The following is a 102,877-nucleotide window of genomic DNA, read 5'->3' as shown; positions in this document are numbered from 1 at the left end:
CTATTTTGTCTGGTATAAGTATTGCTATCCCAGCTTTTTAAATTTCCATTTTCATAAAATATCTTTTTCCATCTCTTTACTTTCAAAATATATTTTATTGATTTTTTACAGAGAGGAAGGGAGAGGGATAGAGAGCTAGAAACATCGATGAGAGAGAAGCATTGATCAGCTGCCTCCTGCACACCTCCTACTGGGGATGTGCCCGCAACCAAGGTACGTGCCCTTGACCGGAATCGAACCTGGGACCCCTCAGTCCGCAGGCCGATGCTCTATCCACTGAGCCAAACCGGTTTCGGCATCCATCTCTTTACTTTCAGTCTGTGTCTTTTGATCTGAAGTGGGTCTCCTGTACATAGCATATGTAATGGTCTTGCTTTGTTATCTCTTCAGACATTGTCTTTTCATTGGAAAATTTAACCATTTGCATTTAAAGTACTTGTTGATAAATATGTATAGCCATTTTTATTCATGTTTTTAAAAAATCCTCACTGAAGGATATGCTTATTGATTTTAGAGAGGGGGGGGAGAGAGAGGCATCCATGTGAGAGAATATTGGTTGCCTTCCATATGTGCCCCGACCCTTAACCTTTCTGTATATGGGACAACGCTCCAACCAACTGAGCCACACCAGCCAGGCTATTCATGTTTTTTATCTTTTTCTCCTTAAAAAAGACCCTTTAATGTTTGTTTTAATTTTTTTTTTTAAATAATGGTTTGGTGGTGGTGAGCTTCTTTAGCCCCTTCTTGTCTGGGAAGCTCTTATCTGTCCTTCGATTCTGAATGTTAGACTTGCTGGATAGAGTTATCTGGGTTGTAGCTCCTTGGCTTTTCATCACTTTCAATAATTCGTGCCAATCCTTTCTGACCGAATGTAACCCAGGACTCTTCGCTCCGCAGGCCGATGCTCTAGCCACTGAGCACACCGGCTGGGCCTAGGGCATAAATCCCTTTCTGAACTGAACCGCAAACCTCTAGGAAACTTGGAAGCCCTTACAGAGAAACGCGAAGGGACACGTGCGGGAAGGTCGGCCAATCCGAGCCGGGCTGGACCAGGCGCCGCCAAGCAGGTAGTGCGCACGCGCGGCGGGCTCTTCCGCCATTGGCTGCGCGGAAGCGGGATCTTTGAGCTCTCGGCGGTGAGCGGAGAGCGGTCTACCCCGGCTCCTCCCGCGGAGGACCCCGCTTCTTTCGGGTCCTAGCCTGTGGCTTCCCAAGGGAACCGCCAGGCGACAGCCGGCAGGCTCGTGTGGAACTCAGCGAGGAGAGGCGCCAGAGCAGGCCCCCGAGGGAGAAGGGAAGGTCGGCGGCGAAGCTGGCGGGGCCGCCTCCTGCGGGTCCCGGGGGCGATCTGAGGTGTGGGGGGCCCCTGGCCGCGGGTCCTGGGGGGCGAGGGGCAGGGGGCGGCGGTGGGGGTGCGTTTTTGGCGGAGCCCCCGGGAGAGGGAACTCTGGGCTGTGACGCCTCCGCGCCCGCTCTGCGGTGCGCTGGCTCTGCCCGTGGCCTGCCTTTCCCCCAGGGCTGGCCTACGTCTCCTCACGGTGCCGATGAATTAGCGGAGGGTTTTGTCGGCCGGTGTAGTGGGGCCTTGAAGTCAAAAGAGCATGTGAAGCCGCGCAGCGCAGCAGCAGCAGCAGAGGCGGTCCGCGGCTGGTTCTTGGTGGTTCCTTTACCTCCTTGCTCCCGGAGGTCGGATGATGGCACCCCTCCCACCTTCAAAGCCCACACAAATCCACAGATTTCGGTCATGATCCCCTGGGTCGAGCTACATCCTTCACTGTCCCACCTCATGGGACCGTCATCATAGGACCTTGTGTATTAAACATCCAGTAATAATTAGACATGGTAGTATTACAGATAACCTTGGGTGCTTACTATGTGTAAGCTTTGTTCTAAGTGCTTGAAGTCTTTCATTTAATCCACAGCACTGTCATCATGATTATTGTACCCCCCTTTTTTAAAAAAAAAAAATTTATTGATTTTTTACAGAGAGGAAAGGAGAGGGATAGAGAGTTAGAAACATCGATGAGAGAGAAACATCGATCAGCTGCCTCCTGCACACCTCCTACTGGGGATGTGCCCGCAACCAAGTTACGTGCCCTTGACCGGAATCGAACCCGGGACCTTTCAGTCCGCAGGCCAACGCTCTATCCACTGAGCCAAACCGGTTCCGGCTATTGTACCCCCTTTTATAGTTGAAGAAATGGAGACACAGAGGTTAAGCACACTGTACAAGATCACACACTAGGAAGAGTCAGTCCAGGTATTTACCTTTAAAGCTGTGTTGTTAGTGATGACATTACACGGTTCCCTTCAAAGCTGTGTTCTTCATTATCTCTACATTGCCCCAAAGTGCGGGCTTTCTGATGTGTTGCAGCTGTCAGCCAGGACTTGCCATTGACCTGGGAGGATAGAAGCAGGTGCAGGGATCCTCAAACTTTTTAAACGGGGCCAGTTCACTGTCCCTCAGACCGTTGGAGGGCCGGACTATAGTTTAAAAAAAAACAACTATGAACAAATTCCTATGCGCACTGTGGGCCGGGGACCAGTCGGCTGCTAAGCAGGACAGGCAGTGGCACCCGGCGGGCCGGATAAATGTCCTCGGCAGGCCACATGTGGCCCGCGGGCCGTAGTTGGAGGACCCCTGATAGGGTGTTTGCATCATCTCAGAACTTGGAGCATCCCAGTAGGGCTGCCAAGTGGGCATTATTTATTTTATTTTTTAATATATTTTTATTGATTTCAAAGAGGAAGGGAGAGGGAGAGAGAGAGAGAGAAACATCAATGATGAGAATCATTGATCGGCTGCCTCCTGCATGCCCCCCCCTACTGGGGATGGAGCCCAGCAACCCAGGCATGTGCCCTTGACTGGAATGGAACCTGGGACCTTTCAGTCCTCAGGCCCACGCTCTACCCACTGAGCCAAACCAGCTACGGCCAAGTGGGCATTATTTCTAGGGCCTGGGCAAAGGGCTCAGATAGTTCTAATTTAAGAGGTACAAGGAAGCTGCAATATTTAGGGGGAAATATACTGTTGCCTGCAGTTTACTTTTAAATGCATTAATAAGTTAGATGACTGATGGATGTAAATGGCAGAGCTAGAATTCAAGCCAATTTAGAGCCCGTTTTCTGAACCACCACCACTCTGTGCTGCTTCTCACTTGTGCGCTGGCCAGATTAGAAATCACGTATTAGGTCTGGAAGGGTTTTAGGGTTTAAGGTGGTGGTGAAAAAAATTTTACCATCTAGTCCAGTGGTCTGCAAACTGCGGCTCGCGAGCCACATGCGGCTCTTTGGCCCCTTGAGTGTGGCTCTTGCACAAAATACCACGTGTGGGCGCGCACGTACAGTGTGATTGAAACTTCGTGGCCCATGCGCAGAAGTCGGTTTTCGGCTCTCAAAAGAAATTTCAATCGTACTGTTGATATTTGGCTCTGTTGACTAATGAGTTTGCCGACCACTGATCTAGTCCCTTCTCTTTATTTTACAAATGAGGGAATTGATATCCAGAGAGTTTAAGTAGTTTGCCCAAAGTTTCTAGCTACTGTATTTTTTTAGTGTTCTTTTTAAAACGGTTTGGTCAGAATTTTCAGAGTCTTACAGGGGGGTCTGACTAAAGGCAGAAAATAAAACCTAATTTCATGATGTGGACATCATTTTTATTAATGACATCGATAATTTATTACTTTAAGTAGGCTCATCATTATCTTGTTATTTCAGTTGAGCTATTGTCATCTAACAGCCTTGAGTTTTTCACGTAAACTTTCTATTCTATTTCATTTGACCATTAAGGGCCTAACATTTGTGTGTTTTAATTCATCATGTTGCAGTTGTCAATTATGTATCCAAGGACATGTAATATTCTGTTGGCCCATTGTAGAAGGGGATGAGGCTAGTGAGGTTATTTTGGCATGACTTATTTAGACAGAAGCTGTATTGACCACTGGTATTGGTAAATACTGCTTCTCAAGTAAACATAGTTACAAACCAATTTTAAATTTAATTAAACCATTAACTTGCTCTCAGATTGTGTTACTAGAGATCTGTTTTGCCCTTGAATAAGAAACGGTAGAGAAGGCTCTCCACTGCTGACCCCTCAAACTGTGTAAAGGCTATCCAGCACCATGGGAATGTCCCCACTCACCACAGAAACCGAAGCAGAAAGACTGAATCTCATCAGATTTATGGAAGATTGTTGTCTTTGGTATTTTTCAGGTTAGTACTGCTGAATATGAGACGATCTGCAGCACCAAGTCAGTTGCAGGGAAAACCCTTAAAAAAACCAAAATTTATACCGCCAGCAAGAAGTAATCCAAGTCTGAATGAAGAGAATACAAAGCTGGATCCAGATATACAATTGTCTGAGGTAAAAAAAAAAAAAAAAAATTAAAGGAAGCATAAATTGATTTCAGAGAGAGGAAGGGAGAAGGGAGAGAGAGATATAAACATCAAAGATGAGAGAGAATCATCCATGGGCTGCTTCCTGCATGCCCCCTACTGGGTATCGAGCCCATAACCTGGGCATGTGCCCTGACTGGGAATTGAGCCGAGACCTCCTGGTTCATATGTTGATGCTCAACCACTGAGCCGCACTGGTCAGGCTCTTTTTTTTTCTTTTATTTAATCTTCACACGATATTTTTTCCATTGATTTTTAGAGAGAGTGGAAGGGAAGGGGCAAGGGATTGGGGGGAGAGAGAGAGAAAGAGAAACATTGATGAGAGAGACACATTGATTGGTTGGCTCCCGCACCCATTTTGACTAGGGTTGGGGCTTGAAACCTTAACCTAGGTATTTGCCCTTGACTGGGAATCAAACCTGTGACCCTTCAGTGCGTGGCTGACACTCTAATCAGGGAGCCACACTGGCCAGGGTGATTTTTATTCTTTTTAAAGATACCATATATTGGATGTGGAGAGAGCAGAGCGCCTGAAGAATGGCTCCTTTGTGATGAACACATCCAACAGCAACTTGGGATTACTCCTCACGGGTGGCAGGATACCATGACCTTCCTGTGATATTACGCCCTATATACATATATATATAAAAGATACCATATAAATAAATGAAAACTTCAGATAAGGCAGTTTAAAGACAAACATGTAAATAATGATTTATGTCATTATTCTGGACATTGCATTTTACTTATAAAAAGTACATGTGCCCTGGCCAGATTGGCTCAGTGGATAGAGCATTGGCCCTTGGACTGAAGGAATGTGGGTTTGATTCCGGTTAAGGGCAAGTACCTCGGTTGCAGGCTTGATCCCCGGGCCCAACTGGGGCATGTACCAATCGATATTTCTCTGTTTTTCCCTTTCCTTCTCCCTTCCACTCTTTATAAAAATCAATAGAAAACATCCTTGGGTGACGATTAACCCCCCCCCCCCCAAAAAAAAGTAAATGCTTGAAGCAGTCTTAATATACGCTCTTTACTACTAAGAGAAGGGATTGTTTTGATCTTAGATATATAGAAGTTATATAGAAAATATATAAAATGGGCAATCCACACTTCTGCTACTCTACAATTCTCCGATCTATTTATGCTATGGAGGTTAAAGTCCAATAAATTTTTTTCTTTTTTATTGTGAGTTGTTATTTTTTAAAAAATTCAAACATACTGTGGTAGACAGAAAAAATGGCTCTCTAAAAATGTCCATGTCTTGCCCAGCTGGTGTGGCTCAGTGGTTGAGCATTGACCCATGACCCAGGAGGTCGTGGTTTGATTCCCAACATGACACATGCCCGGGTTTCGGACTCAATGTACTTTAGTGGACATGCAGGATTCGATGATTCTCTCTCATCATTGATATTTCTATCTCTTCCTTCCTTTTTCTGAAATCAGTAAAAACATATTAAAAACGTCCATGTCCTAATCCTTGGAACTTGTGAATATGTTACCTCACATGGTAGATGGAACTTTTTGACTAAGGGGTAATGCTAAGGACCTTGAGATGGGGTAGTTATCCTGGATTGTCTTGGTTGCCCCATATAAGTGTCCTTAAAAGTAGAAGAGGGAGCCCTGGCCAGTGTGGCTTTGTTGGTTGGGCATTGTCTCATGCACTGAAAGGTTGCTCATTTGATTCCCAGTTAGGGCACATGCCCGGGTTGCAGGCTCAGTCCCTAGTGGGGGGCGTGCAGGGGATAGCTAATCGATGTTTCACTCTCACATTCATGTTTCTCTCTCCCTTTCCCTTCCTCTTTCTCTAAAAAAATAAATAAAAATATTTAAAAAAACACACTATAATTGTAGGGAGCGGTTATAGGGTTAAGCCTCGGACTAACCTGCTGGCAAAGTCGCAAACAAGTCCCAGCTTAGAGGGCACAGCCCTCTTAGCATAATTAAGCTTGATCTTGTGACTGCTCCCTAGATCCTTCCTGGGTAGCTAATGGGCTGTGGGAGGTGCAGCAAGTGCTGCCAAAACAAGTGAAGCTTACAAGAACATTGTAAATTACCTTGTTTACCTCTGACTATAAAGTGAAGCATCAGCTTGCAGTCTGGATCTGTTCTGTGGTCTCAATCACCCACAGAAGATCCACCTATATTCTCTTTGTCTGTCTTTTCTTCATCCTTTGCCAGCCCTCCCTCAGGCTCGCCGAACCCTTGGCTGTGCTGGCGCGGCACATATAATTATAAGCACAATTTTCATTCTCTGTGTCTTTCACTTATTTAAAAAAATATTTTTATTAATTTCAGAGAGGAAGGGAGAGAGAGAGAGAAACATCAATGATGAGAGAATCACCCTACACTAGGGATCGAGCCCGAAACGTAGGCATGTGCCCCAACCAGGAATCGAACTGTGACCTCCTGATTCATGGTCAACACTCAACTACTGAGACATACTGGCTGGCCTCAGCTTTTAAAACTAACTTAAAAAACAATAAAAATGGGATTTTAAATTATTTTAAAGTACCTATTCCCTATGTATATGTAGAGAAACTAAACTTGTAGCTCTTTTTTTTTTTAACTTGTCACTCTTTAAATTAGGTATCTGTTATGTAAAAATATGGAAAATTAGATTGAATTTCTGCATAAAATACATATTTCGTTCTTTTAGGTTGCTGAAAATAATACTTTTCTCCAATCACAAGCTGATCCTGAAATACACAGTTTAAATCTTCTGCCTGCTGAAGACAGTGGTAGAGAAATGAATCACAGGGAGACATCTGCAATGCCAGCATTTAACCTACATCAGACAGGTAAGACTGTACTTTTTAGTAATCAGGTTTACACTTGACCAGTTTTATTACAGTACTAGAGGCCCAGTGCATGAAATTCGTGCAAGGGGCTCAGCCCTTGCAGCCCCAGCTGCCTCACGGGCCCGCCCCCCGCCCACTGGTTGTTCCGGAAGGTTGTTCTGGAAGGTTGTACCGGAAGGTCGTTCTGCCGTCTGGTCTAATTAGCATATCAGCTCTTTATTATATAGGATTATTTAAATTGATTACTTAGAATGAATATGTACATTTGAAAGTTATTGATACAATACTACTAGATTGTTGGCAATTCAGATTTTTGTTGTCATAATTTATCTTTAATGATTGCATTAATAACCATGTCATTCAAATCTTGTACTTTATAATAGGTGTATGTCTAATACTGTTCATTGTAAACATATTGGTCAAATATGGTCTTTGCTTCAAGTACTAAAAAGTGTTTAAAGATTAAAAAAACAAATTTTCTAGAAAAACATGTTGCCCTGGCCAGTTTGGCTCAGCGGATAGAGCGTCGGCCTGTGGACTGGAGGGTCCTGGGTTTGATTCTGGTCGGGGGCGTGTGCCTTGGCTGTGGGCACATCCCCAGTGGGGGTGTGCAAGAGGCAGCTGATCGATGTTTCTCTCTCGTCGCTGTTTCTGGCCCTCTGGCCCTCTCCCTTCCTCTCTGTGGAAAATTAATAAATATATATTTAAAAAAACAAACAAAAACAAACAGACATGTTAACAATACTAAAATTGGAGAGGTGAACTTGAAATAAATGAAATTGTTAAATCATTATAGTTTATGGAGTAACTTCAGATCAGTTAGATGGGAATTATGAAGTAAAAGCAGTAAAAGCAAGCATTTAACAAATGTTCCCTCTCCCCATTGTTGAACTGAGTTAAAATAATGGCTGTGGTTCTTTTTGTATCTGTAATAGATCAGTATTTTTCAGGTAATTAAAAAAATAATGAAGACTGTTCACAGATGTTTATTTTGCCTTGTGAAAGCCAACATCAAAACTGTAGTGTTCCAAATTGTATTTTACTTATTTTTGGTTGAATAAGCATATTCAGGGAGAGAACCCCATCTGCTGGTTTGTAGTATTGTAACTGCCATCCTTAAGATACCGGTGTAAATCAACAAAAAGTGCCTTCATCGCTTAACCCTTTTCAAGGAAGTTCTTGAGCTTGGTGATGATTAATTTTACCTATAAATGGTTCATTTCTTGGTGGGGCAGAAAGGAATTTTGCATTTCCCCTATTGGTCAGGATCATTGGTACTATTTGCGCTCCTCAGAACTTAAAAGTGCGGAAGGACTTTTGGAGCTGGTACCAATTCAGGGAGATTTGTAGAAACCGTTCTGGGCATGGCAGTTTAGCTGCTGCCATGTCTCACTGCTTTGCTCTCATTTCTTCCTACCTTACTTCCTCCCTCTTTTCTTCTATCCTTTGTTAGATGAATGTCCTATTTTCCCAGTCTTTCATCTCTACTGTCAGGCCTGTGGCAGATAATGATCCATGCATGCCTGTTTTTTGTTTTTGTTTTTTCTATCATGGTAACTAATATCTTCCCCAGAGAATGATATTTAGACTCTACAGTATGTTACATTCCTTGTAACTGGTTTGGGGTTTCATTTGTGTTCTATGGTTTCTTGTTCTCTTCCCTGCTAAATATGAGAAGAGAGTTAAGAGTTAAGATAAACTAAAGAGGGAGTTAATTTACTCAACCTTTAATCCCTTAATCCTTCTCCGATTTAATGCATTCACTGGACTGGGGAACCTGTGCCAAACTGCTGACACCCCCTGCCTGTCATTCAGAGAGAGGTTAACTGGGGAAAAGAGCATTGTAAGAAGTATCTTGCTTTTCTGTAGTGATTGTTGAAGAGAGATATTGCATATAGAAAAGCATGGAGCCCTAGCTGGCTTGTCTCAGTGTGTGGAGTGTCCGGAAGGACATCCAGAAGGACGTCTGGAAGGACGTCCAGTCTAATTAGCATGTTATGCTTTTATTATTATAGATAGAAGGTGGTGTGTGTGTGTGTGTGTGTGTGTGTGTACATACATATATAGATATATGTTTTTATTGAGTTCAGAGAGAGGGAGAGGGAGAGAGAGATAGAAACATCAACAATGAGAATCATCAATGGGCTGCCTCCTGCATGTCCCCAACGGGGGTTTAGCCTGTAATCCAGGCAAGTGCCCAGACCGGGAATCGAACCGTGACTTCCTGGTTCATGGGTTAACACTCAACCACTGAGCCACAATGGGCCGGGCAAAAATTCACCATTTTAACCATTTTAAAGTGTGCATTTCAGTGGCATTTAGCACATTTACAGTGTTTTGCAACCATTACCACTATCTAGTTTCAGAACATTGTCATCACTAAAAGGAATCTCAGGGCCAATTAAGCAGTCAACTCCCCATTCCCCACTTTCTTCCCAGCCCTGGTAACCACTAATCTGCTTTCAGTCTCTCTGGTTTTGCCTGTTTTGGACATTTCATGTGAATAGAATCCTACAATACATATAGTTCCTTGTGACCTTTTTTTTTAAGAAAAGGATAGGTAATGAATGCACATGGTAAAAAATTAGAAGTTGTGAAGAATATAGTAAGAAGTCCCCTTTCCCTGATCCCTTGCCATCTAGTTTCTTTTTCCAGATGCAACCAGTTACCAGTATTTGGGTATGTATGAGATATTTTGTACATTTGGAAACATTTGTATGTAATATATTTTCCCCATACAAGTTATTGTTCACTACCTGCGCTGTTCTATACTTTGCATTTTTACTATAACAGTCTATCTTTGAAATCTTTTTGTCAGTACATTTAGAACTACCTCTTTCTATTTAAAAACTACATAATATTCTATTGTATGGATTTGCCAAGTATATTTATTTTTTTATTTTTATTTTTTTTTGATATTTTACAGAGAGGAAGGGAGAGGGATAGAGAGCTAGAAACATCGATGAGAGAGAAACATCGATCAGCTGCCTCCTGCACACCTCCCACTGGGGATGTGCCCGCAACCAAGGTACATGCCCTTGACCGGAATCGAACCCGGGACCCTTCAGTCCGCAGGCCGACGCTCTATCCACTGAGCCAAACTGGTTTTGGCTTGCCAAGTATATTTAACCAGAGCCTTATTAGGTTGCTTAGCTTTTTTGTTACTACAAACAAAGCTATAGTGAATATCTATGTTTTTTTAAATTATTATTGCATTTATTGATTAAGGTATTATATGTGTCCTTATCCCACCATTGCTTCCCCCCCGCAAATGCCCTCACCCCTCTGATGTCTGTGTCCATTGGGTAGGCTTATATGCATGCATACAAGTCCTTTGGTTGATCTCTTCCCCTTACCCCCATCCTCCCCTACCTTCCCTCTGAGGTTTGACGGTCTGATCGAATATCTATGTGTTATAAACATAGGTGAGACTATATCCATAGGGTAAATACATTGGAGTAGGGTGCTGGTCTCAAAGTGTGTGCAGTGTGCATTTGTCATTTTGATTGATAATGATGAATTGCCTTCTGCAGATACTACAATTTTATACTCCCACCAGCAATGTATGAACAATGCATATATCATTTATTATGATGCTCAAGCTATATGAAAGTACATATAGGCATACCTCGTTTTGTTGCACTTTGTTTTATTGGACTTTGCAAATAATGTGTTTTACAAATTGAAGGTTTGTGGCAACCCTGTATTGAGCAAGTATGTTGATTTCATTTTTCAATTGTATTTGTTCACTTTGTGTCTCTGTGTCACATTTTGGTAATTCTCACAATATTTCAGAATTTTTCATTACTTTTATACTTGTTGTGATTTGTGATCAGTACAAATTGTCAGTTACAGCCCTAGCTGGTTTGGCTTAGTGGATAGAGTGTCAGCCTGTGGACTGAAGGGTTCCAGGTTAGATTCTGGTCAAGGGCACATGCCCGGTTGAGGGCTCAATCCCCAGTAGGGAGCATGCAGGAGGTAGCCGATCAATGATTCTCTTTCATTATTGATGTTCCTATCTCTCTCTCCCTCTCCCTTCCTTTTGGAAATCAATAAAAATATATTTTAAAAAATTGTCAGTTACAAAATAATAACTGGTATAGTCAATATTGTAATAACTATGTATGGTGCCAGGTGGGTACTAGACTTACCAGGGAAATCACGTTGTAAATTGTAAGTTTAAGTACTATGCTGTACACCTGAAACTAATATAATATTGAATGTCAACTGTAATTAAAAAACAAAACTTGATGTGATAGTGTTCTATTTCTGCCCCTAACAAAAGAAATTGGTTTATCTGAACTGGCCAGTCTGGAGGCCTCCAGGCTCCTACTCTGAAAGACCCAACTCCTGGAGGACACAGGTTACAGATTATATAAGTATAGAGCAAAATCACAAGGCACCATGGGCTAGGGGTTCAGGGAGCTGATTGGTCAGATGTGAGATAAGGGTAATAAATCATTCCTTCAGGTCTTGAGGACAACTCCCCGGTCAGCTGGGTGTCCAGAACCACTTTCAAGAACAAGTAACCAAGAGGGTTTTCCTGCCTTAGGGCTCAGGAGCTGTTATCTTTAGCCTGCCAGTGGATTAAACCTTGGGGTGACCATTACTCAGAACTGGGCTGTTGTCTTCTGCTGTCTCAGGAGTCGAGGATCATCAGGGCAGTGAAGTTAGCTGAGAGGGAGAAGAAAAATATGATTGTTTTAAAACTACAGTTTAAATCAAATCAGAATTATACAGATCCTCAGTGAAGTGGCCTTAGCCTAATTTGAATTAAGTATGGTAAACAGAGGGCTTCAGGCAGATACCCCATGTCCCACTGTTTCTGATTTGCCTAGTGAGAATTTGCCTGCCAGGTATGTTCCCCTCCTCCCCAACTACCTGTAAATCCTCCATTCTTACGAAATCTAATATTCCCTTCCATCCCCTTTCTCCTTTGTCCAAAATGTCTTATATACCCAGTGTTGGCCTCACTGTCTTTGGAATTTTCATATCTCTGAAATTATCCATGCACATGTATTAAAACTTTGTTTTCTTCTGTAAAAAAAAAAAAAAAGTATTGAAGCCTGGCTGGTATGGCTCAGTGGTTGAGCATCACCATCAACCAAAAGGTCATGGTTCGATTCCTAGTCAAGGCACCTGCCTTGGGTTTCGGTCTCTATCCCCAGTGTGGGGCATGCAAGAGGCAGCTGATTAATGATTCTCATTATTGATGTTTCTATCTCTCCTTTCCTCTCTGAAATCAATTAAAAAAATAATATATATAAAAGAAATCTGCCTCTTTCATTTTAATGCTGCCTAATGTAGACCATAGTATTGTAAAAAATAATATAAACGGAGCCATTTCAAAATGGAGTTGGAGCTGTCATCCCAGAGGAACTGCCTTGCCTGTATGTCTTGGTCCTCAAATCTTTGGAATGTTAAAACTGGGCAAAACAATATTTGATCTGAGCCTAAAGCAACATTGTGTTCCAAAGAACTATTTGCAAAGATAACAAGAAAGCAGTTATTATGACTACTGTACTGAAAATTAAAGACATTTTTAAGAATCAGCATCACTGTATTAACTTATCTGCCTCTACAGAAATTCCTTCGTTAGCTTATTAACACCCTTGATTCTATTCATATAATTATTCCCCTTTTCTGTCTCATAAATACCCGTTGCCTTCACCTCCTAATTAGAAGACTTTGGGTTTCTGTCTGAATCACTGCTTCCTAAATAGCTATTGTGTTGGTCCTCAAGTAAATGTGTGCCGAGCCAGCACAGCCAAGGGTTCAGCGAGCCTGAGGGGGGCCGGTGAAGGATGAAGAAAAGACAGACAAAGAGAATAAGCTGGGTCTAGGTGCATCTTCTGTGCCTGGCTGAGGCCACAGAACAGATCCAGACTGCAAGCTGATGCTTTATTTTATAGTCAGAGGTAAACAAGGTAGTGGTCACCATAGTTACAATGTTCCTGTGAGTTTCACTTGTTTTGCCAGCACTTGCTGCACCTCCCACAGCCCATTAGCTACCCAGGAAGGATCTAGGGAGCAGTCACAAGATCAAGCTTAATTATGCTAAGAGGGCTGTGCCCTCTAAGCTGGGACTTGTTTGCAGCTTTGCCAGCAGGTCAGTCCGAGGCTTAACCCTATAACCGCTCCCTACATAAATGCTTGTTGTCTCTCACTTGGCTAATTTATTTTTAGGTTAACAGTTTTGGAAGGTTTTACAAATGTAAAATATTAATGGATATTCTCAGATTGATGTCCAGAATGCTATTTTACACATCCATCAACAGTACTGAAGAGTACTCTTTGCCCTGCCCCCTTATCTGCTCTTGACATTTTCAGTCTTTAAAAATTTTGCCAATCTTACGGATGAAAGTCATTTTTACTATACATTTCCTTGATAATTTAGAGATTGAATAGTTTTTCATATTTTTATTAGTATTTTGTTTCTGAATATAATATCTGCATTTTCCCCCAAAATAACAATATTATTTAAGGATAGTATATATCTTGTGTTCTTGTTTTTCTTTGCATATCTGTGGTCAGGTTGCTGGGACGGGTCAATTTTCAATTCCCATCTCTATGGACAATAATCATTACTATTTACAACAATTTATTGAGCAATAAAACTGACCAAAGGCAGTGAAAAGCTAGAACTACTAACAAATCAGACTACTCAGTAAGGTATGCCACACAACACTTAGCATTCCATATTGAAACCCAAAATATACCCAAAATGTGGTTGGGTCTGAGTTCTTTGTCTTGTAAAACTGGAGAATGGATTCAGGGACAAAAATGGTGGGAATAAAACAGAATTTATTGGGGGAAGAGGGGGTGCAAAGCTTGCGGGAGGAGATATATGGACGGTCCCCACTTGGGTTACCCATTTAAGCTCTTTGCTTAGGGGATATTGATATACTCTGCTAGCTTCTGATTGGTCCCTTTAAGGAATTCTGGCAATATCCAATTATATCAAAGTTCAAGTTTCCACCTGTGGGAGGACCTGATTAAGGACTGCCACTTCAGTTCCCAGGTGACATCACTGTCCCCACCTAGTCAGGTCAAGGGTCAGGTTTTCCCAGCCCAGCCAGGTTCACCTCCATGTCTGACTTCCTTTCCTCCTATCCCTGCATGGTCCTTGTCTGTGTACCTAGTCCTCTTTTTTTTTAAATCTCATTAGAACACCCAGCAGTCTGTCCCTTTTTTCCTGATGGATACACATTTAAAACTTCTTGCACATCGTGTGGCTCCTATGAGAACTCAATACATTTAATTTGCTTCTCTCTATTGAAAGAATGAAAAACAAGGAATTGAAATTTTATGGTGTTTCTGCAGAACTGCAGCTTCCTTAATAGGGGCTCTATCAGGTAGAATTCACCTTTGTTTTCCTTGGGCCTGGCACAGTGCTTGGGAGGATTTTTAATGGCTGTTCAGTAATTGGTTGAATGGAACTGTGTTCAAATATGATCTAATTCATTATTTTATCTGGATAAACATGTATGTCAGGAGAAAATAAGCTTATTTTGCTTACATTGTTACTTACCATATTTTCAGACAGGGATTAGAAAATACATTCTAAGCATGTATACTGGTAGCCTTGCAAATGGCTAGACTGTTTTCTTTCGCAGTTGAGGTTGTGTGAGTATAGCTAGATGAAAATCTCACCCCTTAATAATAGTAAAATAGTGATTTTGTTGTGTGAGGTCTTAAGGCGAGATTATGCTGTTTTCACTGTGGTGATTTTTACACATGATAGAGCAGGCTAGCATATTCACATACATTACAGCGAGAATAATACATTGCTTTAAAAACCTTTTTTTTTTAATCTGCTTTTTAGATTCATTGTTTGACAAATATTTCTTTTTAACTGAAAAAGCACACACCCCAGTGGATACTGTAGATTGTAAATTGAAGGAGAAGCTTAGCTTTACTGTGGAGTCTGAGTCTGGGTGTAACCTAACTAGCTAGAGGATATGCAATTCCTGATTGACAGCAGGACCAGCATTATGCAGATTTTGTAAGAGAGAATAGCAGCTCAGAAACCGTGGGCCTTGCTCAGTTAGGAATCACTACCTTCATGTCGTTAGTTTTTATTTTTCTGTCTACTGGATTTGTAAACAGGACAAACAGTTCCTCTTTTGTTTTTATTAAAGTGATACTGCAGTGCAGTTTCAATATCAGCTAAGCATACATATGTGGAAATCTGATATTCTCACCAAATTAGCTAATTTTTAGCTGTGTTCCATGCTTATCTCTAGACCTTTGTGTATTAAATCCTATCTTGAGCTGTTCTCTTTATACACAAGTGTGTTTTGCCTGTGCCTTCCTGTCTGTTTCAGTGAGAAGCTTTATGTAGGTCAGGCTTGGCTTAAGCAGATTTCCTGAACCTGCGTCAGCTTAAGCTGGAGGAATTTTAATAAACCCTCCCCTGTAGGCGTGGGCCTAAATGAGGCTAGCCTAGTTAAGCCTGATCTTTCTCCGTTTGTGAAAAGAGCTGAGCAGAGCTGAAGGCTGCATGGTGGTTTCAGAAACTGCCTACTTAATTTGAGAAAAGAACAATGGTAGGAAAGGCTAGATCTTCCAATTTTACCTTATCTGAAAAGCTTGATTTGCTAAAACTTGTGAAGCCATATGTGAAAATTCTCGAAGAACACACTAATAAGCATTCAGTGATAGTGGAAAAGAATAGATGTTGGGATATCATAGCGGTTAACTATAATGCAATTGGAGTAGACCGCCCTCCTCGAACAGCGCAGGGCCTACGCACCCTTTACAAAAGGCTCAAAGAATATGCCAAACAGGAGCTTTTGCAGCAAAAAGATACCCAATCAGATTTAAAAAGCAGTATTTCTGAGCCAACCAAGAAAGTTATGGAGATGATTCCCCAGATTTCCAGTTTTTGCCTGGTAAGAGACAGGAACCACATACAAAGGTAAGCTTTATTTTATTTTGTTGTGGAAAATTATGGCGCCTCCTACCTATTGGGCTCTGGCTTAGCTGTGACAGAGATATGCATAGTAAGCATCCCCTCTCGGGAGCAATGAATAGTGTCTTTGTTTTGCGTTCTAAAAAAAGAAAAGTGAGGCTATAAGGAATTTTCCTGCTGCATTTCATTTAAGTCACTTTTATTGTCTTCCCTTCCCCCTTCCCTCCTTCTGTAGTTTCTAAAAAGTAAAGGTTAGGGAGGAATAATTGGGTTGAAATTTGTGACATCTGTTCTTAAACTTTTTAAGCTTTAAAATTAAATTATTTAATTAGCTGAGAGAGAGACCTTTTAAGATTTCATTTAAGATTACATTTCATTGGAATTTTTAGTTTCATAGAAAGTTAGTTGTAGGAGAAATGGAACCCTTGCTTGTATGTGAAATTGTCACTGTCTCCACTTATTGAATATTCTTTGAGCTAAAAAACTAAAATCGATAATTAAGTCAACTTATTAATAGTATTATTGCATATGGTAAGACAGTTTAAGTTATTTTTCTAACATATTTAAAATAAAAAAAAGGAAAGGAGTTAATGCCTAATTAGGGATTCAGGTTACTTAATAAAATTTAAAGTTTTTGTGTAATTAACGTTATTGATCGTGGGTCACATAGGAAAGGGCAGGTTTTCACAAATTGCTTTGCAAGGATATCAAACTATGAATTTTAATAGACCAACAAGAGCAACTGGTTTCATAAAGTGTTAGATTAGAAACATTTTATTGTTGTTAAATTTATGCGCTACATAACTACTTGCCTTAGAATCTTAAAAACTTATCTTACTACTGATTCAAATTTCAACCCCTGGCAAAAGATAAAAATGGCAGCTACATTCTTCTGAACCATTTAGGGTAATTTAAACAAGTTGTAAATTTCTTGTTAGTTGAGAGACCTTTCAAATAAAGCTTTACAATGTGCTTTTCTATTAGTGGAAGAGTCATTATATAAGCAAATTTATTGATTACCTGTGAAAACTTTTTGAAGTTAGGAGAGAAATAGGAAAAAGAACTTTTTAACCAAACATATTTGTTATTTTGATAATTTACTGGGATCATTTTTTGAGCTCAGTTTCTTACCATATACTGCTTATTTCTAGTTGATAGCATAGTAAAAAAATATCACTAGTGGGAATCCAGGACATGGGTACACAATGTATTAAATTATGGGGCCACTACTTAAAATGTTCACTGAGATGACTAATGATTAAATCCTAACATGCTGGATGTCCAGAAACCTCCACAGTAAGACTGTTTTATACTGTGTTACTTATTACATTTTTTTTCTCCTCAAACCATAAGAAAAGTTGCTTTTGCATTACAGGTATAAAACCATCTTTTGGGTATTAAGTATAGACTTTGTAATTTGAAAACTACACATAGAAACTGTAGTTTTAGTTAGTTGCATATTTTAAAAACACAATGAGTATAGAAGAGAAATAAGATACAAGTATCTGCTTATATTTTGACCATTTGTATGTGTATGTATGTTACATATACAATCTTTTGGGACAACATTTCTCTGATAAAAGGAATTGATTCACATATTTTTATACTTTTTAAACAATAACATTTTTTTCATATTTTAAAGTGAAGAATATCAGAAATAAGCCATTTAAATGCTTGCTTATGTTAGTGTCTCCACTGCCATTTTTCATATTAGCGTTTTCATATTATATATTGATATATTTAATGTGCTTATATTTATTTGACATCATCTTGAATCTTGATAATTATCTCACAAGTTTATAATTATTTTATTTTAATTATGCTTCTGTATAAACATGTCTGCTAATCTCATCAGTCTCTCCATTCTTAGTAAGGAAAATCTTACTGTTCATATTATTTAATGTATTTAAAAATATACACATTTGTTTAGGCTATCTATAACACATTGATTTATGTGTCTTTATTTTTACTTCTTTCTAACATCAAATTATATTTTGTATTTTTGTAACCCATTTGATCCTTACAATCCATATTTCTAAATTTTAGAAACGCTTCTGTTTATCACTTTTGTGACTTTCTCTAAAGCATTTTTTATATGATGACCTTACTTACAATGTTTCCACTAAAATGGAATAGAATATTCCAGATATAAGACATTTTTAATTTACATGAGAGTATAATGTATATGTCTAATTGTATTGTACTCTACTATTGTAAATATTAATTTGGAATAGAGTGTAATTTTTTAAAATTTAATCTGCAGTTGTAATATTTTTCCATTATAGGTTTTAGAGATGTTAATAAAAGTAAATCTCACTAATTTGAATTACATTTATATTCTGTCGTTTTGCTTTTGAAAATCATAAGATGATAGCCAATCACAGTTTGGCTCAGTGGTTGAGCATTAATCTACAAACCAGGAGGTATCAATTCCTGGTCAGGGCACATGCTGGGGTTGCAGGCTTGGTCCCCTGTGAGGGGCAAGCAGAAGGCAGCCAATCGATGATCTCTCTCATTGATGTTTCTCTCTCTCTCCCCCTCTCTTCTTCTCTGAAATCAATAAAAAAAATTTTTAAGAGAAAATTATAAGATGACAAAAAAGTTACGAAAATGGATGAATTTATATAATCTACAAATAGGTTTTTTTTAATAACATACTATATATTTCATTTGTATCCCTTAAACAAACATCTGATGTTATTGACAATTTAATGCCATTAGTAAGTGACATATGGGGATTTAAAATTTTTTCCTAAGTTCTACTTAAACTATGTTACTTATCATTTGTGAAATGTTCTGTAAATAATGTTAATATAGCACTTTCCCAGTAATATTCTAATAATCTCTTTCCCTTTCTAATTTTTATTTTTAAGTAAGGCAGAAGCAAAAATTTAAAAATAACCCTCAAGAAACAAGATTATATAGTCTTAATAGCTTCCTGGTATAACTGAAATTATTTTTTAAAAAACAGAACTTTACATTATATTTACATAATAACGTATTAATAAATTCTGCTAAAACTGTAGATGCCTGTACAGTTTTATGGAAATAACATGTAAATTTAATAAACTTTCAATGTATTGTATATAGCCTATTTAACACCATTGCACTAACATAAGCTTTTCATCTATATTTAATCATTCCACATATGATGAAGCACCTACCATATTTCAAGTATAGTTTTATGCAAGGTGCTGGGGATATAGTGGTCAATATAAAACCTTGGCCGGTTAACTTTACCTAACCAATGGTTGACAGACTGAGAGAACAACTGAGTCATGTGGTTTAGGATAGGTAAGATTAAACATTGCGCCTGAAATTGGACAGTTAGGATAATCCTGATGGCATCTGAAGCCATACACAATCTTTGATTTTTTTTTTTGACAAATGCAGAAAACATTGCTTCTCATAGATGCCCTTCCATTATCCTCCTAGGAGTCTTGGAACCTGGTAAATTTTAGATCAATCCAGGAGAGCAGAAGCAGATCAAGGGCAAAGAAGGTATAGGGAGAGCAAGACCCAGAATACCATTAAAGAACATCAGAGAGCAAGACCCAGAATACCATTAAAGAACACCAGGCTTGTAGGAGCAGTTGGTGTCTCTTTGAAACCATTAAAAATGGCTTTTCTTTTTTATTTACCTCATTGTCTTTGCGTAGTATTTGTAATTTCCTGTTCCTTTAAGAGCCAGATTTTAAAGTTAAGGGTGGGAAATAACAAATATGTATGGTATTAAAATCCTAAATTTAGTTACTTTCAATTTGTTATTCTAAGGGTTAAATATTTTGTTTCATAATTTTCTTTATAGCTTTTAAAGCTTAATAATTTAATGTACATTAAACATGAAATTATGGTGTAAATATACTCTTCTCTTCATTTGATTTACATTTTATGATGCTTTTTTGTGTGCTGTAGTGCAAACTTGGCTGAGGAGGCACAGGCTGGTACCAGTTCACTACAGGTAATGTTGGATCAGCATCCAGTTGCTATTACAGTGGAGGTGAAGCAAGAAGAAGACATTAAGCCCTCTCCTCCACTGGTTTTAAATTCGGAACAGAGTTATACTTTAGAGCAAAGAGAAGAACATGAATTAGTACATGTTATGGAAAGATCTGTGTCGCCGTCACTTTCCTCTGTTGATATGAGAATGACATCGTCTCCATCTTCCATCCCAAGGAGAGATGATTTTTTTCATCATGAGTGTGGAGGACACTTTAGGTCACAATTAGGGTATGATCCTCAGATTCTGCAAATGCTGAAAGAGGAGCATCAGATAATTTTAGAAAATCAAAAAAATTTTGGATTATATGTTCAGGAGAAGAGGGATGGATTGAAAAGAAGGCAGCAGCTAGAAGAAGAGCTGCTACAAGCAAAAATTGAAGTGGAGAAGCTGAAAGCAATTCGCTTACGGCATGATCTGCCTGAATATAATAGTTTCTAAATTTTTTCAGTCTCACAATATGATAATTTTAATTTTGGCCAAATTACTTTCTCTTGAGAATGTCTTAAAGCAGAATATGTATTCTTATAATGTATCGTTAATCTCTATTATGAAAAAAACTTTTTTGACATTTTAAAAATTATTTAATTTTTTTTTGAGGTATATTATATATTTTTTGTCTCTCCTCAGTTTTTTTCTAAGAAGTTTAATTGTTGGCCTTACAAAAGATGTTATATTTTGATCATTAAAATATACATAAATATATACACAAACACATACATACTCTTTCAAAGCTGTCCTCAACATTTTAAATTAGAGCTTTGAAAAGCTGTAGTTCAAGGTTTTTAATTCACTCTAATTTAGAAGCAATACTAGCCTAAATACAGGAAGCTTGTCTTTATGACATTGATTTTTATGTTTTCATTTTTTGAAGGAGTAAGTCCTATGATTTTAGTGATGGGAGGTATTTGGAGATCACTTTTTACCCCCTCTTCAATTTAGAAGCTAAAACTGAGGTCCAGAAAGAACTCAATGGCTTACTTGATATAATAAAGCTATTTATGGCAGAGCAAGGACCAGCACTGAGTTTTTGTTTGTAATTTCCCTCTCTGCTATTCCATAGAAATAAAGATCCATTAAAATTAACCTCCATATTAAAAAATTAGAGGTGCTTATTTTATTAAAATAGTTTTAAAGGTTGGGAGGTTATGAAATCAGAATTGTATTGATTATCTCCCATCCCCCACCCACCCTGTTTTTTGTTTGTTTGTTTGTTTTTGGCCAGCAAAATAAGATAATCTCTTGGCGCTATTATATATCTTGGCTGTAAGATTTAATGTTTTAATTCACTTTTAATGTCTTATTCTGAAAAAGATTTCACAGTAAAAATTTTAATGAACAAAATTAAAATTTTACATAGATTAAAAGTAGCAAAAGGTATGTTTATAGTTTATGATATAATCTGTAGTTTTTTTTAATATTGCTATTTTAGTATTTGTGGAAATAAAACTTTCATTCTTAAAGCACACATATTAAATTTAAGTTAAATCTTTAGTATGTATATTATCGATTTCTATTTTTGCTAGAGCTTTGTTGAGGAAGCGTTTTTCAGCCAAGCTTTAGAATGGGGTAGACAGAATTTTAGCAGTGTGGTGGAGAAACGACGTTTAAGTCAAAGTGAGCAGCACGAAGACGTGGGTCATCATTTATAAGCATAAATGCAGTGCTAAACCAGATGATTGTACGTGAGTGTAGAGGGCCCATTAGGATGGTGGTGATCTGAAGACATCTTCCTTGACTGTAGCTACTGTTTAGTTCCAGGAGACTTTTTACATGCACAATAAGCCAGAGATCTGCATTTTATGTAAAAATTTCCAATTTTAAAATGTTTGCAAACAATGCAAAATGTTTAAAACACTACACAGACAAAACATGTGACATCGTTCAGTCTGTGGGCTTCCGTTGTGGCCTTAAGGAGTGGAGCGGTGGTTCACCAAGAGTAGATCTTGACCAGTAAGTAGTATGAGCATCACTTGAGAACTTGTGAGAAATGTAAATTCATGCCTTTTGAATTAGAAACTTTGGAGGTGGAGTCCAGCAATATTTTAACAAATTCTCAGTTTGAAAACCACTAGAACAGAATATTTTGGAATCTAGCTTGGTGCTAACTCATATTAGATTCTCAAAAAATTTTGTTGAAAGAGTAAAAGTGAGTTAAGGGATATTAATTTGGAAGTTGGTTGGTGCCAGATTATAGATTACATTAAAAACTAGTTTTAGCCCTGGCCTGGTAGCTCAGTTGGTTTAAGTGTCCTCCTAATAAGCCTAGGTTGCGGGTTCGATCCCCGGTCAGGGTACATACAAGAATCAACCAATGAATGCATAAATAAGTTAATAACAAATCGATGTTTTTTTCTCTCTTTCCCCCTTCCCCTCTCTCTCTCTAAAATTAATAAATAAAAAATAAACTGTTTTAGGAATCACACTTGAATGTAAAATGGGAAGCCATTGAAGGCTTTTGATTAGGGGGATATAAATTAGAGTTCTAAGTTAGTGTTATAATAGCATCTTGTAGTGAGAGTAAAGGAAGTCTGAAATTTAGGTTATGGCTATACAAATGATAATAAAATGGACTGTTAGGATATTATTTTAGCTTGTTGATTGCTTAATTTCATTGACATTTTATATCTGCTATTAGATTTAAATATTTTATAAAAATGCCTTGAATATAATGATATATCATTTTGACAATTTCATCATCTTTAATCTGTACTATGACTTCTTTGAGTCTAATGAATTTTATAATTGTAATTTGAGGTAATGTTTTTACAATATAATTCTAGTAAATGCATTCTTATAATAGTTTTAACTTTTTGAGATTATTGAAAGCAAATTACTGTATATAAAGTAATTCATATTACAATCTCAGCATGTACTACTCATAATTGATGATGGAAGTTTAATTTGAATATTTACTCTGTGCAGCTAAATCAGAGTTTTCCAAAATGTGTCCTGTGAGAATAATTCTGTGAGTTGTTTCTAGGAAAGAGTTTTGTGTTAAAAAAAAGTACAACATGCATCTTTTTTGTGTAATTAGGTTCTAAAATTAGTGTTGAAGGTAAACATGTGCATACAAAATTGCCCTTAAATTCTTTTGCTTCCCGTAAGTTATAAACATAGTCTGCTTCTGTCAGATTTTTCTCCAGTATTGGTCAAGATTGTTGTTGTCATCCTATATCTTTTCTTACCCATATGAACTTAAATGGTACATTGTAGGTTTTTTTAGTTTTTTTATTTTATTTATTTTTTTATAATTCTTTTTTTCTCCTTTATTTTCCAATGGGGGTACATTGTTATTTTTACAACTTATGATTTTCTAAACGAGGTATAATTTATAATGACATCCTGAAAAAAAATAATGAAGCTCTTTCATTTCTAAAGATATTGGCAGATTTCTTAAAATATTTAAATCAAGTATTTTTATGTATAATAATGAGACATCAGCTTGGAGTTATTTCATTTTTGAAAGATTCACTCTATCCTTTGCATTTTTAGTTATATAAAAATGTTTAAAATGTTTCCATGTGCCTTCTTTTAGAGTAATGTCAAATTTTAAATAGACATGTTTAAATCATTTAGAGTGTGATGAAATGTATTTAATATATATTGTCGATGATCATGGTTAAATGTTTTAATACATGTTCTTTTAAATACAAGGTAATAATACATTTTATTGATTTGTGTGCTCGTTTTGTGTGTCATAAGACAAAGAATTCAATATTGTTGAGGTAAAGTTTTATGATAAGGCAAATTGAAATAAATTTATTTACAGGATTGTGGTGTAGTAGATATCAAATGTACCATGTCTAAATATCATAACATTTATTTTTCAAATATTAAGATCCACAAATTCTCAAAATTTATTAAATATTTGATAGTAAATTTGATTACAAGTGCTTAAAATAATTAGATAAAAATGGTTGCAATACTTAATACAAAAGATTAAAATCTTAAAATATGCAACCTAGTTAATCATTAACAGTTATGCTACGTCTTTGCATATAATTTTGATTTGTTTGATTAAAACTAGTAGCTATAATTTGAATTTGTTATTTTTAATTGCTTTGTAAATAATAAAAAGCAAAATAAATAAGATAAAAATACCACCCAAGTCAGCCCAAACAGTTTAAACTAAAGAGTATATATCATTAGACTTGCACGTTTGTTAGATCTTTCATATTTTTAAATTATGTGTGAATTCAATTCTGTTACAAAGATTAAGAAACTCTTCAAACATAGAAAATGTCAAAAGCATTTTACAGTAAACGTGTCTATCACCTAAATTCTGCAATTAATTTTTTCCTTTATCCATCTATCAGTTCATTTTTAAAAATAGGTTTTTATTGGCTTTAGAGAGAGATAGTAAGGGAGAGGGAGAGAGAGAGAGAAACATTGATGAGAGAAACATCAATCAGCTGCCTCAAGCAGGCTACCTACTGGGGATTGAGCCTGCAACCCAGGCATATACCCTGACTGGAATTGAATTGGTGACCTCTTGGTGCATGGACACCCCTCAACCAAAAGGCCACCAATTGATTTTTAAAGAAAACCCATATTATTTTTTAAAGTTGTCTTCCTTTTTTGCTCAATTCCTTCATCCCCCCCACCCACTCAGCACCTACCCCCCAATTATAGGCCAGTCTCCCTGATAAACATAGATGCTTAAATCCTCAAAAAATATTAGCAAACTGGATCCAGCAATACATTAAAAAAGATCATACACTGTGATCAACTGGCATTTACTCCGGGATTTCAAGTTGGTACAATATCTGCAAATCAAAAAAAGTGATGCACCACATAAACAAAATGAAGGATAAAAACCACATGATGGTATCAGTAGATGCCGAAAAAGCATTTGAAAAAATCCAGCACCCATTTACAATAAAAACTCTCCGCAAAGTGGGAATAGAGGGAACGTACCTCAATATAATGAAGCCCATATATGACAAACCCACAGTCACTGTCAATGGGCAAAAACTATAAGCTTGGGAACAAGACAGGGATGTCTGCTCTCACCATTCTTATTCAACACTAGAAGCCCGTTCCATGCAATAGGCCTTCCTTCACCTGGCTGTTGGCACAGGTTTTCCTCCGACACCCGGGACCCAGGCCTTCGCTCTGGCTGCCGCCTTCTGCCTTTGCTCTGGCCGGAGTCTGCAGTCTTTGCTTTGCTCCGGCTGGAGCGCCGCTCCTGTAGCTCCCTCTGCCCCCTGCCCTCCCCCTCAAAGCAGGCATCCTGCCCTGCCCGGCTGCTCCACACCTAGAGTGGCTGGGGGGGCGGGGCTACTACCATATTTGTCCTGCTGATTTGCATATTCCCTACTGATTGGCTGATGTGCGTCATGGAGGTATGGTCAATTTACATATTCCTCTTTTATTATTGTAGATAGTACTGAAGTTCTAGCCACAGCAATCAAATAAGAAGAAATAAAAGGCATTCAGACTGGAAAGGAAGAAGTAAAACTGGCATTATTTGCAGATGATATGATACTACATATAGAAAACCCTAAAGAAAACTTATTTTAAAACAAGTTGCAGAATTAGAATACATCTGAATACTTCAGCATGAGTATTATGAACTAGAATTCAATATTTATTTGTGTATGTATAGTTGGTTCTTTTTTTTGTTTGTTTTTATTTTGGTTAATCCTCACTTGATATTTTTCCATTGATCTTTTAGAGTGGAGGAGAGAGGGAAAGACAGAGAGAAACACATCGATTGGTTGCCTCTTGCCTGTAACCAAGGTACATGCCCTTAATTGGAATCAAACCTGGACCCTTTGATCCACAGGCTGGTGCTCTATCCACTGAGCCAAACCAGCTAGGGTTATGTATGTATGTTTTTTTAAGGTAAGATTTACAAACAGTGAAATGCACAAAACTTAAGTGATGAGTGTTGATAGACGACTACACCTGTGTTGCTTAAAACCCTCTCAAATTCAGAACATTATCACCCCAGATAGTTTTCTCTTGTTCCTTTCTAATCAGTTCTCTGGCACCATAGGCAACCACTGTTCTAATTTTTAAAAAGCATAAGTTTTGCCTGTTCTAGAACTTTAGTAGTTGGAATCATATAGCATGTACCCTTTGTTTCTGTTTTCTTTCACCCATTTTAACATTTTATTTTATATATTTTATTGATTTTTCACAGAGAGGGAGAGGGATAGAGAGTTAGAAACATCGATCGGCTGCCTCCTGCACACCCCCTATTGGGGATGTGCCCGCAACCAAGGTACATGCCCTTGACTGGAATCCAACCTGGGACCCTTCAGTCTGTAGGCCGACGCTCTATCTACTGATCCAAACTATTTAGGGCATCATTGTACCATTTTTTAAAAAATATATATTTTATTGATATTTTACAGAGAGGAAGGGAGAGGGACAGAGAGCCAGAAACATCGATGAGAGAGAAACATCGATCAGCTGCCTCCTGCACACCTCCCACTGAGGATGTGCCCGCAACCAAGGTACATGCCCTTGACCAGAATTGAACCCGGGACCTTCAGTCTGCAGGCCGACGCTCTATCCACTGAGCTAAACCGGTTTCAGCTGTACCATTTTTAATAGTGTCAGTAGTTCATTGCTTTTTGTTGCTAATGGTACCCATTGTATAAAATATCATGCTTGGTTTACCCATTATCTTTTGATGGACTTCTGAGCTATTTCTAGATTTTGGCTATTGTGTATAAAGGTTCTACGAATATTCTTGTATAAATTTGTTATGGACATAATGTTGGATTAGGGAAGGTATACATTTAACTTTTAATTTATTTTTATTTTTCAAATATATTTTTATTGATTTTAGAGAGGAAAGGAGTGGGAGACAGAGGTAAAGACTTCAATAATGAGAGAATCATGCATCAGCTGCTTCCTACACTCCCCCTACTGGAGATCGAGCCTACAACCCAGGCATGTGCCCTTGACTGGGAATCGAACCTGTGACCTCCCGGGTCATAGGTCGATGCTCAACCACTGAGCCATGCCGGTCCAGCTACAGTTAACTTTTTAAAAAACAGACTTTTCCGCAAAGTGATTGTACCATTTAAATTTCCATTTATAGTGTATGTTTTTAAAAAAAATAAAGTTTTGCACGTTCTCTGATTGGAATGTCAATTGAAATTGATGAATAACTTTTCTGATATTTAAAGGAATTTGAAATGCTGTGCAGATAACTGGATATCTGGAAATATTGTAGTTTTATTAATTTTCTATTTTAGCACTTCCTGCATATACGCTTTGACAAGAGGTATTTTTTAAAAAAATATATTTTATTGATTTTTTTACAAAGAGGAAGGGAGAGGGATAGAGAGCTAGAAACATCGATGAGAGAGAAACATCGATTAGCTGCCTCCTGCACACCCCCCACTGGGGATGTGCCCACAACCAAGGTACATGCCCTTGACCGGAATCGAACCTGGGACCCCTCAGTCTGCAGGCCGACGCTCTATTCACTGAGCCAAACCGGTTAGGGCTGACAAGAGGTATGGAGAAATATGAGATGTGTAGTTTCTGTCATGCTCATAAAGTATTATTCTGAAAATGACCTTGAATGCAAAGAAATACCATCTAGGTTTATTTTATATTTAATGGTAATTATACTTAGTTGACATTTAATCTCTTATTAGATAAAGAAAACTATTAATGATTATCAGTTTAAAGGAATTTGTGTATTAATGTTTGTATATTTTTAGTGTAATAAACAGTTTCAAATTTTATTATTTTTATGTATTTTTTCTTTTTAAAAATTTATTGTTAAATTACAGTTGATATACAATATTATATTAGCTTCAGGTTACATCAGTTATTCAACATTTATCTGCCTTATGAAGGGATTGCCACAATAAATCTAAGTACCCATCTGACACCATACATTGTTATTACATATCACTGATTCTATTTCTTCTTCTTTTTAATTTAATAAATCTTTATTGTTCAGATTATTACAATTGTTCCTCTTTTTCCCCCCCAGAGCTCCCCTCCACCCGGTTCCCACCCCACCCTCTGCCCTTAACACCCCCCTCCCGTCCTCATCCATAGGTGTACAGTCTCTTCCCACACCACTACACCCCTTTTGCCCTGAGAATTGTCAGTCCACTCCCTTTCTATGCCCCTGATTCTATTATATTCACCAGTTTATTCTGTTAATCAGATTTTTTATTCATTTGATTTTTATATTCACTTGTTGATAGATATGTATTTGTTGTTCATAATTTTTATCTTTACCTTTTTCTTCTTCTTCCTCTTCTTAAAGACTACCTTTCAGCATTTCATATAATACTGGTTTGGCGGTGATGAACTCCTTTAGCTTTTTCTTATCTGTGAAGCTCTTTATCTGCCCTTCAATTCTGAATGATAGCCTTGCTGGGTAGAGTAATCTTGGTTGTAGGTTCTTGCTATTCATCACTTTGAATATTTCTTGCCACTCCCGTCTGGCCTGCATAGTTTCTGTTGAGAAATCAGCTGACAATCGTATGGGTGCTCCCTTGTAGGTAATGAACTGTTTTTCTCTTGCTGCTTTTAATATTCTCTCTTTGTCTTTTGCTCTTGGCATTTTAATTATGATGTGTCTTGGTGTGGTCCTCTTTGGATTCCTTTTGTTTGGGGTTCTGTGCGCTTCCTGGACTTGTAAGTCTATTTCTTTCACCAGGTGGAGGAAGTTTTCTGTCATTATTTCTTTAAATAGGTTTTCAGTATCTTGCTCTCTCTCTTCTTCTGGCACCCCCATAATTCTGATGTTGGTACACTTGAAGTTGTCCCAGAGGCTCCTTACACTATCTTCAAATTTTTGCATTCTTTTTTCTTTTTGCTTTTCCGGCTGAGTGTTTTTTGCTTCTTTGTATTTCAATTCTTTGACTTCATTCTTGTGTTCCTCTAGTCTGTTGTTGGGTCGCTGAATAAAATTTTTTTTTCAGTCAGTGTATGTTTAATTTCTAGTTGATCCTTTTTCATATCCTCGAGGGTCTTGCTAAATTTATCGGCCTTTTCTAGGAAATTCTTGAAAAACCTTATAACCGTGGTTTTGAATTCTATATCCAGTCGTTTGCTTTCCTCCATTTCTTTCATTTGTGATCTGTTTCTTTGTCTCCACATTTTCGTTGTTTCCCTGAGTTGGTAGAGTAGCTTTGTGTGGTAGGTGTCCTATATGGCCCAGTGCCTCAGCCTCCCCAGTTACCTGAGGAGGACACTCTTGGTGCACCCCTTTGTGGACTGTTGTAGTTAAGTCTTGATTGTTGTTGGTAGCAATGGGAGGAATTGACCTCCAGGCCAATTGGCTGTGAGGATCAGTTGTGTCTATGCTGGGAGAACTTCTGTGCTGGAGACACTCTTAAGAGACAAGACTTGCAAAATTGCAAAAGTCTCTGTGTTCAGCTTGGGTGGGGCGGAGTTTCAGGGCGGAGCAGACAGCCTTTGTTTCCCATCAGCCCTGCCCTATGAGGCCCCTGGGTTTCAGTGTCCCTCGGTAATCGCTGCAAGAACCTCTGAGAGAAAGCCGCCCTCAAGTTTCGCCCGCTGCCACACAGTCCATTTTCTCCCCAAATGAGTCAGGATTCCCAGAAACTTGCCCGGAACTGGAGTTCAGCGCAGTCGGGAGCTTCAGTCTCCCTCCTGCTTTTAGAAAGCCAGCCACGCACTCAGCTGCCTGTGCATTTAGCAGTCAGTCCTCTCTGCGCGCGCGCGCGCGCCTCTGGACCTCTGCCTTCCTCAGCTCCTGAGTCAGTGTGCTTTCTCTTTTCTTGACAGTCCAGATTTCCCCTGAATGAGTTTGGTTTCCCAGCGTCTCGCCTGGGACTGGAGTTCAGTGCAGTTGGGAGTTTCCGTCTCCCTCCCGCTTTAGAAAGCCAGCCGTGCACTCAGCCACCCGTGCACACAGCTGTCCATCCTCTCCGCGTGCGAGTCTCCGTACCTCAGCCTTTTGCAGCTCCTCTGAGTCTCAATGTGCTTTCTTCTTTTCTTCTAGTAGAATTCCACTCAGCCGGCTTTCCTGTGGTTCTGGATGGTGTCCGTTTTGTCTTTTAGTTGTAGTTTTGATATTGTTATGTGAGACAACAGTTTAGGTGTTTACCTATGCCGCCATCTTGGTTTCTCTATGTTTCAAATTTTAAACTTACATTGCAGTTATGTTAATACATATTAAAAGTTCTGGTATGTTTTGGTAGTTTTAAAACTCAAAAAATAGTTTGCACGAGTATTTATACTTACATTATTTATTGAATTTGATTATATAAAACATTTTAAATTTTGTATGCTCACTTGAAAACAATGTGTTTATTTAGAATTTTTGAAAGGAAAGAAATATTAAAGACTTGGGTTTATGCAATGCATAATTAAGCCATCCAATCCTAGAGTGACTATGCTGATGATTCATTAAGATTATAATGTCCACCAACAATATAAAAATGAAATTATCTACCTCTTTCTGTTTTTTTCAAAGCATGGTTTTATGCATCTTTACCTTGTGAATCTTGCTGAAAGGCCTTCAAGTCTCTTGTGTATATAGACCTTTTTTTTTTTTTTTGTAGACCATTTGTTACTGATTTGAGAAGTGCATTACAGGGTCAAGGGCAAAATAGACCAGAACCAAGTTTAGAAATAAAAAGTACAGTTAAGGTGGAATTTTTAGGGGTGGTTAGCCTGGGATGTTTCAAATTAGTCACTATTTTATATAATACAAGTAGGATGGATATAGGAGGTTATGTTGGAGATATGTTTAATGTCCAATTGTCTTCATTCTGCTTTTTGGGATTATACACTCTCCTTTCCTATCCTAAGTCCTGCATTTAAAATGGGACTAAATGGGAAAGGGACAAGGGCAAGATGATAATGATGATGGTAGGTAACATTTAAGGAGTACTTATTCCAGGGCACTAAGCCTTTTTCACATATTAGCTAACCTAATGCCCACAACAAGTGAGGTAGGTGTTAGTATTATATTTACTTAGAGATTCATAAACTGGCATAGAGGGGGAACTTGTCTAGGGTCACATGGCTAGTAAGTGGCAGACTCAAAATCCAAACCCAGCCAGATTAGTTCATGCTCTTAACCCTCCTGCTGTTGTACGAAAGAAAGGATCTATCTAAGTCTGAGTATCTTATGGTATTTCAAAGTTAATTGTAGGTAATTTCTGAATTCTCAGAATTTATTGTCTTTTGTTGTATTCCCCCCTTTTTTTTTTTTGGCGAGGAAGGATCTTGGACATAATAGTCACTTTTTTAGGTCCTGGGAACACAACAGGATATTTGACTCTAGGATGTTTTTCCCAGCCATTTGGTGTAGACATACTCTACCCACCTCCCAGCACGGGGCCTGGGGGCAGGACAGCAAAAGTCCTAAGACACCCCGAGATCCGCCTCCGCCTTCCTCCGCCTGGCCTTGCCCTGCCTGCCAGCTGTCTATAACCTCAGTCACAGGAAGAGCTTATGGCTGTACTCAGCACGGGTAAGCTCCACAGGGTGGGGCTAGAGGGAGTCCAGCAGGTATTGCATGTTTTAAAAATTATTGTGCCACTCTGGTTGAAAATCACTGACATACAGCATCAAGTGTACAATGTAATATTTTATATATATCGTGAAATAATCTGCACAATAAGTTTAGTTAACATTGGATATGTTTTTAGAAGGTGATTCTGAAAATGTTTTTGAGAAAAGTACAGGCTTTTGTAAGATGGAAAACCTAGAATCTTAGAATCATTGGCCCAGCGTGATTATTCTCTAACTGTATTTAATGAAAATACACAAAAGTATTTTAATGAAATTCAGTCTCATTCCTACTTTGCTGTTTTATATTTGTTCTTATTTGAAAAAACTACAGATTTTTCTTTCAGAGAAATTTGTGATCTTATTTTAGGTTTCCTTGACTTGTCGTATCACTGTTAATTAAATCAGTTGTTTGAAACATGTGATTTTAACTATTTTCCCATGGATGTTGAAATGCCATTTTTAATTCTTAGAGTTTTAAAATGTTTGCAGTGATTATTATTTTATTTTATTTTAACTGAGTTTACATGACTTTGAGATAAGAAATTTATATTCATTGCACTCATGGTAATGCTAGTACCTGACATTTGAATTTCTCAGTTGATAAAATGCTAACATGATAATTTCAAATATTCTTTCATACTTGTTAATACAGTCTGATTTTGTTGTGTGTGTTTTTGTTTGAATGGCTTTACTTTTAAACATTAAAGTGATCTTTAGTAATATGGCTTATATTTTATATTTTTATTCTAGTTTATTCACCGCCTGAAGACATAACAGTGTCTAAAGGACAAGAAGTGGAACCTGGTAGCGTGGTTAGATATTTCACTGTTGTTTGGTGTAAGGCTTCCAAGAAAAAACACAAAAAGTGGGAAGGTGATGCTGTTCTTATTGTGAACGGAAAATCACTTACATTAAAGGACCTGGAAGGCAAAGACATTGGAAGAGGTATTGTGATATTACCTAATGTTTATGATTTGGCCTAAAATTAGTATATATTTTTTGTTACATCATTGAAATCTAGTTGGGTTTTATAAAGGTGTGGTTTAAGATGTTCTTTTATATCTAAATTATCTTGTAAACATAAAATTCTCTCATAATGTTTAGTCTTATGTATACTAGCTCAGTGAGGCAGATCCCATCTCATAGTTTCATTTTCTTAAATAAGAATAGATTTTCTCAAAAAATCAAATGGTCAGCCAGGTGTATATATAGTTTGGTATTTTTCTGAGATTAAGCAGTTTGTCTTATTGCACTTCCCTCCCCCAACTCATTCTTTGTAGAATGCTAAGTGATTAAAACTTAAAAAGATGTTGATCAGGAGTGGAATGAAATCTAATTTCAATAATGTCAAATGAACCTATATTTTACATTTATTTGTTTACTTTTTATTTATATTTATTGTTGAAAGTATTACAGATGTCTCCCTTTTCCTCCCATTGACCCTCTCTAGCCCACTCCTATCCCTAGATTATACATTTAAGTTGGAGGTTGTCATTATGTCTATTACAAAATGTTGCCAGCATGACTTGTACTAATACAAATTAGCCCACAGATTCACCCAAGAACATGTTAATTGATTTCTAGAGAGAGAGGGAGGGAGAGAAGAAGAAGAAGAGAGAGAGAAACATCGATGTGAGAGAGAAACATTGATCAGTTGCTTGTATGTGCCCTGACTTGATATCAAACCTGCAACCTAGGCATATGCCCTGACTGGGAAATGAACCAGTGACCTCTTAATGCATAGGACAACTGAGTCACACTGGTCAGGGTTATTGTTCAATTTTGAGTGTGACCATAATTATAGAATCTCTTCTACGTGTTTGTTCATTCATTTAAAACTTTTATAGTTTACAGTTTTCAGTAACTGTTATGTGCCAAGCATATACTAAGAGTAAACATTCAAAGATGGATATCATTCATAGTTTAGTGGTGACAGACCAATGTAGTTGATAATTAGAGAAGCAATAAGATAATTGTTTCAATGAGAATTTTACTAAGTGTAATAGGATCATAAATGGAATGGCCATTTAAGTCTACCTAGGAGGCTAGAGGAAAACTTCATAGAAGTTGTGTAAAGTAATATTTGAAGGATGATAGATTTGTGTGGGGCATATACAAGAGGAAATAACATATGCAAAAGCACGAGAAAATTAAAAGCAGTTCCAAGTTTCAGAAATGTAGTATACAAAGGCCATTGGCACTGATAAGAGTTGAGGCTGAACTGAAATATCTGCAACAGATTTTTAAAAAATATAAACATATACGAATATTTTTATAAAATACAAAAAAATAAGTAAAAGAAGAAGGATCTTTCACTCTTTGTGACAGCATGGGGGGAACTGAAGAGTGTTATGCTAAGCGAAATAAGCCAGAGAAAGACAGGTATCACATGATCTCACTCATATGTGGAATCTAATGAACAAAGTAAACTGATGAACAAAATAGATCCATAGACATAGGAACATGGAACAGACTAATGAATCTCAGAGGGAAGGCAGGGGTGGGTGGGTGGGTGGGAAGAGATCAACCAAGGACCTTGTATGCATATATGCATAACCCATGGACACAGACAATAGGGTGGTGAAGGCCTGGGGTGTGAGGTGAGGGCGGGCTAGAAGGGGACAATGGGGAAAAAAAGGAAAATACTTTCAACAATAAAGATTAAAAAAAAAATTGAGCCCGACCAGTGTGGCTCAGCGGTTGAGTGTCAACCTGTGAACCAGGAGGTCATGGTTTGATTCTCGGTCAGGTGGGACGTGCAGGAGGCAGCTAATAAATGATTTTCTCTCATCATTGATGTTTCTATCTCTCTCTCCCTTCCTCTCTCAAATCAATGAAAACACTTAAAGAAAATATTGAACAACTACTATAAACGTATATACTGTCATACTCAGTATTTAGAGGAATTAAAATAAGTTACAGCAGATATTCATTGCATGTTATAGCTTAAGATAGATAAAGGCTAGCTTTTTGGAGAACTTATTAATGCTTATTTAATAAAATTCTAAAGCCAACTAGAGTGGTAAAAGTTATCAAAATTTCCTGGAATATCTTTTACCCCTTAGTTATAGTATACATGGTTTTGTGTATGTGTAGTTCATAATAAAATGATGTTTTAGTTGTAAGTAACAAAAAATGTAAATTAGGTTTAAAACTGGTTTTTACCCTATCTATAGAAGTAGAGTCACCTAAGGTGCTTTTTAAGAAAATACCAGTGCTTAGGCCCTGACCTCGGGGGCTGTGGGATATGTTTGGCCTGAATGGTGGAGAGAGGGCCTGGGCATAAGTCTATTTTAGATTTCCAGGGGATTAAAGGGATTTTATGGGCTTTCATAATGAAAACATTCAAACATAAGATTTGGTTGCTTAATTATAACAGTAATAAATGTATCAACCTGGAGTTAATTTTGCAAGTTTTGGCCTGTAATCCAGGCAGATTTTCTTCTAAATAAACTGAATATACAGTATTTAAATATTGTCATCATAGGGATAGAGACTAAAAAAACTGAGGGCTGGAGTGCTGGATTTGCTGATTGTTTGTGATAATGTAGTCAGGCTCAATTGGCCCTTATTACACAATACCCAGAAAAAACAAGCATGGGAAACAAAGTTCAAGAGTTTTGACTGTTTTCTAGAGATTTAGAGTTGTTTAGGAGAGTTATCACTCTAGATCAAAGTGAAATGAGAGATCAGAGTTACAGAGATTTCTAAAGATGCCTCAAAATTAACTTTATTCTTATCTCCTATTTCCATACTGAGATTAACAGTACCTCTGTATCTGTGGGTTTCATATCCCTGGATTTAACCAATCTCGGGTAGAAAATATTTGAAAAAAGAAATCCCAGAAGGTTCCAAAAGGTTCTTGAATTTGCTATGTGCTGAATCCACGTGAATGAAGTGATGTGTAGGAATCCTCGCTGTGGCCTATATGCGAACACTGCACCATCCTATCTAAGAGGAAATATGCTAATTGACCATCACACCCTCACAAAGATGGTGGTGCCCACAGCCAATAAGGAGGGAATATGCTAATTGACTACCACGCCCTCAAAAATGGCGGTGCCCACAGCCACAAGATGGAGGTGCCCAGTCCCCTCAGCCCTGCTGGGGTGGCAGGTGCGCGGCATGGCCAGGCCCGCTTCCAGGAGGGTCCAGCCGCTCCGCGTGCCTGCCTCCGGAGTTCCCCAGTCCCCTCAGCCCCCAGCCGCCCAGGGCCGGCCCGAGGCGCAGACAAGCTTCAGATGGTGGTTGCCCCGCCACCCAGGGCCGCCCAAGGCTCAGGTAACCAGGGCCCGCTGAGGTTTGTGCCGCCGGCAGTGGCAACAGCAGAGGTGTGATGGGGGCATCGCCTTCCCCTGATTGCCAGGTCGCCTCCCGCCCCTGAGGGCTGCTGGACTGTGAGAGGGGGCAGGCGGGCTGAGGACCCCCCCCCCCTCCAGTGCATGAATTTTCATACACCATGCCTCTAGTTTTATATAAGGGACTTGAGCATCTGCACATTTTAGTATCCTGGGTGGTCAGTGGGGTGGGTGAGAGAGTTCTGGAGCCAGTCCCCCAGGGATACTGAGAGATGACTATAATTGGATTTTACAGTAGTCCCCCCTTATCCTTGGTTTCACTTTCTGAGGTTTCAGTTACCCCTGATCAACCATGATTCAAAGCTATTACATGGAAAATTCTAGAAATAAACAGTTTATAAGTTTTAAATTGCACACTGTTCTGAGTAGTGTGATGAAATCTTGTGCTATCACATTTCCCCTCACCCAGGATCTGACTCATCCTTCTGTCCAATATCCAGGTTGTATATGCTACTCTCCCTTTAGTACCTTAGCAGCTCTCTAGGTTGTTTTTAAGCAGCCCTTATTTTACTTAACACTGGCCCCAAAGCACAAGAGTGTGGGTACTTCCTTTAAGTGAAAAGGTAGAAGTTCTTGACTTCATAAGGCGTTTTATCTCACATCATCACAAGAAGGGAAAGAGACCACATTCACAAAACTTTTATTACAGTATATTATAATTGTTGTTAATCTCTTACTGTGCCTAAGTTATAAATTAAATTTTACCATATGTATGTATGTATAGGAAAAAAACCAGTATATTTAGGGTTTGGAACTATACTCAGTTTTGGGAAACCAATGGGGGTCTTGGAACATAACCTCCATGGAAAAGGGGGGGCTATTATATATGAAGATAAAACTATAATCTTCATTAATATGGAGAGGTCAAGACTACTGTTGAATTCAGATAGTTTGGGGAATAGAGCAGTTGGTCTTTGGCATTTTGGAATACAAGCTAATTTCTTCCTTTATTAGAGCATTAACATTAAAAAGTGCTCCATTATAAATCATTTAAGAATATATATATATAGCCGAAACCGGTTTGGCTCAGTGGATAGAGCGTCGGCCTGCGGACTGAAAGGTCCTGGGTTCGATTCTGATCAAGGGCATGTACCTTGGTTGCGGGCACATCCTCAGTGGGAGGTGTGCAGGAGGCAGCTGATCGATGTTTCTCTCTCATCGATGTTTCTAGCTTTCTATCCCTCTCCCTTCCTTTCTGTGAAATATCAATAAAATATATTTTTTAAAAAAAAGAATATATATATATATATGTTACCAGTTGGTACAGATTGTAAATTTTAGTCCAGTTTTAATAGGGTAAATTGTAGCAATTTCCAGCAAGTTTAAACAGGTAAGATTTTCTAAAATGTGAGTGTTTCATTTTTTAGAGCCTTAAAAACATTTATGGTAGACACAGTTCTTACCCCGCTGTAATCACACAATAACTATATGCATTTAAAGTAGACAGGCATAGGAGTCTAAATTTTTTTCACTATTTATCTGGTTAATGAGCTCATTTTGACTTACTCATATTTACATTCCGTCAGCACCTTACACATGGCAACACTTAATAAATACCTGTTGAATTAATAGTTCAAACAGACTTGGTATAAAATATCCCACTTAAAATTTTTAAAAATTGATTTTAGGGAGAGGAAGGGAGATGGATAAGAGAGAGAGAGAGAGAGTGAGTGAAGCACCGACGTGAGAGAGAAAGATTGACCTGTTGCCTTCCATATACACCCTGACCGGGATGGACCTGGCAACCTGGATATGTGCCCTGACTGGCAATTGAACCTGCGGCCTTCCTGTGCACAGGATGACGCTCCAACCATGTGAGCCACACCAGCCAGGGCTAAAACTTGGCGAATTTTCTATAACTATATCATTACCTATTTTTCTGATTTCTTGGTGTTTTTTATCTTTTTTTGTTTTGTTTACCAAAATGATAAGTTATGTTTTCATTCTGGCTAATGGGTTATACGAGGCTATTTGCATTCAAAGCACAGTTTTCTTGTACAGTTATGGCAAGGTGACTGTGGTATCAGTAATTAAGTCATCTTAGAGTATCAGGAAATGAACTTTGTTTGTTCTCAATTTAAAGGCACTGGATATAAATTCAGAGAGCTTGAAAAGATCGAAGAGGGCCACACAATGATGATTGGTGGAAAAGAAATAGAAGTGCTGGGTACGATCTCCCCAGATGACTTCAGCAGTGGCAGATGTTTTCAGCCTGGAGGAGGAAGTCCTGCTATAACAAGTTCTTCTCAAGCTGCCAAGAAGTGTTTTTCTAACCCCTTAAAAAGTGTCTCTAAACCAAGTTCAAAGGAAAATAGGCAGAATAGTTTCCAAACTTGCAAACCACGCCATGATCCATGTGCACCAAGTAAGATTTAAAAATTAGTTTGAATATTCTGTTCCTCCTGTCAAAAGATTTTTGGTATGTGAATTTAAACTTTAAATTTTCTTTAAAAATTTTCAGATGAAACTATGTATTTATTATTCTTCAGATACATTAATCTGATATAAGGAATAATGTTGATGTTGAGTAACAATGTGGTTTGAGAATTATTTTATAAGAAACAGTAATAAAAATTCTGTACATGATTAGGAAAATATGCAATTTGTAGATGTATACACAGACATGTGTATGATTTTGGATAAAATATGACATTTAGTAAGGAGAAAAATTAATAAATTCATGAATGAGGATTGTTTTTTATACTTCCATTTTGAAGACTATGTATTGATTACATGCATTATCATATTAAAATATTGAATAATAAGATGTCATGTAAATAATTAAAAATTCTTTTAAAAATATATTTTATTGATTTTTTACAGAGAGGAAGAGAGAGGGATAGAGAGTTAGAAACCTCAATGAGAGAGAAACATTGATCAGCTGCTTCCTGCACGCCCCCTACTGAGGATGTGCCCGCAACCAAGGTACATGCCCTTGATCGGAATCGAACCTGGGACCCTTGAGTCTGCAGGCCAACGCTCTATCCACTGAGCCAAACCGGTCAGGGCTAAATCATTAAATTTTAGCCCATCTGGCATAGCTCAGTGGTTGAGCATTGATCTATGAACCAGGAGGTCATGGTTCGATTCCTGGTCAGGGCATGTGCCTGAGTTGTGGGCTTAATCCCCAGTGGAGGGAGGTGGGAGGCAGCCAGTCAATGATGACTTCAGATTTATCATTGGAGACCTGCTATCTAGTTATATTTGATTTTGTAATTTTTGGTGGTATTTTAATAAATCTTTTAAATTGTATTAGCATATTTCTAAAGAATTACATTATTGTTCTATTGTTACTTCATGCTGCTTTGCAAAGATTCATTCTTTTGACATTCATGAATATAGTGATTAACTTGAAGCAAATAATGGTGGTGAAGTCAATGGGAAATTCTCAGTTCTTCTGGTTGATAGGAATAGTGGTCATTGTTACTATGTACAGTACTGAAAATAAAGGGAGTCTTTATGTTAAATTTAGGGAGCTTTTTCAGAATAAGAAGCTGTGAGCTTTGCAAGCACATGTTGGCAAAATTCCAACCTATGCTTTCTGTTGGATATAATAGTTCTCTTTGCTTTGAGTACTGAACTATTAAATGTTGTGGCTTAGTGGATTTCTTATTAGAAATAGTGAATTTCAGAGCACTTTGAGTATATGAAGTTTAGAAAACTCTTTGTAATTCTTTGCATGAAATCTTACATTAATAAGGCATGAGATTTTATTTTTAAACTAGAGGTCCGATACATGAAAATTTGTGTACTCGGGGGGGGGGGGGGCGGGGGGGAGGGGGCAGGGCCCCTCAGCCCAGCTTGCGCCCTCTCGCAGTCCGGTAGCCCTCGCTCCTTACCACCGGCCTGCTCACTGCTCCTTAGCCCTGCCTTGGAGGTGCTGGCTGAGCAGTGCTCCTCCTGTGGGAGTACACTGACCACCAGGGGGCAGCTCCTGCATTGAGCATCAGCCCCTGGTAGTCAGTGCACATCATAGCGACTGGTTGTTCCACCGTTTGGTCTATTTGCACATTAGCCTTTTATTATATAGGATTTTGTACCCTAAGCATTAATGTTATTAAATTTGAAGGGTTATGGTTTTTTTGTTTGCCACAAATGATGGCAAACAATTCTATCTTATGAGTAATTAAAACAAGATAATGTAGTTGCTAACAAAGTGAAATTACAATTTATTTATAATTATTGTTTTACCTTTTTCTTAAGATTCCTTTGTTATGCCCCGACCAGACAAAAATCATCAGTGGATGTTCAATAAGAACTGTTTCCCTGTTGTGGATGTTGTGATAGATCCTCACCTTGCATATTATCTTCGACCACATCAGAAAGAAGGAATCATATTCCTTTATGAATGTGTGATGGGAATGAGGTAGGAAAAGAAATCATTTGAGTTGAGTCTAATTTGAGTTTTGATTTAGCCCATAACATAATGGTTTTCTAGGAAGAGTCTAGATACAATGCTTTGCAGAGGGTCCATCATGAATTTAGTTGTAATGAGTGGTACTTAATGTGTGCATTTATTTCAGAAGTGGTTCTTGATGGACACCATATAGTAGCTATCTTGCTAGGAGCTGGGCACACAAGACTCAGGACCATGGACCTCACTCTTTATTTGAAGAAACAAATAAATGCAGTCAACCTTAATGTGATACAATAAGAGCTCATTACTAGTATGATAAAGGGGTATGGGTGCAAAATGGGAGAAACCTTAATTCTCCGTATGAGAATTTTAGAAAAAGGTTTTTTTCTTATCTCGCCTCTACTTAAAAAAGACGACCAAGATTCCCTCTTTCCTTTTAAATCGAGTTTTCTGATTAAAGAATGGTAGTATCCTCTCTTAAAGATATGATAGAAGTCCACCTCAATCCCCCAAAAAATCCAGACAAAGGAAATAAAAAAAGTCAAATGTCCCTGCTAACATCTTGGGTGTATTTCCTTCCAGTTCTTTCTTTAATGCATAGGCCCTTGATTTTTAAATTGGTCATTTAACAGGGAGTTGGGAATGTCAATTCCTGCAAATTCTGAGAATAAGTTAAGAGAATGTTGTTTACAGGAAGTTGTCCAGACTCATGTTCTCTCTCAGATTTGCTCTTCTCTTTGGAGATCTTATCTCAGTTGGCCTGGGAATCATCCTTGATTTCTTCTATTTTATCTTCTCAGTCTAATCAAACGCTGCAGCAGCTGGGGGAACCGATCGATGTCATAAAGTTACATTTTATCTGGACTATTGCAGTGACTCCTAACTTGCGTATCTGCTTCTCATACTCCTTAAACCCACCAGTTTGGTATTTCTGTAAAACATTTCTGAGCATGCCATTCCCTTGCTTAAAATCATTCAGACTCTGAGAACTTAGAGCAGTGTTTCCTAATCTGTGATATGCACTCGACTGCTGGTGTGTTGGGTAATTTTAGGTATGCATGAGCACGCTTTGTTTTTGAATTTTAATAGTAGCATATTTTAGCCAATGAATTATTAGAAAAAAAAATAGCACATTTAACTTTTGGTTTCACAGGTAAATTATGTGTAGAAAGAGTTGTTTTTTTTTTTCAAATCTAAATATAAAGTATGCTGATTAGAAGAAAAATAATCCTATCTAATAAAAGAGTAATGTGCAAATTAACCATCACTCTGCTACACCCACAGGCCATTCCTATCAGCCAGTCAGGAGTGAGTATGCAAATTAACCCCAACCAAGATGGCTGCGGCCACGGAGAGAGCAGGAGGCTTGGGTTTCCTCAGCAATGGAGGAAGCCAAGCTTTCCACACACCTGGTGGGCCCAGGCCTCCACTCAAGTCTACAAATTTTCAATTATAGAAGATAAATAAATCCCAACAAAAATGGCAGCAGCCATGGAGCAAGCAGGAGGCTTGGCTCCGCTCAAGGCTACAAAGTTTCAATTATAGAAGATAAATAAATCCCAGATACCAGGGCCTTCACTTGTGTCGCCGGGGGGCATGGCTGGCCTGCAAACCACCACAGGCCCCTCACCCAGGCCGCCCCACGCCCCAAGGGAACCCCCACCCTGATCTGGGACACCCTTCAGGGCAAACCAGCTGGCCCCCACCTGTGCACCAGGCCTTTATCCTATCTAATAAAAGAGTAATATACAGATTGACCACCACTCCAACACACAAGATGGCTGCCCCTACGTGGTCAAAGATCCTGCCCCCATATGGACACGAGATGGCCACCACAAGATGGCCAGCAGGGGAGGGCAGTTGGGAGGGACCAGGTCTGCAAGGGAGGGCAGTTGTGGGTGATCAGGCCAGCAGGGGAGGGCAGTTGGGAGGGACCAGGCCTGCAAGGGAGGGAAGTTGGGGGTGCTCAAGCCTGCAGGGGAGGGCAGTTAGGGGTGACCAGGCTGGCAGAGGAGGGAAGTTGGGGGCAACCAGGCCTGCAGGGAAGGGCAGTTGGGGGGGACCCAGGCCTGCAGGGGAGAGCAGTTGGGGGGGACCAGGCCTGCAGGGGAGGGCAGTTAGGGGCAAACAGGTTGGCAGGGGAGCAGTTAGGCATCAATCAGGCTGGCAGGGGAGTGGTTAGGGGGTGATCAGGCAGGCAGGCAAAAGCAGTTAGGGGCAATCAGGAAGGCAGGCAGGCGAGCAGTTGGGAGCCAGCAGTCCTGGATTGTGAGAGGGATGTCCGACTGCCCGTTAAGGCCCGATCCTGGTAGGATTGGGCCTAAACAGGCAGTCGGACATCCCTTGAGGGGTCCCAGATTGGAGAGGGTGCAGGCTGGGCTGAGGGACACCCCCCCCCCCCCGTGCACAAATTTTGTGCACCGGGCCTCTAGTAAATAAATAATAACACATATGGCAACAATTGTGATGGTAGTCATGAAAGCCTGGTGCTTGGGATACACTGACCTACAAGGTACAGTCTGACCTTTCAAGGATAAGTATCCTCATTCTTCATCTTTCTGCCTGTCCTGCCAGGTTCATAGCCTTCTATTTCCCTGCTTGGAATTCAATTCAAGTGCCAAGTATACTGAACTACTCAATCTGTGTAGTGAATTCCTGTTCATCTCTTAGGCCTTTGCGCAAGGTGCATCTTCTCAGGGAAGCTCTTTACCCTGAAAGGATGCATTACTGTTTTCTCTCTGCCACTCAATATCTCTCAACTGGCATTCGGTCTTGCCTTGGCAAACTGTTGATAAAAAATAACAGTGGCTAGAATTCATATTTGCAATTTCTATACTTTGCAATGGAAAACATTTTAAAAATTGCTTTTTGGTTATTATTTCTAGCAATAAGGAATAAAATGATTAACAGACTATACTTATGTTTTTGATAATATCCTCAATTCCCTTGGACTTTGTAACTTTTAAAATATGTATCAACTATATATGTCAAAGGGTTTTAAAAGCTATAAAGTGGTATGGGATGCCACTTATAATATTTCTTGTATTATTTAATTTTAAATTGTGTTAACCTAGTAGATCTGTAGGATAATAGACTCTTAGTAAATTATGTGTATTAGATTAAATATTTAGTATTTAATGTTTCTTACAGTGCAGAGCGATATTTTGGTTGACGTTTTTATTTACTACCAGAGAATCATAAATACAGCTCGATAGCTCTTGATGGTTAAGATTACAATATGTTTTAAACTGTTTTGATACCTACTAACAAGACTGATAAAAACTGCTGAACTGTTAGTGATGAAGACAATTCAAGTATCTATATCCTATCTAATAAAGAGGGAATATGCAAATTGACTGTCACCCTATCACAAAGATGGTGGCGCCCATAGCCACAAGATGGCAGCGCCCAGTCCCCTCAGCCCTGCCAGAGTCCCTCAGTCCTTTCAGCCCCGCCGGGGGTGGAGGGTGGCAGCCGTGCAGTACAGCCAGACACGCCCTCAGCCCCCCAACCGCCCAGGGCTGGCCTGAAGCACAGGCAAGCCTCAGATGGCGGCTGCCTAGCCGACGCCCAAGGCACAGGCAAGCCTCGGATGGCAGCTGCCCAGCCGCCCAGGCTGCCCGAGGCTCAGGTAACCAGGGCCGACCAAGGCTTGCACTGCCTGCAGTGGCAGCAGCAGAGGTGTGATAGTGTTATTGCCTTCCCCTGATCGCCAGGTCGCCTCCTACCGCTGAGGGCTCCCGGACTGTGAGAGGGGGCAGGCCGGGCTGAGGGACCCCCGCTTCCAGTGCATGAATTTTCATGCAGTGGCCCTCTAGTGTAGATATAAAATTGAGATTCATTTCTAGTCTCTCTAAGTATATATATATATGTAACATGATTTAGATTCAACTCTAATTTCAGATTTGTTTTAGTAATTTCGTAGAAAATAAATATATAATGAGCACAATTATCAAAGATGCAAAAGAGATATGTAAATCAGCTGAATGAAAACTAGAAAAAGTATTTAGGGAGTAGAATTGTTTTAATTACAAAATATCAGCTTCTGGTTCTTGACTAACAAGTGAGGATTTTAGAGCCATAAAGTATTTTCCTATTGTGATTAAAGAAGTATAATTATTTCTAACAGGGTGAATGGCAGATGTGGAGCTATTCTTGCTGATGAAATGGGTTTAGGGAAAACATTGCAATGTATTTCACTCCTCTGGACTCTACAGTGTCAGGGACCCTATGGAGGCAAGCCGATAATAAAGAAGACACTTATTGTCACACCTGGAAGTTTGGTGAATAACTGGAGGAGAGAATTTCAAAAATGGTTAGGAAGTGAAAGGATCAAGATATTTACTGTTGATCAGGTAAGAGACTTAAAAGTTTAGCCTTGGTCATTGTCTAAATCTGTTAGTTTTTCAAATCATTACTGCAATTTTCACTCTGTAATGTAGCAGTTTCTCAAGTGTATGTAACTCTCCACCTCCTTTGCAGAAAAATGGAATCTTGGCATACAATTTGGTTTTGAGTTAACATATTCTAATACTTGCTTAATGGCTGTGAGAAATATGCTGCTTAAATTTTATTTCATACAGTTTCTGTACAAGATTTGTTAAATATTATGTTCTCCTTTTGTTAGGACCACAAAGTAGAAGAATTCATCAAATCTCCGTTATATTCTGTTCTGATTATCAGTTACGAAATGTTACTTCGTTCCCTGGATCAAATTAAGAATATAAAATTTGATCTCCTCATCTGTGATGAAGGGCATCGTTTGAAGAACAGTGCCATTAAGACAACTACAGCCCTCATTAGCCTCGCTTGTGAGAAAAGAATAATTCTAACTGGTCAGTACTTACTTTTGGGTGGAGGTAATGGAATTGCTGCCTATTGAACATATACGACTTGTAATATGATGCTTGGCATCCAATGAACCCATGTTATTGAATGGCGTTCATGCTAATAAACCCATACTAATAAAGCCTTGGTAGGACTGCTTTTCCAAATCCCTATGTAATATTCCCCAACTCTTCCAAAGCTCTGAATAGTTTCAGTAAACATACCAACTTGACTTAAATCATTAGCGTTTCCTTTTTTTCAGGTCACAGGACATTGCTGCTGGACTTTTATTAACATTAAGTTATTTAGCTTCTTCTACAAGTTCTACCTAGTCTAGAATGAGAGAAGAGTACTACAAGCAGCGAGTTAGGGACTGCGGAGTCTAGACAGCCTTTGTGGTTTCTTAGGGTGACACTGCTAGTATATTGCTTTCTCTTGTGGCCACATACCCTTCTCCTCTGTTTTTCCTTTTTTGCTTCTTTTTATTTATTTATTTATTTATTTATTTATTTATTTATTTAATCTTTATTCAGATTATTACAATTATTTCTCCTTTTTCCCCCCATAGCTCCCCTCCACCCATTTCCCACCCCACCTTCTGCCCTTACCTCCCCCCCACTGTCCTCATCCATAGGTGTATGATTTTTGTCCATTCTCTTCATGAACCCCCCCATACCCCTTTCCCCCTGAGAATTATCAGTCCACTCCCTTTCTATGCCCTGATTCTATTATATTCACCAGATTATTCTGTTCCTCAGGTTTTTAATTCACTTGATTTTTAGGTTCACTTGTTGATAGATATGTATTTGTTGTTCATAATTTTTATCTTTACTTTTTTCTTCTTCCTCTTCTTTAAGAATACCTTTCAGCATTTCATATAATACTGGTTTGGTGGTGATGAACTCCTTCAGCTTTTTCTTATCTGTGAAGCTCTTTATCTGCCCTTCAATTCTGAATGATAGCTTTGCTGGGTAGAGTAATCTTGGTTGTAGGTTCTTGCTATTCATCACATTGAAAATTTCTTGCCACTCCCGTCTGGCCTGCATAGTTTCTGTTGAGAAGTCAGCTGACAGTCGTATGGGTGCTCCCTTGTAGGTAATTAACTGTTTTTCTCTTGCTGCTTTTAATATTCTCTCTTTGTCTTTTGCTCTTGGCATTTTAATTATGATGTGTCTTGGTGTGGTCCTCTTTGGATTCCTTTTGTTTGGGGTTCTGTGCGCTTCCTGGACTTGTAAGTCTATTTCTTTCACCAGGTGGGGGAAGTTTTCGGTGATTATTTCTTCAAATAGGTTTTCAGTATCTTGCTCTCTCTCTTCTTCTGGCACCCCCATAATTCTGATGTTGGTACGCTTGAAGTTGTCCCAGAGTCTTCTTACATTATCTTCAACTTTTTGGATTTTTTTTTTTGCTTTTTGCTTTTTCGGTTGAGTGTTTTTTGCTTCTTTGTATTTCAATTCTTTGACTTGATTCTTGTGTTCCTCTATTCTGTCTCTGGGTCTCTGTATAATATTTTTTATTTCAGTCAGTGTATGTTTAATTTCTAGTTGGTCCTTTTTCATATCTTCGAGGGTCTCGTTATATTTATCGGCCTTTTCTAGGATATTCTTGAAAAGCCTTATAACCGTGGTTTTGAATTCTATATCCAGTCGTTTGTTTTCCTCCATTTCTTTCGTTTGTGATCTGATTCTTTGACCCCACATTTTCATTGATTCCCTGAGTTGGTAAGGTAGATATTTGTGCTAGGTTTCCAATATGGCCCAGTGGGTCTGCCTCCCCACTTAACCTGAGGTGGACACTCTTGGTGCACCCCTTTGTGGACTGTGTGTACAGCTTTGTTGTAATTAAGTCTTTATTGTTGTTGGTATCACTGGGAAGAATTGACCTCCGGGCCAGTTGGCTGTAAGGATCAGCTGTGTCTATGCTGGGAGAAGTTCGGTGCTGGAGACAGCCTTATAGGATTAGACTTGCCAAATTGCAATAGGCTCTGTGCTCAGCTTGGATGGGGTGGAGTCTCAGTCTTGGCTTCCTGTCAGCCTTGCCCTTGCGCGCATGCGCGCTTTCAGTCCTCTGCCTTCCCCAGCTCGAGTCTCCGCCTGAGAGTCCAGACTCCCCCCACAAGAGTGTGGGTCCCCAGGGGCTCGCCTGGAACTGGGGTTCACTGCTGTCAGAACTGGGGCTCAGTGCCGTCAGGAGCCTCTGACTCCCTTCCACTAGGGAAAGCCTGTGGCAACCTCCGCAGCCGTTGTGCGCACTGGCACGCACGCGCGTGCGCACTTTCAGTCCTCCGCCTTCCCCGGCTCCCGAGTCTCCGCCCAAGAGTCCAGACTCCCCCCACAAGAGCGTGGGTCCCCAGGGGCTCGCCTGGAACTGGGGTTCACTGCAGTCAGAACTGGGGCTCAGTGCAGTCAGAATCCTCTGACTCCCTTCCACTAGGGAAAGCCTGTGGCAACTTCCGCAGCCTTTGTGCACACTGGCACGCGCGCGCGTGCGCACTTTCAGTCCTCCGCCTTCCCCGGCTCCCGAGTCTCCGCCCGAGAGTCCAGACTCCCCCCACAAGAGCGTGGGTCCCCAGGGGTTCGCCCGAAACTGGGGTTCAGTGCAGTCAGAACTGGGGTTCAGTGCGGTCGGAGGCTTCCTTCCCCCTTCCGCCAGAGAAAGTCAGCCAGGCTCTCAGCCGCCCTTCCTCTCTGCGCGCACAAAGCCCCTTTGCCGTACCTCCAATACTCTGTGAGCTTTTCTTTTTCCTTCTAGTTGTAGAATTTTCACTCAGCCAGCTTTCCTGTGGTTCTGGATGGTGTCCCTTCTGTCTTTTAGTTGTAGTTTTTAAATTGTTGTGCGTGGCAGCAGTTTAGGTGTTTACCTATGCCGCCATCTTGGTTTCTTCGCCTTTTTTGCTTCTTGAAATCCTTTTGTCTTACCACCTTTTTGTATTCTGCCTTTTTTCTTTTTTTAAAAAGTTTTGCTTTGGCCTCTTTCTCTTGTGTATTACTTAGGGTGGTTTCAGGTACAAGTAACAGACATCTGAATTAAATGTGCTTATTCTCCCACGTAACTGGAAGTCTAGAGCTAGTGCAGGCTCAGGGGTGCGATACAGCAGCCAACTCACGTCCCCCGTCTCTTCTGGAGAATGATCCCTGGTTGAATAAGCGCTTACTCTGTCACCTATAGCTTGGCCAGCGATTGACTCATAAAAGGGAAAGTGAAAAATGCCAACCCGCTTGCTTCAGAGTAATTTCAGGACCAACTTTTTGGCACAATTTTGCTCTAAGCCTCCCTATAATGAAGCTTGAGGCTATCCTTGTTTATTTTCTCCCTCTGCTATTTTTGGATTCCGTTATTCTCTTTGTTCCGACAGCACTCCTTCTTTAAATCACGTGCAGCCAAATACTTATCTCAGGCTCTGCTTCTGAGGAACCCGGTATGAGACACAAACGCTTACTACATCCATCATTGGCAAAGGGTGGGACTATCGTGATTGGCTTGGGTTCATCATTTGGGGCTCGATGAATGCCTGGAAGCCAACCACAATGGTCCTTACACCTCTCTCTCCACTTTCCTTCTTGCTTTTCCCATTCTTCCTATTTTTATTAGTCATTGTCATGGATTTTCTTTTAAAAGTGTAACAAAATGCATACAACATAAATGTATTTTCTCTAGTCTTTCTATGATGTGTTTAAAAATGTAGAACTGATTAGCTGTGTTAAAAAAAAACTGGTAAGCATTGGTCCGACCTGGAATTGACCAATTTAGTTTTGAGGGAAGTGATCCTTAAACTCTCTGACATTGTAAAATTCATATTGTTTATGTTAATGAAATAAGTGCATTTTTAAAAATGAATTTTATTATTTATATCTTTGGACAATTTTTCTAGTCTGTTATACTCTTGGACTATGCTGACTTATATGTTCTTTTGATATTATAATTTTTTTAATTCTTTTTTTTGAGTTTTTGTTTTTATTTATTTTATTTTATTTTTTAATTTCTTTATTGATTAAGGTACTACATATGTGTGCTTATTCCCCCATTACCCCCCACCTCCCATTCATGCCCCCACCCCCCTGTTGTCTGTGTCCATTGATTAGGCTTATATGCATGCATATAAGTCCTTTGGTTGATCTCTCCCCAATATTATAATTACTGAAGCATACTAATGTTCTTTTGAATACTAGTTAGCCAAAGTTATTGAGTATGTAATATATGCAGGGTATATTAATTCATTCCATTCTGCCAGCCTTTCAGATTAGTGAAGATCCCACTTCGATCTGGCAACTTGGAAAGACAATAACAGTAGGTGCCATTCACTGAGTGTTTTACTAAATGTCAGGCACTGTGCTGGTCACTTCACATACATTGTCTCTATTTTTTTTCTTCTTTGTAATACCACTGGGGAAGTATTATCTTCCCACTTTTATAAGTGAAAAAAAATCCCGAGTTTAACTTGAAGAGCTAAGGCAATTTGTCTGAAGTCACACAGTTATAATAGTATTAAGAAGTACTAAGGATTATGGAACATTTATTGTGCTCTAGGCCCTATTCTAAGTAAGTATTTGGATTATCTCATTTGGTCTATACAACTCTAGGAGCTACTGTTATTATTCACATTTTACAAATAATAGAACTGGGGTAAGTAACTTGCTCAGGGTCACTCAGAGAGTAAGTGATGCAGGTAGGATTTGAACCCAAGCAGACTCCAGAACCTGCACTCAGCCACTATGCTGTTCTAAAGAAGAATTCAGTACACAGTTAAAACCAGAGTTAAAACTTTATATATAATTATTCATATATTTTTTTCAACTTGATCTGACTGCTCTTTTGTCCTCAGTTTTAGGGACTTTGCTTAAAGTTAGTCCGTTTAAGGAAGTACATACAAATTTCTATGTAGATCTGTGATTGTAAAACACAAACTTGACCTCATCACTTTTAACTCTTTAGGTACTCCAGTTCAGAATGATCTGCAAGAATTTTTTGCATTAATTGATTTTGTAAATCCAGGAATATTAGGCTCTTTGTCATCTTTTAGAAAAATATATGAAGAACCCATCATTATATCGAGACAGCCTTCTGCTTCTAAGGTATAATTTATTTTAATAAATTTAGGTTAAAAAAAGAGCAGTATGAAAAAAATAAAAAGAGCAGTATGCCTGGGGAAATTTTCTATTACTTGGGTAGTTTTAATTTAGGAGAAATTAAATTAGTATAGTTAATTTTTCCCCCTCACAATCCTTGAACTCCTATATTTCTTATTTTAGAAAATAATAGTATCACTTTTTAAAATTTCATAAATAGGTACTTCATATAGAAAGAATTATAATTGATAGTAAACATGTAAAAATGCTCATCCTTACTGGCATTGAAAAGTAAACCAAAGTGGCCCTTGCTAGTGTGGCTTAGTTGGTTGGAGCATCGTTCTATACACCAAAAGGTCAATGGTTTGAAACCTGGTCAGGACACATACCCAAGTTGTGAGTTTGATCCCCGGTCAGGGTGTATACTGAAGGGTGTATCAGGAAGCTACTGACTGATGTTTCTCTCTCACATCGATGATTCTCCCTCTCCCTTTCTCTCTCTCTAAAATCAATAAAAACATATTTTTTTCCATTGATTTTTCAGAGAGAATGGAAGGGAGGCGGGGGGGGGGGGAGAGAAGATAGAGAGAGAGAGGCAGAGAGAGAGAAACATCAATGATGAGAGAGAATCATTGATCGGCTGCCTCTTGCACACCCCCCACCAGGGATCGAGCCCACAACCTAGGCATGTGTCCTTGGCTGGAATCGAACCTGGAACTCTTCAGTGTGCAGGCCACACTCTATCTACTGAGCCAGAGCCATTTCACTCTTTTTTAATGGCTAAGCCATAGTCCATTGTATATGTGTACCACTTCTTCATTATCCATTTATCTATTGATGGACACTTAGGTTGCTTCCATTACTTGGCTATTTAAATAATGTTGTAGTGAACATAGGGATGCATATATATAAACAAATATACACACATGGGATTTATTTTAAGCTTCATTGTGAAGTTCTGTATACTCTAAAGCAGTGGTTCTCAACTTTTCTAATGCCGCCACCCTTTAACTGTAATTTTGCTACTGTTAATGAATCGTAATGTAAATATCTGTGTTTTCTGATGGTCTTAGGCTCTACAGCAGCGGTTCTCAACCTGTGGGTCACGACCCACAGGTTGAGAACCACTAGCAGGGTCGCCTGAGCCCATCGGAAAATACAGATAATTTACATTACGATTCATTAACAGTAGCAAAATTACAGTTATGAAGTAGCAATGAAAATAATTTTATGGGTGGGGGTCACCACAACATGAGGAACTGTATTAAAGGGTCGCGGCATTAGAAAGGTTGAGAACCACTGCTCTAAAGATTCTATATAGCCAGTGTTTTGAACTCTGCATCTGGTAGATTGTCCCCATTTTGTTTAGTTCTTTTTCTGGAGTTTTATTATATTCTTCCATTTGGGACATGTTTTACTCGTACTGTATTTTGATTTTAAAACTGTACTATTATTTAATGAATAATGTGTAATGATTTGGAAAGAATCAGTAGTGCTTTGTGCCAATAATTTCCTATAGGGTTAATTTTAGGATCAATAACTTGTCAAAATATTTGCTTACAAGACTTTGCTGTATCAGCTCTTTGCTTTGATTTTAAGACTATGTACCATTACAGTGTTCACATAAAAACTTCCTTTCAGAATAATTAGGTTTGTAGATTATAGATTTCTGGTTGCTCTCACCGGTGCCAAATAGCCAAACAAACAAAAATTGAGGAAACTGTGGCTTCACTTAATTAAATGATTAAGCTGAGCATTTAAAGAGATGATGGTTGGTTTTCCTTTCGCTAACTTGTATTTCATTTACTCTGATGAATCAAAAACCTGAACTGAAGTTACTAAGTTTATCATTATAAGATATTTAATGTTCATTTCATCTGCAAGTTAACTTTAAGTCTGCTATTTCTTTCACAGGAAGAAAAGGAGTTAGGAGAGAGAAGAGCAGCTGAACTTGTTTGCTTCACTGGACTCTTTTTCCTTAGAAGAACCCAAGAGGTCATAAATAAATACCTTCCACCTAAAATAGAGAATGTAGTCTTTTGCCGACCAGGGGCGCTACAGCTTGAACTTTATCAAAAGCTGTTGAATTCTCAGGCTGTGAGGTTCTGTCTTCAAGGGTCGTTGGAAAACAGTCCTCATCTGATATGCATAGGCGCTCTTAAAAAACTGTGCAATCACCCCTGCCTTTTGTTCAACTCCATAAAGGTAAGTAGCAGGTGAGACTGTGTCAGGATGTGAGCTGAGGGTTCTCTGTCATGTGAATCTAATAGGGCAGAGTGGACTAATTCCTGGGCTTGTATTTGTGGGTTTCCCCAAGGATCTGAGTCTCTTCAGGATGGTTCTGCTCTCGAGCAGGTCCGGCCCCTGTTTGTTCTTCAGAGCATGTCCACATGCGGAGAGCTGAACTAGGGATGCCTTCTAGACTGTGCCCCATGCCCTTTGGAACCTTGTCTAGTACTTTGTCATGGTTTCTCTTCCGGTCTTTTATTAAGATAGCCAGTCAGTTTTGTTTGTTGGATGCTAACAAATACAGAATTTGCCATTATAAAGTAACACATGATTTTTGTATGAAAATCACAAAAAAGACAATAAAAATGATATGCTGGTTAGAATGCAAATGGTTAAATGGAAGATAGTTTGGTAATATGTATCAAAAGCCTTATAATTCTGTATATTTTGTGACCTGGCATACCACTTTTTGAAATTTATTATAAAGAAATAAAGCTCACTAACCAGTTTGGCTCATTCGATAGAGCATTGGCCTATGGACTGAAGGGTCCCAGGTTTGATTCCGGGCAAGTGCATGTACCTTGGTTGCAGGCACATCCCCAGTGGGGGGTGTGCAGGAGGCAGCTGATTGATGTTTCTATCTCATCAATGTTTCTAACTATCCCTCTCCCTTCCTCTCTGTAAAAATCAATAAAATATATTTTAAAAAAAAGAAATAAAGCTCTCCAGTCAGAGAAAACCACATTTTGCTATTAATAATAATAATAATCTTAGCTAGCACTTAATAAGCACTTATCATGTACCAGACATGAAGTACTTTTCTAGAATGACTTATTCTTTTTTTATTTTTAAATGTTTTTATTTATTTTAGAGAGAGAGAAAGGGAGAGGGAGAGAAGGGAACATTATCGATTAGCTGCTTCCTGCCCCTTGCTGGGGATCGCGCCCGCAACCCGGGCATGTTCTGTGACCAGGAATAAACCGGTGACCTGCTGGACGATGCTCAACCACTGAACCATACCAGCCAGGCTAGAATGATTTATTTTTAATTTTTTTATTTTTATTGATTTCAGAGCGGGAGAGAGAGGAAGAGAGAAGTAGAAACATCAATGATGAGAGGGAATCATTGATTGGCTGCCTCCTGCATGCCCCCTACTGGGGATCGAGCCTGCAACCCAGGCATGTGCCCTTGGCTGTAATCGAACCTGGGACCCTTCAGTCCACAGACGGACACTCTATCCATTGAGCCAAACCAGCTAGGGCTAGAATTATTTATTCTTGATAAAATTCTATGTAATGGGAACTATTATTACTATTCCCAATTTTTTTGTTGAGGAAATAGGGACTCAGAGATATGTATATATGATCTTTTTATAGAGAATTTTGATGCTGTGCTTATTATTTAAAACCTATTTTTCCACTCAGTAAATTGTGAACATTTTCCCAAATTAGGGGCCTTCTATAGATAAGATTTTTAATGGCTACATAGTTGAGCTGGCCATCTGGATATTTAATGAACATAAGGCAGCTTGATGTATAGTGAGAGTTTTCTGTTTTGGAATTGGAACAAGGTACCAGTTCCCACTGTACTACTTACCAGTTCTTTAACCATGGCCAGGTTACATCTGCGAGCCTGGCTTTCTTAACTGGAAAGCAGAGACAATAATAACTTCCTGATAATGTTATTGGGCAGTTTGGTGAAATAGTATGGAAAGGTGCACAGTGATAGCCTGTTATCTCCAACTTGCCCTTACCAATTTTTATTCTTATATATTTTTCTTTAAATAGTAAGATAATAATTTGCAAACAAAGGAAAACCTTTGGGTGCCACACGATGCTTGAAGTCATTAATCATATACTTAGAAAATGCAGTGTTGTACTGAAATTCTTTTTTTTTTTTTAAATATATTTTATTGATTTTTTTACAGAGAGGAAGGGAGAGGGATAGAGAGCTAGAAACATCGATGAGAGAGAAACATCGATCAGCTGCCTCCTGCACACCTCCCACTGGGAATGTGCCCGCAACCAAGGTACATGCCCTTGACCGGAATCGAACCCGGGACCCTTCAGTCCGCAGGCCGACGCTCTATCCACTGAACCAAACCGGTTTCGGCTGTACTGAAATTCTTGAAGTTTATCCTGCAAAGGGTTATGTTTACATAGTTTATCATAGAAGTCAGCTTCTATAACTCTGCAGTAGACAGGATTATAACTATTTATTAAGCAACATTTTAAGAAACAGATTCTATATATTTGGGCATGATGTCTAGCAAAAATAGAAGCTAAAATTCTTCCTTAAAAGGAAGACCTTACAATGATCTGGAATGTATTAGTTAACTAATAACAGGCATACTGTACTGCATAGGGTACTGTAAGTAAGGATCAATATAAAATAGCTGAAAGAATCTTCCACATGTGTAAGTAATAGTGATAAATTTGGTAAATGTGGGAGAGAGTGAGGACTCCTGCCAGTCCCAGAAATCTAATCTAAAAAGTAATGAAGTCATTAATAAATATAATCTGTAGCTATATGTTTACATTTCAGCTAGGCAGTTCTAGGGTGGGAATTTCAGAGGTGCTGACAATCGCTTTGGAATAAAATTATTCTAAAAACTAATGGTCAAATAAAAATATTGTTGTAAGTAAGAATTACTTTCTGCCAACTTATTGACAGAATTGTTCCTTCTTGCAGAAGAAATTGGTAAGATGGAGTGAACGACTGTGCTCCTTTTTGAGTATCACCTGGGAGGGGCCGTGCAAGCCCACAAACCAGGAGAGGAAAGTTAAAAGCGGGGAGGGAAAAAGGGAAGGAGAGCGAAAAAAGTATCAACGATGAGACAGCTCAGGCTTTGGAGAGGATAGATTTTATAGCACTATTTGCCCTCTGTTTTCCTCTCCTTTATTTCTCTGCTTCTGGCTCCCTTCACACTGCCCTGCCCACCCCCCCCTTACATCCAGACAGTGATTCTGCACTTGTAGGGTAAAGGCAGCAGGCGTTAGGGGACTGCATTAGAACTGCTCTGTAATTAACTCAGTAGGACACATGTTACTTTTTAAAAATATGACCAACGCCCTGGCCAGTGTTCTCAGTGGTTAGAGCGTTGGCCTGTGCACCAAAGGGTTGTGGGTTTGATTCCTGGTCAAGGGCACATACCTGGGTTGCAGGTTCGATCCCTGGCCCCAGTCGGGGCAAGTGCAGGAGCAACCAATCGATGTGTCTTTCTCAAATAGATGTTCTCTCTCTCTCTCTCTCTCTCTCTCTCTCTCTCTCTCTCTCTCTCTCTCTCTCTCTCTCTCCCCCTCTCTCCCTCCCTCTCTCTCTCTCTCTCATTCTCTTCCTCTCTCACCCTCCCTTCCACTCTCTCTAAAAATCAATGGAGAAAATGTCCTTGGGTAAAGATTAACAACAACAACAACAATATTTACATGATAAGTTAGCTTGGTCTTTTTCAGGAAGCTATTAATATTCATCTTTCCTCCCATAATTTGAGCATTTTTCTCTTCCAATTAAAAACAAACAAACATGAGCCAGTGTTAATCATTCTTTTGAATAGGAAAAGGAATGTAGCTCAACTTGGGATGAAAATGAAGAGAGTAGTTTATATGAAGGCTTGATAAATGTGTTCCCTGCTGACTATAACCCTCTCATGTTTACTGAGAAGGAGTCAGGAAAACTACAAGTGCTGACAAAGCTCTTAGCCGTTATCCACGAACTTCGTCCTACTGAAAGGTAAGTGGTCAATCTAATAATCTGCTTATAAGTGCTCCTGGAATTTTGGTTTAGAGTATGGCCTTACTCCCCCACCCTTTCTTTCTTTCAAAAGAAGAAAACATTAAAAATAAGTTTTCTTTGGGGCATGATCCGAGTCTGTAAGTTTTTATTTAAGAAAAAACTAAATATAAACACGTATATTTAAAAAAACCCTAGAGAAGTCTTATAACACCTAGCTTGTACTTTAAGCTCTTTCGGAATCCTTTTTTTTTTAACCATCCCTTAAACGTTGATACCCCTTAGGGTTTTCTCTTTAGCCTCCTTCTTACTCTAAACACTCTTTCTGGGTTCTCTCTACTCCCCATAGTTTTAACTATCACCCATATATTCCAAGTTTGTCTCTCTCGTCCAGCCCTCTGTTCTAGTTCCCACATCCTTCTTTCTAACTCTTTAATGGACATCTAAATCTAATTCTTTGGTTTTTTCTTTTTTATTGGTCATTACATTCCTTTTTAATCTATTTCTGGGCAGACTCTCTTGTTATTATCTGTAAAATCTCCAGTGAAAATTACAGTTTGGCTATCATTTTGAATTTACAAGATATTTCCCTCATTCTTTTTTTTTTTTTTTAATAAATCTTTATTCAGATTATTACAATTATTTCTCCTTTTTCCCCCCATAGCTCCCCTCCACTCATTTCCCACCCCACCTTCTGCCCTTACCTCCCCGCCACTGTCCTCATCCATAGGTGTATGATTTTTGTCCAGTATCTTCATGAACCCCCCATACCCCTTTCCCCCTGAGAATTATCAGTCCACTCCCTTTCTATGCCCCTGATTCTATTATATTCACCAGATTATTCTGTCCCTCAGGTTTTTAATTCACTTGATTTTTAGGTTCACTTGTTGATAGATATGTATTTGTTGTTCATAATTTTTATCTTTACTTTTTTCTTCTTCCTCTTCTTTAAGAATACCTTTCAGCATTTCATATAATACTGGTTTGGTGGTGATGAACTCCTTTAGCTTTTTCTTGTCTGTGAAACTCTTTATCTGCCCTTCAATTCTGAATGATAGCTTTGCTGGGTAGAGTAATCTTGGTTGTAGGTTCTTGCTATTCATCACATTGAAAATTTCTTGCCACTCCCGTCTGGCCTGCATAGTTTCTGTTGAAAAGTCAGCTGACAGTCGTATGGGTGCTCCCTTGTAGGTAATGAACTGTTTTTCTCTTGCTGCTTTTAGTATTCTCTCTTTGTCTTTTGCTCTTGGCATTTTAATTATGATGTGTCTTGGTGTGGTCCTCTTTGGATTCCTTTTGTTTGGGGTTCTGTGCGCTTCCTGGACTTGTAAGTCTATTTCTTTCACCAGGTGGGGGAAGTTTTCGGTCATTATTTCTTCAAATAGGTTTTCAGTATCTTGCTCTCTCTCTTCTTCTGGCACCCCCATAATTCTGATGTTGGTACGCTTGAAGTTGTCCCAGAGTCTTCTTACATTATCTTCAACTTTTTGGATTTTTTTTTTTTTGCTTTTTGCTTTTTCGGTTGAGTGTTTTTGCTTCTTTGTAATTCAATTCTTTGACTTGATTTTTGTGTTCCTCTTGTCTGTTTTTGGGTCTCTGTATAATATTTTTTATTTCAGTCAGTGTATGTTTAATTTCTAGTTGGTCCTTTTTCATATCTTCGAGGGTCTCGTTATATTTATCGGCCTTTTCTAGGATATTCTTTAAAAGCCTTATAACCGTGGTTTTGAATTCTATATCCAGTCGTTTGTTTTCCTCCATTTCTTTCATTTGTGATCTGATTCTTTGACGCCGCATTTTCACTGCTTCCCTGAGTTGGTAAGGTAGATTTGTGTGCTAGGTTTCCAATATGACCCAGTGGGTCTGCCTCCCCAGTTAACCTGAGGTGGACACTCTTGGTGCACCCCTTTGTGGACTGTGTGTACAGCCTTGTTGTAGTTAAGTCTTTATTGTTGTTGGTATCACTGGGAAGAATTGACCTCCAGGCCAGTTGGCTGTAAGGATCAGCTGTGTCTATGCTGGGAGAAGTTCGGTGCTGGAGACAGCCTTATAGGATTAGACTTGCCAAATTGCAATAGCCTCTGTGCTCAGCTTGGATGGGGTGGAGTCTCAATCTTGGCTTCCCGTCAGCCTTGCCCTTGCGTGCACGTGCGTGCCTTCAGACCTCTGCCTTCCCGGCTCCCGAGTCTCCGCCCGAGAGTCCAGACTCCCCCGACAAGAGCGTGGGTCCCCAGGGGCTCGCCTGGAACTGGGGTTCACTGCAGTCAGAACTGGGGCTCAGTGCATTCAGGAGCCTCTGGCTCCCTTCCACTAGGGAAAGCCTGTGGCAACCTCCGCAGCCTTTGTGCACACTGGCGCGCGCGCGCTTTCAGTCCTCCGCCTTCCCCGGCTCCCGAGTCTCCGCCCGAGAGTCCAGACTCCCCCCACAAGAGTGTGGGTCCCCAGGGGCTCGCCTGGAACTGGGGTTCACTGCAGTCAGAACTGGGGCTCAGTGCATTCAGGAGCCTCTGACTCCCTTCCACTAGGGAAAGCCTGTGGCAACCTCCGCAGCCTTTGTGCGCACTGGCGCGTGCGCGCTTTCAGTCCTCCGCCTTCCCCGGCTCCCGAGTCTCCGCCCGAGAGTCCAGACTCCCCCCGTAAGAGCGTGGGTCCCCAGGGGCTCGCCTGGAACTGGGGTTCAGTGCAGTCAGAACTGGGGTTCAGTGCGGTCGGGGGCTTTTTTCCCCCTTCCGCCAGAGAAAGTCAGCCAGGCTCTCAGCTGCCCTTCCTCTCTGCGCGCACAAAGACCCTTTGCCGTACCTCCAATTCTATGTGAGCTTTTCTATTTCCTTCTAGTTGTAGAATTTTCACTCAGCCAGCTTTCCTGTGGTTCTGGATGGTGTCCGTTCTGTCTTTTAGTTGTAGTTTTGAAATTGTTGTGCGAGGCAGCAGTTTAGGTGTCCACCTATGCCGCCATCTTGGTTTCTCCTCTATTTCCCTCATTCTTGATTTTTTAAATTGCCTCCTCTTCTTGTGAATGTTAACTCTTACTTGAGGATGTTGTTTTCTATTTTCTCCATTGCTGTTTTATTCAGGTTTCTCCTTTTTTGTTCTATTTTTAATGTTGGAGACTCACCACAAATAGATGGTGATCTGTGGTGTCCATTTATATTTAAGAGGGAGGCAGTAAAACTCACTGAAGGTTATGTGTGCGTGGGTGAGGCTTGTTGATTGGCCACCCTCATTGGGTAATTAGGCAGCGAGCTGGCTTCTTTATTTAGGGGTTCCTTATCTCTGTGGATCTCTTCTCTGGGGCCATTCATGTCATCTCAGAGATGACTCTTCCAATAAAACCTTTCCTGGGGTGGGATGTAAGAGGGATGCCTGGCTGCTGCTGTTCTGGGGGTTGGCAGGAAAAGGGGGCTGGGACCTTACGTATGCATACTTTCATTCTGATAGTCATTATACCCCTGTCTCTCAAAGTCCTCTAGTCTGTTTCTTTGGTTTGCTTTCTCCAGACAACAAACATGGTATCTGAGAAAGAAAAGTCAGCTGGTTACGTGGGCTAGGGCCTGGGTTCTGTTGTCGGTGCTCTTGTCAGAGCTCCAGTCTCCTTCCTTCTGGGGTACCTGAAGAATATTCTCTGGGGTGAATGAACTTGCACTTGTTTCTTATTGGAATCGCCCACTTTGGGCAGTAAGGTTTCACCTTCTCTGTAGATCACTATGAAAGTAGATCACTATTTCATCATTTTCTGTTTTCGTATATAAATGTCTCCTTTAAAAAAACCCTCAAAGATAGAGTTTGTATTTCTGTCTCTCATTCTCCGGCTGTTTTTAGGGTGACTTTAGAGAGGTGAAGAAGGCAGAAAAGTTTTTACTTCACTATCTTAAAACTGGAAAATCTCTTAGATATTAACTTTAAAATTGAATTTGAAGGAGAACCTGAGTTTTAATGTATACGGACATTGTTGCATGTTCTATAAATATCAGTGATGATATTATTTGGTAATGTTCTTCAAATATACCAAGAGTCTTTCTTTTTGATTGACAGGGTGGTATTGGTATCCAACTACACACAAACGTTGAATATTTTACAAGAAGTATGTAAGCGTCATGGATATGCTTATACAAGACTTGATGGACAAACACCAATCTCTCAAAGGCAGCAAATTGTTGATGGCTTTAATAGTAAATACTCTTCTGATTTCATTTTTTTATTAAGTTCAAAAGCTGGTGGTGTGGGACTTAACCTTATTGGAGGATCTCACTTAATTCTCTATGACATTGACTGGAATCCAGCCACTGATATCCAGGTAGGACTAGTTCTTATGCATTAAGTAAACATTACAGAATGCCTGCTGGGGATATACCTGCTGGGGATACAAAGATGATGATGTATGGTAAATGCTGATGATGTGTGGTAACTGAGCCCCTATTTTTCATCAGGCACTCTGCTAAGTGCTTCACATCTATTCAGTTTTCACAATAATCCTTCTCAGTGTGGATAGCCCCATTTTGCAGATGAAGATATGAAAGCTTGCCCTAACCGGTTTGGCTCAGTGGATAGAGTGTTGGCCTGCGGACTGAAGGGTCCCAGGTTCGATTCCAGTCAAGGGCATGTACCTTGGTTGTGGGCATATCCCCAGTAGGGGGTGTGCAGGAGGCACCTGATCGATGTTTCTTTCCCATCAATGTTTCTAACTCTCTATCCCTCTCCCTTCCTCTCTGTAAAAAATCAATAAAATATATTAAAAAAAAGATATGAAAGCTTGTTCTACGTAGGTCACATAGTGTAACTGGACAATCAATGGCTCTGTGCTAGTTGTCACTACTTGAGCCAATTAAGCAGAGACAGGGTTGAATCATATATGAGCGTTTATTCCAATACTGCCACCAGTATGGGAGAGCAGCAGGTCATCCACAAAAATCTTCTCTGCAGCCCCCATAAGCCAGCTGCTTACGTAGGGTAAGACAAAGATTACACGGGGAAATGTGGATTATAGGTATGGGGAAGTAGGAGACTGGGGTGGGACTCCATTGTTTGGGCAACAAAGTTGTTAATCTTTCCATGGTAACAGGCAGCTCTTGAATGAGAATGGTTCCTAGGTTGAATCCCAGGTCTTGGGGGCGTGCAACTCCCAGCCAGGTCAGAATGTCCTTTCTTTAACCAACACAAGGCAATCATGGTTAACAGAGCATGATTACATTTCCCATAACCACAGCTAGTCCCCAGTATTCTATTTTTGCCCCTAACAATAGCTTATAAAGGGCAGAGCCAGGATTCAAACCCAAACCTGTATGTATCTAGGCTCTAAGTTGCTGCAGGTACTGCAGGCTCTAATTGTCCTCCCCTAACGAAGTTCTATGGACAACACTTACTTTTCCTAGCATCGATGAGTATTGTCAAACAGAGTTCACTTGCATCTTGAGACATCAGAATGCTTATGACCATCAGGGGAAGACAATTAAGTATTACAGATGCTATGATCAATGTTTGTGCAGAGTATAGTAAAGATATAAAATTAGCTTATTTCGGAAAATATTTCAGAAGAAGCCTTTGGTTTACTTCAGAATACAGTCCATCTTTACGTATTTTAAGATTTCTGCTTACAGATTTGCACCTCAGGTGGTATCTGTGTTTTTATTACAGTGAAAAGATACAGATTAAAATCGGTAAAGGTAAAAGGTACATGGGCTAGAGACCAGGCACAAGCTTCCCTTTTCCTCCCCTACTGGAGTTCTGTGGACAACACTTAATTTTCCCAGCATCCATGAGTACTGTCAAACAGAAGTTCATTTGCATCTCGGTGTCCAGAGTTTTTGTTGGTTGGTCGTGTAGGCATGAAGTACTTGAGTGACTGACCTCAGTTATTCAGTCTCCAACTTCACCAGAGGGCAAACTGACAGGGCACAGCCGAAATCACATTGTTAGCATAAAAGATCTAGTGGCTGCAAGCCCCAGCTAAACAGAGACCCTTTATCAGGCAGGATACCCCAAGGGCTTAGAGGTTGTCTACTTGCAGCTGGTGGGAAGGCCAGACCTTCCTTTGGAAAGTGCAGGGTTTGCACATCAACCCTTACAGCACGGCATCATTGATCCTCAAACCTCAGGGAACTGCCTAGAGCCTGAACTGATTGCAGGCGTCCTCAGGATTCCTTAGGGATGAATCATGAGCTACTCGGACCGGGAATAATCCCTCTGTGCTCAAGCTACATGTGGTTTCTTTGCATTCTTCTTTCTTTTAATCCTCACCCAAGGATATTTTTTCCCCATTGATCTTTAGAGAGAGAGAGTGAAAGGGAGAGAGAGAAACATCCGATGTGGAGAGAGACATTGAATGGTTGCCTCCTGCATGTGCCCTGACCCGGCCGGGGATCAAACCTGCAACTGAAGTATGTGCCCTTGACTGGCAGTCGAACCTGTGACCCCTTAGGTCCATGGGCCAGTGCTCTAACCACTGAGCAACCAGCCAGGGCAGTTCTTTGCATTTTGCTATCTAAACTCACTGTGCCATTCACTGATGCAGATAGACCCTCTCACCTTGTTGACACCCCTCTAGTTATTTTACAGCCCCACAGTGGGTGTCCGTGCCTTCCTTTTTCTCAGGAAAAAGATAGGAAGTGGAGAATGCTTTGACATGCCTGCGCTTTGTCTTTTGAAGCTATAAGTAAAATCAAGAATTCCTCATCTTAAATGTATTAATGCAAATTGCTTATGGGGAAAAGGCTATTAGTTTCAACTGTACTCTCAGAATTCTCATTTATTTTCTAAGGCAATGTCTAGAGTGTGGAGAGATGGTCAGAAACATCCAGTACATATTTACAGACTCCTAACCACAGGTAATAATCCTTCAATGTGCCAAAAAAGTGTATTCCCTTTGAATAATAGAAAAAAAATTTTTGTTGTTGTTAATCTGTGCTTCAGTGTTAGGAATTATTGTTCTTTTGTTAACTATATGCTAAGCATATTTTACCCTGCAGAAATAACAGACATAAGGATCTGCAGTAAATCTAATGAATGTTTTCTCTTCAGGAACAATAGAAGAAAAGATCTATCAAAGGCAGATCAGTAAGCAAGGCCTTTCTGGGGCAGTTGTAGACCTGGCCAAGGCATCTGAGCACATCCAGTTTTCAGTAGAGGAGCTTAAAAATTTGTTCACATTACACGAAAGTTCACACTGTGTGACTCATGACCTGCTTGACTGTGAATGTGCAGGAGACCAGGACCATACAGGTTTGTTGTATGTTAATTCCGTTAGGATGGTAAAGTTCATTTGTCTCTCTGCAGTAGTTGAAAGTATTTAAATACAGAATAACTACAATATTTACCATTTGTATATGTTAGTTTCTTTCCCTCTGCATGTCAGAGGGCAACTGCCAGATCAGTATTTGAGAAAATATTAATTAGAAACTTAATCTCTCAGTTTCGCTTCTTATTTTTGAAACAGCTGTGAGAAATTTAGCTTAGAGAAATCTTTCAAATTCTGGCATAATGGCTTCAGAATTAGAACCCTTATTTCTATTTCCCTCAAAACATACACTTGACAGAGTAAGCTTACTCTTTAATTTATGTAGACCTTAATCATAATGGGAACGTACTTTCTGAGGCGGTTAGCAGGGGCCACCATACTTCCCAGTACCTGATGAACTAACTGCTAGAGCTGGTTAAGTGAAGCTAAAAACGTCAGTCCCGTCCTAGTCAGTGTGGCTCAGTGGATAGAGCACTGGCCTGCGGACCGAAGGGTCTTGGGTTCGATTCTGGTCAAGAGCACGTTACCTCAGTTGCAGGGTCCCCCCTGGCCCGGGCCCTGGTGGGGGCTCAGGCAGGAGGCAACCAGTCAATGTGTTTCTCTCCCATTGATATTTCTGTCTTTCCCTCTCTCTTCCACTTTCTGTAAAAATCAATGGAAAAATATCCCCGGTTGAGGAAATAAATAAATAATTAATTAAAAAAAAAAAAACACATCAGTCCTCTGTAATTAACACCATTCACATAGGAACTGGATCACAAGTGACACTTGAGTGTTCAAGAGTTTGAAGTCACTTGATAAATTATATTGAGTAGGTTAAGAAGTTAGACTGTACAAGACTGACACGGAAACTTTATATTTTATATAAATTAATATTGGGTCCTCTACTGTATGTTTTCTATTTTAACAATTTTTGCTTTTGTCTTCTCTTCCTTTTTCATTGTATTTACTCTGTTCTTTTTCTTATTTTTCAAGTTGAATGCCTCGCTTAACGATTTTCAGTTTTCTTTTATGAAATGGGTATTTAAGGCTGTAAATTTTCCCCAAGGCTGGATCTTATAATTTTGATATGTAGTTTTTTTATTATTTAGTTATAAATATTCTGTATAATGGACTTGATTATGGAGTGTTGTCCCAGATTGTTCCAGTTATATTCTGAATTAGGAAATATATCTAGTCCCAAAGGTGTTAGATAAGGGATTGCAGCCCTGCAACATATCTCCGGATGATTATGTGTTCAGTGTACGTCTCCTATTAGACCGGAAGGTCCTTGAGATCAGAGAACAAAATGTAATAAATTGCATAAACTCATTATATCACAAAGTAAAAAGTATTGTATATGGTAGAATATTGATTGGCTTAAGGATTTTCTCATTCTTTTACTTATTGCAGGTGATTCATTGGAAAAATTCCCTGTCTCTAGAAATTGTCAGCTTGGCCCACAACACAAGAAGTCTGACTCCCTGAAACCTCTCTCCATGTCACAGCTGAAGCAATGGAAACATTTTTCTGGAGATCAGTTAAATCTTAAAGATCCTTTTCTTGAAAGAATAAGAGAAAATGTGTCATTCTTTTTTCAGAATATAACCAATCAATATACTGCTCTGTAATGAAAGATTACTTCATGACATTCCCTTGCCCACCCCCCCTTAAAAAATAACAGTAATTAAATGCAAGTTTTGAAAACTATTAGAATTACTTATTTAATTAATTAAATCCTTATTGTTGAAAGTATTACATATGTCCCTTCCCCCCCCCCCAATTGACCCGTTCTAGCCTGCCCCTGTCCCCCAGGCCTTCACCACCCTATTGTCTGTGTCCATGGGTTGTGCATATATGCATACAAGTTCTTTGATTGATTTCTACCCACCTACCCAACCATCTCCGCTTTCCCTTTGAGATTCCACAATCTGTTCCTTCCATGTCTCTGGATAGAATTACTTATCCTATATAATAAAGAGCTAATATGATAATTAGTCTGAACAGCAGAACAACCGTCTGGACAACCTTCCGGAAGAAGCCGGGGCTGCGAGGGCCGGCTAGGGCTGTGAGGGCTGGCTGGGGCTGCAATGGTCGAGCCCCTTGCATGAATTTCGTGCATCAGGCCTCCAGTATTACAATAATAAATTTGTTGCAAAGTGTATCAGAGTTTTGATACAGCACTGTTGTTTAATTTTTTATGTGTATTCTTTCTTAAAAATATATTTTTATTGATTTCAGAGAGGAAGGGAGAGGGAGAAATAGAAACATCAATAATGAGAGAATCATTGATCGGCTGCCTCCTGCATGCCCCCTGCTGGGGACTGAGCCCACAACCCAGGCATGTACCTTTGACCAGAATCAAACCCAGGATCCTTCAGTCCGCAGGCCGACGCTCTATCCACTGAGCCAAACCAGGTAGGGCATATACTCTTAAATGTTAGAACATTAAAGACATCTCTCATTATATAATTGTTTATTAGTAATTCCATAATTAATGCACTTTTATCAAGTACCCACTAAGGAATTTTCATAAGGAATATTAAAAATGGTAAAATAGGGAGAAACCAAGATGGCGGCATAGGTAAACACCTAAACTGCTGCCTCGCACAACAATTTCAAAACTACAACTAAAAGACAGAACGGACACCATTCAGAACCACAGGAAAGCAGGCTGAGTGAAAATTCTACAACTAGAAGGAAGGAGAAAAGCTCACAGAGAACTGGAGGTACGGCAAAGGGGCTTTGTGCGTGCAGAGAGGAAGGGCGGCTGAGAGCCTGGCTGACTTCCTCTGGCGGAAGGGGGAAGGAAGCCTCCAACCGCACTGAACCCCAGTTCTGACTGCACTGAACCCCAGTTCCGGGAGAACCCCTGGGGACCCACGCTCTTGTGGGGGGAGTCTGGACTCTCGGGCGGAGACTCGGAGCCGGGGAAGGCGGAGGACTGAAAGTGCGCACACGCGCGCGCGCCGGTGCGCACAAAGGCTGTGGGGGTTGCCACAGGCTTTCCCTAGTGGAGGGGAGTCAGAGGATTCTGACTGCACTGAGCCCCAGTTCTGACTGCAGTGAACCCCAGTTCCAGGCGAGCCCCTGGGGACCCACGCTCTTGTGGGGGGAGTCTGGACTCTCGGGCGGAGACTCAGGAGCCGGGGAAGGCGGAGGACTGAAAGCCTGCTCGCGCCGGTACGCACAAGGGCTGCGGAGGTTGCCGCGGGCTTTCCCTGGTGGAGGGGAGTCAGAGGCTCCTGACGGCACTGTGCCCCAGTTCTGACTGCAGTGAACCCCGGTTCCAGGCGAGCCCCTGGGGACCCACGCTCTTGTGGGGGGAGTCTGGACTCTCAGGCGGAGACTCGAGCTGGGGAAGGCGGAGGACTGAAAGCGCACATGCGCGCAGGGGCGGGGCTGACAGGAAGCCAAGACTGAGACTCCACCCCATCCAAGCTGAGCACAGAGGCTATTGCAATTTGGCAAGTCTAATCCTATAGGGCTGTCTCCAGCACCGGGCTTCTCCCAGCATAGACAGCCAACTGGCCCAGAGGTCAATTCTTCCCAGTGATACCAACAACAATAAAGACTTAATTACAACAAGGCTGTACACACAGTCCACAAAGGGGTGCACCAAGAGTGTCCACCTCAGGTTAACTGGGGAAGCAGACCCACAGGGCCATATTGGAAACCTAGCACAAATATCTGCCTTACCAACTCAGGGAATCAGTGAAAATGCGGGGTCAAAGAATCAGATCACAAACGAAAGAAATGGAGGAAAACAAACGACTGGATATAGAATTCAAAACCACGGTTATAAGACTTTTTAAGAATATCCTAGAAAAGGCCGATAAATATAACGAGACCCTCAAAGATATGAAAAAGGACCAACTAGAAATTAAACATACACTGACTGAAATAAAAAATATTATACAGAGACCCAGAAACAGAATAGAGGAACACAAGAATCAAGTCAAAGAATTGAAATACAAAGAAGCAAAAAACACTCAACCGAAAAAGCAAAAAGCAAAAAAAAAAATCCAAAAAGTTGAAGATAATGTAAGACGACTCTGGGACAACTTCAAGCGTACCAACATCAGAATTATGGGGGTGCCAGAAGAAGAGAGAGAGCAAGATACTGAAAACCTATTGGAAGAAATAATGACCGAAAACTTCCCCCACCTGGTGAAAGAAATAGACTTACAAGTCCAGGAAGCCCACAGAACCCCAAACAAAAGGAATCCAAAGAGGACCACACCAAGACACATCATAATTAAAATGCCAAGAGCAAAAGACAAAGAGAGAATATTAAAAGCAGCAAGAGAAAAACAGTTAATTACCTACAAGGGAGCACCCATACGACTGTCAGCTGACTTCTCAACAGAAACTATGCAGGCCAGACGGGAGTGGCAAGAAATTTTCAATGTGATGAATAGCAAGAACCTACAACCAAGATTACTCTACCCAGCAAAGCTATCATTCAGAATTGAAGGGCAGATAAAGAGCTTCACAGATAAGAAAAAGCTAAAGGAGTTCATCACCACCAAACCAGTATTATATGAAATGCTGAAAGGTATTCTTAAAGAAGAGGAAGAAGAAAAAAGTAAAGAGAAAAATTATGAACAACAAATACATATCTATCAACAAGCGAACCTAAAAATCAAGTGAATTAAAAACCTGAGGAGCAGAATAATCTGGTGAATATAATAGAATCAGGGGCATAGAAAGGGAGTGGACTGATAATTCTCAGGGGGAAAGGGGTATGGGGGGTTCATGAAGAGAATGGACAAAAATCATACACCTATGGATGAGGACAGTGCGGGGGAGGTAAGGGCAGAAGGTGGGGTGGGAAAGGGGTGGAGGGGAGCTATGGGGGGAAAAAGGAGAAATAATTGTAATAATCTGAATAAAGATTTACTTAAAAAAAAATGGTAAAATACCTGTTTTTGGAAAACCTAATCTGATTAGGAACATTAGACAATAGATGTGTCAGATAATTGGATAACTTGATAAATTTAAACTATAGTTTAATAATCTTCAGGTCCATCCATGCTTTCACAAATGGTAAGAGTTCCTTTTTTTTTTTTTTTTTACAGCCACTGTGTGAATGCACCATTGTGTAACTGTGCCATAGCTCTTTTTTTTTTTTTAATCCTCACCCAAGGATATTTTTTCCATTGATTTTTAGAGAGAGTGGAAGGGGAGGGGAAGAGGCAGAGAAAGAAACATTGCTGTGAGAGAAACACATAAAATGGTTGCTTCCCGCATGCATCCTGAGTGGTGCTGGGGATGAGCCTGCAACTGCGGTGCATGCCCTTGACCGGATTCAAACCTCGACCCTTCAGTCCACAGGCTGACGCTCTAACCACTGAGTCAGTCGGCGAGGGCTACCACAGCTTTTTTATCCACTCATCTAGTAATGGCACTTGGGCTGTTTCCAGATCTCAGCTATTGTAAATAACACCGCTTTGAAAATTGGGATGCATATATTCTTTCTGATTGGTGTTTCGGAATTCTTAGGAAATTCGTGACTTGCAGTAAACAATGTGTATAATCAACAGATGGTACTGTTTCTCTGAGTTGGTCCCAAATTAATATATTGGATCTAAAGCAGTTTGTAGACATGCTGTTCTTGTTTTTGAAGGACAGACACAACAAAGGAATACATTTACCAGAAAAATGATCTTAAAAAAGTAAGAATTATGGGGATTATGAAGGAAAATGAAAGAAGGAAGAGAAGACAAGGAAAAAGATTAGATGTATTTCTAAAAGGAAGAAAAGGTTTTGTACAGTATATATTTTTAAAAGTCATTATTACTGAGAATATCTATGAAAGAGACTTGTTATTTCATCTAAGGATTTGGTGGGCAAGAAATATCTGTAGATGAGTTGGAAATAAAACAAAAACAAAGGGGAAAATACATTTTGTGAGCATGACCTGCTGGTGGCAGCAACAGATCACAATTGTCTCAAGCATTAGGCATTCCAGGCATGTTTAAAGCATAGAGCTCTCTGTTTTCATAGGCAGCTGCTGTGATAGCTATAAAAAGGGGCAAGTCACTAGCTACCAATATGACTGACAGGATTTTTTCAAGAGCATTGTATATTACCAGAGTTTTACACTTATTCCCACCCCCGATGCGTTGTGGGGGTATGGGTTGTGGGGGTAGGTATTAAATGATAAAGTAAATAAAAAGTGATCAACCTTTTATTTTTAATTTTTTTAAATATATATTTTATTGATTTTTTACAGAGAGGAAGGGAGAGGGATAGAGAGCTAGAAACATCGATGAGAGAGAAACATCGATCAGCTGCCTCCTGCACCCCCCCCCACTGGGGATGTGCCCGCAACCAAGGTACATGCCCTTGACCGGAATCGAACCTGGGACCTTTCAGTCCACAGGCTGACACTCTATCCACTGAGCCAAACTGGTTAGGGCAAAAAAAAGTGATCAACCTTTTAAAAACTGATCGAATGCATAGACTGTTGAAAAAAAGTAACACTTTAGTTGTTGTAAGATGAGGATAGGTTTAATGAACTGACTTGCATGAATGAAAAATTCCTTGTTTTATTGAGAATGTTTGGGAGTCCTTCAGTAACTATTTTTCATTTCTCTTCTATAAACATTATTAAGGAATTTTTTGACTGTCAGATGGCTTTGAAAACTCGGGAACCCTAATGTTTATTCCATAAGTAGAAAAAAATAAATGAATGTTTTGGTGGTTCTATATATGCCTAACAAAGTGCTCATTAAAAAATACAATTTTAAAGAAATGAAGGTATTTCTTCTTTTTTGTCTGGATTCTTTATTGTCTTAAGACTTATCTGTGTTGTATGTTCAGCCCTTTTAAAAAGCTGAGAGGCACTCTATTTTGTGTATGTACTCATAATTTTTTTTAATGCATTCACAGGCTGACAAGCTCTTAGATTGTTTCCAGTTTTGGGCTTTTATAAATAAAACGACTATGAACATTTATGTTAAAATCATTGTGTGAACAGGTGCTTTTATTTCTCTTGGGAAAATACCTAGGAGTGGAATAGTTGGGTCCTCTGTGGTACGTGTGTGTATAAAAACATTCTGCCTTGTTGTTCTCAGCAGGATAGTGAGTTGAATTACTACAAGAAGTAGAAGTTCCTATATATTTTTTTGTACTTCTGTGCTTTCTTTTTTCTACTTAAGTCTCCGATTCTGCTGGTATTTATTTTGGTGTAAGAAGTGATGTATCTAATTAGTTTTTCTCCAGATGGTCAGTCAGTTGTACCCACACCATTAACCCCATACATTTGATAGCAATGTAAGTAAATTGATACTAGAAGTATACTCTTAAAACTCAACAGAATACTGGATTAAGGTTTGGATATCTTGTTAACCAAAGTAAACAGAAACAGTGGCTTGTGGGATGCTCCGAAAGGCAACGGGGAAGTGAATATTCCCAAATGAGACATTAAGTATGGTTATTTTGAGGATTTTTCTTTTTTGGCCATACTTCATAGAAGGACAGAAATAAAAGACATTTTGACCTCAATATTTATCTCAGACAGTAACTTTAGTCTGTATTTTTTCCTCAGTAACAATTATGTAATTATGTAATTATGTTATTTTAATCATGTTAGTTAAAAGTGAAATAAGGGTAAAAAATGAAATAGTCTTTCAAGCAGGCCAATGTGAAAAGATATAGAGTTACTGCAATTTTCTCATATGATTCATAGTCTAGAAATGAACGTTTCTCCTTTTTTTTTGATTTCCTGATGATTTCTCAAGTGAAGATAAATCATACACAAAGAGGCAAAGTTTATATTTCTCCATTGGAAAAAGAAGCTGCTACTGTTTTTAGATGTCCGTTGATCCCCACAGTATATGTGGTGTGAGTTTTTGATTGCCATGCTAACAAAGATATATCTTGAATATTATTTTAAATTGCAACCTTATTATGAAAACTATAGAGGAAGGATAATAACTCTTGTTCAAGAACTTTAGAGCATACCTGGGATTTGATATATGGAACATTTTGATAAGAAAATGGACTTCATATAATGCATGATGTGTGCAAAATATAAATTTGCTTTTAAGAACAGCCCTCTCGTCTGGGCAAATCCAAAATGGTACCTTGGATGCGGGCTTTGGAGACGGGCAGACCAGGATTAAGTCCCATCTGTCTGGAGGCAGGTTTATCATGAGCTAGTGTTGCTTCAGGTTCAAGGCCCCTTCCTTGCACTCCCCTGTGAGTGAAAGGAGGAGTTACAGTGTTCTATATGGTGAGGGAAAGCGAGGGAGCAACTAGGACGCATTTTGTATGTAAGCATCTCAGGGGAATTGTCCAAAGCCATTTCAGAAGAGAGAAACTTGCATATCTAAGACTCAAGTGATTAGTTGTGGTTTCTAATTTTATTTTGAATATTCACTTTCATCTTTCATTTTGTATTTTTGAATATTTTTTCTTGAGGACAGCTTTCCTACTACAACTTATATAAGCTTCAAGCCCTGGAGAACTTGGGTTTGTTCCACTGTCTGTGTATGTCTCTGGGCAAGCTATTTAAATGCTTTGTGACTCAGTTTCCCCATTTGTGAAATGGGACTAGTACCTCAATAATCAGGTTAAATGAAATTAAATATATTTTTCAAATGTTATGCACACCTGGCACATAGTAAGTACTTAATAAATGGTAGCTCTTATTATGGTAAACGGTATTATCATTACAAACCCTCAAACGATTTATAATTCTGGTGGAGAAACAAAATGAGCAGACACAGATCCACAGGACACTCATATATAGAGCAGTATAGAGGTTGAGGAGGTTGGCTCTGGAGTCATAGAAACCTATTTAAATCCTAGTTCCATAACTTACTTTCTGTGTGACCTTAAGCCAGTTACTTAACTTCTCTGAGTCTCCGAGTCCTCATTTTTAAAATGGGGATAATATAGGCTACCTAAAGTATTTTTATTTTTATTTTTATTTTTAGTAATATAGTGCCTGGGATATGGGAACTCTTCAGTAACATTAAAGTGTTTAACCTGGAGAAATTCTCTCACATAAGTATAAGGAGTTATCAGGTATGTTTTGTTTCTGGGACCTTGCATTTTCTTCATTTTCTTCTTGGCATGGTCGCACATCTCTGATTAACACAGAAACAGGCAACCTTAAGGTCAAAGTTCTAAACATGCTGATTGACTATATATAGCTTTAAACACAATATGATAATGAATGCTGAGTTTTATCGAATGTGCTCATTGGACACATCCAAGATTTCCCTGTATCATTGGAGAATAGCATAGAGTGGTTTAAATTGACGGGGCTGTGCATGCGCTGTTACAAATATGGGGAAAGGGGGGGAATTGATGTGGGCTGCAAACATTAGTAAAGAAAGCTTCAGGAGGGCGTGTGAAGTGAATTAGATGTTGCTGACTGGGTAGATTTGGACAGGTGGATCGGATGGCTCAGGATTCAAGGTGTGGGAGGAGAGGGAAAAGGTTCTAAAAGAGCGGAAATTCAAGTAGAAGAGGATGGATGGGGGTACATGGATGTCCTTAAGAAGAGCCTTAATGAAGTGTTGAAAAGTCGTGAAAGCATTTTAACAATACTGTCACGCACCACATAATGACATGTTAATGGACAATGGACTGCGTATACCATGCTGGTCCCATAAGGGTAGAATGGAGCTGAAAATTTTCTATTGCCTAGTAATGCAGGAGCTGTTCTGTGTAGTGTAACACATGACTCACCTGTTTGTGGTGATGCTGGTGTAACAAACCTACAGCACTACCAGTCAGATAAAAGCACAGCACAAATAATCATAGTAGTAGACTATCCCATCTAGGTTTGTGGAATTGTGCTCTATGATGTTTGCATGAGGACGAAATTGCCTAACGCTGCATTTCTCAGAACATATTCCCGTCGTTAAATGGTGCGTGACTGTAACACCAAATTTGAAATTTTATTTAAATGAAAAACTTCATTTGTATTGAAATATTATTTTAAATTTTGTCTCCATACTAGTTAACTTCATGTTTCAGCTGGCTAAAACTTTGGCCCTAAAATGACAAAGAAGAAAAAGCAATTATTCCATGTTGGCACTGAACCCCTTGGTCACAAGTCTGAGAACTGACTTAGTCATGACTTGCCCAAGCAAGACTGGGGCTGACTCACCAGTGGACTGTTTTATTAATAATGGTTATTCAGATAACAGACAGAGAATACTTCTCAGAAGATGAGTGTGTCTAGAAGCCAGCTTTAATGGGCCCTGAGTAGCCCTGAATGTTGGGGCAAGACTGTCCATGGGAGTAGGGTATGACCCACCCTTTTGGTAGTTGTAAACAATAGATATGGCACTGACATTCGTACCTGTGTAGCTAGGTAGGAGAATGAGAAGCTTCAATAATGGAGTGGAGGAAAAATTTTAAATATTTAATATCTAACAAAAACATTCCTCTAAGAAGATGGCCTCTTGTAACTTCTCTAACCATTTAGCCACTTTGAATGAATGGCCTACTGCCTTATACACTGAGTGGCCAGATTATTATGATCTCTGAATGCATAATAATCTGGCCACTCAGTGTGTGTGTGTGTGTGTGTGTGTGTGTGTGTGTATACACATATATACATATGTGTGTGTGTGTATACACATATATACATTGTGTGTGTGTGTGTGTGTGTGTGTGTGTATATATATATATATATATATATATATATATATATATATACACACACACACACACACACACACACACACACACACACACTAGAGGCCTGGTGCACGAAATCGTGCACGGGGAGGGGGTGTCCCCCAGCCCAGCCTCCACCCTCTCCAATCTGGGACATCCCTCTCACAAACCAGGACTGCTGGCTCCCAAGTGCTTGCCTGCCTGCCTTCCTGATTGCCCCTAACCCAGTGGTCGGCAAACTGCGGCTCGCGAGCTGCATGCGGCTCATGAGCCGCGGTTTGCCGCTCTGTTGACTAATGAATTTGCCAACCACTGCCCTAACCGCTTCTGCCTGCCAGCCTGATCACCCCCTAACCACTCCCCTGCCAGCCTGATTGACCCCTAACTGGTCCCCTGCCAACCTGTTTGCCCCTAACTGCCCTCCCCTGCAGGCCTGGTCACCCCTAACTGCCCTCCCCTGCAGGCCTGGGTCCCCCACAACTGCCCTTCCCTGCAGGACTGGTCGCCTCCAACTTCCCTCCTCTGCCAGCCTGGTCACCCCTAACTGCCCTCCCCTGCAGGCTTGATCGCCCCCAACTGCCCTCCCTTGCAGGCCTAGTCCCTCCCAACTGCCCTCCCCTGCTGGCCATCTTGTGGCGGCCATCTTGTGTCCACATGGGGGCAGTCATCTTTGATCACATGGGGGCAGCCATCTTTGTGTTGGAGTGATGGTCAATTTGCATATTATTCTTTTATTAGATAGGATTAGATAGGATAGAGGCCTGGTGCACAGGTGGGGGCCGGCTGGTTCGCCCTGAAGGGTGTCCCGGATCAGGGTGGGGGTTCCCTTGGGGCGTGGGGCGGCCTGGGTGAGGGGCCTGTGGTGGTTTACAGGCCGGCCACCCCTCCCCCCCTTGGGCGACCCAAGCTGAGGCCCTAGTATCTGGGATTTATTTATCTTCTATAATTGAAACTTTGTAGCCTTGAGCGGAGCCAAGCCTCCTGCTCGCTCCGTGGCTGCAGCCATTTTTGTTGGGATTTATTTATCTTCTATAATTGAAACTTTGTAGCCTTGAGCGGAGGCCAAGGCAGGCCAGGGCTCCGGAAACTTGGCTTCCTCCATTGCCGGGGGCAACTCAAGCCTCCTGCTCTCTCCAGCTTTGTGGCTGCCACCATTTTTGTTGGGATTTATTTATCTTCTATAATTGAAACTTTGTAGCTTTGAGCAGAGGCCTGGGCCAGCCATGGCAGGCGGAAAGCTTGGCTTCCTACATTGCTGGGGAAACCCAAGCCTCCTGCTCTCTCCGTGGCCGCAGCCATCTTGGTTGGGTTAATTTGCACACTTGCTCCTGATTGGCTGGTGGGCGTGGCTTGTGGGTGTAGCGGAGGTACGGTCAATTTGCATATTACTCTTCTATTAGATAGGAGATATATATATATATATACTAGAGGCCTGGTGCACGAAATTCGTGCATGGGGGGGTGTCCCTCAGCCCAGCCTGCACCCTCTCCAATCTGGGATCCCTCGAGGGATGTTCGACTGCCTGTTTACGGGGATCGGACCATGGGGGTGTGGCCAGCCTGGGTGAGGGTCTGAGGGCTGTTTGCAGTCTGGCCACACCCCCTTCAGGTGGGGGTCCTCGCTGGGGTGCCTGGCCAGCCTGGGTAACGGGTTGATAGCTGTTGCAGGCTGGCCACACCCCTCAGCGACCCAAGCTCCCAGCCCCTCCTTTTTTTCTTTCCTTTTTTTTTTTCAGCGCCTCCTTGAGTGGAGGCCAGGGCCGGCTGGAAGCAGCTATCTGGGATTTATTTATCTTCTATAATTGAAACTTTGTAGCCTTGAGCGGATGCCAGGGCCGGCCAGGGCGGGCAAGAAGCTTGGCTTCCTCCATCACCAGGGGGCAACCCAAGCCTCCTGCTCGCTCCAGCTCCATGGCCGCTGCCATCTTTGTTGGGTTAATTTGCATACTTGCTCCTGATTGGCTGGTGGGTGTAGTGGAGTGATGGTCAATTTGCATATTTCTCTTTTATTAGTGTAGATTAGAGGCCTGGTGCATAAATTCATGCATAGGTGGGGTCCAGCCAGCCTGGCCAGGGGTAGGGGACATGGGCGGTTGGTGGGCCTGCCTGCTGGTTGAACTCCTGGTTGAGGGGACAATTTGCATAATTAGCCTTTTACTATATAGGATATACACTGAGTGGCCAGATTATTATGCATTCAGAGATCATCATAATCTGGCCACTCAGTGTGTATGCCTGGGGAAACCTTGGGGCCTCTGGTCATGACTTAATCCCTTTTTAGAGAATGGAAAAGCAGAGAGCAGCAGGATAGATAATTATAAACAGTCCCAGGAGTCAATAGCCAAGGACCAGGTCCAGATCACAGGCCAGGAGAGGCCAGCAGATGAAGAGAGCACAAATCAGACATCTGGGCAGGACCACACTGAACTTTGTGTTATTGTGGAAGAAAGCTGGTCTCTGTTGACTCCATTTGGGCCACTTTTTGTCTACATTGGCTGACAAAGCTTAGGTTTTGTTTGTGTATTGTCCTACATTGTCTATCACTGGGGGTGTTAGTCATAGAAATATTAGCAGGATGCATAAGGTGATTAAGTTATTCTCTGGAGATTTTTATCAGTTTAATTAATCCACATGTTCTTTTCCCTTTCCTCTTTCCCTCTTTGCTTCTCTTCTCTTCTCATCCCATCCCTTCTGTTTCTCCCTTCCTTCCCCATAAATATAATAAAGGTATTTGACCTTCAAAAGTTGGTAACTCTAACTAACTACACATCTAAAGTAATGAAGTTAAAATGTCATGAAAAGTTTTGGGTATAAGAACAATGGCGAACTGTAACATTAAATATATGGTTTAAGTGAATGATCACTGTTTTGATTGTGTAAGTTGTAACTCCATCACAGTTTATGGGTATGCACCCCCCAAAATAGAACTCATTTATTTATATATTTTGTACATTTACTACTGTACTAATTGAATTAAAGTTCTAATATTTCCCATACCCCAGTGGGTCAACTTGTGTAATTTTGGGGATGCATGAATCTCATCCTCTCACCCAGCCACACCAACTCCACATAATGGTTCGGTTATTTTTAATTTTTTTAAATATATTTTATTAATTTTTTTTACAGAGAGGAAGAGAGAGGAATAGAGAGTTAGAAATATTGATGAGAGAGAAACATCAATCAGCTGCTTCCTGCACACTCCCCACTGGGGATGTGCCTGCAACCAAGTTACATGCCCTTGACCGGAATCGAACTTGGGACCCTTCAGTCTGCAGGCCAACGCTCTATCCACTGAGCCAAATGGGTTAGGGCTGGTTTGGTTATTAACTAGTTTAAAGAAAGACATCTTTAGTTATTCTCTTAACTCTAATCACAGGAAAGGAAATAATCTATAAGTTTCAGAATTTAACCTTGTCACTATTGTGCTTTCTGAGTCTACCTTCTATTTCATCAAACCAATAAATAAGATTTCAAGAAACATTATGAGGTGGAATAGGGGGCTGCTGGGAAGTAGTGCAGGGCAAGAAGTCAGGGACAGAGGAGAACTCTAATTTTACTTTATTTTATTAATTTTACTTTTTATTTTATTGTGTATCTACTATGTGCCAGGCACCAGGGACATCAAGCTGTAGAACAAATGGTCTCACTTATTAGGTTGTTTATAAAAGTCTAGTTAACTTAGAGAAATTTATGTTTTTGGAGGAAACAACCACATAAGCCCAACTATGCAAGCATTAGGTCCATCCGCATGAGAGGGAACAAATGGGTAGAAACAGAAAAGTTATTTCACTGATTAATGAATACTGGTTGAATACCCCATTCTGCGCCAGGCTCATTTATATATGTTATCTCATTTAAATATTCTCAAGAATTCTGTATGATTGGTATTGCTATGAAGAAGGACATGGACGCTCACATAGGTGAAAAGTCTATACAAGATCAACAGCTGGTAAGCGATAGAGCTAGGATTCTAACCTGATCCAAATTATTACCATTTATGGAGTGTTTTTTTATGGTCCAGGCAGTGATACATGCTTTATTTATATCATCCCATCAAATTCCCAGGACAATGAAGTCCTATATTTTGCCCAGTTTACAGATAAGGAAGTTGGGACTTGGAGAGTTGCTCATAGTGTACAGCTACTAAGTGGCACCTCTCCTGGATTGTGGTTCTCTTGATGATGGGACAAGAAGATGTCAGGGGAAGGGAGAGACAGACCAAGCAGCCGAGGAGCAGCCTGTGGCCCAAGTGACAGTGAGTTCCAGTGACTTAAATGCGAATCACTTGCTTATAGGCTTATTCATACCAATAGCAATATAGGGTTATGCAAACAGCTGGGTATGCTTTATGTTCAGCATGTTTTCTTTTTATCTTATCCATAGGTCATGAGCATTACATCTTCCCAAGAAACTTCTGGGTGTTAAGGCCCAATTTAAGAACAATGGCAAGAGATCGACTGTGTCTGACATAAATCCTGCTGATTCTACTGACCATCTCAGCCCAGCACTGGTGCCCTGGCTGACAGAGACCCTTAGACTGGATCTCCTCTGCCTCTTTGGAAGGGTGATATTAATAGGATTTATTTCCAGTCTATTCCTGAAACTTGCCCTTCCTGTTCATCCTCATTGTCCTCCCTGTGGTCTTCTGAGTCATCTCACCTGAAGGTCTTAGAGCTCTGCTTCATTTCAGTAGCTGCAGGCAACCACCTGGGCAAGTAATGCTTTTATTCTCCCCTGATCTCATAAAAGCAGACTTGTGACTCAGTTATAATCTGCAGAGAGACAGTTATACTCATATATGTCCAGGCAAGGAGTTAGTCACACAAACAGTGCAGGTTGCTAAGCAACGTAATACACACTTCCTGAGTTGCTCTCATTGTTGGTGATGGATGGGAGATTCCAAGCCAAAAAGCCAAGGACGTAGGGTCATACATGGTCTCTTTTTGCTTCAACCCCAAATTCTCCTTTTTCTTTTCCAAAACTCTTTGGATTGACTTCACACTTTGTAAGCAGGAGGGAAATAATAAGACGTAAGAATGGAGAGGGTGGTGATCCTTTTTAATATTGGGGTCATCCCCTTTTTCTGAGCTTCCTCTTCCAGCTCCTCTAGATCCTATAAACATCACATAAGAGAACTGCAGAGCCTTCTAGAGGAGTCTTTTGGACTAAATCAGCCAGAATCAACCCCCAAGCTTGACCCAGGAACCCTGAATGAGCCACTCTCCCACACGCTTGCAAACTATGTATTAATTCCCTATGACTGTCATAGTAAAGTATCAGAAAATGTGTGGACTCAACAGCAATGTATTCTTTGAGGTCATGAGTCTGAAATTAGCATCACTGGGCCAAAATCAAAGTGTTGATGGGGCCCTGCTCCCTCCAGAGACTGGAGGAGAGCTTGTTCCCTGCCTCTCCTAGCTTCCAGCTTCTGGTGGCTGCCATCACTCCTCGGCATTGGCTTGTGATTGCATCACTCTGTTCTCTGCCCCTGTGGTCCCATTGTCTTCTCCTTCTCGGTATGTATCAAGGATATATGTGCATGCATTTACAGTTCATTCAGATAATCTGGGCTCACCTTCCCATCTCAAAATTCTTAATTTAATCACATCTGCAAAGCGCCCTCTCCCCGCCTTTTGCCATATACATTAGCATTCCCAGGGGCCAGGTTTGGGGTTGTGGATATCTTTGGGCTCCATTTTCCAACTGTATGCAGTACCCTCAACTGATCCCTCTGCCACTCTGGTAGTCAGTTCACTTATCTATTTCCCTTCCTAGTCTGTGAACTCTTGAAACGCAGAAGCCATTGGTTTTGCCCATTTTTATTCCTGGTGCCAAGCTTCTGGCGGGCAGGCATACGAAGACATTTGTCGAATGAAACAATAGAAAAGTTAAATCTAAGATATAATCATGATTGCATCTTTTTTTTCAGCACAAAGTTTGACATTTTAAAATTTGGGGGCAATTTTCTCTCTCGCAGTAAACATGTGGTTCTCTGTTTAATGGGGTTTATCTTGCTTTCAAACCTCTAAGATACTCCTCCTTACTGTAAGACCCGATCAGCAGACATGCTGCATGGGCATCCCCATCCAGCGCCCAGGGCAGACTTTGCTAATTGATCATGACTCTTTCCTCAGAAGTGCAAACACTGCCTTAGAATCCTTGACATACTGTTCCGGCAGCTGCTCCCAATGGACTGAAGCTGCCCTCGGGATAAAATTCCTCATGTTGTTATAGCCAGAGATAGAAGGCCAACCTCTCCCTTAACCGCGTTCCTATTATTTTCAATGTTAATTCTCTATTTCAACTGGGATGAAACACACCACTTAAAGTTCATAAAGTTATCTCTCTCCACCCCGGTGGTAGCCCTTCTGCAGGTTCCAATGCAAGTCTCACTTCAAATAGGAGAGCATTTTCTTTAACCTTGACACATAGACTCTTTCCTTTTCCTGCTGCCAAATGCAATTTGTTTTCTCCACGGTTCTCCAATTATGATCAGGACTTACTTACCCCAGTAAACTTCCTTTTCTGACTCTGACATACTGGCTCCCCCAAATACAGTCTGCGAAACCCTTCCCTTCTTTTCTGTGTTTCTCAGAGGACACCCGCCAGGCGTCTCCATCGATTACCGACGGATGCGGATGCAGCCCCACCTACATCATGTCTGGCTGGAGCTGTTCCAGGTGTATCTGGTCCTGACCAACTTGAACCTGAATTCTGCTTCTGGGCCAAGTTGGAAGGATCCACAAGCCTCTGACCTTTACATTCTCAACAGGGTAATTTCTTTTTTTTTTTTTTTTAAATATATTTTATTGATTTTTACAGAGAGGAAGGCAGAAGGATAGAGAGTTAGAAACATTGATGGGAGAGAAACATCAATCAGCTACCTCCTGCACACCTCCCACTGGGGATGTGCCCGCAACCAAGGTACATGCCCTTGACCAGAATCGAACCTGGGACCCTTCAGTCTGCAGGCCGACGCTCTATCCACTGAGCCAAACCAGTCAGAGCACAACAGGGTAATTTCAATGCAAAGTGAATGATAACCCTACAAACAGCCCGGTCCGCAATCAATACACTCCCTCCTTGCCTTCGGCATGGAGAATACAGCAGATGCTTCTCCACAATGTTTCTTGCTCCACTTAACCTTGGAGAAATGACTGTGCAAATAAATGATCAAGCTGTGGTCTTTCTTCAGAGTTATGGGTTCTAGTTGTCAGATATATAATATTAAGTAGCCATAGAGTTTAATGTACCATCTTTCATACAGGAAGATATGCCTAAAGTGGGACAGATCCTCTAGTTCTGCTTTATGAAACAAGTATTTTTTGATGGTTTGGGGTAAGCGTTTTTTAATCACTGAAGCCTGCTCCGGTTTGGATGTAGTCATTCTTTTCTTTTTGGTAATTGTGGCAATTTCTGGGGTTGGTCCTGATAGGCTATTTGTGATGACCATAGATGACAGTATAGTCAGACTTTGCTGGAAATGGCTCTTAGGGCTGGTGTGGTAACCGAGGCTGTAAGAACTCTCATTCATTGTCGTAGTTCAAGTGCGTGTTCCTTCACATCTTTGGAAGTAAAATAGGGTCATGAGAGGCACACCACGTCCTTTTCACGTGTGTGTGGAAGACATCCCGAGGGCCTTAGATCACAGAGCTGCTCTCTGCCTGCTGTGTTTGGAGCAGCCTCGTCTGATGTCCACAGATGGTCAGCCCTGGTCAGTCTGTCCTAACCTGGTCAGTCTGCCGCCTCCCTTTCTTTCTATTTCCGGCTTGCATCTCTCTATATCTTTGGACCGAGAGCCCAGAGGTCATGAATCCAGTTTCTTTCTTCTTTCACATCAACTACAAGTAAAGCAACTCATGAAAAAAAAACCTTTCACATTTTTGCATGCCGTTTGGAAAACCCTTTACGCTTTTTATTATTAGAAGAGTGACGGAATGTTCTTTTGTATTGAGTTCTAAAGTTTTGTTTTTAACCTTGGCTCAAAATTTCACCTGCCATCTTACATCAAATCCCCCATGAGACTAACTTCTCTGAGTCAAGGAGGCACATCACATTGAAAATGGAAATATTGTCCACTATTGTCCGCAGACATCCAAAGGAGTAGGAACCTAACCAAGCCAGCTCTGGGAACCTCCGTTTTCTCTTTGTCCTCTTTTGGGGGCAGCGTTGAGGAATGAAATGGTAAAATGAAGATACCCAGGGGATCAGAGAAAGGCAGGAGCACACCTGGGCTTCAGTAACACAGCGGGACAAGACTCCTTCCGTGTCTGGCCTAATAAGACGGGATTGTTCTAAAAGCTATTTGCCCCTCCCACCCCCCGGCCCCGAATGTTTTCTAAATAGCATCATTCTTCAGAGATAGACAAAACCTCTGACACAATTGAGATCACATCCCTCCTGTTTTAGAGTAAAATTGCAAGGAAAAGTGTCTATTATATAGATATCTGAGGTTAATGTTCAATGACAATATCTTTTGGAGGTTGGGACAGCATTTAGCTTCTGCAGCTAACAGTCTCCAAAGCAGCTTCCAAACCCCAATTTTTGTGTGTCGTCCAGGCCAGAAGTAAAGCGATTTAGGAACCAGGCCCCTCCTGTAGCATTCGCTGGCAGCTTCAAAACGTGGAAGTGTCGCTCGTGTAGGTTTTCAGTGCACACCACCAAGCACCTGATGTTTGTGTTAAGATGTTTGTATTTGTGTTGTGTTAACTCCCAAGAGAAACATCAGCAAGGGCAGCTTATGACACGGCAGATTGCGGGGAGGCCTCTCGGCTGCAGTAAACAAGCATTTGGATTCCCCAATGTCCCTGTGGAAAGGGAGGTGAGGGGCTGTGTCCCCCCAAATGCCTGGCATTCTGCTCTGGGTCGAAGCCTCACATGAACGTGTTCTGGTCAAGGCTTTGAGGCAGGCAGGTCACATCGATGATTATTGTTTATGAGCAATAATGAATGACCTTCATTTGAAAAGAAGCTATTTGAAGGCTCCATGGTTTCAGGAAGGCAAGAATGTTCTCAGAGAAAGGACTTTCTAGCAATCGTTGGATTCATAAAGGATGAAGCCACGACAAAAGACGAGACCTTGTGAAAGCTCGGCAGTCATTGACAGCGAGAGAAACACCCATGTGGGAGAGACACATCGATTGGTTGCCTCCTGCACGTGCCCCGACTGGGCCCAGGGATCAAACCTGCAACTGAGGCACATGCCCTTGACCGGAATCGAACCCAGGACCCTTCGGTCCGAGGGCTAACGCTCTATCCACTGAGTCACATCGGCTAGGGCAGTCCTTGCCCTTTTAATACAAACCAACTTGGTCATTCTGGGCTATACTGTCCCTTCTCTATTTGCACCTTTACCCATTTCTTGGGGTTACACTGTAGGGATAGGTGAGGGTGGAGAATATTTTCTGGCTTGTTCTATACGGGTTGGAGGTGGGTTGTGTTCTGGTTCCTCACAGCTTTGAAGAAGCTTCCAGGGGCCAGGCATCCATGCTGCCTGGCTCACGTCCAGTTGAGGAGCGATAGAAGCCATCCCTCTTCTTTCCTGCTCTCCCTTAGCTTGCTGCCAACCCAGGCTCCTCTCCCCAACAGCAGGTCAGAGTCACCTTGGTAAAGACCTAGAAACAAGTCAGCTACCTAAAGGACATTGATCCTTTCATCATTTAACTGTTATTCCCTTACCCAATATAATAGCTTTCCTCCTTTACTGGACATGGCTGAACTGTGCCGAGTGTCTCTTGTAATTCAGACTATTGCATGCTGGGCACGGAGCCGAGCAGCTCAGCAGCTCAAGCATTTTATTTATTTATTTATTTATTTATTTATTTATTTATTTATTTAAAATAAATCTTTATTCAGATTATTACAATTGTTTCTCCTTTTTCCCCCATAGCTCCCCTCCACCTGGTTCCCACCCCACCTTCTGCCCTTACCTCCCCCTCACTGTCCTCATCCATAGGTGTATGATTTTTGTCCAGTCTCTTCATGAACCCCCCATACGCCTTTCCCCCTGAGAATTATCAGTCCATTCCCTTTCTATGCCTCTGATTCTATTATATTCACCAGATTATTCTGTTCCTCAGGTTTTTAATTCACTTGATTTTTAGGTTCACTTGTTGATAGATATGTATTTGTTGTTCATCATTTTTATCTTTACTTTTTTCTTCTTCCTTTTCTTTAAGAATACCTTTCAGCATTTCATATAATACTGGTTTGGTGGTGATGAACTCCTTTAGCTTTTTCTTATCTGTGAAGCTCTTTATCTGCCCTTCAATTCTGAATGATAGCTTTGCTGGGTAGAGTAATTTTGGTTGTAGGTTCTTGCTATTCATCACTTTGAAAATTTCTTGCCGCTCCCATCTGGCCTGCATAGTTTCTGTTGAGAAATCAGCTGACAATCGTATGGGTGCTCCCTTGTAGGTAATGAACTGTTTTTCTCTTGCTGCTTTCAAGATTCTCTCTTTGTCTTTTGCTCTTGGCATTTTAATTATGATGTGTCTTGGTGTGGTCCTCTTTGGATTCCTTTTGTTTGGGGTTCAGTGTGCTTCCTGGACTTGTAAGTCTATTTCTTTCGCCAGGTGGGGAAAGTTTTCAGTCATTATTTCTTCCAATAGGTTTTCAGTATCTTGCTCTCTCTCTTCTTCTGGCACCCCCATAATTCTGATGTTGTTATGCTTGAAGTTGTCCCAGAGTCTTCTTACACTATCTTCAACTTTTTGGATTTTTTTTTCTTTTTGCTTTTTCGGTTGAGTGTTTTTTGCTTCTTTGTATTTCAATTCTTTGACTTGATTCTTGTGTTCCTCTAGTCTGTTGTTGGGTCTCTGTATAATATTTTTTATTTCAGTCAGTGTATGTTTAATTTCTAGTTGGTCCTTTTTCATATCTTCGAGGGTCTCGTTATATTTATCGGCCTTTTCTAGGATATTCTTGAAAAGCCTTATAACCGTGGTTTTGAATTCTATATCCAGTGGTTTGTTTTCCTCCATTTCTTTCGTTTGTGATCTGTTTCTTTGACGCTGCATTTTCACTGCTTCCTTGAGTTGGTAGTGTAGCTTTGTGTGCTAGGTTTCCTATATGGCCCAGTGGGTCGGCCTCCCCAGTTAACCTGAGGTGGATACTCTTGGTGCACCCCTTTGTGGACTGTGTGTACAGCCTTGTTGTAGTTAAGTCTTGATTGTTGTTGGTATCACTGGGAGGAATTGACCTCCAGGCCAGTTGGCTGTAAGGATCAGCTGTGTCTACGCTGGGAGAAGTTCGGTGCTGGAGACAGCCTTATAGGATTAGACTTGCCAAATTGCAATAGCCTCTGTGCTCAGCTTGGATGGGGTGGAGTCTTAGGGCAGAGCAGACAGTCTTGGCTTCCAGTCAGCCTTGCCCTTGCATGCGCGCCTTCAGACCTCTGCCTTCCCCGGCTCCCGAGTCTCTGCCCGAGAGTCCAGATCCCCCCCCCCCCCCGGTAAGAGCGTGGGTCCCCAGGGGCTTGCCTGGAACTGGGGTTCAGTGCAGTCAGGAGCTTCGGACTCCCTTCTGCTAGGGAAAGCCTGTGGCAACCTCCGCAGCCTTTGTGCACACTGGTGCGCGCACCTCCAGACCCCTGCCCGCTGGGGCTCCCCCAGGTCTCCCCCGGGTCTCCGGGTGCCTTTCTGTCTACCTGACAGTGCAGACTCCCCCTGTATGAGCCTGGGTCCACGGGGTTTCGCCCTTGACTGGGGTTCAGTGCAGTCAGAACTGGGGTTCAATGCAGTCGGGGGCTTCCTTCCCCCTTCCGCCAGAGAAAGTCAGTCAGGCTCTCAGCCGCCCTTCCCTCTGCGCGCACAAAGACTCTTTGCCATACCTCCAATTCTCTGTGAGCTTTTCTCTTTCCTTCTAGTTGTAGAATTTCCACTCAGCCAGCTTTCCTGTGGTTCTGGATAGTGTCCGTTCTGTCTTTTAGTTGTAGTTATAAAATTGTTGTGCGAGGCAGCAGTTTAGGTGCTTACCTATGCCACCATCTTGGTTTCTCCAGAAGCTCAAGCATTTTAGTGTCTCTGATCTTTACTTCGCTCATGACCTGGGTGCTCAGGCCTGTCTGCATAGAGCCTCAGGATCTCAGGGAGAAACTTGGGAGTGTCCTGAGAGCCTGTCTCCTTCAACACCCTCAGTTTCAGATGAGGAAACAGAAATACCATGGAGTGAAGCATCTGTCCATTATTGCCACTATTTTAGCTCCCTATGTGCATGTGTATATCTTGTGTGTGTGTGTGCGCGTGTGTATATCTGTGTGTGTGTGCGTGTGTATATCTGTATGTGTGTATATCTGTGTGTGTGCGTGCGTATATCTGTGTGTGTGCGCATGCGTGTGGTGTGTGTGTGACCATATCTAGCTGTGTGACAAACGGAAGGAGAGAAGTTAAAGGGAGTGTATTCTACAGAAAGCTGAGGGCAGAAGAAGAAACCAGGAGCACAGTAGCATTTGGAATGGAAGCAAATTCCCAGACTGTCTCTGTTGTCCTGGTCATTTGGGCCAAAGGAGTGGTATTCATATCCCAAAGGGAATATTAACATGCAGCACTAGTATTAGGTGAGTGACATGTTAGAGTTTTAAGGAAGCAAAAGATTCTGGATAACTTCTGGAAACCACACATCTAACACAGTCCTGGCACCCGGCACCCGGCAGCAGCTGACTCAGTGCACTCCTGTGGGAGTATAACAAGGAGGCAGGCTCCACAGGGTCCAGACAACCTTGCAAAGTGAGTGCAAACCCAAGAGGCTGCGGTTTCTGCACTTGTTTTGCAGGTCTCTGTGGGTGCTCAGCCAGGTCAGGAAGGCCACCCTTTCTTCTCCTGTCCCTCCTGCCTTTGAAGCTTTCCATTAGTGAAGAGACTCTTTGTGCCTGCCGGCAGCAAATCCGGATAAACTCGGGTCCCCGGTCAAGACATTCTGAGCGCTCTCTTCGTAGTCCTCCTTCCTGGAAAATGGAACTCAGAGGAACAGAAAGCAAAGACAGGTCTGATGTCTAATTTCTGTTTAACCTTAGCAACTAATGGTGCCTGGTTTCATGCAGCTCTGAGTTCTTTCAGCCCTGACCACCAAGCTAACTTTTCACGGCACCTGCGTGATTCATCCCAGCGCCTCCCACAGGGCCTTTCCTGGGTGCTCCCGAGTCTGTGCACCCTTGGGCAGAGCTTCCCTTGGGGGTGGGATGCCCCACAGCCCTCCCTTCCCTCGGGAGATGTTCTGTGCTCAGGGAACATGACTCATCAGCTCCAGGAAAGTCCTGGCATGCTCCCTGCACAATGAAAGAAAATTAATGGCTCAGGAGTTGTCTTTGGTGAAGGAGAAGGACGCGAGCCAGGAGAGCAAAGTTTCTGGCTGCAAACACCTGCTGCTCCACGGGGAGATCGGGCCCTGGCCAGGCAGAGTCCTACACAGAATCGCGGGCCAGGCAGTTTGCACGCGGGTCTCCTGTGCTCTTCCGTCTCACTGAACTCGGTCTGTTGATCTGAGTCGGGTGCTCTGGACTTTTATGCTTCCATTGGCTTCTCGCCTCAGCCCGTCTTCCTTAAAATGCTATTGTGGATTTGTTTCCTCTCTTTCTCATCAAATCATCATCCTTGTCTTGGCTAGCATTGAGGAGGAGAGTAGCTGGTTATACCAAACCTTCTGTCGCCTTACAAGGGCTATGCTCTGAGGAGGTGGTGATCCTTCATTCACTCATTTATTTTTTCTCAAACAGTGACTGTTAAGATATTAATCATGAAAACCCACTGTGTACTAGATTCTGGCTACAACGGCAAGCAAGGAATACCTTCCCTTTACCTGGATGGAGCTTACAAGAAGATCTGTTTGGGGGGCAGGACAGACAATTAAACAGGCAATAATAACACAAGATGAAAGAGGAGGGGCAGTGTGCCTCGGCACATTTGACAGGGACATCTAATTGCTTATGGGTGGAGTGAGGGCTCGTGAATTCAGAAGGGAAATGGTGATGGTGGAATTTCAGGCAATGCAACAGACTACCGTGGGAGAGGTTAATGCTGTGGGCCATGGGCTCCAGTCCCAGCCTTGTTTCTAGCTAGCTGAGTGGCTTTAGCAAGTCAGTTTACTTCTTGACTTTGTTTTCTTCTCAGTACAAGAGCATTGGCCTCGATGGTCTCTAAGGGCCCTATCCATGGAAATACATTTGGTAGGGTCTGGCTGTCTTGGATGTTTCTTAGGAGGCTGATACTTGTAAATTTTATTTTTAACTTTGTTGAGGAATAACTGAAAAATAGAATTGTATATATTTCAAGTGTGCAATATGATGACATATAGATATGATTACAAAGATCAAGATAATTAGCACATACATCACGTGATAAAGTTACTTTTATTTTTGTGAGAATGCTTAAGATCTACTTCCAAATAAACAATACCATATTAACCATAGTAACGGTGCTATGCATTAGATCCTCAAATGTTATTCTTATAACTGAACATTTGTACCCCATCCCCCTCTCCCCTCAGCCCCTGCCTACCATGAAACCCCTCAGCCCCTGCTTCCCTCAGCAGACACCACCTAAGGACACTGGCCAAGGCTGGACCCTAGGCCAGGGCTTGCTCTCCAAGGGAGGTGCGGTGGTATCTGTAACTCCACTGCAGCCTCGGGTAGGAGCATGGCTGCATGTAGGCCTCACTGACATTGGGGTGGCCTTGGCCTAGACTTCTCTCACATCAGCATTCCAACCCCGTCCCTGCGTGTCTTCTTCCACAACAAATCTTCCTTCGTAGCGTACAGTGTGTTAAATTAATAGCATCCAGTGAAATTGACTGTTGGGAAGACGCACCTGGGGTATCCTGTAGCTTCCATGTCAGTAGGCCCATGTGGACCCCAGTTTGAGAAATCCAGAGGTAATGCATTTTGGTTAATATACATTGCAGAATTCACTGAAACGCTTTTCAAAAATGGAGGAAGCCCAAGAGAAAACGGTGAACCCCCAGATTTCTAGGTTCCCAGCTCCTTGGATGGAGGTGGTGGTAAAAAGTGTAATCATGGTGGCGGGGGCAGGATTATATCTGGATGGAGAGAGGGAGGGGCATGGCCAGTCCTGGACTGTGATGTGAGGGCCTGTGACGCAGAGCCCCAGATCCTGCTGTAACAGGAGGGTGGCACTCAGAGGCCGGGCGCAGGGGTGGGAGGGGGTGGCATGCTGGGAAGGCCTGTGTGTGTGTGTGTGTGTGTGTGCGCGCGCGCGCGCGTGCAGTGCATCTGGGTTTAATCAGCTGTCAAGTGGTTCATAAATACTAAAATGCCCACGGAAGATGTCTTTGGTTTACCAGTTTACAGCTGGGTGAGAGGTGTGTGTGCTTGGCCACCCTGGGGCATGGCATTGAATCACAGAGGGTGTGTTTTTCATTCCAGAGGTTAGCTGGAAGTTGGCTTTCCAAGGGATAACTTTGTTTTGTTTTGTTTCTTGTTTTACTTTGAATCAAGTGGTTCTTTTCAAACAAGTACCTCCTCATGGTCAGTATTTCTCTCCTCTGGCCAAGGGAACAGCTTCTCCCATGTCCCTGACAGGCCCCTTCTGTAAGTGCTGGAGAGGGTCATGGGAGGGCCTGGCTCTAGGGCCAGGGCTTGGGAGGAGGGTGGTGAGGGGAGCTGAGCTTTCAGGTGACAGATAAGGGCCTCTGTCTTGTGTGTTTTTCCCCCAAATACCGTGTGTGTGTGTGTGTGTGTGTGTGTGTGTGTGTGTGTAGCTGACAGGGGTCTAATTGCCCAAGGATGTGATATTTTTCAGTTGCCTTCCTGTCTGCGTTATCCAGAGTGTGTAGAGCAAGCATGTCAAACTCGCGGCCCATGTGCAGCATGCCTTGTTTATTTGGCCCGTGTTAGCCTTTGAGTTTGACATGCTTGGTGTTGAGGTATAATGCTGCATGCCGTAGGGATGCTGAGAGGCAGAAGACTGAAACTCTGCCCTCTGGAATGGAATGTTCCAGTTTAGAAGGCAGGGCATATACATCTACCGTAACTTGGCAAGACTTAGAGCAGTGATCGGCAAACTCATTAGTCAACAGAGCCAAATATCAACAGTACAACGATTGAAATTTCTTTTGAGAGCTGAAAACCGACTTCGGCGCATGGGCCACGAAGTTTCAATCGCACTGAACGTGCGCGCCCGCACGTGGTATTTTGTGGAAGAGCCACACTCAAGGGGCCAAAGAGCCACATGTGGCTCGCGAGCCGCAGTTTGCCGACCACTGACTTAGAGCAAGAGTCATCCCCTGTGGAAACATGCTTACCTGAGGCGAGGCCGGCAGCTTAGAAGGGGGGCTGAATTTCCCGTGTTCAGTGGGAAGTCGGAAGGTGGGACGGGGGCTTCTACAACGGGATTAACTGTGCGGGGCTTTAAAGATATGGACGTGGACAGGTGGATATGGTGGGAGTTCCCATGCCTCTGCTGTGTTTCTGCATGTCTTGTGAGTAGGCACTGGTGACTCTTTGGCTTCTCTTTGTTTGGTACTATCCTTTCAAAGGTCTTGGGACAGCAAACGGTCTTGGAAGATAGCAATCATGTCTCCTTACAGAACATGAGATAGGCATGCTTGCTGCTCACTATAAAAGATTCAGGTTCCCTCAGTGTTGGGTTCCTCTCCTGTAGTGCCCGCCCTGTGTGAGCGAGTGGCCCTCTTTGTGTTGTGCTGTGGGACCTGGGGGTGGGGAAATCAGTGCCGAATATGCTGATGCTCAGGCCACTCGCTGCGCCATGAGTCAAAAAGTCCTTTATCTGTGACCGAGGATTTTTGCGTCTTCTGCCAGAATCAATGAAACTGGGGGAGACTCAGTTGTTAGCTTGCAAGTAGGGCAAATCTCAGACCCTTCATAGTTCTCTCTTTTGTTAATCCTCACCCAAGGATATTTTTCCATTGATTTATTTTTTATTTTATTTTTTTAGAGAGAGTGGAAGGGCGGAGGAGAGACAGAGAGAGAGAGAGAGAGAGAGAGAGAGAGAGAGAGAGAGAGAGAGAGAGAGAGGAACATCAATGTGAGAGAGACACATCGATTGGCTGCCTCCCACACCCATCCTGACTGTGTCCTGACTGGGGCCGGGGATGGAGCCTGCAACCAAGGTACATGCCCTTGACCAGAATCAAACCCTCCACCCTTCAGTCCACAGGCTGACATTCTATCCACTGGGCTAAACTGGCTAGGGCTATAGTTCTTGACAGTGGTGTGTGTGTGTGTGTGTGTGTGTGTGTGTGCGCGCGCTAGCCCATGGAAGGCTGGTGCATGGGAATAAGGGAAGGCGCTGGGTAGAACTGTGGAGGCAGGACATGGGAGCCTTTGTTGTGGGTTTGCCCAGCATGGAGAGTGTGTGAGGGAGAAGTGAGAGGTAAAGCGGAGGGAATAAATATAGATAGCTTGTGAACTTCCTGCAAACTCAAAACGTGAGCATGTGAGAGAAAACTGGCAGGGACAGAGTTGGCGCTTAGGAATGTTTATTCAGTTTTGCATAGGGATGGGTTTCAGTGTCGCCCACCCCCAGCCCTGACAGCACACTCCGAGCACTTGGCGACAAGGGCAATGTCAGCCCATACCCAGTTCTGCCTTCCTCAGCTGCCTCATGGTTTGTGGACGAACCGAGGCCCTGATTTTCCCCACTTCCTGCCGGCCTGCCCAGTTCTCTGTCCCCACACAGATCCGGGCCTCAGCTCCCAGCTCCTGGTCCAGGGCTCGCGTTCAAAACTTCTGCTTTGCCTGGACCGCTGGTTTGCTTGAACTGTGGCTGAGGATGGCGGCCTGCCTGGCACCCTTTCCTCTGTCAACCAGCCTGTCCCTTGCCTATCTGACTCCTTTCAGCCTCCCCATCCTAGTTCACAGGCCCATGGCAGCCCCAGTTATTCTCCTTGCCTGCCTGGTTTGCATGTAATCTGCCAAGCATCACCCGCCGATACCAGGATGGGCCATGACAAAGATGAAGACACCTTTGTGTGGCTGGCCATCCAGCAGCAGGAGGAGATAGCGAGGGCTGTTTGTACAGCCTTCACCAGCGCATAGCTTACCCCTGTGAATGTGGTTTCCCGTTCCCCCTCCTGATTTGTACATGCATTCCTTCCTGCCCCTGATTTTCTACCTCAGCGTGAAGATGCCCTTGGCATATCAATGGACTGTGATGTTGGTGTAGAAGTCATAGTGGGATCTGGAACTGGGAAAGGGAAGGTTTGAGACAAAAGTAGCCTTTGGGGCTCTGCCGGTATCCCCTTGGCTGCCATTTCTATTTATGCCTGTCCTACTTCCAGCTGCCAACACCCCGTCTCTTTGCCTGAGGACTTATTTTGGCTGCCAAGGCTTACTTTCCCCACTTACCAGGCTGAAAATTCCAGGGCAGTAATGTGTTCAGGAAACAAAGAGGAAAGAGCGAGCATCAGTCAGTTCTGGTACAACTCAAGTGGTCTATCATACACTGAGTGGCCAGATTACTATGTGTTCAGAGATCATAATAATCTGGCCACTCAGTGTATATCTGTAATGGGAGTCTTTGAAAGAGGATGGGGCAGAAATATATTTGGGAAAAAATGGCTGCATCCTAGTTCATTGTATTAATGAACTAGAATTTATTTAATCAGTTTCTGTTGTTGAACATTTAGGTTCTTTCCAATTTTATAGTATGAGAAACAGAATTCTAATGAACATTTTTACAAACAAAATTTTTTTATATCTTTCTATTTCCTTGGGATAAATGCCTTCAAGTGTGTGTGTTAGGCCAAAGGATATAAACATTTTCTGATTTTAATGGCTTTTGGACTTATTTTCAGATGGCTCTAGAAAAACACTGACCCATTTTACATTCCCACAAGCAGCCCACGAAGGGCCTTTTACCCTCTACCCACACACACACTGGCTGATCTGGACCCATTTGATAGGCAGAGTGGTGTTTTTATTATTGCAAAATTGCATTTCTTTGATTATTACTGAAGTTGAGCATCACTTTTACTTTCCATTTACAGAGCGCTCTGATCATGTCCATTTCCCACTTAAGCTTTGTATCTATCTTTTTTCCCCTGATGTATGATCTTTCTTTATATGACAACTTCCATCTGTCATATGTTTGGAAATATTTCTCTCAATTTTTCATATTTATCTTTGGCATTTTGGATCAATTCCCATTGTGGTTCATTTCTAATCATCTTTTGGACTGATAGCACCTGTGAAAAGATAAACTGAGACATATTAAAATTATTTTAAAGTTTAACTGAGCAAACATTAATTCAAATCGGGCAGCAGCCAATCTAGCAGATAGTAGCTCTGAGAGCTGTACAGAATGAGACTTTTGCAGGCAGAAGGAGCGGAAACAAGGAAGTTATGCTGTGCAAAAAGCAGGTTGGTTGTTGCAAGGTCACTTTCCTTTTGGGGGATGGCACGGGTCTATCGGGAAAATTACCTTAAGTACTTAGTGCTGATCAGGTGATTCCTGGTTTAAGATGGCATTTCTGGGAGAGCCGAAATTCATTAAGTTAAGACTCAGTTTGGTGACATCAGATTTAGCACACTTACCCATTTTGGGCCTGTTGTCTTATTTTTTAACAATATCTATATGATTTAGAGATAACTGTTTTTATTCATCTGTGTATTTCCAGTACTTAGCATGGTTGGTGAGCAACAGATATGGAATGAATGAATGAGTGAATGAGTAAGATTCACTGAAGATGCTCAGACACTATGGATGCCTGAATTAGGATCAACGTTTAATTTAATCCCCTGAATGCAAGTCCTGTGTGCTCTCTTCTGGATTTGTTACAAGCTGGGTTTATAGAGGCCATCATAAAGTTTGCTCATTCTGGAATTCCCCCCAGCCCCAGGGCTGATTCCTTCCTGAACTGGCTCCCGATACAGGGTCTAGTTCCACTGCCTCGGGGCTATTTACAAAGCCAACCATCCCTTAAACAATCTCTTCTTTGAAATCCTCCATAATTAACAATGGAGAGCTGCTGCTGGGGGGGACAGAACTTCTCCAGGACTGTGCTTTGGCTGGCCTGTCCTGCAGCTTCAAGCAGCAGAGAATGCCAGAAGAATATTGCCAGGACCTGGGACCAAACTTAAGGTAATTAAATAAAATCTCAGAATCTTCCCAAGGAACAAACAAAACCTTTCATAAGGGACTAATTGTTAGAAAATCTGTAGGTACTTTGCAAGTCTTAGTAGCTGGGGCTATTTTCTTTAATTGCTTCCCTTTGGCTATATTGAGTATTTTTCTTAGGTATCCCTGCCTCCCCGCTTTCTCTCCACTCCAATAGCTATAGTTGATTCAGTTCACTTAAGATTTTACTGAGAGCCCTAACCGGTTTGGCTCAGTGGATAGAGCGTCGGCCTGCGGACTGAAGGGTCCCAGGTTCGATCCCAGTCAAGGGCATGTACCTTGGTTGCAGGCACATCCCCAGTAGGGGGCGTGCAGGAGGCAGCTGATCGATGTTTCTCTCTCATCGATGTTTCTAACTCTCTATCCCTCTGTAAAAATCAATAAAATAAAATTAAAAAAAAAGATTTTACTGAGAGTCTGCGGAATACTAAGCCTTTTGTGGGGACATGAATGTAGGTTGTGGCGTTGCCCTGAATATCCTATCTAATAAAAGAGTAATATGCAAATTAAACATCACTCCAACACAAAGCCGTCAGTAGGACATCCCCTGAGGGCTCCTGGATTGGAGAAGGTGCAGGTTGGGCTGAGGGACCCCCCTCTCTACCCTGCCCCCGTGCACGAATTTCATGCACCAGGCCTCTAGTAATGAGTATAATAGTAAATAACTTACAATGCTCCAGACAGTGTGATAACAATTTTATATGCATCATTATATTTGCTTTTTGCAATGACACTAGGAAGTAGTAGTCTTACCGTTTCCCCTTTACAGACAGGAAAACAGGGTACAGAGTTCCAATAACTTGCCCCAGTCACACGACCAGGATTCAAGCCCACGTGTGTGGCGTCAAAGACTGAGTTCTTAGCTGCTGCATTGTATTCCCCTCTCAGGACGTGCCTGGTGATTTAGTCAATGACTTACTGGGCTAATCGCTTCATAAGGTATATAAACGTCTGGTCATTAAGTTGCACACCTGAAACGAATATAATATTGTGTCAACTGAAATTAAAAGATAAATGTAAAAACAACAGCTAGAACAGAGCCAGAATGGGAGAGCATTAGCAAGACCTTTTTAACTGTTTTCAGTAGTGGTGGCATAGGGTTATTACTGTTCCTGTGAGACATATCAAAAGCACTCAGGAGCGTGAGAGCAGGGTAATTCTGACCAGCGTTTCTCCCTGTGGAGAGAGTGTATGAAGTCGGATCAGACTCCATTACCATAATGGAATTACCATACATTTCTGGGATGCAAATGAGCCTTCCCCTGCCCGAGATTCCTTGAGTGGCATGTAGAAGAGATTGCCCTTCTGTGGCTATTAGTCAGATAAAACTCTCAGGATCTCAGTGGAGTTTTCTCCAGCTACAAGCCTGATAAAGGCTGGGACACCTACAGTTAGCTTGTTTCTAGTCCTGCATACGAGGCCTTCCTGATGGCAGGGGCCCTGCTTCTTCAGCACAGGGCAGTGATTTCCACCCACATGCTGCAGCAGGCACAGTGGTGTGCCCCGAGACATTTTTAAAAAATATGTTTTCATTGATTTTTTTTTTTAGAGAAAGAGGAAGGAGAGGGAGAGAGAAACATCGATGTGAGAGAGAAACATCCATTGGTTCCCAACTGGGACCAAACCCACAGCCTAGGCATGTGCCCTGACCTGGAATCGAACAGCGACCTTTCTGTGCACAGGACGATGCTCAACCAACTGACCTATATCGGCCAGAACTGCCCCAAGAAGTTTTAAAAGATGCAATACTTGACTATTTAGTCAGGGGCACTGACCTCTTTTCCCTTAGATGGTCAAATTAAAAAAATGACAACAGCCCAAAACAACAATAGCCTTTCGGTGTGAATGAATCAAAATCGTACCTATTTTTTTTTGTCAGATCTGCAAAAAATGTATTTTTTGGTGTGCCGAAGAATTTTAGTAATTAGTTTTTGTGTGCCATGAGATGAAAAAGATTGAAAATCTCTGGTATAGGGAGGTACTTACCAGTAACTGGATGCTTTAGGCCATAAATGAATTAGAAGCTGGGCTTGTATCTAGGAGATCAAAATATTTAGGCTCTTTGGTAAGATCCTACACATCTTGTGTAACATGATGTATCTGTCTCTTTCTAAAACTCCCATTGGAGTATGTTTTGTTCTCAGTGACATTCTTGCCTCTGATTTCATTTTCCCCTAATTTACATTTCTCCCTAACTTATGGGGAGAGTTGAAACAGTGTAACATTTAATATTAATTAGCTCCTATTTCTCGGTGCAGGGCAGGAGAGAGATACTGCTTGTCTCTACTTGCTTAAATAGGCAATTTACTGAGGATTTTACAAGAAGAATCACTATCTTACCACCAAGAATGCAAGGCCGTAGTCACCAAGAAGTACTACAACAGTCTTCATAATTTTGCGGTGAGGAGTCTTTAATCTGTCAATTACTTTCCCCTTTTCTTTTCTTTTTTTTTTTTTCTTTTCAAATTTTTATTAAGGTATTATATGTGTACATATCTTACCATTGCCCCCCACTCCCACCCCACTCCCATACATGCCCTCACCCCCCAATGTTTTGCATCCGTTGGTTACTCTTATATACATGCATATAAGTCCTTCAGTTGATCTCTTATTTCCCCCACCTCTCCCTAACCTTACTGCTGTAATTTGACAGTCTGTTTGATGCTTTACTGCCTTTGTAACTATCTTTTTGTTCATCAGTTTATAATGTTTTTCATTATCCCCAAATGAGTGGGATCATGTGGTATTTTTCTTTCATTGACTGGCTTATTTCACTTAGCATAATGTTCTCTAATTCCATCCAAGTGCCTACAAATGGTAGTAATTCCTTCTTTTTTACGGCAGCATAGTATTCCATTGTGTAGATGTACCATAGTTTTCTGATCCAGGCATCTGCTGATGGGCACCTAGGCTGTTTCCAAATCTTAGCTATTGTAAATTGTGCTGCTATGAACATAGGGGTGCATATATCCTTTCTGATTGGTGTTTCTGGTTTCTTAGGATATATTCCTAGGAGTGGGATTACTGGGTCAAATGGGAGTTCCATTTTCAGTTTTTTGAGGAAACTCCATACTGTTCTCCACAGTGGCTGCACCAGTCTGCATTCCCACCAGCAGTGTACGAGGGTTCCTTTTTCTCCGCATCCTCGCCAACACTTGTCGTTTGTTGATTTGTTGATGATAGCCATTCTGACAGGTGTGAGATGGTATCGCATTGTTGTTTTGATTTGCATCTCTCGGATAATTAGTGACTTTGAGCATGTTTTCATGTGTCTCTTGGCCTTCCTTCTGTCTTCTTTCGAAAAGATTCTATTTAGGTCCGTTGCCCATTTTTTTATTGGATCCTTTATCTTCCTTTTATTAAGTTGTATAAGCTGCCTGTAGATGTTGGAAATTAAACCTTTATCAGTGATACCATTTGCAAATATGTTCTCCCATACAGTGGGGTTTCTTGTTGTTTTGTTGATGGTTTCTTTTGCTGTGCAAAAGCTTTTTATTTTGATGTAGTCCCATTTGTTTATTTTCTGTTTGGCTTCCATTGCCCTAGGGGCAGTATCACTGAAAAAGTTCTTTTGGCATATGTCTGAGATTTTGCTGCCTGTGGATTCCTCTAGTATTTTTATGGTTTCCCGTCTTATATTTAAGTCCTGTACCCATTTTGAGTTTATTTTTGTGTATGGTGTAAGTTGGTGATCTAGTTTCATTTTTTTGCATGTATCTGTCCAATTTTCCCAACACCATTTATTAAAGAGACTGTCTTGACTCCATTGTATGCTCATGCCTCCTTTGTCAAATATTAAATGCGCATATTGGTTTGGGTCGATATCTGGATTCTCTATTCTGTTCCATTGATCTATATGTCTGTTCTTGTGCCAGTACCAGGCTGTTTTGAGGACAGTGGCTTTGTAATACAGCTTGAAATCTGGTATTGAGATCCCTCCTACTTTATTCTTCTTTCTCAGGATTGCTGTGGCTATTCGGGGTCTTTTTTTATTCCAGATGAATTTTTGGAGAGTTCTTTCTAGGTCTGTGAAATACGCCGTTGGTATTTTAATGGGGAGTGCATTGAATCTATAGATTGCTTTGGGTAGTATGGACATTTTAATGATGTTGATTCTACCAATCCATGAACATGGTATGTTCTTCCATCTGTTTACATCTTCCTCTATCTCTTTTTTCAGTGTCCTGTAGTTTTCCGCATATAGGTCTTTTACCTCCTTGGTTAGGTTTATTCCTAAGTATCTTAATTTTTTTGGTGCGATGGAAAATGGGATTGCTTTTTTAGTCTCTCTTTCTGTAAGTTCATTGTTGGTGTATAGAAATGCCATAGATTTCTTGGTGTTAATTTTGTATCCTGCTACATTGCCGAATTCATTTATTAAGTCTGTTAGTTTTTTGATGGAGTCTTTCGGGTTTTTTATGTACAATATCATGTCATCTGCAAATAAGGACAGCTTTACTTCTTCTTTTCCAATTTGGATGCCTTTTATTTCTTCTTCTTGTCTAATTGCAGTGGCTAATACTTCCAGTACTATGTCAAACAGGAGTGGTGACAGTGGGCATCCCTGTCTTGTTCCTGTTCTTAGGGGAAATGGTTTTAGTTTTTGCCCATTGAGTATGATGTTAGCTGTGGGTTTATCATATATAGCTTTTATTATGTTGAGGTATGATCCTTCTATTCCCACCTTGTTGAGAGTTTTTATCAAGAAAGGGTGTTGGATTTTGTCAAATGCTTTTTCTGCATCAATTGATATGACTATGTGATTTTTATCTCTCAATTTGTTTATGTGATGTATCACATTTATTGATTTGCGGATATTGAACCATCCTTGCATTCCTGGGATAAATCCTACTTGGTCATGGTGTATGATCTTTCTGATGTACTGCTGGATCCTATTTGCTAGAATTTTATTGAGGATTTTGGCATCTACATTCATGAGAGATATTGGCCTGTAATTCTCCTTCATTGTGTTGTCTTTATCTGGTTTTGGTATTAGGGTGATGCTGGCTTCATAGAAGGAGCTTGGAAGTGTTCCTTCCTCTTGAATTTTTTGGAATAGTCTGAGGAGGATAGGTTTTAGTTCTTCCTTGAATGTTTGGTAGAACTCTCCTGTGAAGCCGTCTGGCCCCGGGCTTTTGTTTGCCGGAAGCTCTTTGATGACTGCTTCAATTTCTTCCATAGTTACTGGCATGTTGAGCTGTTTAGATTCTTCCTGATTGAGTTTTGGAAGGTTATATTTTTCTAGGAATATGTCCATTTCCTCCAGGTTGTCCAGTTTGTTGGAATAGAGTTGTTCGTAGTATTTTTTAACAATCCTTTGTATTTCGGCGGGATCTGTTGTTATTTCACCTCTTTCATTTCTGATCTTGTTTATTTGGGTCCTCTCTCTTTGCTTCTTGGTGAGCCTGGCTAGAGGTTCATCAATCTTGTTTATCCTTTCAAAGAACCAGCTCTTGGTTTTGTTGATCTTTTGTATTGTTTCTTTGGTCTCTATGTCGTTTATCTGTGCTCTGATCTTTATTATTTCCTTCCTTCTGCTTACACTGGGCTTTTCTTGTTGCTCTTTTTCTAACTCTTTGAGTTGTTGGGTTAGGTAATTTATTACCCCTGTTTCTTGTTTTTTGCAGTAGGCTTGTAGAGCTATGAACTTCCCTCTCAGGACTGCTTTCGCTGTGTCCCATAGATTTTGGATTGTAGTGTTTTCATTGTCATTTGTTGTCATGATGTTTTTTATTTCTTCTTTGATCTCTCTGGTAACCCAGTCATGGTTTAATAGCATGCTGTTTAGTCTCCATGTGTTTGATTTCTTTGGGTTGTTTTTATTGTAGTTGATTTCCAGTTTTATGCCACTGTGGTCTGAGAAGATGCTTGATATGATTTCTATCTTCTTGAATTTGAAGAGACTTTGCCTATGTCCCAACATATGGTCTATCTTTGAAAATGACCCATGTGCACTTGAGAAGAATGTATATTCTGTGGCTTTGGGGTGAAACGTTCTGAAGATGTCAATTAATTCCATCTGGTCTAGTGAGTCATTTAGGATTGATGTTTCTTTGCTGATGTTTTGTTTAGAGGATTTGTCCAATGGTGATAGTGGGGTATTAAAGTCTCCTACTATGATCGTATTGCTGTCAATCTCTCCCTTGATATCCTCCAGGAGTTTTTTTATGTATTTGGGTGCTCCTGTATTGGGTGCATATATGTTTACCAGAGTTATTTCTTCTTGTTGGATTGCTCCCTTTAGTATTATGAAATGGCCTTCCTTATCTCTTGTTATGTCCTTCAGTTTGAGATCTAATTTGTCAGAAATAAGTATTGCTACCCCAGCTTTTTTTTCAGTTCCATTTGCCTGGAAAACCTTTTTCCATCCCTTCACCCTCAGTCTGTGTGCGTCTTTTTTTCTGAGGTGGGTTTCTTGTAGACAGCAGATATATGGGTCGTGTTTTCTTATCCAATCCGTTACCCTATGTCTTTTGATTGGGGCATTTAATCCATTTACATTTAAAGTTATTATTGATAGGTACTTATTTGTCGCCATTCCTATTCTTTACCCCTGTGTTACTTCTTTGCTTTCTGTTTCTTTCTTTCTTTCTTTCTTTCTTTCTTTCTTTCTTTTTTACAGCAGACCCTTTAGCATTTCTTGCATTGCTGGTTTGGTGGTAATAAATTCCCTTAGTCCTTTTTTGTCTGTGAAGCTCCTGATTTCACCTTCAATTTTGATTGACAGCCTTGCTGGGTACAGTATTCTTGGATTCAGACCCTTCCTTTGCATGACTTTGTATATTTCATTCCATTCCCTTCTGGCCTGATGAGTTTCTGTTGAGAAATCAGTTGCTAGTCTGATGGGGGTTCCTTTGTATGTAACTTTCTGTCTCTCTCTTGCTGCTTTTAAGATTCTTACTTTGTCGTTGGTGTTTGCCAATTTAATTATAATGTGCCTTGGCGTCGGTCTTTTGGGGTTCATTTTGCTTGGGACTCTGTGAGCTTCTTGGATTTGTGTGGGTTTTTTCTTCCCTATTATCTGGGAAATTTTCTGTCATTATTTCTTCAAAGAGGTTTTCTATTCCTTGCTCAGCTTCCTTTCCTTCTGGAACCCCTATTATGCGGATGTTGTTTTGTTTCGTGTTGTCCCAAAGTTCCCTTAGACTCTCCTCCTGCCTTTTAATTTTTTTTTCTAGAAGTTGCTTTTCTTGGGTATTTTTTTCCATCTTGTCTTCTAGCTCACTGATGCGGTCCTCTGCTTCTTCTAGTCTACTCTTGATGCTTTCTATTGAGTTCTTTACAGCAGCGATGTCATTTTTCATTTCTTCTTGGTTCTTCTTCATTTCCTCTTGGTTCTTGCTCATATTGTCGAATTTGTCTTCCATTCTTTTCAGCCACCTATGACCATTTCTCTGAATTCTTTTTCTGGAAGGTTGCTTGCCTCCATTTCGTTTACTTCCTTTTCTGGTGATGCCTGCTTTTCTTTCATATGCGGGCTGCTTCTTTGTCTCCCCATGGTCTCTCTTCTCTGGGTGTCTGGTTATGTAGTTCTCTCTCTCCTTATCCCAGGCGAAATCTGACCTTTCCGTGGTGGAGTGTAGAGCTCCTCTGAACCCGTGTGCTTGCGCCAGTTGGGGAGCGTTGTTCTGGGGCTCGCAGCTGTTCCTGGGGTGCCGCAGTTGTGGATTCTCAGGCTTCAGATAAGCTCCACTTTCCGGATCAAGATGGCGCAGACTCCGCGTCCAACCCCGCAGCTCTGGGAGGGGACCCAGCCACAGTTGGTGCTGCCAGGTCAGGGGAACCCCGTTCAGCAGTCCCCCACCTCCTTCTGGAATTCAGCTGTCTCCCAGCCAGCCAACAAACACTCCTTGTGCGACCCTCAGCTGTTCTTTCTTTCTGCTCCGGGACAAGGCTCGGAACACGTCTGTCTATTCCGCCGCCATTATTCCCTCTAGAATTCCCGACCACTTTCCCCTTTTCACCTTAAGATTCTCAGAAGTATAATGAACAACACAAACTGATGAACAGGGACAGATCCAGAGACAGAGAAACATCGATCAGACCATCAAACCTCAGAAGGAAGGTAGGGGAGGGTCGGGGTAAGGGGGAGAGATCAGCCAAAGGACTAGTATGCATGCATATAAGCCTAACCAATGGACACAGACACCAGGGGGGTGAGGGCATCAGTGTGGGGCGGGGTAGGGGGGTAATGGGGGAGTAAGGGCACATATGTAACACCTTAATAAAGAAATTAAAAAAAGATTTTCAGAAGTAGGTAATTGAAGAGTATAAGTCTTATTAAAATACCAATTGAGGGTACAAAGTACACTGTATAGTACAGTAGTAACTTTAGTGAGTATATAAGGAATGCTAAACTAGTTATTGTTTGAAAATTTAAAAAGCCCATAGAGATCCCTAAGCAGCTCATTTTATGTCCAAAGAGTATCTGGAGACAGAACAGGTATTTTATGGTCTGAGTCCTAGAAGCCCATGGTACCTTCTGAGGAAAACTGACAGGCCCTTAGTTCTCTCCTGGGAAAAGCAGAAGCAGACAGTTCTTTATTCTTGGTTTCTGTTCTGTGGACTCGTAACTCCACTACCCGGGCCACAGTTGATAGGACTAGGGATTGATGAACTGATGGATTAATGACTGACCCAAAGAGAGCTCCAGGTCAGTTGAGATCCAACCCAATCTACATTTGGGGAGAGAGAGTGAATTCCATTCACTCAGAGAGATGTTGGCCAGTAAAGTGGCACAGAAGCCAAGAGCCATGGAGACTGGCAGTAAGTAGAAACGG

The 102,877-nt window shown here is 41.1% G+C and overlaps 2 protein-coding genes across 2 annotated transcripts; both read left to right on the top strand.

Annotated features, from left to right (window-relative positions):
• Positions 1-4,228: 4,228 nt before the first annotated feature.
• Positions 4,229-65,069, top strand: RAD54B (RAD54 homolog B; the record flags this gene model as incomplete). Its single annotated transcript, XM_080646177.1, has 14 exons — positions 4,229-4,363; positions 7,052-7,193; positions 32,336-32,530; positions 38,027-38,308; positions 40,147-40,309; positions 44,430-44,655; positions 44,928-45,135; positions 50,060-50,199; positions 52,108-52,398; positions 55,976-56,151; positions 60,184-60,445; positions 62,906-62,972; positions 63,166-63,366; positions 64,775-65,069. The coding sequence occupies 14 exons, from the start codon at positions 4,229-4,231 to the stop codon at positions 64,990-64,992; spliced, it is 2,706 nt and encodes a 901-aa protein (XP_080502303.1). The 3' UTR covers positions 64,993-65,069.
• FSBP (fibrinogen silencer binding protein) lies at positions 15,662-21,327 on the top strand. Its single transcript, XM_080646178.1, has 2 exons — positions 15,662-16,113; positions 20,023-21,327. The coding sequence occupies exons 1-2, from the start codon at positions 15,740-15,742 to the stop codon at positions 20,546-20,548; spliced, it is 900 nt and encodes a 299-aa protein (XP_080502304.1). The 5' UTR covers positions 15,662-15,739; the 3' UTR covers positions 20,549-21,327.
• Positions 65,070-102,877: the final 37,808 nt, after the last annotated feature.

The sequence above is a fragment of the Plecotus auritus genome (genome assembly GCF_963455305.1).
Source record: "Plecotus auritus genome assembly, chromosome: 11".
NCBI classification, from domain to species: domain Eukaryota; kingdom Metazoa; phylum Chordata; class Mammalia; order Chiroptera; family Vespertilionidae; genus Plecotus; species Plecotus auritus.
This window is presented reverse-complemented; position numbering and strand designations above follow the sequence as displayed.

Coding starts and splice junctions, on each gene's coding strand:
- FSBP (XM_080646178.1), top strand. CDS start 15,740: ATGGTAGGAAAGGCTAGATCTTCCAATTTTACCTTATCTGAAAAGCTT. Junction 16,114..20,022: donor GACAGGAACCACATACAAAG/GTAAGCTTTATT, acceptor TGTGTGCTGTAG/TGCAAACTTGGCTGAGGAGG.